The sequence below is a fragment of the Pleurodeles waltl genome, chromosome 3_1 (assembly GCF_031143425.1).
Source record: "Pleurodeles waltl isolate 20211129_DDA chromosome 3_1, aPleWal1.hap1.20221129, whole genome shotgun sequence".
Lineage (NCBI taxonomy): Eukaryota > Metazoa > Chordata > Amphibia > Caudata > Salamandridae > Pleurodeles > Pleurodeles waltl.
The window spans coordinates 1,740,267,577-1,740,397,868 of record NC_090440.1 but is presented as its reverse complement, the minus strand read 5'-3'; the positions used below and the strand labels follow the sequence as shown (position 1 = coordinate 1,740,397,868).

The 130,292-nt window shown below is 42.3% G+C and overlaps 1 long non-coding RNA gene across 1 annotated transcript; it reads left to right on the top strand.

The window, feature by feature from the left end:
- The first annotated feature begins 9,725 nt into the window (after positions 1 to 9,725).
- On the top strand, positions 9,726 to 93,041 carry LOC138283415 (uncharacterized). Its single transcript, XR_011201244.1, has 4 exons — positions 9,726 to 9,947; positions 29,054 to 29,237; positions 88,437 to 89,269; positions 93,011 to 93,041. It is a non-coding gene; the product is annotated as an uncharacterized lncRNA (long non-coding RNA).
- Positions 93,042 to 130,292: the final 37,251 nt, after the last annotated feature.

The following is a 130,292-nucleotide window of genomic DNA, read 5'->3' as shown; positions in this document are numbered from 1 at the left end:
CCACAGCTAAGCACTTTGCAAACAGGTCAGTTTTATTGGGGAAAATGTGATGTGTCCACGTTGTGTTTTGGGGTATTTCCTGTCGCGGGCACTAGGCTTACCCACACAAGTGAGATACCATTTTTATTGTGAGACTTGAGGGAATGCTGGGTAGAAGGAAATGTGTGGCTCCTCTCAGATTCCAGAACTTTCTATCACCGTAATATGGGGAAAAATTGTTTTTTGCCACATTTTGAGGGTTACAGAGGATTCTGGGTAACAGAACCTGGTGAGAGCCCCACAAGTCACCCCATCCTGGATTCCTCTAGGTGTCTACTATTACAAAATGCACAGGTTGTGGAGGTTTCCCTAGGTGCCAACCGAGCTAGAGGCCAAAATTCACAGCTAGGCTCTTTCCAAAAAACACGTCAGACTTCAATGTAAAAATGTGATGTGTCCATGGTGCGTTTTCGGTTGTTGGCATAATGCCTACCCATGCAAGTGAGGTACCATTTTTATTGTGAGACTTGGGGGCAATCAGAATAGAAGAACAAGTGTTATTGCCCCTTGTCTTTCTCTACATTGTTTCCTTCCAAATGTAAGACAGTGTGTAAAAAAGACATCTATTTGAGAAATGCCCTGTAATTCACATGCTAGTATGGGGACCCCGAAAGTCTGATATGTGCAAATAATAACCACTGCTTCTCAGCACCTTATCTTGTGCCCATTTTGGAAATATAAAGGTTTACATGATACCTATTTTTCACTTTTTATATTTCACCAAATGAATTGCTGTATATCCGGTATACAACGAAAACTAATTCTAAGGTGCAGCTCCTTTATTGGCTCTGGGTACCTAGGGGTCTTGATGAACCTACAACCCCTATATATCCCCGCAACCATAAGAGTCCAGCAGACGTAACGGTATATTGCTTTTGAAAATCTGACATGGCAGGAAAAAGTTACAAAGTAAAATGTGGAGAGAAATTGCTGTTCTTTTCACCTCAATTTCAATCTTTTTTTTATTTTAGCTGTTATTTTCTGTAGGATCTACACAAATGACCCCTTGCTGAATTCAGAATTTTGTCTACTTTCCAGAAATGTTGAGCTTTCCAGGATCCAGCATTGGTTTCACACCCATTTCTGTCACTAACTGAAAAGAAGCTAAAAGCACAATAATTAGTAAAAATGGGGTATGTCCCAATAAGATGCTCAAATTGTGTTGAAAAATGTGGTTTTCTGAGTCAAGTCTGCCTGATCCTGAAAGCTGTGAAGATGGTGATTTTAGAACCGCAAACCCTTTGTTGATGCAATTTTCAGGGGGAAAAAAAAACACAAGCCTTCTTCTCCAGCCCTTTTTTCCCCATTTTATTTTTTTATTTGACATTTTTGCTGTATTTTGGCTAATTTCTTGGTGTACTCTGGGTACCTGTAGAATCCCTAGGATGTTGGGGGAGAAAAGAAAGGACACATATTTGGCGTGGGTAGCTTATGTGGTCATAAGGTTGAGGGCCTAAGCTCAAACTGCCCCAAATAGCCAAAAAAGGCCTGGCACCTAAGGGGGGAAAAGGCCTGGCAGCAAAGGGGTTAAGCATAGGTTAATTTAGTGACCTTTGTGGTTTACCTTGACAAGGATTGTGGCAGATAGAGAAGAGCTCGACCTACCTTAAATCAACAAATGCAATTTCTCACACAGGCAGTATGACACACAGAACATAATAAAGTCATTTTAATAAATTCAACTGGCGTGTCTCACAGCCCACCACTTTGCCATGTTTTACAGCCACACATTGCTGTACTCATTATATTTGTTTCCTCGAAGTACATGTACTATACTTTGCTTCATTAAATGGAGGACACAACTGATGGCTATGATAAAGCTTGTTTGTCACCAGCCCCTTACTTCATGTCTCCTAATAATGGTTTTGTCTTTCTCTTAGTCTCCCTGATCCTTTATCACTAGTAAAGTATTTTCGACACCCCTGCCTCACTCTAATTCGGATATATTATTGCCCTCTTTTCATGCTATATTGTGTTGGCTAAATGGACCACAAGCGTTGACAAATCCTAGTAGCTTTATGTAGGCACTGGCAGCCAAATATAAATTGTATCAGGCCAGAGTGTCTTTCTTAAGCAACTGAGTTAAGCAATATAAAATCATAGGCCATTGGAGCAGAAGATTGAGAGTCCGCAAATGACTAGGAATGAAAAGTGCCTTTCACCCCTGACTGGACTTTTTCCTTATGCATCGGAAGTAAGATTTGTTCATTGTACACTTGATTGTCAAAGGTTTGACAAGCAAAACATTGTGAATAAAGCTTCTTAACATCCTAATCCAGAATCCGGCATAAAGACAAGTATGGAGGAAACGTCATAATCAAACTACAAACTCAAAAAAAAAAATCACACACAAATGAACAAAAATGGATGTAGCTTCTGCAAGACTCCAATTTTTAGGATGATTGATACACATTTTGCTCTCAAGAACAAATTAATAATTGATACATTTAATCAAAGATTAGTTAGAGTTGGTCAACGCTTCAGTCACACCTACATTCTGACTAGATTATTATTCCAATTTGCAATCAGGTCTACACTATGCTCTTTCAAGAACAGGTCGCCATGCCTCGCTTACAAACCCACTTGAGCCAATGGTCATTGACAGAATAATGTTGTATAATTGTTACCATAAAAAAAATTCTATTGCGCCCCACCAACGATATAAATCCAAATTGTGCGCCACAACAAGAGTGACGATTATGCCTTTCCGAATTAGACAATTAGCTCAAATCATAATGTTAACTAAGTTCAACTTCCACCCACCAGCAGTGGTAGCCTATGCAATCTCTTCTCTTTCCTAACAGAGAAGAGATCAGATCCACTGGGGATTTCCTGTGTTTGAATAATGTGTGAGAGGGAACACTACCGGAGCAAAAGTGGAACAGCGTTTCCGGACATCGACGGGTAATAACCAGTTGTTAAGCTGGACTACTCGACACCAAACCACCAGCGGTGTTGTTAGGGTGCAGTTTAGAAGCACGGTGACAGTCCGCACCTCACCACTTCTGAGAAGCAGTCAGAAATGTGAATGCAATTTACAGAGAAATACCTCATTCCTGCGCCCGACCTCAGTCCCAGCTGCTGTTAGTAGCTGAGAAAGCACGATATTGTGATCTGTCTCTCCCGCTAAAGCTCATTTTGCCTGCCCTCTGATGGATGAGTGGACAGACGGATGGATGAAAGGCTGCTCGTCAAGACCTGGGCTGTCGTAGAGCTCCGCTGGGAGCCGCAGTAATTTCACATCCTTTGGAGCTCCGTCATGATGGATAGAGCGCTCTCAGCTTTCTGCGAAGCACCATCTATCCACGCGTTACCTAAGCGGCCAGGATGGCAGCGATATTAAAAACATACAATCGTGTTAAAGTTCTTCGGATGTAAACCTCATACAACAACAAAAACAAAAGTAGAGGGAGAGTGTTTTGTGGCTATGGACTGTTTTATGCTATGCAATGAAACCGAATCAGAGGACGAACAGCGGGAACCACCCAGCCGACGATCGCAAAGTAGCTGCACACCTGACATAGTGAGAAGATCGAAATAGGATATTTAAAACTACAAAACAAACAAAATATATGGCATGATCGAACACCCTTTAGGGTATTTGCATTCTGCTGTTGAAAAGAGTGCATGAAACAATTATACAGGTAATAATAGTTGCTGTCTAGCGTTTACATTATTTTTCTTATCTTTAGCAAAACAGTTATAAGAAACACATCTCTGTATGAGAAATATTAGGCTGGTTCTCCCTGGCTTAACACTGCTGGGAATACAAATCCTATCCGTGTACTTGTTGAAACTCAATTTGCTGTGCAGTATGCCAACACAGAGATGACCCCAGAATCAGAGAAGAGGGATTAAGAAAGGAAGAGAGGTTGGTGGATGGGATACCCCTTCTAATTGGGGAGGATATCCCATTTACTCTATTACAAATGCCATAGGCTATTACGTACTTGTTTTGAGGCAGATGATACATCTTCCATGTTCATGGTGGAATATCTCCTGTGCCAAAATCTCTAAATAAGGCCTAAACTTTTAAACAGATGTTCTTACTATTACAACTCCAATGAATATGTACCTCTTAAAGCTAATATTTCAGCCTGCGCCTTCTGACTCAGAAAAACCCTGTAGTCCAAAACCCTTGTCTCTTGATGCATCTAGTAGAGCTTGCTATCTCATTACCTGCAACCATTTTCTTTGAGGTAACTCTAGAACCTCTAGACTTCGCAAGAAAGTATTCAGAAGTTCTATTTGCAAATGGATTTTTACATTACCTGGCATAGTGGCGATATCACTAACCCTCCCCAATGACATTGGTAAATGACTCAGACCCTCATGGATGAGTTCTTCTCTTCTCCATGTTTCAGTGGCTGGTGATAGAATTTTCAAGGCTTCTGTGTAGAAGCGTTACCAATATGTTACCTTTCAACAACTGTTTTTCATGTTCTCCATTTTCTTACATTCTTTATTAAGAAATGTCATTTACTGCTTCTGGAATTCATGATGGGTCACTTGATGGTGACTGCATTTCACATCAAGTTGAGCACAGCCAGTCTTGACAAGTAGTATCATACTGTGCCGAGCTAGTCTTTTGTAATATATGTGTGAACGAGCTTGACTTTTACTAATACCCTGTCAAGCAGCACACCATGAGCAGGGCCACTGCAATAATAAAATTATGTGGCTGTTGCATTCTTTACATATTTATGCATTTGTAACAGATACTGCCTTCTACTGCATAACCTCCAGAGTTTAACAAAACTCTCTTTCTAGGTCAAATGGATTAAAAGCTGCTAACATTGCAGCCACACAAATCACTGAGCAGTGGAGAATCATTCATAAGTTGACATCACAGCATTTCAGCCGCTTATTCCTGTATTTGGTTGTTAAACTGGTAATAATGATGTGAAACCTTTCTTAAGATTTGTAAAAATGACAAGATAATGAAGTAATGTCATCACAAAATGTGCTGCATTATGCCTCATAATTTGCCCTTTATTGCTGCATAATTGAGTCAACCATGCCACAAAATGTGGTCCTCGCCACTACATAATACCAGTGGCTCTGGCAGTGGGTGATGACTGCATCTCAAATATAATGCAGACACATGGAGTGAAACTGAAATGCTAGACAAACTAATAAGTCGAAAATGGATTGCTCTGGTAGGAAGGCTTAGTGTTATAAAATAATTACTCCAGACATCTTTGTGTATAGCTGATTGGTGAACTAGTGACGTGTGTGTACATAGACCTATGAGGTCCCAGCTTGGGAGTGAAGGCACTGCGAGTATGTAGTCCAGTTGAAATATATATTACAGACAGTGTGCAATAGGCTCTACACACTGCCAGAAAACATGCAAAAGACCTAGGGGGAATATCCTAACACTTCACTAGGTTTGCATCATAAAATAAGGCAAAGTGTTATGATTTACTTTCCAACAGAATTTCTGATTTGCATTTGAAAATTGTTTTGTAATGCAAAGTAGAGCTACATGCTTCTTTACCAGAGGGGCGTTGCATGGGTGGTAAATGGGCATTTCCATCCTACCAGCCATGGTTTTTGATTCAAAGCTGTATCTATTAAAAATAAGTGGACAGGATTTTGTGCCAAAATGTCTGCTTCCTCGAGGCAGTCATACAGTTTGAGACAAGTTATTCTCTCAAGTTGTAGAACTTTGCCTACATACTTCACTTTATAGCTTACACACAGTGGGGAAAGTGCTAAAGAGCAGCCTTCCACTCCAATACCTATACCAGGCATCCCATAACCACACTTGCATTATTGCAGAACATATATTACAATAAAACATTCTTGCAAACTATGACGATATGCCTGCCTTTCTATTTCACTTCAGAACTTTGAGATTGTATATTTATCAGCATCTGTGGCATCGCAGACCACAGACACTTTGTATAGGAATGCCCCGAGTCCAGTCCCTCTTAAAAAGGTAGTGTCTCCTATATCCTTGCCCTGCTCCACACAGAGAAACAGAAATAATGCAAGGCGTGCCTCAACGAATTATGAGGCTGTAAAGAAGATTGCCACGCAAACTAACAAATGGTCAGCGGGCAGGCAGGCTCCAAACCCTTTACGAAACAACAGCGTCTCACAAATGAGACACATGCACTTGCAGGCTCGACCCTAAAAAAGGCATGGAATGGCACTTCGTACCATCTGAGGAAGGGGGGTGGGGGAGCTCCGCACAGAGTACCTCTGACACACCAACACGCCGCTGGCACCACTTCAAAATCATCATGTAACCACAAAAACTATTAAACTCAGAACCTTGAAATTAGGACTGATCTCCCAAAGCCCTCCTTCAAGAAGGCAAAGCATCCCTGTCCATCAGGAATGTTCCCCAAGAGACAGACTTGCTGCTTAGTCACTTTTGTCTCTGGTCTCACTCTCAGCAGGCACACTAAAGTGCCTTGCGGTGATTCAGTTTGCAGAGTGTGCTATATTAAGTATGCTTTGCTATGTTTCATACATGGCTTGCTATTTTATGAATGTGTAGTATTCTGCTGATGATTTGTAGGTAACTGAATGTGCTGGCAAGAGAGCTTAGGCTATGGACAAATTCTAATTGTGTTTTTCGTGAAGGGAGCTCAAAATAAAGTGGTACATGTGAATACCATGCCACGTAAACTGTGGGCTTTTTTCCTCATCTGAAATTGTTTGAGCCCATTTTCTGTTTTGATAAAGAGAATAGGTAAAATGGCAATCTCCAAACCCCACATCTATATCAAACTAGCCCACGAAAGGAATGGGTTGCTGACAGTTGAATAAGCTGTACTTTAGTTCTACACATGGGCGAGGAGGAGCAGAGACAATATTTTGCTGCACGTGACAAGTAACATTACAGGGAACAATGGGTGGCTTTAAAGCAGGATTAAGGAGGATATGTTGTCATATGTTTCCGGTGTTTAGTGGGCGGTGTAAGGGTGGGAATGACAGGTAGAAAATGTTTTTTGTGATGTCAAGCAGACTACGATGTATGCCAAGGACAATGTTTAAATGAGGACATGTTTCAGCCATGGTCTATATAAAAAGTGGTCTTCAGCACTTAGGTTGAGTGATTTTGAGGAAGTCTCGCCTCAAGCACACGTTTCTGCACCCACTGTCTGTTAAACAGTTACAATGCATTTCTAACTTTTAGTCCATTTATCAAGTATTAACATTGTCTGCTTTGTCAAACAATTCAAGCCACTCCTGCCAGGATATATAAAGAATCTTTAATGTATAGAAGAATAGCACAACTTCATGCATTGACATTTATACGGTGCAAACTTGCCAGGATAGGAACAGAGAAACCAGTGGGGATTTTATTTCCAATTAGCACTACACATTTACCATTAGATTTTGGTACAAATTCACAAAGTTACGCGGAGATGTAATTTTCACAGAACTACATGATTCATAGTTATGTGGTGGATTCAGAACTCGAGTACAAGCTACATATAATAAAACGGCAATTTAGGTAATACACGTCATTGTATTCATCTTTTGCCTTCCTTACGTGTTCCTGTATACTGAAACAAATCCATCTATTTACATACAACTAGCGTTAAACAAGCATTGGCAAACCCATCTGATCTAGCCTTCGCAATCTGCTGCATTTTGTCTCCCCATCGGAAGACAAGGCAAAAATAAATAAGAGTCTGACTAAACGTGGAGACCTTATGCTTGCAACAAAATATTTAAAGTGAAATATATATATTATTTCAATAGACCATAACTGCATTTTCCTATCAGACATGATTACATATTACAGCAAAGGAAGCCATGATAGATTTAATGCACTTCCCAGAGATATACGATTCCTATTTGAGTAAAGATGCATAGGGTATCAATTACTCTAACCTGAAGACAGTTTAGACCCAATAAAACCTATTTAAGAAAAATATAGTAAATAATGGAAAGAAAACAAAAAACACTGGTGATGTGAACAATCTATGGCACTTATGTGGATTTAAGCCAGCTGTCACAGGTAATCCGGCAGAAGACAGTCTCTCAGTAGGAAAGAGGCAAGGTCCTTTGAGTAGGGCCCATTTCCACATGATGTACCCTTTAGTGGACATAAGCATAATTAATGACTTGAGTTTAAGACATTGATGGATAACTGCTGACCCCAAGCCGCTTTAATTAATTTTTTTATATATGTATTTTTTATTTTATTTTTTGTCATGGACAGTTTTATGCTAGCTCTTGGACAAATACACGTGCTTTGGATGAAACCATTTCTGGTGCTCACTTAAGTGAGCTTAAGTTTCATTTCCAACACGTTTGTTTTGTTTAATGAAAACTACACCTCAACCAGCATTTACATTAAGAAACCTGCTTTAGTCATATATGAGTTACATATTTATATTTTGTAATGACCAATTCTCAATTTGAGCCGTGGTAGCAGGCAGGGGCCCACTTGCCCTCTTTTTTGGGGACTGGTACTTGTCTTCCCAAACTTTGTTGCAGAGAAGAAAAGCACAAAAGTGAGACCCACGGAAGAGAAAAGTAGAAAACCAGTGACAAGTTGGTGAAAGCCAGAATGAATAACTAACCTACAAGAGTCGGTGAAAGAGTGCCTGGTGGTGAATTATGGATACCTACGTTACAATAAAGACTACACAGTCTTGGTATTTGGCAACCCAAGCCTTAATGAAACCAAGTGCGATTTCATAAACAAAAATAAAAAAATATATATATTAAGTGACATCTTGGACATCTTTACACATTGCATTAAATCTTGTAGGTTTACATTGGCAACGATATTCCGTATAGTGCACTTAATGATAAAGTAAAAAAGAAGAAACTATTATAACCCGAGGGTACAGTTTTAAAATTTACACCTTAGCTACACACCACTTTCCGTTAGTTTTACATTCATCAGTATACTCGCAAACTTATTACTACTTCAGCTTCTATGGAACAAACAGCTAAAAATGTACAATAAAATGGGTTGTTTCGTTAGTTTAGTGAACACCACAAACCACCCGTTAAAACGTAATTTGCTTTAGTTACAAAAACATAAATATACATATATTATCACAATATGCAATTCTTTCAAGAAAACCCAACCATGGTACTTAAAAAAATATTTTTTCCACAAAAACGGCTCAATAGATTATCACCTTGTTTTTCCCGTATCACTAACTTTGCAAAAAAAAAAAAATCACATGTAATCAGCACAAATAGCTTGGGAACTCGCAAAAAAACATTAAAGTTACTTTTTTTTCTATTATAATAATAAAAAACCAGAAAATCTATCAACCCCCCCCCCCACGTCTGACAAACAACAAAGACAGCGACGGTACTACGCCTGCTGCTTTTATAGCCACAAAAATCCCACAATCCCTGCTTGCAGATAATGACGTTAATGCCTGCACAGCCAATAGTAAAGAAGAAGAGGCTTAAAAAAAATTCAAACTGTCGGCCTCTTACAAAGCTAACTGGCATTAATTATTCAAATTAGGCAAGTCTTTAAATCGTCGGCGTCTTTAAGGCTTTTTTTTTTTTTTTTTTCTTCTTCTTTTGTAAGTTTCATTAGTCGGAAGCTCTTCTCTATGAATGTCTTGTTCACCATTTCAGTTAACAGAACATCCAGAAAATTCGTCTTTCAACATGAGTGGCCGAGGAAAACAAAATCAGAACGTTGACCAACTCTTTTCTTTGGTTTCCAGTTGTAGAGGCTTGGAACCTGTTAATTGAACTTCGCTCTGGTCTAGGAGAGGCTCGTAAATTGTTTCTGCGCGGGGTGCGGTCTGAGTGAAACGTTGATCGCTTTGCACTCAGTTGGGGAGCTGGAAAAGGCTACGTTTTGCTTCACGCTTGTGGGTGCTGTCGGTTTACCGCCAATAGAGCGGCGCATTTAGAAGTCTGAAAGACAATTTACCACCTGTTCCACACTGAGTATTGAGGTAATGTAATGTTTGCTGCTGACCAACATGTTCTGTATGTCAGGAGTCCGAATCTTACTAAGGTCGGTTATTTCGATTAATTAAGTTGGTGTTTGTCGTTTGCAGCGCTAGAAGCGATATGTAAGAATAATTTATTATGACTGTTTTGCTTTCATGTACATCATGCTCTTTCACATTGGAAATGCTACTTTGGGTGCCTCGGAGCATACCTGACCAGCCTGGGTTTGACCTATGTGGAACCTATTTAACATAGAAACTCCCTGACATTCGTTTTGGAAAACCTTGCGTGCGCCCTCCTGGTTAATATTAACTGTGTTGAATTGCACTTTTACTTCGCCCATTTACTTCCTCCATCACGATGTTTGACTCGGCCTGTGTTTACTTTCTTTTATTTCATGTTGTCTACAGCAGACCTATGTGGCTCTGTCTTTGGAAAAAACAGGATTGAATCCTTGATATTTTTCTACTTTTATTCGACGATATTGTACATTTATTCTATTTTTACAACTGCATTAGCACCATCAGCTGACGTGCCATTTACCCTCTTTTTAGGGTTGGGTTATGAAGCTCGGCTGGGAAATCGTCTCTGGCCGAATGCTGCTACTACCTGCAAGTATCCTTCCCTTCCCCTGAGTGGATACATTAAACTGCACGAGAGGCTACTTTATAACTTTAGTTCTTTGTGTCTACTCTTGCTGACTGTCTCGCGCTCGTGTGCCAAGATATATGTCCTCCGTCAAAACAGTAAAACCTGACCTAATTCTTGTTTTTAGCTGTTAGCAAAACTAAGCTACATAATAGTGCCCTTGAGCTGACAAATGCGCAGTCATATAAACATAAGATTCAGACACCAGAGTCTGACTGGAACAGAAAATGGGCCTTGGCACAAAACACGTGTAACACATTCGTGAATTAGATAACTAACACGTGGCCCATGTTATCAAAGTGGGGCAGTTTTGAGTTTGCAAGGACATGCTGTGTAAGTGTTTTGCAGGGTTTAGGTGGGAGCATGGGTGTGAGCTTGCTACAGGAAACCTTTGTGGCATATCAGGGAAGTAAACTGAATGATGACCAGTGAACCGTAAAGAAGGCCCACACGCTGCCCTATGGGACTAGCGGCGCCCATGTGGCATTGCCTTATTCCTCTGTAGGCCAGTCTGACCGTACAGAGGCACGAGAAGCGAGGCTGGTCTTTAATGGTTCTTAATGGCAATTCGCCACCAAGTTTATTCCGTTTCTAAAGGACAGAGACCGCAGCAGGGCCCCAGAAAGAAATACCCACATCTTCCCCATTGATTTCCAGCAATAGACGCTGGAAACCACCTGGATTAAGCACGGTACTTGGGGGGCCTTGCCTCCCTCGGTGGGCTTGGGGAGCAACACCCCCAAACATAGATTTTCTGATAGTTGGGTACACGTGCTTTGTTTGGTATGGTGAGGTGTACATCGGATTTCACCTGATATTTTTACATATATGCATGCTCAAGACACACACGCTCTCCCTCTTTCGAAATTGTCAAAAAGGGTGTTTTTAATTTTACGAAGCTTGTGTTCCTTTTACTTACCATACTACTCAGCATTATTGTCCCTTTTCACCGCCCCTTAAGCCCCTCTCTTGCACCTTTAACATTAAATACCTTCATGATTGTTGGAAAATCTGAATCCCGCAGTCTCACTGACCAGGCCATGCCCCCAACACTGTCTAGAGGTCTCACGTAACCTTGCAGTTGAGTGAGGGGTGCTGGCCAAGGCCCCATTTACAGTCACAAAAATATGAATTGTATGCCCCATGTTCAAGCAATAATCGTATTTTGGTGCTATTCTTTATACTTTTCAATGTTGGACAATATTAGGGGTGATAAAATTGCCCCCCCGCCCCCTTGGTGGCCAGAGGAATTGGGGTCTAAGTGAAATATAAGACTTCTCACAATTTTGATAAGTGTCATGAATAGCAAGAGCTTAGATTTCACCTCTGGACATATTCTTCGTTTTTCATCACTTGAACCTGAAGATAACGGTGGGTTCATGTGGTGACCAGATTGTGAAAACCAAAAACTGGGACACTACACAGACAGAAGTAGGACTACAGTTTTGCATCAACCAGGTTGCACAGTATGAATGAATGACTAAGTGACAGCGCTCATTAACAAAAGACTGTGGAGCGCTAAGGGGAAACAAATGAAGCATTTACACACAGCATCATAAATGCTAACAAAATTGCATTCTCAAACACTTTTTGTGGGCAGACCAATTTTCATTAAAATCCTTGCTTTTTAAATTGGATTTTTCTTAGATAGCGCAGTTCAGAAAACCACACACTAGTTTCTAGAAAACTTTTCTTTAACTGCTACAGGTATAATTATATCTGGCAATTATTTCTGACACTGGTAAAAGGGAGAATGTGTCCTGAATATCACTAGTTGTTGTGATAGGACCTCTTTCAGCTGTATGTCCAACATAACCTATGTATAAGAACATTCTTTCCTGTTTGTTTCTTAGCTCTTAAATGGTTCATATCAATTTTAGCATATAATCTGTTTAATAATATGTTTTCATTATTTTAGCCATGTCATTCTATTATTGTGGAAAAAATAGACTGGTTAAATGTTGATCGTAAAATCAAGCACTGGCAAAACAAACAGGTTTTGCCTTTAACTGGTGGTGTTAATGGAAGTGATGTTGGAGGGGAAGGTAATTGAAGGCGTAGCAATGATATTACTAATTGTCGTGGTGGTAAGGAGTCATAATCATATTGTAAATGGTGGTGTAAGTACTGGCGGTGGTGCGGTTTAGTAGTACCTGTGGACTGCATAGCGTGTGCCCACAGTTACCCACCACCGCTGCTCTGGTGAGAAGTCATCCAACAATGAGGAATGGAAGAGGCTGGGAGTGTTGTTGTGAACATGCTTGGACAATCTTTTTTTGTTTTTGTTTTTTGTTTTGTTGCATATTTGGTTATTCAAATTTTATATGAGCAATACAGGCAATGCAGAAGACCCCACCAGCGCTGAACAATAGTCAACAACAATAGTATGGCAGTTGCTTGCAATATACTATCTTACAATTCCATTAGCAGGGGAGCTAGAGAGAACAGTTGAACCTCCAGCAGTCTAAACAGCAAGGGGGGCAAAGGAGGCGGGAGGACAGAGGAGTGTGAGGAACTGTCAAACTTAGAAATCAAGGCGCTCAAAGGGTGGAAAGGCGACTGGGGGCACACACACACACGGTCTGGGCGGTCAACCAGCAGCTGCCAACACCCCATGTTATCCATTCACTCCGCAGCCAGGGTCAACTGTCGTGACTGCTACCCTCCTCCTATGCACTCCCATTAATCTGAGTCGTCAGAGGAGCGATCAACATTCGAGTTGTGTGGATACTCCATCAGCAACCCATCTGTCACCTCTTCTTCAGTCCCCAACCCCCTCAGTTGTTCCATCATGCAAACCCAGACCTCTAGATCACGCTCTGCATAGTCGTCCATGCAGACCACACAAAGCCTGCACTCCTCAGCTGTTGCTCATTCCAAGAGATCAGTTAGCCATTTGTCCCACGTTGAGGAGGTTGGACTGGCCCAGTGAATAGCGATGTTGCCTCCCAAGAACCAACCCCAACGGCGCAAACCGGTATGCCATTTTGCAACCCTTTTTGGGAAGGGGTAGCAGTCCCAACAAGCAATGTCTCATAGTCAATTCCAGTCTAACTGCTGTTATTTTTTTTCTGTACCTGCGCTATTGAATGCCAAAATGTCCGAATCCAGCAGGAGATGTGCCACAGCGTGCACAACTGTCCATATGCGCCTGGTTTTTCGGTGAAGTCACTGTCAAGTACGTTCTATGTAGATAATAAAATTACACCAGCTTAAATCTGGCATTGATAGACCCTTCCCGTACCAGTGCCCAGGCCTTACTACACTCCATGTCCGTGTGCGGCATTTCCAGGTCTGCGTCCCACACTGTGTGTCATTGACACAGCTGTCTCTCTCTTTTAAGGGCAGCATATAGATGGGATAAGATCCCCCTATCGAAGCCTAGGTCTAGTATTGTCTGCAACAGATGACTCAACCGATTCCTCCGGGAAGGATACCTAAATCTCCGAACTGTCTGTGATATGCTGGCGTACTGTAGGAATTGTCCCTGGCCAATACCAAAAAGGACCCGGCCTCTTCCAGAGTTACAAAAGCGCCATTTTGATATAAATCTCCTGCCCTGTTGCAGCCACCTGCCCTCCACCTTGAAACATCTATTGCGCAAAGGGGTGCAGCCACCAAATATGTAGGAGGCGTGCATAGGGTGCCCACTGCAGCACTCGTGTAACTGCCCGCTCCCATGTCCGGGTGAGTTGCGATACCCCAAAGGGGACATCTGCTGGGAGTCTGGAGCCCTCACATAAGCTGTGCAGGGAGCTCTGGTAAGTGCACGGAGCGCTCCAGCAGCTTCTTCTCCCATTAGTGGTGTCGCACCACAATGCTGCCCTTCGGAGCAGGCCTGCCATGTAATACAGATGGAGATGTGGGCGCCCCAGTCCCCCTCCACTAAATCTAGTTTCAAGACCACAAGGCAGACTTTACGTCTCCTTCCAGCCTATATCAAAGATATTATAGCTTATCAATTTGGCGAAACATGGATATTGGCAACTCAGAACGAGTCCCGCATTACACATAGACAGCAGGGGAGCAGAATCATTTTGCTTAGTGTGACTCTGCCCATTACAGAGAGCAGGAGGTATTCCATAATTGAATAGAAACTTTGAGGCCATCCAGTACATTGCCCATATTCAGCTCATATTGCAGCTGAGGAAAATGGGTCACCCACATCCCCAGATATTGGAAAAAACTGGTCTCTCATGCCAGGCCCACTTGCAGGAGATCAGGTGTCTCAAGTCCAATCAGTGATGGGCTTGATCCAACAGGAACTGCACCCGATAGACTGCCCTCCTAACATTTAAATTACTGTTGTTTGCCAGTAGACAATGGTCCAGTCTGCTGTCTGCCTGATGAGTAGGTGTGTAGCACGAGTACACCCTAGATATAGGGTGAAGCTCTCTCCAAACATGCACAAAGAGCAGTCTGTCCATGGTCTCTCAAAGTCTAGCTGACATTCAGGGCTTGGTGCCCTGCCTGGGCAGGCTTCTATCCCAATTGCCATCAAGGACGCAGTTGAAGTACCCAGCCCAAATGATGGTGAGCCCAATGTAGGGCAGAAGCTCTTGTTCTAGGTTCCTGAAGAACCCATCATCGTCCGTCTAGGGCCATAAACGTTTAATAGACATATCGCTCGTCCATCGCGTATCCCATGGAGCAGCACATATCTGCCTGCTACCTGTCCTCTTAATTGCAGTGGTACCCTGGGGGCAACCCAGATCGAGACTCCCACTAGCATAAGAGTAATATGTGAAGGAGTAGAGCGGTCTCCTCCACTTTTTAAAAAAATAACTTTTGGGCTTCAGCATCTAAGAGGTGAGGCTCCTGCAAGAAAGCAATGTGCACTCTGACCCACCTGAGAGATGTATGTACTCTATAGCGCTTGACAAAGGAATTCAGTCCCCTCTCATTCCACGTGAGAAAGCATATTAGATCACACATCCCTGTATATTTTGGTCCACAGCCTCCCCCCCCCCCCCTCCCCCCTGTCCCAGGCCTGCCCCAGCACCCGCCGCCCGACCAAGAGGCAAGAAAGGATACAGCTCCCCCCTGTAAGCTTCAACACAACATCCATGTGCACAAAGTGTATTATCAGCCAATTTCGTACAACAAACAGCAAAGCCCAACCAACCACATCCCAAACCGGGTAAACACCACTGACCCAACTTGTCTCCCCAACTTGTATATGGAACCATCTGGCCTAAGGAAATGCAGCATACCAGATTGTCCTTCACCTCCCATCAGAAGTTGAGGTGTCATATGGTCGTGTACAGACCAATCTCTCCAGAACACCCCTATGTGCACCTAGTTCACACTCGCACCCTCCCACTGCTAGCACAACAATAACTGCAGTTAAGGGAAGAGAAAAAAAGGAGTAGTAATGGAGCAAGCGAGAGAAGAACAGTATAAAAGAAACAGGAAGGGAGTAGTCACCTCATGCAGCCATGGCCCCAACTGTAAAGCAGTCCCGTTTCCCCAGCAACCCCAGGCAGAACAAAAAGGCCAGAAGGAGGAAGAAGGGGAGAGAGGAAAGTCAAAATTACCCCTGAACCCACAAAGGATCAGAGACAATCACAACATCTCACACTGAGAGGGGGAGGGAAAGGCCCAATAAACAGCACATTACAGTCCTTCATTTTAAATGTTACTCATTTGTCTTGGGGAATCACCCAGGCACACTGGCCAGCCTCCAACACCTTGGCAGGGCACAATAAGGGCTTCATACATTACATCCGGGCATCCTCCTGCTCCAAAGCTGGGCATCCTCTCTCCGAAGTGACCCAGACTGCAAGGGCACCACAGACGTTGTGGTCTTCACCAGCAGCCTGGCTTCCTCTGTCTCTTGCTGCAACTGTTCCAAACTCAGTGCCATCTAGGCGGACTATCACTTTAGCGTCAGAGCTCGTGGGATGCCGGCGCTTACTCCTTCTCCGTACTGTAGTCTGCTTGCCTCCTGGCCTCTCTGCTTGTCCTCCCAGAGGGGGTTGCTGGGACACACTTGCCTCCTGAGCTCCAGCCAGTCCCATACTGCCTCTGATGTTTGGAAAAAATGTGAGCGGGCGGCATGGAGCACCTTCAGTTTAGCAGGGTACAGCAGCACATATGTAAGATCCATCGCTTTCAGCTTCTGCTTAACTCCAGTAAAGGACTGTCTTTGGAGTTGGACCGACCTGATGTAGTCTGGGGAAAATATGTATGGTGTGATTCTTGTAGGCCGGGTCCCTGTACTTACGTGTTTCCTGCAGTATAGTATCTTGATCTCTGTATTTGAGAATCATAGCGATGATCATCCACGAGGGGGCTCTGAGTGGCGCGGACGGACCAGGGCCCTGTGCGTCCTCACCACCTCAAACACCGGCGACAATTGTACTGCAGGGAGCGACCTCTTAATCTAGTCTTCAAGAAATGATTCCGGGGTGGTTCCCTCTACTTCCTCAGGGAACCCCACAAATCTCAAATTGCACCTACGGGACCTCCCCTTTGCATCTTCCAGCCTGCTCAACCTAAGCTCCAGGGTGGCCATGGTAGCTTTCAGGGCGTCTAGGTCTGTCTGCATTGTAGTCACCTGTTGTTCAGTGGCGATAGATCTTTCTGCCACCACACACAGATGCGTCCTCAATTTACATCAACTGCCATGGCTGCAATCTTCTCTCGTACCGCCTGTCCAGGGCCTTAATTGCCACCAGGATCTAGGCCCCAGAAGGCTTGCGGGCACCTCCTGATGCCCTGCCCAGGCTGTGAGCCCTCACTCACGCTTGGTGTAGTGAACTGTTTCATTCTAGTCTGCTGGGTGCCTTTAGCCATCCTGTCCTTACCCATGGCGCCGGGGAGTGCAGCAGATCAATGTCAGTGGGACTCTCCCAGCACCCACGCATGGACATGGGTCAGGCAGATGGTAGGAAGCTCCCTTCTCTTCGAATCCAGCTGTCCCACATGTAGTGGGACCCGCACAGCAGGTGCATTCCCGCAGCATCACAGTCCACCAGCACACCTCAGCATGGTGCCCAGGGGACCTCTCCAACACAGCAATGCACCCAGCTCTGGACCATTTGTAGGTGGAGCCCCGTTAAATCACTTATCCTGCAGATGCCGCCAGTGCAGGCTGCCACCTCATTCGACAGTGCCCCACTGAAAATGCAGATGGGAGAGCAAAACCCCGTCCACAGTGGTAATCCGCCGTCCTCAGGTATTCCTCTCTGTTCTACTGGCACTACCCCCCCACCAGCACTCTTCCGGGACAGAGTATGCCTTTCAGATCCTCAACAGGGAGGACGGGCACCCACCACTGCCTTGCGCCTGCAGGTTACCTTCATTGCCACTTCACGGAGCACACCAGTCAACAAGCATGTCAAGGGGCTGATGGGTTGTAACCAGGCAGCAGCCAGGTACACTTGGGCGCCCCAGTGTCAGACCTAACAATCTGTTTCTGGGTCCCCCACCACCCCCCCAGTAGCTCACATAGGCCTCTGTAGCGGCTGATCCATTAGTGGCGACCAGGTAGGGGAAAGCGGGCAAGTCCACTCCGCAGCAGTCTAGGTCACCTCAGTCGTTCCCCATAGTTATTTGGCCTACCTCTCTTGGCCCTCCGTATGGGTCCAGGCCCAGTCAGCGCACTCCTATCCAGCCCCAATGTAGGCCTTGCCTCTTCACTGCATCTGGTAGCCCCCAGGTCAATCCCCCAGCAACTGTAGGGAGACCAGTCTGTCTTCTACCACTGCGCCCTCGGCTCTTTTTGGGGGGAGTGAGGTGGACTCCCGACCCTCAAGCCTCTCGTCACCACAGTCCCTAGTAGGTCCCTCAATCACATCCATCCATGCAGCAGAGTCCAGACAGTGACTGAGCCGTGCCAGTTATCCCCTCTGCCCGTGTGGGGCCAGGTGCATCCAGCACATGAAAAGTGACAGGCCAGGGTCAGCAGTACTCCAAGCGGGCCTGCTACGTGTCTGAAATATACAGTCACAGGCAATCAGCATTAGGCAGCCCCCGGCCAACATCCAGCGCCTCCAGCAGCCCTCTGCACAGCCCCCTCTCATCAGAGTCACAGGCAGAGGCTCACCTCTCTTCTCCAGTTGCACCTCTCTCCGGCTCCAGGGATGCCATCCAGGGCCTGCAGCAGCCTCAGGCACAAAGGGTGTGATATGCTGCACCTGCCATCTTGGGGCCAAGGCCCAATCGTGTGGCCTGCACCGAGCTGCTGGGGAGGGAGAGAGAGAGAGAGTCCCCGGGCCGATCCCTCTCCAGTGCTGCTTCTCCTCATCTCTCCTCTTCACACATGTGGATCGCGGTGTCCATGAGGCTCCAGAACCACAGGATACTGCAGGATTCTGTGGCTGGCTCTGGGAGCTCTTGCTCAGAGGAGCCGGTTGGCTATCTTGTTGGTCACGCCCCCCTCTACAATAATAATCTTAAAGGCGCTATCAAGGATACACTGAAACAAGAATGACACTGTAGAACAGATGTTGACAGACCAATGCAAAATCCTTTGAGTGCCAGCCTCTTCCCGATGTGGGAACACAGTAAGCATTGTAACAAAAAGCCAAAATGTAATTTATACTGCCTGGCCAGCCAACTACAGAAGGGATCTCCAGTGAGCTGATACAAAATGCATCTGGCATTGAATAACAGGCAATGGCTGGAGTGGGATGATCTGCCCCCCACACTGTCTATAGTGTCTGGTGGGGTGACAATATAATATATTTGATACAGTAATCTGCTTAAGACAAAGCTAAAGCTGACTCTAGACCAGTCCTAAAAAGCCAGCAGCTATATGTTATATAAATTCAGTCTTTCAAACACATGCCCGGATTGCACTTTCGGTTACACATATATTCTCAACACTGTCAAACACACTGTACTCTTAAACACAAACACGCCCAAACATGGCATGGTTGCAGTTATGAAGATAGTGAAATTGGTGGTGATGGTGCTCCTGGCGCTTGTAGAGGTGGCATCAATAACAGTGGTAGTTACATTGCTGTTAATGGTGGTAATGCAATATGCAGGGCATTGAGGGCTAGACAGGAAGTGTTGGTGCTTGAACTGGTCGCAATCATTCTCTCATACCTAAACACTGTAAAATGACCACTCAAGCAGGGGCTGAGTGGTGGATAGAATGGTCACTATGGTTGGTGACGACGGTGGTAGTATGTTGGTGGTAACAGTGGTCGTTATTCTAACAGTGGTGCTCAGCGGTAATGATAATGATGCTAATCATGGGGGCAAAGGTTCCAAAAGTAATGATGGTGATAGTGGAATACGCAGGAGTGAGGGCTTTGCAGTAGAAATACTGGTCCCCTTACCAGAGACAGAGGATGTTTATAAAATGCTGACTCCTAACTCTAAAAAAACAAAAACAGGGTGCCTATAAGGCGCCTGCCTGAACTGCAGCAAGGAGGGTGGGTGCTAGGAGAGTGAAACAGTGACAACTAGAACAGAACAAAGAAGCAACACCTGTCAACTCAAGATCAAGTCGCTCAAAAAAAGCCGCAGCAGTGCAAAACACAACACATTGTTTTCTGTATCTAATGCATGTAAAATATAAGGAGAAGTTGAGATCTTGCAAGACACATCAGACCAATTTTGGTTGAGGCAGTCCTGTGATGTAAACCCTAAAAAAGCAAAGACTTGCACCAAGTCATCACAAAGGCCTTTACAAAAAAGCTTACTGCACCACAAATACAAGAAGGCATTGCTTCCTATTTACAATGTATGTATGATGTGGAATTGAAGGTGTTATTAATGAGTGTACTTTTCAGATAAAAAAGGACTCCATGTATTGGAGTGTAATTACTTCCTGGGAGCTGAAAAAAACAGACAAACATGATTGAGGTGTGGCTCACTGGACTAGCTCAAAAAGGGCAGTTGCAACCTGTTCACCCAACCACTCTGAAATTGTGCTGCACATGAAATGTATGAGATTCAATAAAGACAGACTGTCTTTAAAGTACAGCTCAGTCACATTGTAAGGTGCATCCCATAATAAAAGCAGTCTCTGATTTAAATGTGAAAACAAGCATCTCACAGTTCTAAAAGGAACTGTACATCTCTGCCAAGTCTTAGTCTGGCAATCAAGGGCTGTTACAGGGGCTTCAGTTTTGTTGCCAAAGCTGAAGATCTTTAAGATTTGTCTACTTTAAAGATATGTAGATGTGGAGTTAAGAATAGTAAATCATGACCTGGGGAGTGATTCATGCTGTTGAATGTTTGTTTCGTTACAATGTGGAAAAATATGGAAATTAACAAAAAAATATAGTCTGTTTGCTCACTTCCTCGCTATTGTAATAGCTCATACTCTGGAAGCTATTCTTTGACTGGGCAATGTTTTGTTACTCGATATTGACAAATCCACAGTTATTTTTAATGGAAAAAGCCATCACTTCTATTAAGACCAAGTCAACCTTTATTGTTTAGTTAATTAAAACCATAACAATGTAAAAATCAGCAGTAAGCAATTGTCTAAAATAAATTCTTAGTAAGCACCTACACTTTGAAATGCAAATGTGTGAATCAGTGATAATTTATACTTTTTTAATAATATATTTGTTTATGTCATAACTACCCAACTAAAACCTTTTGAAGCAAGGACCTAAGGGGCTTGTGCAAAACACATCCTTAGTTAAAATCTTTACACAGGCCATGATATGAATTAGTACAATTTAAAAATAGTCTTATTTATAGAAATTTTAAGACCTTAAATAAAATTCCATTACATTTTGTTAATACATATAAAACATATTACTTATTCTCCTTAAAACAGTCCACTGTTAATTGGATTAAAAAAGAAAGGGAAAAAAAGTCCTACCATACCATTCTCTCATTGGCTAAGACCTTATTGACTAGCAAACTCTGTATGTCGGCTGGCATCTTCTCAGTTATAAATCTAAAGACCAGAACTCAAACTAGTTCCGCACCCACTACTGATTTTAGCGTACTCTGAACTTCCTGTTTTTTCGAGGCCTGACTTAGAAACTTTACTAACCTAACATTCAATGAAGAATGTGAGGAATTAAAACAGGCAATCACAGCCTGCCTACAAGTATGTATGAGTTTCTGATTGAACACAACCTTGAGGTACCTTCTTCGTTCTTGCCCTAAGCTTTGGCATATACAAATCAGGTGTAACAGACCCCCTACTCCGCTTCCACATAGAGAGCAAGATGATGTTAATCCTGCACTTGCCCTTTGTGCAAAATCTTGACCTGGAAGTTGACCATACCTATATTTAATAAATATATTTTTATTTTTTTGACCAACCCCGGTCCTGATACACCTGGCATTTTAGCATTTTATATTCCTTAATTATAAACCAAGAATGAGATCTACCTGCAAGGAGACTCTGATCCACAACCAGGGACTTTTTCTTTACCATACCGTTAATAATTTTTTTTAAAGCGGCCACTGGCAAACTGATCCCATAATGAACGGGCACCCAGATCATCCAAGGACTGGTCCAAATATAACAGTGAGGAGTATCTTGGTTCCATATTTAGCTCTTTCCAGAGAGCTTTACTTCCATTTTTGTTTGCAAGTTGAACTCTTTTCCAAAGTTTAATATAGGCCCCCTGTCTCGCAATCACTTGATTCACACACCGAAGCTCCAGCCTAATTTGGGCCTGAGATGCTTGCTTGGGAAGATGGAAAAGCGATCTAAAAACGTTCCCAATAATCCCATTCAGGGTGATTGCATCCCTACCCCTCAGGGCTTTGCTACCGGAAGTAACACTTGAAATCAACTTGGCGGCTATCACTTGTAACAGAAGTTTGTAACTGGGGCCATCTAACACTCTTAATAAGGAATGAAAAGCAAGCAACCAGTTATTTCCTTTTCATACTAAATCCGTTATCTGGGGGGAAAATGACCCCCTCTCATCTAATAGTACCTCCAAGTATCTATATAATTTGACTTGTCCAAGTTTTGAGCCTTGAAGGTACCACTTATATTTTTTCTGTCTTTTGCTGCTTATTTCTATTGTCCGTTTTCTTCTCATTTATAGCTAACCCATTTTATGCTGGAAAATCTGCCAATTTCATTACCAAACGCTGTAATCCAGTGTTCGTGTAATTTAAAAGGACAACATCGTCAGTGTAAAGCAGATTTGAGATGAAGAGATCCCTAATCTTTGGGGGTGCGCATTTACCCCATTTTAATATATAGGACAGATCTGATAAAGATTGAAAAGATAGGGCTTGCGGATGAAGCCTCGTTTAAGACCATGTTCAGTCCCCACCTTCCTTGATAGAAAGGTACCATCCCCAATTTTCACTCTAATCCATGTGTCAGAATACAGCATCTGCACTGCTTTTAATAATTTTGGAGGGATACCCCAGGAGTTTAATTTTGCCCACAGCAGGCTACACTGTGCCGAGTCAAAGGCGGATTTAAAATCCACAAAACATACATACAGAGGCTGTTTTCTTTGTTTAAATTTATAATAGTGCAGGATAGGATGTTTACTGCTGTTCCAGCCCCCTTTATAAATCCTGACTGATAGATTGATCGGAATAATATTTTTTTGAGCATCCCACGTCTGTAGAACTCCCAAGAGGGCCGCCCGCACAGTATTTAGCCTCAGTGTCAGGTAAAGTGATTAGCCGATAATTCTCAGGGTTGGAACGATCAACTAGTTTAAAAAATCAGGTGCATAATGGCACCTTTCCAGGAGCATGGGATAGTTTCATGCTCCGATGCACTATTATAGATCATGGCCAATCCCTCTGCCCAGAATCCTGGGTTGGTTTTATATAAAGCATTTGGGATCCCATTTGGGCCTGGGGCCCTGTTCTGCCTGCTTCTATCAGTAAGTTTTATTATCTGAGGAACGGAGAACATTTGATCATTATCATCCGTAGATCTATAACTGACTAAATTTTCATCCGATTGCAGCCCATGAGTCACTAATAGACTCTTTCTTAGTTTATCATTAGAAAATCGTACCAAGATAGCTCATAGATATCTGAACTTGGTATAATTGTAGGTGTCCTGTTTAGGTTATTAATCATTTTCCAGAAGTCCTGAGAGTTCTTTTGTTTGCTTAGTAAATGGGCCTTTGCCCCAAAATCTTGCCTTTTCTTTATTTTTCTTCCGATATCTGTTTACGATATTGACTATTTATGACTTAAGTCTTTTTGTGTACCAGGCTCATTAAAGTGCTTTTTAGCTAATCTTGATAACCGGTTCCTCTTTTTCCTCAACAATGCAGTGACCACTGTTATTTTCATTATAGTTCTATTTATTTCCTTCTCTAACTCATAGTGCAAATGAGATATACGGGGAGGGGGTCAGAGAGAAATCTAGCTGCAAATTTCTCCAGGAATAATGACCATAGACTTATTGGTTCATCGGTTAAATCACACCTAATTTGGTTAAAAAGCTCCTCTGAAGTTTTCCCAATAGGTTCGATTGAATCCCCATGCCACCAAAGCTTATTGTAATTGATTGAGATGAGGTTCCTAGGAGAGGTAATAGCTGGTTTATACGTAGGAACACTTTAATTCATATCTATACTTTGCAAGCCGTGGTCACTTAAATCTGTCCTTAGGATGCGATAAATGGCAAAAGTGGCAGAGTAACCATTGCATAATCAATTACTGACTGAAATCCCAAAACATAGGTAGGAGAAGGAGGGGTGTCCAGTTGGTATCTCCCATTCAAGATTCTGAGGCTGGACGCCTCCCGATCTTTAATGAAAGCAACCACTTTAGCCTTTTCCCCCGCCCCTAACTTGACTCCCCAATGTTTGTCGTGGAACAGACCATATAAAATCCTGATTTACTATCTGTTCCTCTCTATCATATGGTTGCAATAACTTCATGTTAAAATCTCCTGCTATTAGTAGCTCCGGGGCATCAGATTCTTGCATCCCCATCAATACTAATTCCACAAGTTTAGAGGACAATAGCTTCTTGGAGCGGGCTTCTGGGTGTATATAAACATTTATTACCCACAGCGTTCTACCTAACGTCTTATGCCAATCTAGCAGTTTTATTACCAAAATATCAGCATGGTATTCTTGACAGGTTACTCTCAGCGCAACTGCTATAAGGGTCGCCCCCCTTCGGCCACCCAAATTTCTTCCTTATAGGCTGGGGAGAAAAAACCCTAAGAGCCATCAGTTGTGAAAGGATTTATTGCCTAGGTCTCCTGAAGAAGCACTATTTGAAAGTCTTTTAGCAGGGATAGATTTTTTTGCTGGCTATTGACACTTATCCCATTTATGTTCCAGGAGCAGATTTTTAATAAGTTATGATGACAGTTAACTTTAGGTAATCTAAATAGCGAGGAATTTTGTCAGGGGTTCACATCATGGTGGAGAGCCGCTGAAAGCCATCCTATATTTAATTGACCTGGATCATGTCTGTTATCTAGCGTGTAATTTATTGGATGATAAATAGTCAGTGTAAGGTTTCCAGTTGCTGTCCTCAAAATTGAATAGGGTTTACTCTTCCCTGTGAGATCTACCCTGTGGCTAACCGAAACCAAGAATTCCGGATAGCCGATCAGATGGGGAGTTGTAAGCTCAATTCTCCATTTATAAAAACTTTTTTTTCCTTAAGAACCCTGTGGATTCTTGATGGGGGCTGTTTAGTGTCCGTTCTCCAGTTAAAAATTCTAAGTCTACGGATCATATATTCTCCAGCGGGGGTATAACTTGCAGGAGTTTAAGTATATTCACACGATTTAATGTCTTCTGAACCCCTAGTCCGATATCTCGGAAAGAAGATCGACTTATTTCCACTCCAGGCTGATTCCTGCTGGTAGCCCTCTGCTACAGGGTCCTGACCTACTTCACAGGACAGTCCTTGCTGAGCACTCAGAGGTATGTGAGGGGCACTCTCTAGCATTCAATGGTAATTTGCCATGATCAAGATCTATTCTTATGCTAACATTCGTAATCGGCTATGTAGAGGGCTTGATAATCCTGCCGCCCTGACAGCATTATTTTTTAAAACTTTTTCATCTGCCTTCCTTCTACAATTCCCTCTTTGACCTTCTTTTTCTTGATTTCCAATTCGGGACCTGGTTTTTTATATTTTCACCCTGCCTCTTGTTGCGCCTGGGTTTCTACTTCCCCACAACATAGATTCCCCATATCTGATATAACATCATCCTCAGTCACTTTTAAACAAGGGGTAGACACACTTGAGCCTAAATCGGAAGACCCCCTTTTTTAATGTTGAATAAAGGGTACAACTTGGTCGTTACAAGACTACTTCCAATTTTGTAGTTCTTAGTATTTTCCTCTTTTTTTTTAAATTAGTATTTTCAGGAATTGGTATATTTTGTATATCTGCCTCATTAGTCATAAGTGGACCTTTCAACCTTTTCCTAGCCTTTCTCTGCTTGTTTTCTTTGCCTTTAGTTTCTGGTGTGTTTAGATAGCTGTTGAAGTTGAGTTTTTATAGGCAGGGTGAAGGAAGAAGACTGGGGCAGAAGACGTTGGTTGGATAGCCCACCCTGTGCTCCTATTAAATCATTTACTGGTGACACTGATACATTCATTAGCATGGCTATGATAAACCTTATTTTCACTCTTCTGTTGTACTAAGTAACTCTATAAGACCTTTATTATCAGGACAATGACAAACCTTTTGTTTACCAACCCTTATTTCACCCTCTTCTTCCCCTTCACTGTTTCCAACACCGACCTGTTCACCCTTATTTAACTTTGTCAATATCTTAACTTTTTGAGGTGGTCAGATTAGCTTTAAAATCCATCATCAGGGAGTTTATAACCTCAGAAATTGAGGCTAACGTGCAGATGAGATCATGCTCTGTTTCGGCATAGGTCTGGGCTTGTGGGATCAAAGCATTTAAGTCTGCCAATTTTAGGTCAATCCCAGCAACCGAATGCACCATTATGTTCAATAGGTCAACTTGCACATCCATCTTTGAGGATTGATAGGATAAAGCGTCCAAAGTTAGTTGTGAAGTTTTAAAGTCCCAAACTTTGTTTTGGCCTAAAGGACCCTCCTGGGTCTCTTCAAGAGCGGGGTAATCATATTGTGCTAGCATTGGGTCCTTCTCCTTTAGGCTCAGTTTGTCTTGTGATGATGAATTGGGCTGATAATTGGTTGCAGTAATCTGCGCTCTATGCGGCACATCCACAGATTCTAATTAAGTTGTTTTTTGAGTTGCTGAATATGCAGTTACCTTGGCACTTTTGGGAACATATCTGCCATTCATTATATAGACTCCCGCTGCCCGTGCTAGGACTTATGGCTACTTTTTCTGTAGAGTGCGGGCAGTTTGCTACTGACTTCCGGAATAGCTTTGAGAACCCCCCATGGACACTTTACCAACCAACATTTTGGGATATTCAGTAGCTATTGACTTCTTAATAATGACATTTACTTCTAGAGGGGTGGAACCTTTAGTCTGCAAAACGTTAGTGGCTCTATTAAGAGGTGGTGGAGGAGAGGGAGATCTCATAGTCAGTAGTTTCAAATCAGTAATCGAGCCCCAGTCATTTCCTTTATTAGCCAATGAGTTGCTAATATTTTCTGGGGAATTCTTTACCTCTTCCCCATCTGATTCTATTTCACCTTGATTCCTATAAGAGTTTATTAAATTCCTACCCGTAGATTCGCTCAGTGTCAGTGAGGTGTCAAAATATGGGATGACCCTCAAGCTGCAGGTGCTTGAAGAGAGGCAAAATCAACCTGGGCATTTGTTGAAACAATTTGACCAGCATCTGGCCCACCATTATTCCCCTTTCCAATTATGGTGCTGCTTTGACTTTTTGTTGGAGAAATGTGAGACGAGAGAGCTGTTTGGTCTTTGGTAGAGGAAAATATTGCTTGCAAGGGGTAGCCAAAAAGTCAAATTTATGAGGCAGTTTCGCTCCCTTCTGAAACATACGCGCGATGGGGGATGTCAGGGTCAAATTCTCTTCCAATGAGTTTTTTAGTTGCTTTAAGTTCACGGATGGCATAGTAGGCAATTTTTGTTTCCTCTTGTTTCTTTTTGCTTGGGAGAGAGATGCCCTCTCTTTCCCTGAACGCATTCTCCCTTGCGAAGAATAAATACTTCCTTTGGACTGGGATATCCGCCTATGTTGGCTTTGCTACTTTACAGACTTGGAGTAATATTCAATTGGTAAGGAGGACAGAGGGAAGAGAGAAGGGGATTATGGTTTACTGTGGTTTGTTGTGGCTTGTCACCACTTCTGGTTGCAAACTGCACCACTGATCTGGAACTGCTCCTGTAATCCACTGCCTCCATAATTCCCTTAATTTCCACCTGAAGTTCTACCAAGGAAGTCTCACCACTTCCACGCTCAACACACAGGGCCAAGTGTTGCCTCTGTGAGCCTCTGATAGTCCTAACCTACTGGCGCAATTGGGGCTCACAGGCCTCACAGCAAGCCGCACCAGAACCTGGTCGGGCTGCTTCTGCGGTGAGCCTGGGCTCGCTCTCAGCAGAGGGCCACTATGTCCACTACACGCGCTGTAGATTGATATATTTGATGTTATTAATGCTGATTGTCCAGCTGACCATATAGTTGAAATGACCGCTAACCGCCAACCTCCAGAACAGAAACAAGGGTGGAAAATGGCAGTTGTGGCAGTCTCTGTAGTGCGGGTAGGTGGTGAGGCGAAGGCAGCAGATGGAAGTGAGGACAGCAAAGGCAGCAAAACAATTTAAATTGGATGTCAAGGAGCGGTAGAATAAAGACACCAGTAGGGCAGATACAGGTAGCTGCAAAGCGGGAGAAAGCTGAGGGCAGAAACTACTTCTGCCACTATTGCAGAATCAACTCACCGCTCGCTGCCTGCAGCCCTCAAATGCTCTTGATGCAACTCAGTCCAGCTCCAGCGTGACTTCCGAACTCCGTGATTTTCACCTCTCCCGTACCGCTGCTGGACCGCCTGCCTCCCTTCTGCTGTGCTCAGAGGAGCGGAGGCTCGTTGGGCGGCAAGGTGCCAGAGGAGGGCCGCGATGAATTTGGCAGGCGGACGGAGTAGGAGGTGCTGGGGTCCAGAGGATCGCGGCAGTGGTTCCGGTTCAGCAAGAGGCCAGCGAGGAAACTGGACTGCTGCGATAGTGTCTCTGTGTTATAAAGACCTGATTAAACTGTTAATTTTACTGAAAATATCATTTAAGCTATTTCATTGATAAATTCAATTGAACCCTGTAAATAAAAACCTGAACAATTAACATGTTTTGACACTGAATGTCACTCCCTCAGGGTTGTGAGAAAAGTAACCAAATATGTGATATCCCAAAAGAAAAAGGAAATATTTTAAAAATTATGTATATACAAGTAGATTAGTGATAGACACTCCTGTCTGTTGATCAAAGGTACGCTTTCAGTCTGCTTCTGAGGGCGTTGAGGCATATGCTTGTTTGAGGACGCACATATCTGAATGTCTCGGAATATTGAGTTTAGTAGGTTAACACGTTATGATTTCTGGATGTGTGACGGGTTCATTTTGAATATTTCTAATCTATCTTCCCTTTCTCCAGAGATTGAATAAGTGAGTGCCAACCATTTGGCAATATTGCCATCTGTTAAGTACGTTCCAGGAATCTGTGCTTGCCTACATAAATATATAATAGCTGTTGACACCCCTCATTGAGAGGTTCTCATATGGAATGACTGTCCTACATCCATGCAGGAAGCCACCAGGCGTAAAGGACTCACAACCAGGTATGTGCCTTGAAATAACTTTGCAACAAATTGTGGTCTAGCATGCAAAGGATACAAGTACTCCTTCAAGCTTAAGAAAACATAGAATGTGTGGCTAGCGGGCAATGTCCTGCTAAGAGTCTTTTCAATAGAAACAGAAATAGTGAGTCATGATATGTTATAACAACCATGCTTTCAGTTCTTTTCTGAAGTCTCCTGCAAAATGTTTCCAATGCATATGGATTAATTTGGTTAGCATTAAACTGTGAAATAAACATCCAAGTTAAAACCATTCAGTTAACAGTAAACCTACAGACTAAATTTTATAGCATAGTTATGTATTAGTTGTTGTGACGGCACAGGTATACATAAATATTTGGATCACTGATGCAAAACAAAATCACCAATACTTTCAAAGCAATTTCTGTAACCAGAGGTTTTTGGCACTTTCTGTAAATATATGTAGTGGTGGTCAGGACTTAAGCGAGGTCTACTGTTGCGAATATGCTTCATCAATAAGTATACAATCACTACTGGAAAACAATTGATGTTGGCTCGAAGAAAATACATACTCTTTACCTGCATGGTTGCCCTATCTCCATAATTCTTTTAGTTTAAAGTTTTTATTTTTTTTATTTTTTATGTTTTTTATTTTTTGCTTTAAATTGCCATTTTGGGATGCTATCTATTGTGCCATCCCATGGCGCATTTAAAATCGCACTCTAGATCTATTCTACATCCCTGAGGGATTTGAGTGTGTTTCTTATTTGGTTGAATCCAGAATTCAGGTTTATTACTCATAGTGTGTATGTTCCTTGCATAAATTTCTACTTCAGCATTTTGGGTTTTTGTTAGGAAATGTCATGGAAGGCAAATGGATCCCTTCTCCAAAATCCTTTGGCCAGATTTGCCTTTAACTCTGCAACCCCTGTAGGGAAAACAATGAATGATGTGCACCCAGTTTAGGATGCCCATGTGTAAGTGGAGTCCTAAAGTAAGGACATTCGATAAGGCTGTCGGATAAATGATTCTGCACATGTGGAGATTTGCATGGCCAGTGCTTCGGGGGACCCTCCTTTTCTTTATTCCTTCAAAGAGAATCCCTCCATTGTATACATGTATAAAAACCCACATCTAATTTTCTTATTTCTTTTTAAAATGTTTTGTATTGTTTGAAATATAGATGCATCATATAACTGACAAAAACAGCACAGAAATAAAAGTAATAATCTGTGTACACAGCAAGTGCAACAGAATGATGATTCAGAACAGTAGTTGATGCTGTACAGTACAACTTTCCTAAACATTACTCACCTCTCTTCTCACATCTTGCCCCTCCCTGATATTTCATGCCACATACTGCAGTGAGTGGCCAGGTCCTAGTCTTACGGCCAGAAACCTCTGTATCTTATTTGCTAATACTCTATCTTTTGAGCAACAGGTTAATCACACCATTAAAACCTGTTATTGGACTTTGAAAATTTCAAGAAAATCCTTTCTTTTCTTCAGAAGGAACTCAGAATTTTGGTGAGTGTGGCCTTATTCACCTCTAAACTGGATTACTGCAATGCCCTGATGTTAAGCATTAGCAAAGGGGTCCCTTTATAGGTTACAACTGATTCAAAATGCCATGGCTCGCCTTGACTTTTATCTCCCACACTAAGTGTCTGCCAGTAGCAACTTGAGGCAGCTGCACTGGCTACCTGTGGAAAAGCGCATTATTTTTAAGGCACTCTGCCTCACACACAAGGCTCTTCTCTTAGAAGGTTGCAAATATATTTGTTCATTTCTGCAGCAGCATGCGCCTAGCCGTCCACTCAGATCTTCTAGTCTCAATTTAATTTCAGTGCCCCACTGCCCAAAGGCCAGATTGGGAGACAAAACCTTTTCAGTAGCGGCTGCGAAACTATGGAACATTCTTCCGCTGCCCATCAGGAAAGAAGACATGCACCTGTCTTTTCGAAAGCAGCTATAAACGTGGCTTTTTTTCTAGCTTGGGTGAGCTCCATTTGCCGGTCTTGCCTTTCCAGGGGTTTCTTTCGGGAATCACTTGCTTCACCCACTCCTCAGCGCTACAGCCGGAATGCGCTTTATAAATATAAATACAAAAATACATCATCCTACACCTTCCCAGACTAATGCACATGAAGGAGAAATAAAACAGCCATTTTACACCTTACATTGAGGCACTCAATATCAAACTCATTCCAACCCAGGCTTCAACCTGGAATCCTGATATTGTTGCACTAACATCTGTTTTCATATACATAGTGACAATCCACCATTCCATTCATTCAAGGAATCTTCCATCAGGTGGGTCAGACAATGCTTGAATCTTTGCTTAAAATGATTGAATCGGCCATCCACCCCATTGAGTCCTCAGCAAGCCGCTCATCAGATCATACCTTCTTAATACACACTTTGTCCGCAATAGCCCATTCCACCATATCCTTGAGCCAACCTGTAATAAAGGGTGGGCAACTGCAAATCATAGCATAGCTATTCTTTAAGCCAAAACCAGACCAAGCTCTAATTTCCTTTTACAGGTTACCTGTGACGCACCTAGTCATATGTAATAAAGAAATGACATACCTGCTCAACTGTAATAACTTATTACAGTTCAGTACTGATGTCACGATGATGAAACAATGCCTTCTGCCAGTCAGCATCCAAAGTTGAAAGGCAGGTCATGGAGCATAATTAAAGATGCAGTTTAAAAAAAAAATTAAACATTGCTTTGCTCTGTTTTTCTAGAAGAATAGTGATAAGTGGAACAGTAAGATATTTATGAAACGTTTTTCTGTGCATGCCTTTTTTTTTAGAAAATATAGACTCACCCTGTATGCTTATACACATTCTGAGCTGCAGTGTTTTATTTTTATTTTTTATCTGACTTGTATTAAACTGATTCTAATATCTTAAAAGCAAATATCTACAGCTTGTTTGGTGTTTAGGCTTGCAATAGTGATTCTACTTGTATTCTCACTTACAAAGATGCAATATCTTTAATACAAAACAGCAATGCACCAAGGATTTAAGTAATTTATGGGAAAGGAAAAAAGTTTCCTTTTCTGTATGTTATAACTCCGTTGTTCCCAACCTTTTGACTAATGTGGACCCCTGCTTTATCATTACTGGAACCTGGGGGACCCCCATTTTATCATTATTGGAATCCGGGACCCCCTACTGAGTCATTACTAAAAGCTGTAGACCTAATCTGTTAAGATAAATTAATTTTCTAAGCAGTCGCAGACCTCTGGTGGAGGCTTTGCAGACCCCCAGGGGTCCCCGGACCACAGGTTGGGAACCACTGTTATAACTATATTGTGACCATATACAGGAACACTGCCTTCAGCCTTGTTCCTCTACATGGTAACGGAAGTCCTCAGTGATTTGCAATATCCTTGTAATGTACAGTAGGAAGAGCTTTCCCATATTTGCCTTGCCCATGAGCACACTGCCTAGGTCATTCTAAATGATTGACAATTAGACTTTCAGATTCAAAATGGTCAACTTGTGTTCAATGGAGTACAGCTTGTATTTTATGGCCTGTAAGCTCAGTCAACCCTTTTTTGGTACTGCATGATCCTGGTAATCAGTTGCAGCAGATATTTCCATTGGCATTGTAGTTAAATTTTCCGTGCTGCTATTGTGTGTTGGTAGAGCTTGCTAGTTCACGAGGAACAGGATAGTAGATCAGATGGTAAGTGGGAGGCAGAAGTAGATACCACAATGTGGTCAGATTGTTTTCCTGAAGTGAGCACTAACAGGGACCACTGCACTCCCTAAATGAGTGAAAGATGAGAATCACTAGCAATCAGTGCTCATTGTATTTAGTCTGCAAGAGAGTGTAGGCAGTTCAAGAATTCTTGAATCTGAGTTGAGATGGAAAGCAGTTCAGGGATTAATAATACTACTGACATGCTCAGGCGAATATCCTTAAACTCGAGCACAGCAGTGGAAAAAATAATAGTTTTAAAACAAGGTCTACTAGCTTATAACCAATTCCGTTATTGCTGATTGTGTAAGAAGTGCAAACGTCGGATCATGCAAATAACCTGCAAGCAGGAAAGACAAGGGAGCACTATGTCATATAAACAGATTATTAAGCTATCAAAAAGCTCTGTTCAACAAAATGGAGGATTCTGAAACCTTTCCTCCAAATATACTATGTTGTATTTCTTAAGTAACATGAAAGCTATTTGGAATCTAGTGTGAACAGCGTTAGTTTTGCAACAAACTGCAAAGATTAAAATGGAGGTATGCTGAACATTGTGGGTATGAATGGAAACAAAGGGGTAACTGCCCAAGAGCTCACTCTGCTTTTAGTAGACCACGGAGGTTCCTGTATATGGCTATCTGACTGCCAGACAGATATGGACAGCAAGGCTTGGCAATATCAAAGGATTTAGGAAGAAATGTGTAAAACTACACCTGCTGGGATAATTCACCATCATTCAAATTCAGATGGAGTGGTTGATCTTGTGTGCGGCTCATCTCTGTCACTGCAGTAGGGTGCAAGGGATCAGTGAATGTTTGTGAACATCTGCGCCCCAACAAGTTTGAATTATCACACTTTCCTTCAATATACATGAGCTCGGTAGACAGCCCTTTGGATCCGCTAGTTCACATTAAAGATACACATCAACAGTACTAGCAATAGCTTAGTTGCATGGGAGATTAAGAGTTGACTATCACTTACGTCAACGGGTGGGGAGACCCATGTGGGTTTCCCCTTTCAAGCACCACCCAAGGCACCTAATCTACAGTTTGGGGTATCTCTAAAAATTGGGCACCACTTGAACTGCTGCCAGTATGAAAAAATACTGGGTGACTTGAGTGGACACACATTAATCTGACTTATCAGTGAGTATGTGTGTGGTGGGAATCATGCAGCCATTTTGATAATGATCTTGTATTCTATATCACAGTCGAAATAACTGCATCTCTCCCAGCCTTTTATTCCAGTGTGCAATATGGGAATGTAGCATTTGTAGAATGCAATGTTAGCATAATGAGTGTTTAGTGTTAACCATGCATGTTCATTTGTACATACTTCAGCTGCATGTCAGTTAGAATTGCTAATATACACACTATGCTTTAAAGTGTTAATTCTAAAATGCCTAGTCTATAACGTGATAGTTTTTCCAGTCAGTGTAAAAGATTGCCCGAAGGATTATCACCTCTAGTCGCCGTGTAATTCATAATTTAGTTTCTCAGTTAATTAAAACCTTAACAATTTTGCCATTTTACATGATAAAAAAACATTCTAAAATAAATTAAGATTTTTACTACGAAGTGATTAAATGTAAATTTAAAAAGTTAAAAAGAAAACAATTTTACGATTTAGTTTTCCTGAGATAAGTAAATCTTGTAAAATGTCTCACTTGTAGTAAAAGATATACAGGCCAGGAGTTCAAAATGTTTTAGATGGAAGCACATCACTTTATTACTGTCCTGGACTTAAGATATATGATAAATACTGGAACTAACCCGATTGATCTTGAAACCTTTTCAGACTTGGGGATAAAAAATAATAAAAAAAAGGGCCGATAGTGCCCTATGTGCGGGCCAGTACCATGAACCAATTGGTCTATGTACAGTTGAAGTGATCTCTGTGTGACCTGGGGGAGTTGATTAGATATGCTATTTTGGTCGTGGCCTACTGGTGCTACAAACCCGAACATCCCTTTTTTTTGCATAGCATGTTTCAGGAACTTGACAAACATACAGTTTAGCTGGGGATCGTGCGGGTTGAAGCAGGCCACTATGGCTCCCCTACAGGTCGTCATAGCTCCATCAGTGAACATCCTCTTCAGAAGGTCTAACAGACCCGGACAGATGCAGATTGTGTAGTAGATCTTCCTTTTGACATGAACTGCTCATTAATGTTCCTCTATAACAGAGCATTGGTCGAGGTTGTCAAGTTGCCTAGTCGCATTGTCATAAGTTCAAGTTTCATGTGAGATGCATAGGTGGTGAAGAAATAGGCAGCCGCTTCCAGTTTGGTATAGTATTTTATGGTCATCCACGCATGAGACCAGGCACTAAATTTGGCTTTATCTTCAATAACTGAAAGCAGTTTAGTGGCCTTATTAACCCCTCTTGAAAATGAATTGTATGTTGGTGCTACCTCCCACAGATCCAGTGGGAAGCAATTTGGATGAGAACTGTTAGCAGAGGACGGAGTGATGGGTCATATGGCTGTTTGTCCAGGAGAGAGAAAGCATACATTAGTGCTGGGGTTCTTTGCGCAAAGTATCTCTTCTGTTGTCATAAGGATCCCTGGGCATCTAAAATTACTCCAAGATATTTATAGTATGGCACCACCTCTAACGAGATGTTACTTAAGGCCATCAGTGATCTGATGGTGTACCTGCATCCTAAACACATTATTTTTGATTTAGCCACATTGATTTCCTGCTGGTTGGAATGAACATAATTAGCCAGAAGGTTTAGGGATCTTTGTAGCCTGACCTTGGTGCAGCTGAGCAGTACCAGATCATCCGCATATAGTAGATGTCAGTGAGATCCCTCCCATGTGAGGGGGGGTGAATGTTTTCTGCGTACAAAGCTGGGGTCAGGTCAGCCATAAATAAGTTAAACAGGTGTGGGGCGAGCACACAGCCTTGTTCCAGAGGGTTGTGGGGATTTTCCTTGAGAGCCTAGTACCATCTCTGATCTTTATGCGTACCCATGTATCTGAGAATAAAGCAATTATTGCATGGGGGGGGTGGAAGACCCCATAGCTTCAGCTTGCTCCAGAACAGGTGTCTAATCGGTTGAAGGTGAGGCCGACAGCACCGACACCCTCGCTCCACTTAGGAAAACCACCAGCACCCGCAGCAGCAAGAAAGCCGGCTGTTCACCGCAGACCTTCAGGCCTCCAAGCGGGAATGCCGAAATGCCGAGAAGATCTGGCGCCAAGAACAAACAGAAAACAACCACACCACCCTCAAATCCACCATCCGCAAACATCACCAGCTCATCCGGACCACCAAAAGATCTTTCTACAAAGAACAAATTAACAACACACACAACAGCAAGGAGCTCTTCAGCATCATCAAGCAACTCACCAACCCGAAGTCCTGCTCTGCCGAGCCCCCCCCCCTCTCGCAAGACCTCTGCGACTCCCTTGCCACATTTTTTCACCGCAAGATCACAGACATCCATGGCAGCTTCTCACCGCCGTCCCCCACCACTGTCAAGGCTGACTCCAACGCACTCATCCACACAAACATCCTGAGTGCCTGGACCCACACCAACAACGAGGAAACCACCAAGACCATTAGCACCATCCACTCTGGTTCACCCGCCGACCCCTGCCCTCACCACGTCTTCAATAAAGCCAGCCAAATCATCGCTCCCCAGCTCTGGACCATCATCAACAGCTCCTTCGAGATCGCCATTTTCCCGGAGAGCTGGAAACACGCCGAAGTCAACACCCTGCTCAAAAAGCCCAAAGCCGACCCCGAAGACCTCAAAAACTACCGTCCCATCTCCCTACTCCCCTTCCCTGTGAAGGTCATCGATAAGATAGTCAACAGCCAACTATCTTGCTTCCTGGAGGACAACAGCCTACTCAACATCTCCCAGTCCCGATTCCGCAAGAACCACAGCACCAAGGCCACCCTTATCGCTGCCACCGACGCCATCAGGAGCAGGCTCGACAAAGATTAAACCGTTGCCTTTGCAGCCTTCGACACCGTCTGTCACCACACCCTTCACACACGCCTCCACAATGCTGGAATCCACCACAGAGCCCTGGATTGGCTCACATCCTTCCTCTGGCAAAACCCAAAGAGTCCGCCTACCCCCGTTCCTGTCAAAAGCCACCAACTCCATCTGCGGAGTCCCCCAGGGATCCTCACTCAGCCCCACCCTCTTCAATGTCTACATGGCACTGCTCGCCAACATCGTCTTGTATGCGGCTGACGCTCAGCTGATCCTCTCTCTCACGAAGGACCCCACAACCACCAAGACCAAGCTCCACACAGGACTTCACGCCATCGCCAACTGGATGGAGGCAAGCCGCCTCAAACAGAACTCTGAGAAGACCAAGATCATCATCTTCGGCTCCAACAAAGCAGCATGGGATGAATCCTGGTGGCCTGCCACTCTGGGAGCTGCCCCAACGCCCACCACCCACCCACGCAACCTCAGCTTCATACTGGACTCATCGCACACTATGACCCAGCAAGTCAACGCCATCTCATCCTAATGTTTTAACACCCTTCGCATGCTTCGCAAGACCTTCAGATGGATCCCCGTTGAAACCAGAACGGTCACCCACGCCCTAGTCAGCAGAAGACTGGACTACGGCAACGCTCTCTACACGGAAACAACGGCCAAGCTCCAGAGAAAACTTCAGCGCATCCAGAACGCCTCAGCACGACTCATCCTCAACCTCTCTTGCCATGAACACATCTCAGCCCGCATCAGAGACCTCCACTGGCTCCCCGTCAACAAAAGGATCATCTTCAAACTCCTGATCCACGCTCACAAGGCTCTCCACAACGCTGGACCTGCCTACCTCAACGAGCGCCTCAACTTCCACATCCCGACACGCCAGCTTCGCTCCACCAACCTCACCCTTGCCACTGTCCCCTGCGTCCACGGACCCCAACCGGCGGCAGATCCTTCTCCCACCTTGCTGCCAAAACCTGCCACTCCCTCCCTGTCGACCTACATCTGACCCAGGACCTCCTGACCTTCAGGAAGCGCCTCAAGACCTGGCTCGTCAAGCAGTAGCACCCTGCCGGGTGAGGAGCGCGCTTAACAAACTACTGATTGATTGATTTACCTTAATCTATAAAGCCAAGATCTAGTTTCCTGTGCTGCCATCTGCTCTGCTCTACCAGAAAGGAAGTTAAGATGTTAGTCACGGTACCCACCCTTTTCCAAAAACCTGTTTGGTTAATTGGAACGATTTTATGTTTTTCTGACATGTTAATGCCACAAGGAGCAGGGAGTCATAGTTTTTTGCCTCAACGTCGATAAGGGTGATTAACCTGTAATCGCCGGGTTGTGTCTGTTGCCTCCCTTGAGATTGGATTGATTAAATAGCCTTGACAGCTCTAAAAAATGGCGCGTCCTAGACTTACTTCCTGTATAAGGTTAGCACTTCTGACCAGAAGACCGCTTCTTCAATAAAAATGGCTTGTGGATGGCCATTTGGCCCAGGGGCTCCTTCACAATGGGCCTTAAGGAGTGCTCGGTATGTCCAGTCAGTGGATAGAGTGAGTTTGATCGTCTCCCCACTGTCCAGCTGGAGGATGTTTTCCCTTCCGGGATGTCCATTATGGCAATGGGGGGGTGGGGGAGTTCCACGTGGGTGTCACTTTGCTGTGAAGATTATCTTGAGATAACACACCCAGTTATTTTCAGGGATATTTCAGTTGTTAGAGTTCCCTTGGGTGTCTAGATTGATGCCCCAGAATTTCCTGCGGTTTTTCCCTTTTGCGGTATGTATTAATTTTGAGAGCTCTTGCCTTTGGCCTTTTATTTGCGTATTTGTCTTTTATACTCTTTCTTTGAATTCTTCAGTTGTTCCCACAGTCTGATTGCCTGGGTGAGCCTTCAGGTGTCTTACCAGCTTCCTTTAAACTTTTTTAAGGAGTTGGGCTTGTTTTGAAACGCGGGCTGGGGTGATTCACCGAATTGGCTGTGGTAGGTTGCGAGGAGAATGCTGGTCAAGTATTTTCACTTGGACGTCGTCACAGGCATCCATTACAAGTCTGTGGTTTTTAAGGCTCTCCAACATCTGCAACTTTGCTGATAAAGATAAGGCTCATATTGTGTCAGAGGACCAACGTAGTCTGTTGAAGCTCGTTCACTCTATTGAACCCACTTGTACTGGAGCAGGTTTGTGCACAGGCAAGGAGGACCTTAGGGTGAGTATTTGGTAGGAATGGTCACTAGATGTGGTGTATTTTATTTTAAATTGCCGTACCAAAGAGGAGATCTGAGGCAGTGTGACTAGGGTGTAATCTAAAATGGACCGTGAATTGGGGCCGTGGAAGGTGTGGCTTGGTGGGGGGGGGGGGGTGGGTCACCTGGGAACCTTCTGTTTAGGACCCATAATTTGAGGTTTTCCAGTGACCTCACCAACTGTACACCCTGATGATCACAATGAGTGAATTTCGATGAAACCTGTGTCGGGACGTTCCAGTAAGAGTTGTCAGCACTTAGTATTTTGTCTTCCACTTGTGCCATAATTAAATTCAAGTCGAAGTCTCCTGTCAGAATGATATCCCACTCGGGGTGGGTCTGACTGTAGTATGAAATGATTGCTATTAACCTTTTTATTGCAGTACATTTGCGGGAAAAGCAGGGGTGTATGTAGGCGTTAACCAACAACATCGGTGGCCTATTGTTAGAAATTCAGTTGCAAAGTTTGAGCACATGGGCGTCTTGGTCTTCTTGCGGCAGCTCTTCTGTGTCCATTTTCAGGGTTAATGAAAAGTAAACTGCTAGACCCCCACTTGGCTTTCCATGCTGCTTATGCATGACTGTATTTATTTCAAAGGATGTGAAACCCGACAGCGGAAGACCCCGTTGTGACCAGGTTTCCTGAAGTGCAATTATATCCCTGTTAAACAGTAAAATATTGCAACAAGACTGCATATACAATCAATAAAATCAAAATCACAGTGCATGGGATATTGGTTAATAGATGGTGATGCATGTAGTCCCAAATGCTCAACATTTTAAAACTCTTGCTTGAATGTCCATCTAAAGAGTGGACAAGGAGCTGTTTCTCACCAACCTACTACATCATACTCAGCATTACAGGAGAACACTGGCAGAGAGGGGTTCCAATACACATGAAAAAAAAGTTAGACTACTACATTGAGTTATTAGTACTATGGCATAGTAGTGATGAGATTGGCTTTATCCAAGTAGCTTGACGAAAGTGCCAGGCCTCTGGGCAAAGACCTTTTTGCAAATGCCGAGACGCAGAGCAAGCCAAAGAATGGTCAGTCTTGTGCTCATTGGTGGATCTGTTGACCTTGTTATTGTGCTGTGACTCGAGGATCATCCGTATGTTAGGAAAACATGCTGTATTGCACACCTAGCTCTAAGCTTCAGCATCTGCATTTGAGCTGACCTCATTACTTTCAATTGCTTTTTTGTTAGTGGCAAGCAAACAACTTTGCAGTCTCTACTGGTCATCAAGATCAGCACCCTAGCAATTGACATTATGCTTTACTTGGGTGACTGCAGTTTTCACACTGCCCTCTAGATAAACTTATTTTTAATGATCTTTACCATAGCAGCTTAGTGTCCATTCAGATTACATATAGACACATTGCCTAATGTACGAAATGTATTGCCTTTCCTTGTCCACACAATTATGAGGTGCAAATCCTTGAACTTTAAGGGGCACACCTCTGTTTATTCTCTATAAATACCTAAAAAAATTTTTTTAAAAAAATCCTGCTTATCAGGAGAAAGCCCAAGAGCTGAGGAAACTCAATTTCATGTTGACAAATCTTTTATCATGTGATCCTCCATTGTTTACATCTATTCAAACAAAAACAGTGTGGGGGCGCACACTGCCTTGCTTCCCAGTACTCAGCTTACTCTAATGCAGTGGTTCCCAACCTGTGGTCCAAGGACTCCGGGGGGTCCGCGAAGCCTCCTCAGACGGTCCACGACTGCTTAGAAAATTGGCTTCCAGTAATGATAAAGTGGAGATCCACAGAAGTCAAAAGGTTGGGAACCACTGCCCTAATGCATCATGGTAAATGTAGTGCATGATAACTTGCTTCAGTTGACAGTCTTTAGCCAATGTTGGTGCAGCCAGTGTGTGTATCTCGGACGTATGTTTCAGGATAGTTTTCCTACTTCAGTAGAGCTATGAATTTTTTTGGAGGTACTGGAAATGCTGCCCAAAGTCTTTTCAGGGCTCCGTACAACTCACTGGACGCAAGTGCATCAGCCAGAGCCTGTCAGCTCATTCACTCAAGGGAGTCTTTTAATGAAAATAAAAAAAGCGGCTGGGAGCACACTACCTCACCTCTTAGCTCTCAGAGCACCCCAATGCATCATGGTAAATACAGGGCATGATAACGCTCCAGTGACAGTCTTTAGTTTTTCACCAATATGGATGCAGTCAGTGCTGTGTATCTCTGAACATGTTTCAGGATAGTTGTCCTTTAGTAGAGAGCAACACAATCTTTTTGGGGTGTTTGAAAAGCTGCCCAAAGACTTCTCAGGTCTCTGTACCACTCACGGGGCGCAGGTGCATCAGCAGGAGCTCGTCAGCTCATTAGTTCGAGGGAGCCCTTTTGAAGTAAGAGGGTGGGAACACTGCCTAACATCCCAGTTCTTCGTTCACCCCATTGCATCATGGGAAATACAGTGCATGATAACCCTTGATTCAGTGACAGTCTAGCTTTTCATCAATGTTGATGTTTGCAGGTCCCCATTACTTTCACTTAGTCCTCAGTATGGATCTTTATCTAAAAGTGGATGTAGAATCCTCAAGCTGGACTGACAGTTACTTAATTTACAACTGAGTCCTTTTTAGTCAAAGAGAATTCTTAATAGTTTAAAATAATTTATTGAAGAATTAATATAATCTTTATTGATCAAAATTCTCAAGTTACAGAATCCTACATTGAGTGTCCTGAATCGGTCCCTACTCTATTCGTCTTCATCCCACAAATGTAATATGTCTGAATAATTATGTCAACTTAGACTGGGAAAGATTACATTAACAAAGATTCTCGCCATTATCTGTCTCATGCTTACAGGTATCATAATATTCTGAAACAATTTATAAATTTTCTCTAAGGCTCAATAGAATCTCTTCAGTGGAATAAATACTCTGTTTTATTCTAACTGCTTGACAACTAGACAGTTCCTATGCACCTTTCTAAGCTCAATCCTACTCCCTTAAGTATCAAGCTCAGTATGGTTTCTCTAAAACATAACCCCCACACCCATATCATTCAGATAATGCTCTCGAATTACCTATCCTCTAAGCTCAAGTGGCAAGTATTAGTGGTCAGTTACAGTGCTCATCTCATCTGTCAGCTCTCTTCTGGTCTGCTATGCTCACTTGTTTTCTGCTGTCAATGATGATGCTCCCCCACCTTTCCCTAGGACATTCTTTATAATCAATCGATAAAATAGTTATCATTTTTCGATATGTTGAAACATTGAACAATGCTTTGTCTTGTTAGATGGCGAGGATCGGATACAATCGCTTCCTTTCTCATACGCCTCAAATTCTATAAGAACAAATTTTTCATACATGAGTATAACGCCTGCATAATTCACGCCATTCATGTAATGTTAATGTTTTCAATCTTAAATCAATGTTTACTTTTCTAAATACGTGTTAAATAATTTACTTCAAAGGTCCAACACGTCCCTTCTGTCACATGGCTCCCATTTTTGTTAAAGGGGTGGGTCACTAGTTGAGGTTTGGACCACTTGTTCTTCAAATCCAACAGTTTTTGGACCCACCCAGAATTCAGAGTTGAAATGTAATAGTCCTTGAATAACTGCTTTATTTAAAGTGACAATTTGTTCTTCAGAAAGAAAAGATCAGTATAGTTCTATTAATCCAAATATTCTTTAATATGAGGTTTTAGAAAAACAGCCGGCTGAAGGCCTGTGGCTTTCTCAAGGTTCTGATTACAACAGACAGGAGTAACTCTTACATTGTCAAATACATTTTCAAGCTGCATTGTCAAATGAATACATCATTTTGCATCAAGTATTGTTTTCATTTTTAATTCCTGGGCCTAATCCCGAAGGGATACAGGACATCTGTTCACTGAAGGAGTGTAGGGGGCAAAACATGCGTTGGCTGTTTTTCTAAATCCGCATAATAAAGAATATTTGGATTAATAGAGCTATACAGATCTTTTAATGCTGAAGAATAAATTGAAGAAGTCACTTTGAATAAAGCCATTATTCAAGAACTATTAAATATCAACTATCAATTCTGGGTTGGTTCACTTTTTCTAAATACATGTCAGCGCATTAGGCAGGTTAGTAGGTGGGTATGAGTGCATATAGTACTGGTTCTATTGTTTTAAAGAAAGATGTAATTTCATAGTTCGTAGTTCAGAAAGAGGTTATGGAATAAACATTTTTTTTTCAAGTGCCAGTCTAGCATGTTTTGCGTGTATTGCTGCATGGATTAGACAGAGTTCAGAGCATGCTTTTAAATAATGAAGCAACAGATTTTAGGCCTAGCAATTCATTCTCATGTTAGTCATTAAAATTATGATTCTTAATTTTCCATTGGTGCCTTATCATTGGTGACATTATGATAAACCTGTGGTCATTGACAAAGTAAATGGGAATTGACAAAGTAAATGGAAGTAAATGGTAGTCAAAGGTGGAATGCAGAAAGGGTGGTGAAATGCAAAGATGTCATGCGTCCCAATCAAGGCACTAATCAAAGGAGCCTAGCTGGAAGTACCTTGTGCACGAGTCCAGCCAGACCTGCCGGAGGAATCCTTTCACCAACCAAATCCATTTAAGCATTGAAGCACCAGGATGGATATACAGTAGTTGCCACACAAGGCGCTCACCCTTCCTTTAGATCGGCATTTAGGTCTTGAGTTTTATGCTCTATTCATCTGTTCCGTTATTTAATGTGTAGTTTATTTTGTGTTTATTAGTTCTTGACTGTTTTTCTTGTATTTTAATATTGATAAAGGGATGCTGCATTACTGTTTTCTTGGTTTGTGTTGTAAAGGAAAGAGTGATGTAATGGTCTGTCCTATGCCACCTGCATTCATCACTCTGGAATAGAATGATGTCAGTGAAGAATATTGGTGGTTGATATACAAGATAGTTGCTAACAGTTGAAGAAGGGAAGCAGTGAGGGAACCCTACGGGTCTTTGTGGCAGCTCTGTTTATGCTTCCTTAGTTAATACACAAACTTCATTTTACCTCTTTACTGAGTTTTTTTGTCCTCACGCCGATCACTATGGAGACTGTGGCAGATGTTCAGAAGGTGGGGGCCACACAGAACAAATAATCAAAGTGGCATATCATGCAATTGTACTGCCATCTGGATTGACTACCACATCACACAAGCCTCTGATGCCTTGAGGAAATGATCAGAAGGCAAACACACCTCTGCTTTCATCTTGTAAAAATGAGTACATAGCTAATGCAGTACAATGGGCAAACATACAAGCCCTTGACGAACTAAGGGCTATAACAATCCTTAAGAATCCATTTAACATATCCACTCAGTCAACAGTTTGTACTACAATCACCTGAGTTTACAGCTGAAGCAAACAAACTACTGGCTATGATAATACCATGGAAAGTGGCAGTCATCTAGAAGCAGGCAGTCAGATTGGTTTCCAGGGCCCTTCCTTCTTCGGGGCTTCTCCCCTTCCTTTTCAGCTTATAGGATTTAGTACCACAGGTTTCTCTTCACTCATAATGGAGGAATCCACACTAGTAAATCAGTTTTGCACTTCACTGGCTACCAATCTTTCTGATCTGCCTAGTACATATGGTCATTCATTCCAACACTCCATACCTTATCTTGAATACAGAAATCTATTCCCAATAGAATTCTTTGATCTTCAGTCTGCATCTTCTACAGGTTCAAAGGGACTTTAAAGCTAAGTTGGGTGGTCGCCCTTTCACTTTTCTCACTACTAAAGCCTGGAATGTCCTGACCTTCAGATTCTGAACCATCCCATTGCAGTCAGTATTTACACAGAAGCTCAAAAAATCTACAGCCTATGGATTTTTTCTGCATGCCTGTCTTCCCTTCCAGAACTGTGCGCCCCTACAGCTGATGTGTGCGCTTTAAAAATTCACATGTAACGTAACATTAGGTACTATAAAAAAAGAAGCACTACAGTTCACCTCATTCACACCTTGAAAAAGTGGAAATGTTGCTGATGGAATACCACAGAAGCCATTGTTTACTCATACCCATTGTTATTAATCCAGTCATAAACAGCCTTGGAAATAAATCGGCAACCCCGTTTTAGGAAAAACATCAAGCTCAGGTAATGTGATAGCAATGGTTGTAACAAATAAGATGACATATGTATACATGGCAACTCTTTTCAGAGTCAACAGCCTGTTTTTTTTCCAGAGTCAACCATTGTACCTCACAGGCAAGTGGCTTAATTACAATGATAAAAATGAGCAGCTGCAAGGGCACCCCTCACTTGTACCTCAGAAAAATGGAAATGCAGCTAGTAGAATACTATCTACGCTACTGTATTCAGTCAAACACGTTCTGAAGAATCTATTCCTGGACAGCTGTAGAAGTTAGTATAGGGGTGTAGGAAGTTGGCTCTGTATATACTATCTCAGTGAGAGATAGTGTGCACAGTCCAAGGGTTCCCCTTAGAGGTTGATAGTGGCAAAACTAGATGATACTAATGCTCTATTTTGTGGTAGTGTGGTCGAGCAGTAGGCTTATCAGAGGGTAGTGTTAAGCATTTGTTGTACACACACAGGCAATAGCTGAGGAACACACACTCAAAGACTTAACTCCAGGCCAATAGGTTTTTATATAGAAAAATATATTTTCTTATATTAATTTTTAGGACCACAAGATTCAAATTTTAGGTAAGTACATAAAATGCAAGGTACTTCACAGAGGTAAGTATAGAACTTTGATTTAAAACAGTAGTACACACAGTTTTGGTTAAAATGGCAAATAGCTATTTTAAAAGTGGACACTGCAAAAATCAACAGTTCCTGGGGGGTTCTCAGGTAAGTAAAGCACTTAGTCTCCTGGGCATAGGCAGACCACCGTTGGGGGTCAAGGCAACCCCAAAGCTACAGCACCAGCAACACAAGGCCGGTCAGGTGCAGAGGTCAAAGCAGGGCCCAAAACACATAGGCGCCTATGGAGAACAGGGGTGCTCTGGTTCCAGTCTGCTAGCAGGTAAGTACCTGCGTCCTCGGGGGGGGGGGGGGGGAGGGGGAGAGACCAGGGGGGTTTTGTAGAGCACTGGGGGACACACACACACAAGCACACAAAACACCCTGAGTGGCACAGGGGCGGCCGGGTGCAGTGTGCAAAGTAGGTGTCAGGTTTGCTGTAGAAATCAATGGAGGGACCTGGGGGTCACTCTGCTGATGCAGGCAGGGCACAGGGGCTTCTCGGGCCAGCCACCGACTGGGCTAGGATGACGGCTGCCTGCTGGTCACTCCTGCACTGGTAGGAGGTTCCTCTCGGTCCTGGAGGCTGTGGGTGCACTGCTTTGTCGAGGCGTCTGGTTCCTTTACCAGGCAGTCACGGTCAGGGGGAGCCTCTGGATCCTCTATGCAGGTGTCGCCGTGGGGGTGCAGGGAGGTCGACTCAGTGTGTCCACGTCGTTGGAGTCGCCTGGGAGTCCTCTCTGTGATGTTTGTTGTCCTGGATTCGAGCCGGGTGCGTTGGGTGCAGTGTGAAGATTCACGCTTCTGGCGGGAAGTGAGTCTCTTTAAAGTTTCTTCTTTGTTTCAATTTTGTTGCTGTTTCTGGACAGAGACACTGTCCTCAGGAGGTTCTTGGTCCTTTAGGTAGAGGTCAGTCCTCTGAGTCCTCAGAGATCGCTGGTCCCGCTGGATGCGTCGCTGTGCAGGTTCTTTGAGTGTGGAGACAGGCCGGTAGGACTGGGGACAAGTCAGTTGTCGTCTCTGTGGGGCTTTCAGGTCAGCAGTCCTCCTTGTTGTAGGTTGCAGGAATCTGATTTCCTGGGTTCAGGGTTGCCCCTAAATACTAAATTTAGGGGTGTGTTTAGGTCTGGGGGGCAGTGGCCAATGGCTACTCTCCTTGAGGGTGGCAACACCCTCCTTGTGCCTCCTCCCTGAGTGGAGGTGGGCACATCCATATTCCTATTGGGGGTATTCTCCAAAACCAAGATGGGGGGTTTCTTAAGGCAGGGGTCACCTCAGCTCAGGACACCTAAGGGGCTATCCTGACTGGTGGGTGACTCCTCCTTGTTTTTCTCATTAACTCCTCCGGACTTGCCGCCAAAAGTGGGGGCTGTGTCCGGAGGTGTGGGTATCACCACTAGCTGGGATGCCCTGGGGACGCTGTAACAGGCATGAGCCTTTGAGGCTCACCACCAGGTGTTACAGTGGCTGCAGGGGGAGGTGAGAAGCACCTCCACCCAGTGCAGGCTTTGTTCCTGGCCACAGAGTAACAAAGGCACTCGCCCCATGTGACCAGAAACTTGTCGGGTTGTGGCAGGCTGGCAGGAACTGGTCAGCCTAACACTGGTGTTTGGACTGGTATATAGGGGTCGTCTCTAAGATGCCCTCTGGGTGCACTTTTCAATAAATCCCACACTGGTATCAGTGTGGATTTATTGTGCTGAGAAGTTTGATACCAAACCTCCCAGATTTCAGTGTAGCCATTATGGAACTGTGGCAAGAGCGTATCCTATTTGAACTGTGGAGTTCGTATTTGACAAACTCCCAGACCATGTACTCTTTATGGCTACCCTGCACTTACAATGTCGAAGGTTTGGCTTAGGCATAGTGCTCATGCAACTATGCCCTCATCTGTGGTATAGTGCACCCTGCCTTAGGGCTGTAAGGCGTGCTAGAGGGGTTACTTACCTATGCCCCTCCCTGAGGGGAGTGTCATGTTGACTGTCATTTTCTCACCACCAGCACACACAAGCTGTGAGGCAGTGTGCATGTGCTGAGTGAGGGGCTCCCCAGGATCGCATAATACATGCTGCAACCCTTAAAGACCGTTCCTGCCCACAGGGCCCTTGGTATCGGGGGTACCAGTTACCAGGGACTTAACTGTGTGCCAGGGTTGTGCCAATTGTGGGAACAGAAGTACAGTTTAGGGAGAGAACACTGGTGCTGGGGCATGCTTAGCAGGATCCCAGAACACTTTCAATCATAACTAGCATCAACAAAAGGCAAAAAGTTAGGGGGTAACCATGTCAAGGGAGGCATTTCCCTACAAGGGGGAAATCACATTTAGAAGAAAAAGACAAAAAGAGCTCATGAACTGTGATGTCAAAGACTGTAACAAATAACATATAATCATACTTCACCAGCTTGTTTGCAGTCTCTTTTAGAAGTCCTTGTACTAGAATACTTGGGACACAGATATGCCTCTCAAATTATAAAATTGTGACCATTGCTAATGCAATAAATGTTACAAATACACTAGCTTGTGGCACTCTACTTGTAGTCAGACATTTGTATCAATATACTGATCAGCAGCAAAGAAATAGTCAAGCCCACAACTCCACCTCGCATGAAAAGAAAACAACAAAAGCGGATACCTTGTTACCTCGACTGTAAAAAAAAAAAAAAAAAAAAAAAAAAAAAAAAATCACTTGAGCTAATTGCTCTAAGCATGTGTACTAATGCTATCGTGACAGAGCAGCGGAGGATCGAGGCAAGCTTTGTCTCTGCAGGGAAAATATTTTTCCTTGTGGAGAAAGAGCTTCCCCCAACACCTCCACTAAATCTGTTCTTCCTTCTCACCTGGAGGGTGAGTTATTAAATGCTGTGGCTCAAGTACTTTTCCCTCCATTTCTAGGGTGGGTAAGAGTGGATTTCAGGTTGTGAGTGTGCCTATAAAATCACAGGTTTGTCAATGTCACCAAAATTTACATGGCTAACTGGACCTTGTTATACCCAATTTATATCTATTGCATAGGACTTACTACTACAGGGTTTTCTACACTCGTTGGAGGAATCCACAGTAGTAAAACCCTTTAACGTCTGCCAGGTTTCATTTGGTCAATTCCTGACTGGTGTAAACAGACTTTTACAACTCTAAATGTACATTTAGGTCCAAAAATGCCTTTGTGAATCAGATGCTAGGAATTTTATTGATAAAATACAGCTGATAGAACTACAACCTGATTTGCACTAGGCACTCCCAAATCATCATTATTATAAATAAATTTATGAAGAGCTCGGGCATTATGAATGTAAGAAGTTTTCACAGATAATGTCGGCCTTGTACTTTGTAAAAACATGAATGTTACCCCTGTAATACGTCTGATGAAGATAGCATGGTACCTGAATATTGTAACCAAAATATTGTCTGACAGAAATTGTTTACCTAAATGTTGCCCCATTTTGAGTTAATAATTAAAACATTGAACAATATTTTCAATTTATTAAGATTTAGCTCTACCATGAGATCCAAATGATAAATACAAAATCACATAATCAATAAAACTTTAAAAAGCTTTTGAAAAAATTTAAAACATTCCATTCTTTCATTAAGTTGACAAAGCGCAATACTTTCACTAAGGGGAGCCCATATTTCAGGAAGACTTGTTTCAATAAACAGCGATTAAAGGGAAGGGCAAACAAATAGCACATGGTTAAGGTCTTGGGATGAGAACATACATAATCTGTCCTCGTAATTTAATCCTTTCTAGGCACCTATAACTACATTTAATGGCAAAACATTAATCTCCAACAATAATAAGAAATGACAAACCCCAAGTTTGTTTATTTTATTTGCATGATTATTGAAAATCTTAGCATAATAGTCAACTAATTACATAATTACAACTAGACATTTAAAAGCTAACCTTATGTTGCCAGCCTAACAACATATAGGGGATAACAATATTTGCAAAAAAAAAGCACAATTAAGATTTAATATCCACTATAAAATTCTTGAATTTATGCTATAACAATAAGAGTAACTAAACAATTATTAAAACGCGCAAACTTTTCAATGTGCGTGGTTCTGCTTTTTTCAAGGGCATAAACTAAATCTTTATGATGCACTAACCGCCACAGGCCGCATATTTAGGCACTTGGTCTGTACAGACAGAAATTTGATAAGTCTATAATTTATCTGCAGATCAGTTGAATCAATTGTCATCACTGCTGGCCGACAAGAGCGTATCCCATTTGAACTAAAAACTGGTTTCAGCAGTTGACGACGTGCTTCTCTTAGGGTCGGGCATATACAGATCAGATGGACCATGTCATCCCTGGCAGCATTGCATAGCCTGCATGACGTCTCTCCCCCATTCTTCCACAGTGGCTGATCCGCTCTTGATGTAAGAGATCCTAGCTGTATCGCGAGCAAGTGGCGTTTGCCATATACTGAAAATGTTGAGATCAGATATTGCGATGGTGCCAGGGTGGTGTAAGTATGCGTGAGAAGCCAGGCATGCGAGCGTCGTGCAAATTTGCGTTTAGCAAAGATTGCAGATCTTTTTCAATACTGGCACAGAAGGGGATATGACATATTAGAGTCCCATAGGTATGTAATTTGAGTCATTGCTAACTGAATACCATAAAGCCACAATTAAAGGGCTGGTGGTGTTTCCTCTTATTTTGTACCTGGTCTTTATCGTATGTACTTTCCTATCCAGCTGTTTAAGGCAAAATTCAAGCCTAACTTGGGCAGGGGAAGCAGTACGGGGAAGATTGAAAACTAGTTTGTAGATTTGTTGCTGATAGAGGAACGAAGCGTCTTTCCCGTGTAGTGCTTAGCTTCCATACGTAGTGGCTGGAAGGAATTTGGCTGACATGACGGACAGTAGAGGTTTCTATGAGGGCCCTTTTAACCTTTTGGCTGGGGTGCAAAAAGCAAATGTCAGCGCTTTGCATTTCTGAGCGATGTCCTGCTTTTGCGGTGCAAGGCTTGCCTCGTTGTCTATAGTAAAACCCAAATATTTGTAGCAGCGAGTCTCTTCAAGGCTGATGCCACCCAACTTAATTTTATTTACAGAGTTGGAGACGTATCCTATAGACATGGTTTTTGTCTTTGTAGTATTGATGTCTAATTTAACGTTGCAAAATCGCCCAGGGTGCTAACTAGCTGCTGTAGCCCTATTTCATGTGGCTCAATGAAACAATGTCATCAGCATATGAAAGGTGTGATATGAGCAAGTTCCCCATCCCCGGAGAGTGAGTTGGTCGCGTCTAGCTTTGGGGAGAGGTTTAGCATAAAAAGGTTAATGTGGGGGGCCAGAACGCATCCTTGTTTTAAGCCTATATTTGTTGTGAATCCTCCTTGAAACTTTCATACCATCTGCTACCTTGATCTGCACCCAGGTGTTATCGTATATCATTTCAATGCTGCAGAGAAGCCGTTCTTGCAGGCCCCAGCTTTGCAATTTGTGCCAAAGAAATGCTCTGACCACTTGATCAAAGCCGCTTTTAAAGTAAACAAAGCATAGATGTAGCTTTTTCTTTAGGCATTTTGCTTTGTCGGCAATGTCACTTAGTGCTAAAATATTGATCATTGTGCCGTACCCCTTCTGGAAGCTGGTTTGGTTCAGGGGGAGGAGGTTGTTTGAATTGGAGCAGATCATCCAATATCAGCGAGGTGAAGTATTTGGCCTCACTGTCAATTAAAGCAATCAGTCTGTAGTTGGCTGGATTTGTTCTGTCACCCCCTTTAAATATTGGATTGATAATAGATCCTCTCCAGCTGTCAGGGATGATTGTTGCGCTCTACTTCTGTGTAAGGATTGCCAGTGAAGTTGACCAGTACTCTGGATAGGCCTTAAATATTGCCTGTGGAAGGCCATTAGGGCCGGGGGCACCATCCCTACGCCCCCTCCTAATTACTTGGGAGACTGCCTTAGCGCTGTATCCATCGTCGATCTGACCAAGGTTCTTAGGACTTGCAGGCTCCTTCAGGTGTGAATTTGCTTCAGGTAAACCTTTAAAAAAAAAAAAAAAAAAAAGTTGTTGGCCAGGTAATCCGCCCATTTTATTTTCGGGAATTGATGAACAATGAGTTACTCTTGACTGCCGGTCAATGCTGTTAACTGTTGCCCAAAAGGCCCTGGAATTTGCCTTTTTTGAGCTATAGAGCAATTTGAGCCAGAAGTTGTCCTAAATTTTATAGTTTTTTCGAAGGGCCTTTATTTGGACACATGTAGATTCTGTGAAAGGACCTTTTTTAATTTCTCGAAGTACGTGCCTCAGTTCCTTAATTTTAAAATTTTCTATGATAGACTTGAGGACATCATCTGATTTTTATGTTGGTGATTGGCGCAGAGCTGAGTGAAGATAATGAAATTAAAAAGGTGGCCTACACTTCCACTACAGGCGAGGCCTGGAGTGTTGCAGATTGAAACAGGGTTTTTATCTTTTCACACAGCTGCGGTAATAAAGACTCTGACAAAATCAGATATTTTAAGTTGGTAGATGCAATACTTCCAAGATCAGCGACAGGCAAGTGGTGTGGGGCTTTCAAGTCCAGTTCTATATGTTGTTATGAGTGATCGCTGTAGAGAGTAGTTTTGATTTTAAATTTCCTCACATGTGATAGCAGAGGAAGAGACACAGCCATATGGTCTTCTGGTTGCAGCCTTTGTGCTATAGTGGGTGTAACTGGGCGGCATGTCATCTTTGGTCCTGCCATTTAAAACTTACTCCAATGCTCTGCCTCGACCATTTGCTTGCCCATTGCGTCCGTTCTCTTCTGTATTGGTGGAAGTTGAGGGAGAACTGACTACAGAGCATTTTCAGCTGCCAATTGCTAATCCGGTTCAGGAGTATGAATTAAGTGGGCATTGAAATCGGCCATGACTACAATGTCCCATGTTGGTTGAGTGCATCTTCTCTTCTGCTTTATTCAATAATTTCTCAAACAGCAGGGTTTTCTCAACGTTTCTGTGGATGAGCGTAAACATTAAAAATTTCAAGAGGAGTTTGTCAATTGTCACTGAAGCGGAGTTTGACAGCCTGCAGATCATTTTGAGAATGCCAGTTGCTCTGTTGTAATGTGTAGCGCCGTGAAGACATACGCGGCTAGACCTCCATTTGGCCTGCCCGATTTATTACATTTTTCGGCACTGACGTGGTGTAATGGGTAACCTCCCAAGTGGACCAGGTCTATTAGCCATGTTTCTTGCAATATGATTATAGTGTAGTTGCAACTGTTTGCTATTGCAAATCCATCTGCGATAATGGTTTTTGCTCTTGCGATATTCCAAGACATGATGTTAACAGCAGACCCCTGATCCATATTTTCTACTTTGTGATTGTCAGTTGCTCTTTCTTGAGTTTAAGATGTGAGCCATCCACCTCCGTTCGTCCTGAGCATCATTCTGTGGTCGTGGAGGTATAGGCATGCAGCTTCAGGCAATTGAGGGGCCATGCAAAGGTTTTTGGTTGACTTCTCCACCCCCCCCCCCCAACCCCCTGGCTGTACTGCTTCTTCTCAGACTCCCTTCTATTCTGTATACGTGGGCCTTTAAGTCTGATTTGATTTTTCCATAGAACTGGACAGCAGGGGGCGAGGGTAGCGTCATCTGGACGGTTCTGACAGCAATATTCCCCATGCTTCAAATTGCGTTATTTCATCCATGATTGATGTAACGATGTCCCTTGTTCTCCATGTAGTGGATATTTGCTCTGGCCTGTACTGGTCGCTGCTGTAGAGGAATTTCACTGACCTTAAAGTCTGTAGATACAATCTTCTGAGTTGATGGCAACTCAGCCACCAGCTCCAGGATGTTACCCCTGTTCAAGCAGTCTTGTTGACCCTGCGATGTATATTGTGAGTTAAAATGATCTGACTTGATTCCCAGACTTTATCTGAGTAATGGCTGTGCTGAGGTTGGAGGGAGTAATCTGTGATTCCGTGAGGCATTGGCTTTCTCGGCTGATTGCCCTCTCACTGATTGCTATTTGGGTCCATCATAGGCACGTCTACTTGTCTGGTTAAGGAAGTCTTATTTTGTACTTCACTCAAGAGTTTGTGTATTCCAAATCATTACTTTTGTGGTTATTTGCCCCTGTTCATTACTAATTGTTACCACCAAAGAGGGGTAGCTCAAGTTTAGGCTTGTTTCCAAAATATTTTCCCAACAAGCGTTCTTAGTGCTGGACTGTGGATGATTTGCCAAGGGAGATGGTTTGCTGGACTTACTAATAGGCTGTATTTGTTCCGCATTGCTGTTCCAGGACTGTGACTTGGCTCTCGGCGAACTGCCCGTTATGGCAGCTGGGCAGATAGCTGTGAGTTGCAAGAAGCCACTTTGTGTGGGTGGCCTTCAGAGCACCGTCTGCCTCGGATTCCAGAGAGACAGATTGGCCCCCCAATGCCACTGTCTGCGAAGCATCCTTTAATTTCTGTACTAATGCCACTGGCATCCCTGGAAGGTCCTGCGTGGATAGTTGGGAGACTGGTTGAGCCTCAGGGTTTTTGCTACCTATGTGTGCTAACTTGTTTTCTGATGCTGACATTGTACACCCTTAACCTGAAGTCACATCCATGATTTCTGCATCCCTCAGGTATGGATGGTGTAAATTAATCTGAAGTTGTTCCATTGGCCGGTGCACTTTGTGCTTTGCAGATAGTGGAGAAGCAGCAGATTGTGTATCATTGGAGATTAACTGAACTATTGGCTGTCCCTGCCCTTGTAATTTTCGCATAGTTTCAGACCTTGTGATTGCATTAGAAACCAGGGATTCATGTTTGTGGCTTTAATTGTGCTAAAAATATGGGGTAAAAATTGCTACTTCTGTCTTAATTATGTCTTTTCCTCGCCTTTCTGGCTCGTTTTTTTTGCCTTTTAGATGGACATTTGGGTATTGGTGCTGTAAGCTTGTCTATACAATTTGGATTAGTCTACGCTGTTTTTTTCCATCTGTGTCCCCATTGCATTGGCATGAACAACATCTGGAGTTCCCGAGGCTATAGGTGACTTAATTTGTGCTTTTGAGTCATCATTTTCACAGAAGGTTGTGCTCTGAGCATTAGCCCCATTTTTTACTGGACAGCTTGAGCGATACTCTTTTGCTGGCCCTGCTCCTAGTTTCTTTTGCAAAAGCGCTAGGTGAGATAGTCCTTGATTCAGATTATTTGGAGTAAAAATATTACTTATTTGTTTCTAATTTATCTAACATGTCTGTTAGAATATTTGGTAATGTACTCAATTTGTCGATTATCAGTCCACATTTTCAGGGATCTTGCTCTTGATCCACATTAGCCTTTGGAACAGGTGGCCAGATGGCCAACATATCCAATTTTCGATTAATATCAGCAATGTGAGTGGCCATAACATTCATTAGGTCAATTTGTAAATCTAGTTTGTCCAATTGCATGTTGAGGACTGACGTTGAAGTGTGGAGGGCGCTTAGATGCAAGGCGTGTAGCCAGGCGAGATCCCCCAACTTGCAGCTAGAGAATTCAGCTGGAAGATGGCTTCTAGGGGGAGTTTTGCTGTTTCTATTGCTGCCGTCTGGAGGGCTGTTCTTGGTGACTGGGGTATTGATATTACTAAGTTCCCTTGCACCTATATTTTGTTGTAATTCGCTCATATGACTAGAGACTTCAATGATCAAGTTGGAAACTTTTTCTTGTTGCAGTACGGCCAGACTTTGATTAGCCTTCTCCGATAGTTGTGATGGGCTCAAGTACTGTTCTTTAATATTTGACAAGTCAAAAGTGTTCAGATCCACTGCCTCGACTAGAGCTTTGTCATTTGTTATGGAGAGTGACTGCACTAATGAGAAATGGCAAACCCCATGTTCCAAATTCCAAGTTTGGTAAGATTGTGGTTGTGCTCCGGTACAGGTAGGTACAACAATATCCAACTTCTTTCTCCCCGAACACAGGCATGTCATTGACCATCGAGCTACTCCTGAAACTATGTGAAACTGTTTCAAATAGGTTTTCAGTTGAAAACAAGACATTTCCTCTATATCAAGCTTACACAGTTTAAAGTGCCTATGTGCATGGTTAAAATGTTTAATAAGAGTAAAAGCCTTCATACTCAGCCAAAAAAGTTACGTACATAAAAGACCTCTTAGGTTTTTTTCCATGCTATGTAAAAGCTGATGCCCACCCTATTTTATGGCTACTTAATAAGCCCATTTCCAGGCATATAGTTTTAATTGGGGCCACTGTATTAAAAGTGAGAATTTTTCCCAAACAATTCCCTCCATTTTGTGCAAACAAATAAGAGGTATGACCTCTGATGTATAATACAGAGGGGGGGGGGCTTTAGCATGGTATACTGTTAAATTTTAAAAGTGCGTTCCACAAGTAACTCTATATAAAGATAAAGCAGAATTGATATTGATCATTGCTTTGCTTGAGAGATGGGAAGTGTCTTTATGTGAGAGGCTAGTAAAAAACATTCCAAAATAAGGGGTATTTATCAAACATTTCCACTTCCTCACTCCCCACAGCCCATTTGCATTTCCCAATCTTTTTGTTACTCTTGCCTCGAAACATTATCACTCTACTTTTTTAATAATAATTTTCAAGTGATTACTGGAGGCATATTTTTGCAAGCTATCATTTCTGTAACCTTTTAGGGGCCAGGTCCATGAGCACCATATTTTCACTGTAAAGTGACAATGCCATATATCGATGACCTCACTTCGGTGCATCACCTCCCAAGTCATTCAATACAGTAGGGGGATCATAAATGTACAGGGAGATTAGTAGTGGAGCAAGCAAACCATTTTGTTTTAAACCATTTACTATAGTTATTTTCAGGGAAAGCCCACAGTCACCTCCAAGCAGAATGACACCAGGTGAAAGAGTAAAGTGCAATTAGTATTTCTTTCTTTAAAAAAACTTTTTATTAGATTTTCAAATAATAGTAACACACAACAAAAACATATTTCTCAGTTATATCAAAAATAAGCACATCAAAACAGAATGCGCTTATAATTAAGAGGGCAATATAATGTTTTTGGACAGTGGGAGAGTGTGATGTGTTGGCCTAACAGTAGACCATATAAAGGATGAGAGCGGTACAGTGGGCATTGCTGTGGGGTAGGGGTGCTTCAAATGGTCACTTAATAATGAACTGAGGAAAATTGGTAAAGGCATAGAGTGGGTGAGGGGAATGAGAGGAAAACACAGCCTTCTCCCTCTAGGGCCAGCAGATAAACACATAGCGGGTTCCAAATATCTTTAGGTCTGGAAGTAAGTGACTGTAGCTGTGTATAATCCATGCTGATCTTCTCACATTGTTCCATGCTACTTAACCACGCCTGTTAGGATGGGCGGTGACCACTGCCCCAATGCAGTGTCAGTTCTCGCTTTACATGTAGTAAAGCAATGGAGGTACTTCTCTGGATCGATCGGGGGATGTCACTGGTATAACCCAATAATGCAACTATTGGGTGGACAAGAGTCACCTCAATAATCATAGAGTGAAGTAAAGATATCAGTCCAGTATTGTCCTATGTGTGGATAGGTCCAGGTTAAATGTATGACATCAGCCTCTGGACTATGACATTTGGGACATTGCTATGAGTGGATGGGGTCTAGATGAACTAGGAGCTTGGGGGTAGTGTATGCTCGGTGCAGGAATTTGAAGCGAGCAGTTTGTGTTTATGATTGAAAGAAACAGGTTTCATTTTTGAGCAGCAACATGCCTAGACTTTGTCAGGGGGCATACAAGATAATTTCCCCTGGGCTTCCTTACATGTTGAGTCAGGCCTGGTTTCATAGCCAGACTAACAAGGTACAGTCGGAGGACCAGGTGTCCCCTGTCTGCATCTGCGACTGTCCATGGCAAGAAGTTGTTGGGCCACCGGATACAGATTAGCTCACAAAGCATTGTGAAGTTGCTGAAGAACAAAGTGATCCATGTATGAGGCATTATTGAAGTGCTTGCGGTCATCATGTGAGAGAGCTTGGCCACCCGGGAACAGATTCCCCCATTGTTTGTAAATCGTGGCTATGAAGTATATATTGCACTAATGCCTCTCTTGTGAGAGGGAGACAGGGTTTGTCCAGCAGTGGTAAGACAGGTGAGTAAAGCAGCCTGCCTCCAGCACACATCTACGTTTTCGCCACACTCAGCAGTTGGAGGACAATATTTGTATATCAACAGGGTCAATTGGGATCATTTTGGGTAGGATGGCGGATAATGTGGTTCCCTAAACAGGTCTCCCTCAAGCTTGAAAGGGGACCCGCACCTCTGGATGACACCAATGGTAGGCATACTGGGATTGGGCAGCAAGGTAGTATAGTTGTGGGGCAGGAACTCCAATCAATCAAGCGGTCTTGTAGAGTGCAGCTTGTCACCCCAGGGGTCTCAAGGTGCTGGTGAGATGCTGCATGCCTCGTCTGGATGGCGATGACGGTAGAAGAGCCAAGTCTTGTGCTGCTTTCTGAAGTTCTTCAGAGAAAAGGAGGTGCGCAGGTGTAAGAGAAGGTCATTCCAGGACTTGGCAGCAAGGTGAAAGAAGGAGAGACTACAGAAGCGATTGCAATGGATGCGGGGGACGTGGGCCTGTGCAAGGGTGGTTGAGCGGAGTTCTCTGGTCGATTGGTGGAAGGTGAGGCAGGTGTTGATGTAGGTGGGTCCGGAGTTGTGAAGGCCTTCGTAGGCATGCATGAAGAGCTTGAAGAGGCATCTTTGCTGGATTGAGAGCCAGTGGATAGCCCTGAGGTGGGGAGTGATGCTGGTTCTTCTGTGGAGTTTGAGAATGAGTCTTGCTTTCGCATTCTGGATGGTCTGTAGATATTTGAGATATATTTGAGATATTTCATGGTTCTGGCATAGTGTTGCCGTAGTCCAGTTGGCTGGAGATGAGGGACTGGGTGACTGTCTTCCTGGTAGAGATGGGGATCCTTCGGAAAAGCATGCGGAGGATGTGGAAGCAGGAGACGAAGACGATGTTCATCTGTTACTTCATGCTCAGTTGGGTGTCCAGGATAGTTCCGAGGTTGTGTGCATGGCTGGTGCTTGGGGGATAAGGATGGAGGGAAACCACAGGGGCCAGGGTGGAGGGGGCTTGTTCACCAAGATGATGATCTGTTTGTTTGAGTTGAGTTTGAGGCAGTTGGTCCTCATTCAGGTGGTGATGTTGGTCATGGTGTTTTGGAAACTGGTATGTGTGGTGATGGTGGCGGTGTAGTCTGTGAGGGATAGGACAAGCTGGCTGTTGTCAGTGTAGGAGACAATGTTGAGTCCGTGGGTGTGTGAGATGTGTGCCATAGGTGTCATGTAGTTGTTGAAGATGGTGGGGCTGAGGGAGGAGACCAGGGGAATACCACAGATGATGTATTTTTGGTGCAGAGACGAAGGGTGGTAGGTGGATCCTCTGTGTTCAGTCAAAGAGGAAGGAGGTCCAGTTGAGTGAATGACTTGGATGTCAACGCAGTGGAGCCTGGTGATCGTGGGGTGTGAGAGATGGTGTTGAAGGCTGCAAATAAGTTGAGGAGGATGACGGGCAGCTGTTCCCCGTAGGTCCTGTTCTCTGCTGCATGTTTTAGATACCAGTAAAACTATGAGGAATGAAGGTGGAATTCAGTCACTAATTCCTGGAATAATTTCAGGTGGCCTGCTCCTCGGGCATCTCCCAGTGTTGATCTACCTATAAAGTCTCAACCGTGAAACCCACCAACCCTGCCATTTCTGATAGCCATGTTCCCTGCCATAGGGTTTTCAACCTGATAATGATGCCAAACCATTTCATGTGGTGGAGAGCCACATACCAGCTTTCTACAGGGACTCTGTAGATCAGGGCAACAAATGATGGGGAGACTTGTTGTACAATGTGAGTGTGCCGTGCAGATGGAGCAAGTCTAACTGCAATCTATGAGTGGGGTCGCCTCTGTCTGCCAGAGTCCAGTCATTGAGATTAACTAGATTTGGGGCCCAAAAATACAAAGTGACGACCATCTAGCCCAGCCTCACCATTGATTTTGTTCTTATGTAAAGGGAGAATAATACTGCCTTTCTGTGTGTTCAGGACCTACCCGGTAGCATAACAAAATATATCTATATCTATATCTATATCTATATCTATCTCTACTAACAATATTTAAAGAGCAGTGCCAAGTAATTGGACTGCATATCTTCCTCCAACTTTGTGATGGCAATAGTTAATTGATCGGTCCCCTTTCCCTGGAAATTCAGGTACAATTAGTGACGTCCCTAATATGCGATTTGATAGTCAATAGGAGTTTGCTTCTTTTATCACCTGGGAACCTATAAGTGAAATATTTCCAATCTCTGAAGAGTAAGCGGCATAAAGATTAGAGATGTAATTCATCCAGGCCTCACTTGAGATTGGAAACATTTTGGCAATGACCCAGCTTCCACTGGCCAGTGCAATTAGTCTCCAGAAACCTCTGGAATTACTATGGGTGATGGCTTCAATGAGGTCTATCTAGACCTTACTGGTCGGTTGCCCAACAATAGAAGCTTTCCATCTAGCCCATCTTCTTTTTTAAAAAACAAATTACTTTCCTTCTCGCCATTAGGAAGTATATAAATAGACACTTGTGCAAATTATTAATTAGTTTATTTAAATTAGAACCTTTGCAATTGTCAATTGGATGTCCTGTTTTTACCTGATTGACTCGCTGTGCCAACAGTGGTTGTTCAACAAACTTTGCTATTTCCTCATCAAATTTGACTATTGACATTGGTCCCTACTGGTTAGTTCTTAGTGCGTTTTAATTCATCTCTTAATTTTCTTTTATTGGAGGCTGTCCAATGCACCTTCGCATAAGTTGTTCTAAGGTGCGTTTTTTTTCTCCCACTAAATTCCAAGACAAGTTTTCCTCTGGGGTGATACTACCTGAAAATATTTATATTTTGGGATTGCTCAATTTGGTATCTATAATCTCTAGGTCAGATAGCAAATTAAAAACGGACAAGGAAACAATAACAAATTATGGAGCTAGATTTTTAGCGACAATGAATGGGATGAGCGGGGGATATCTTAATCAAGTTTTGCCTATAATGATAATTGACGTATTATTCCTCCGATGTTCAAGGAGGAGCTTCCCCCTTTTGTCAGCTCTACGTGACCTCGGAAAGATAAGGCTAGGTATATTTAGTGCCTCGTCCCTCTCTGTATCTTAAAGCTGAGCTAAACCATGATTTGAAACATTAGCATTATGATTCCCTACACTAATTACTAATTTATATTTTATGTTTCTGCTACTTGAAAATATACTGGAACAGTGACTCAATGCATGAGTTGACTTTCAGTCAAGGGAGATTGTATAAACTGGCAAGGGGAAGAGTTTCAAGCCCCGTTCCAAGTTCCTTTTTGAATTGAACACTAGACACTGTGCTAAATTCAAAGTATTGCTAAATGGTTTGTAGGGCTAGGAATAATTTGTAGATAGCAATATTGCAATCCCTTCACTTGTGTGAGCTTTCCTGATTTTCATTTGCTGGGCAACTGATTATATAAAAAGTGTCCCAATGTAAAATCCAGAACATGTCTATTGTAAACAAATATCTGCATCCAAAGAATTCAGTGAGTGCAGTTTTTGAGACTCTGGGAACTGCCAGCCAAATTCCAGGAAAGGATTTGATTTTAATACTATTACTAAATAGACTGTACAGTCATGTGGGAGCTTGGATGTTTAAAATTAAGTACCCCAGCCAACAAATTCCATTTAGTTATTTGGTCTTCTTCACCAGGTCATAAAATTATTGTTCTGACCTAGATAAGTGACAGACCTACCTCTGGACCCCACCAAATTAACTGTCAATTCCACACAAATTGGCAGCTCTTCGGAAGAAACACTACAGTCTGAGACATGGGCTTAAAGCTTTACCTAATGTTTCTGAAGGAAAGGGACACTCTACTGGAGAGTGAGGGATAATGTCAATACCTCTATTAAAATCGAAATCACAGTTGTCCAGTATTAAATTAACAATTACCTTTGAATAAAAGAGCAATGTTGATCTTTTTGGCAGAGATATACAGTGATTGTACTTAAATGTCTTTACTCCTTACCAACCTCAATGACTCCACTTCTGAGAGACAATTAAGTAAAAGTTAATAATTTAAATAAACAATATCCTCATCAAACATAATAAATTCAAGAGTCAAACGCAAATCTTTCATTTCTGAATTGGGACGCTTTAAACATAGAGGCGATTTCTCAACAGAAAGCTGAAAGGTTTCCCTGGGGATAATGTCTTGAGCCTTTGGATCCAAAATTGTGGGTTGAGGATTTACATTGCATAGATTACAAATATATTTATTTGAAGATTCACACTCCCTCTCATCTGAGAAACCGTTATTGGGAGTTAAGTCCCCCTGAATTGGTTAATGTCGGTCACCAGCAAAGGTTACATGTATTGATAAATTTTCCATGTTCTCTAGTGGTCTCAGAGTAGGGGCAAATCTCAGTTTCATTGCTCCCTTTTTTCAGCCTTTGATATTTCTTCCTTTGTCTGTTCTTCTTTTTTGGTCCTCATTGTGAATTGGGGGAATTCGATTGCATGCATGTTTTCTTTTTATTTAAAATTAGGAACAGTTTGCGCTCTACATCTATTAGGGGATCACTATACATATTACTCGAGGAAAAGACTTCTGGGACCTTGAATAGCTCCTCTAGAAAAAGGAAGTCTTCCATGGTTTCTCACATCCTCCTGCAAAGCAATAATGCCTACTTTCAACCAAGGGCAACCAACCTATGTGGCAACCTCCACACCTTTTTTTAGGCCTGCTTTGCCCTTATTTTCTTTAAATGCCACTTCTGACTTTAACATATCAGACAGAATGGGAAGCATGTGTTCAGAATTAGGTCTCAATTTTTTCAAGCAGATTCAAGATCGAGAAGAGTATTCGCACTCAGCAATGAAGTGATTCAGAAAGTTGATTATATTCCTCAGGTAGATGGAATGAAGTTTTCATGTGAAATGCAGAGGACCTTGCCATACTTAAGAGGTGGCAAGATTACTTGGAGTACTACAGTGTAGAAAATTGGAGGTATCTGAGCTTACTGAGGATCATTAGCTCTACGGGTGATGTTGAAAGATGTTTTGATTAAGGTGATATCTGACAATGTGTAGTCCATTTTAGGGGACTTAGAAGAATAATATCTAGTCCTGATTACTTAGGGATTTCCTTGGGACATAACTCTTATTACAGGGATAATCTACTGGGTAAGGAGATTCCTGAAGGGTGAACCTGTCCCTGTCTGCCTGATAATGTATCATCCCCTGTCAGTTTGAGAAAATAGGTGGGCATAGAAAAGAGTCTCTTCAAAGAGCCAATGCGGTTCAATTTATTCCTTATAGGATTTGATCTTTTTTTTTTCACCAACTCTGGTGGAGATTACTCTACCTGATCTAAGCTTTCTGGCATTCATTTTCAGCCACAGAGGAGACTCCATGAGCAAGGGCCAATAGCTTATCTCGGCTTTGCAGACCTCGATGGAATTCCTTTAAGCCTTTTAATTAGTCCTCTTTCGGGCCAAATTGGATGGACCCCCTACAAACCATCAACTAAGCCTGAGTGTTAATATGAGCACACTTCCGGGGAGTAGTGAAAAACAGGGGAACACCATAGGTGCAAGCTGCATCGACTCCTGTGCTGGCTGCCTCCATGCACCACTACTGCCCAACCCTCCACCAGGCATGATTAATGTATGCTACACCTGGGGCTCAACCCTTTTGATATACGCCAAGGGGACAGTTAACTGGACGCTTCAGAATCAAGCTTCAGGCATTAGGCTTCAACTCTGCTTGCTGACTGCCACTGACTACCACCGGTGAAGCCATGGACTTCCAGGTGCCGGCAACCAGGCAGATTTCTCCTTTACTTGGGGTCCATAATTTGCGCCGTGGTATAGTTAATCTTGAGCACTTTACTCACCACCTTGCTCTCCACTCAAAGCAGCGGTCACTCATTCTGTACTCTGTGTATCTCTGCTGCGGCTCGTCCCAATGTGTAAGTGGAAAAACCAAGGGAAACTAACCCTTTACTTTCCGAGGGGAATAGCTATCACACTTTCCTGCACCAGCCACTAAACTGGCCACCTCTGAGTGCACTTTGGATGTTCAAAATCTGTGCAGTCTGTAAGAAACTCACTTTGTGCTTAATACACACACCCAGCATTCTTTACCGTGTACTTTAAAATCCTACCAGCCTCGGTAGCCACCAGCTCCTAGCCTCTCCTGGAGCCCTGAGGAGCAGGCCAGACCTAGGACAGTTTAGGAGGTGAGCACGTATGCTGGCCAGCAAACAGGTGGAGTGGTGATGGCTTTGGAAAGGTTCCAAGCTCCAAAGCCTCAAACCTTCAGGGCTTCACTTTGCCCAAAATCTGTGACTCACCACCCAGGCTGCAGGGATGAGCTCAAAGTCATAATCCGTTCTCTTGGCACCATACCTCATCCACACTGACAACTCTCATTTGAGCCACGTACTTGGCTCTGCCTTTCCTTTTCCAACCAAGAGCCCTTTTTTTTAAAAATTGTGTTTGTAGGACGATACTTTTGCTAACGCTATTCTGACCTAAACCAACAGATATAATGCTTTGGAGCACAACACAGCTCCATAATATGTCTTATGGATTTATCTTTTATCCCCTTCGCTGCCAGGCCTTTTCCTCCTCAGGTGCCAAGCCTGTTTTTTGGCTGTTTGGGGCAGTTTGTGCTTAGGCGCTCATAACTTTTTGTCCACATAAGCTACCCATGCCAAAATTGCATCTTGTTTTTCCCAACATCGTAGGGATTCTAGAGGTACCCATACTTTGGGGGTGCCCCTGAAGGAGATCAAGAAATTAGCCAAAATACAGCGAAAATTATGTTTATTTAAAAAAAACTAAATGGGGGAAAAAAGGGCTACAGAAGAAGGCTTGTGGTTTTTCCCCTAAAAATGGCGTCAAAGGGTTTGCGTTGCTAAAATCACCATCTTCCCAGCTTTCAGGAACAGGCAGACTTGAATCAGAAAACCCAATTTTTCAACACAATTGTGGCATTTTACTGGGACATACCCAATGTTTACTATTTGTTGTGCTTTCAGCCTCCTTCCAGTTAGGGACACAAATGGGTGTGAAACCAATGCTAGATCCCAGAAAGCTAAACATTTCTGAACAGTAGACAAAATTCTGAGTTCAGCAAGGGGTAATTTGTGTAGATCCTACAGAAAATAACAGCTGAAATAAAATAATATTGAAATTGATGTGAAAGTAACAGCCATTTTTCTCAGGTTTTACTCTAACTTTTTCCTGCGATTTTTGAAAGCAATATACTGTTACGTCTGTTGGACTCTTCTAGTTGCGGGATATATAGGGCCTGTAGGTGCATCAAGAACCCTAGGTACCCAGAGCCAAAAAATTAGCTGCACCTTGCAATGGGTTTTCATTCTATGCCAGGTATACAGCAGTTCATTTGCTGAAATGTAAAGAGTCAAAAATAGCTATCAAGAAAACCTCTATTTCCAAAATGGGCACAAGATAAGGTGTTGAGAAGCAGTGGTTATTTGCACATCTCTAAATTCCAGGGTGCCCATACTAGCATGTGAATTACAGGGCATTTCTCAATTAGACATCTTTTTTACACACTGTTACATTTGGAAGGAAAATATGTAGAGAAAGACAAGGGGCAATAACACTTGTTTTGCTATTCTGTGTTCCCCCGATAAAAACTGTACCTCACTTGCGTGGGTAGGCCTAATGCTCGCTACAGGAAACGCGACATGGACACATCATATTTTTCACTGAAATCTGACGTGTGTTTTGCTAAGTGCCTAGCTGTAGATTTTGTCCTTTAGCTCAGCCGGCACCTAGGGAAAGTTACCAAACCTGTACATTTTTTAAAACTAGACACCTAGGGGAATCCAAGATTGGGTGACTTGTGGGGCTCTCACCAGGTTCTGTTACCCAGAGTCCTTTGCAAACCTTCAAATTTGGCTCAAACACTTTTTCCTCATATTTCGGTGACAACGTTCTGGAATCTGAGAGGAGCCACAAATGTCCTTCCACCCAGCGTTCCCCCAAGTCTACCGATAAAAATGGTACCTCACTTGTGTGGGTGGTCCAGGTGCCTGCAACAGAAAAATGCCAATAACCTGTAGAGATTGAGGGTTTAGCACAGCGAGTTGATAAGCACATGGTTTTCTTTTGTACATCTTTTAGGCTGACTCTGCTTTGGGGACCCACACAAGTGACATATCATTTTACTTGGGAGACTGAGGGGAATGCTGGGCGGAAGAAATTTGAGGTTTGCAGAGGAGTAAGAAAATGTTGGGGGATCCTGGCAAGCCACACCTCCCTGGACTCCTTGGGGTGTCTAGTTTTAAAACATGTCTGGCTTTGGTAAGTTTCCCTAGATGAATGCCGCACCCCGGACCAAAAACAAGTAAACCCCTCCCCACCCCCCCCAAACACAGGTAGTTTTGCAATAGATCATTTTGATGTGTCCACGTACTTATATGATGCGCCAAACACTAAAATTGTGAAACGAAACGCACTTAGGTTATGTTAAAAAGACCCCTCACCCACCAACCAAGTTGGAGGCATGCTTCATGTGAGAAAACAGGGCTGATTGCAGAGGCACCCTAACGTTTTGCCCCCATTTTCACTTTTTGCTAGTGTTTTCCTGACTCTGATGGTGCCCTGGGTACTGCTAACCAGTCCCAGGGCCTGTGCTCTGTGTAAAATCAGTAAGAAAATTAGGCTAATTATAATTGGCTAAGTCAACCTACCTATAAGTCCCTACTATATGGTAGGGCATGTAGGTTTAGGGACCCCAGCATAGGTAGTGCATCCATAGGTGCACTGCTGAGGTGCCCAGTGTCATTTTAAAGGCAGGCCTGCCTTGCTGGCTGCTTTTAAATTAGTTACGTGCAAATTCGACTTTGGAATTAAAAGTGGTTCCAAAGTCTTAAACTACCTTATTGTTACATATAAGTCACCCCTAAGGTGTGCCATATGTGCCCCTAGGGCTGGGTGCCATGTATCTATAAGCAGGGACCTTATACAAATAGGTTTAGAAGCCCTAGTGAGGTAAAACAGCCAAATTATTTTTTCCCTCATTGTAGTGAATGGCCTCCATAGGTAGAATGGGGAGACTTTATTTTCATTTTAAAAATCCCCTTAAGTAATAGATACTACAAGTTTGGTATCAAATTAATTGTTATACTAAATCCCACAACTTCCAGTTGTTGGATTTAATATAACTTGTTCAGGTAAATAGTTTTAAACCTTACCTAAAAAGTTGCCAACTTCAGCCCTGCAGTGATTTTGCTGCTTTGATCTGATTGGCCAGCCTCTGACAGCCTGGCCAGGCTGCCTTGATGAGGTGTGAAGTGGCCGGGCTCAACACAAAGATGTGCCTAGGGGATGAGATTTTCCCTCAGCAGATGGGTAAGGAGGAAGGGGGGAGGGCTGCCAAACTGGTCTTCAAAGGCAGAGAAGGACATTTGGAGCAACACCCTCGCATCCTGCAAACCCAGACAATTAGGTGCTCCCTTGATTAGATTAGGAGAGGGGAGTGTTTAGGATTGTTAGCCACACCAGTGGGTGGGCTCAGCCAGAAGTAACCTCCAAAAATCACTTTCAGCTATGATGAATTTTTGAGGAATGTTGCTCCCTGGGATTGATTTTTGCCACACTTCCCAGAAAGTGGTCATCACAGGGGGAAGGACTCTGCCTCTTAATGGAGAACCAGGACCCCCTGGAGCCCACCCAGGAGCAAGGATAAAACTGGCAGACCTGCACCCACCAAAAAACAACAGCAGAGAGGGGCAAAAGTGGGAGATTCGGAGAAAATACTCCTGGTCCCGCGTGTAAAGCTCCCAACAGTCAATAAATCAAAGTACACACGGTTCCAAAAATGCAAGGTGGTTTCTTTCAAACTGGGTGGTTCAGCATTCAATGGAGACCAAAGTCTTCGAAGCAAGAGCCCTCACTCACCTTCCGGTGACATGCTTCATCATAGGGCCAAGCTCCTCGTCGGGCCGGCACTGCAATGCCTGACTGGCCCCACACGGGGGCTCTTTGCCGGAGATCTTTTTGAGAATAATGCACAACCGGTCAAAAGATACCCCTCGGGATGATCATCAGGTGTAGGTGGTTAAGAACTTTTTGGCTCCACTCAAAACCATAGTGGATTTTCAATCCTGATGTTACCCCGATGAGGCCTTACCTTTAGTATTTGGAGGGTTTTTGATTTCCTTATTATGGGATTCCCTATTGTTTAAAGGATTAGGTATGTACTAAGGTCCTGACGAATTGCATAGGATCATTTATTGACTATAAAACAGCGAGAAACATGTTGACCTACGATATAGAGTGACACAGGGGATCCTGTGCTTACTTTCTCCTCTTTTACTAATCTCTACTACGAGATGTAGTAATTATACCAATCATACTTTTATATGGGGGGTATAGACTTTATTTTACTATATCCCTATGTATTGTTTTTAATAATGTCCGAGGTATCAGCATTAGAATAAAATTACAATTCGTTACCTCTAGTCATTTTTAACTACCCTTATACCAATCCTTCACTATCTTTTGACCGGTTGTGCATTAAGACCTGCACCCACATCTCAGTTCCCTACCAGATCCCTACTAGGAAGAACTACAGAAGGACTGCCCTGCTGGACCCCTGACCTGCACCTGGACACTGCACTCTGGAGGACTGCACCAGCTGCGCACTTGGGCTTCACCACAAGAAGGACTTTGCCTGGCTTCAACTGGTTCAAGGAGGGACTCCGTTTGCTACAGGTGAAAATTTGATAACCAGAGTCCCCTGCACAAACTCCTGAAGAAACCATCCAGCTGACTACTGTCCAGTGGCCAAAAAGGAGTTTGTGCCAAGTGCATTCTGGGAGTTGTAGTCCGCAAACCGAAGGAGCATCTCAGAGCTTCTGGAACCTTGGGGTGAACTGTGGACCTCAAAAGAATCTTAAAAGAACATCTGGAAGAAGATCCAGAACTTTGGATAACTTTTGGAAAAAAGCTCCATAGAGGGACCGACCCACCGCGGCAACTCTAGCCGGCTTGCCTCAACCTGGCCTGACTTGCAGGTTTGTCCCTGTGAAGAAAATCTCCAAAAAGTAGACTTATTCCGAACGTAGGAAGTTGACCGGGACCTTCCAGATAGCCTATCCGAAGAGGGATCCAAGGACATTGGATCAAGATTCGGGTTTGCCCCAGTCGAAGGATTTTCACCTGAAAAACGACTAAGTCCAACAGTAAAAATCCCCACCGAGGGATCCGCGACGTGTATCCAAGGAAGAGTTCCAGGAGGTCGAATTGGACTGGCAGGTCCGTCCTGCTGAAGAAAATCTCCAGAAAAACTAAGTCCTAAGGTAAACGTTTGACCGAGGCCTCCTGCGGGCTGTAGCCGAGCCGGGCTTCATTGTGGTTGGGCTTAAACTTTGACTTTGCCCCAGTCGAGGTGCGACCAGATTACCAGATTGGCGCCTTTTTGTTTCTGTGTGCTAGAAAGCATTAATTGTTTTAAAATTAATTTCTCCGGTACCCCTTATCCGATTTTATTCATTTTGGTGTCATTTTAAAGCTAAAATTATTTCCTATGTTTATAAATTGATTTTGGATTTTTAAACTGTTTCCCGTGTTTTGTTTAATTACTGTTTTGTGATCTCTGAATGCTTTACGCTTGGTCTCCTAAGTTAAGCCTTGTTGCTCGTTGCCAACTACCAAGGGTTGAGCTAGGTTTAATTTACTGAGACCTAACTGGAGGTTAGTGGCCTATTGCTAAGTGTAGGTACTTGCCTGCCCTTACCAACAACCCATTTTCTAACACTTCATCATCGGGGTCCCACCCGAGACACCTAGCGTGTCACGGGTGTGGTGCGACGAATGATTACAGCAGAGCAGATTTTATTTTTACCACACATACTGGTTGGATTTGGCATGAGGGTGATTGATGATTCAGTAGATCAAATTTTATTTTAAAGAGATTTCACAAAAATGAAATAACTGAGGCCAAAAAACTGAACCAATGACTCGCAGCTTGTGAGCTGTGAAGCCACAACAAGGCACCTATCGCTTTACAGTCCATTCACACACCTTTCATACAGGACATGCACAAGACCATTCACACGGGCAGCCACGGGCCCAACACATTACAACATTTGCATCGACAGACCGCGCCACTCAAGGGCTCATCACTTACATACGCCCTCATGCCTGATACAGCAATCACACCAGCTGATGGGAGTTTGTGAACTGGCGTTTGGCAGTGTTGCAGTAGCCAACAGCAAGTCAATATTTACACCGCCAGCCAAGCGCCACCCCGCGCACACCGCCAGCCAAGCGAAGTGAACAGGTGAACCACTAACTTCTTATACCAAACATAAGACTTACGAGCAGCAGTGTAAGGTTCCAACCTCTGATCTACTCCATCAACACCACCCATGTGCTTATTGTAGTCTAAAATGCATACAGGTTTGCGCACTTCAGCAACTTGACGCCAAACAGCCACAGGTGAAGTACTCATCATGGATGGTAGTTAGCATGTACACCTCCCTCCTGTCTACAAATTTCAGAGCTAGCAGCTCATCATTCCGCAAGGCACTGCACTGTCCCTTAAGTTTTTTACAGACAAGCTCTCTTGGGTAGCCTTTCCGATTAGAGTGGATTGTGCCACAAGAAAGAGTGTCCACTCTGAACAACTCCTTGAACAACTGAACTCCAGTGTAGAAGGTATCTACATACAGTGTAAATGGTGACATTTGTGAAACAGTCTACCAAGTTCCCACACAATTTTCTCACTCCAAAAGTGGATGGACAATCAGGGGGGTCAATACTGAAATCCCTACCAGTGTAGACCCGGAAATTATAAACATCCTGTACTACTTTCAGACAGCATATACAATTTAATTCCATACTGTGCCCTCTTGCTAGGAATGTAATGCCTAAAAACCAAACGACCCTTGAACAGGACCAAAGACTCATCTACAGATATTTCTTTGCCTGGAACATAGATTTCTGAAAAACAATCTACCAAATGATCAAGGACAGGTCTAATCTTAAAAAGACGGTCAGAATCAGGGTGATCTCGTGGAAGGCTAAAGCATTATCTAAAAAAAAAAGAAAATAGGCCAATCTGCCCCATCGGGGGGCAGAAATGCCATAGAATATATTGCCCCCTGGGGGGCCGACCCTTGCCCAAGGAGCCACCCCCCACACAGAGCGCACACATGATCCCTGGTGCTAAGTGGCAGATGGGCCCAAAAACAAAATAGGCCGATCTGCCCCCAGGGGGAGCAGAACTGCCCAATATTGCTTTTTGCCCCTTGGGGGCGACCCTTGCCCAAGGGGGCGCCCCCCAACAGAAAAACAATCAGCCCAAAAAAAAATCTGTGGTTTCTAGTGGCTTTCTGCCCGTCTGGGGGCAGATTGGCCTAAAAATAAAAGGATGATCTGCCCCCAAGTGGGGCAGAAACGGCAAAAAATACATTGGCCCCCAAAGGAGAGTGACCCTTGCCCAAGGGGTCGATCTCCCACACTATAAACACACACACTAATTCCCAGGTGTCTATTGGGCATTCCTGCTGCCCGATCACATCCCCTCTATTAGAGGGATTTCCCCCCCCACCCCCGCCCGGAGGTAAAACTCACCTTCTTTCCTCTTGACACACTGGAAGCAAATAGCTTCCAGCGCGTCTTTGCACCCTTTCATGTCAGCGCGCAATCGCGTACTGACGTCTTTTGGGGGGACGGGGGGGTCAGGTGTGGAAGGGGAAACTATTTTCCTTCCAAACCTGTCCTGGGGGGTAGGGGTGGCGGCCCTCAGGGGGAGTGCTAGCGCTTCCCCTGAGGGTCTGTACACAGACTGGTTACGCCCGTGGTGCCTGAGGCGAGCCACCACGGACATAACCATTACGTCTGTGGCGTAAAAGGGGTTAAGCTAAACCAGTTTGCTGGTTTGCACAGAATACCCAATTTAATTTTTAGAGAAATATTTTAGCATCATGGGCAACTGCCACAGCTAGCCTCAGAATGCTTTATTTTAATTTCCACAAGCGAAGAAAAAAATGCAGTATTTTGACAGTTCAATTGCCCTTTAAAAATTCTCCTTTGGTTGAATGTGCAAATGTATGTATGATTGTGTCATAGTTTTACACCATTCCTCAAAGTAATATGAGATAGCAACAACCCCCTTACGATAAGGGGTCAAGGAAGGAAGGGATGCAGTGCAGCTTAAGGGAAGCGCAATTAGCCCTTGCCTGCGGTTGACCACCTTCTCGAATTAAAGGCATAACACAACATTCCGATGATGCTGTGATTACCTCCGTTGCTTTTATTTTTTTAATGAATAATCAATTCACATAGCTATGCAGGATGTTGCATGTTGCCCCTTAAATTGGCATGGCTGAACACCATATGCCCTGTAATGTCAGTTTGGTTCCCCAGTGCTTGATAATGATACTATTGTTGTGTAGCTATTTTAGCCATGTTCTGAGCACTTGTTTTAGTTAACTAGGCCTGCAGCTCTGCACTTTCACCTGTCTACGTTTTATTCAGCATTGCTTTATTTTTCTAGCAATAGCTTTATTTGCGGTGCTGTTTTATTTCCCTATATCTTGTTGTTCTTTCGCCTAGGAAAGCATCACATTCTTAGTAGGACATATAGTTCACTTTGTGCTTTCTCCAAGGCTACAGTCAGATAGGGTTGATGACAAACGTGGTATGCTGTCTCCAGCATTCACACAAAAACAGTCATACGTGGGGACCATTTCTTAGAATGTCAGCTGTGTTATTATAAAACACCTGTTAGTGCCAAACACGTTAGTGAGATTCTAGCCAGATGACCACGAATGTATGCTGATTGCTGCAAGCTTCACTACAGCTATCTACTTAGACGACCAAGCCCTGATTCAGATGGGGACGGTGTCTTTTAAGACATCATGCCTCTTTTTCAGGTATGAGGGATGATGTTCTCCCACGGGAAAACCCAAAGGGCAGATTAGGCTTAGTATGCTGCGCTCATACATAGCGTAGGTGAGGGGCTATAGATCCACTCCCCTGTTTAGACAGCATAGTCGGACTGTTCGTGTTTTACATTTTTAGTCACATGCCTGATCCTATTGTCTTTCATTATCCTTGTTATTGCTATGCACCTGCTTTTATCTAAGATGCAGATATTTTGATAAATGCCTATTTAAATATATTCTGCCTCTTGTCTTTGCCTGAGTGAGATTTTAGTAACTGAGATAACTGGATGCGATCTGATGTACCAGATTCCCTGGGGAGTCTATCTTACCATGAGCTTGGTTGCCACAATCATCTGTCAGCGATGGGGTGCTGCTAGTTAGCTGGAAACCCCGGATTAGGCCGACAAGTGTCACCAGGTGTGGAATTGTACTCATTACCCACCACTTAAGCAGTCCTACTGCCCAAATCCATTAGCCTCATTACCCTAATGAGAACCTACGCAACACTATGTGATTAACTTAAAAACAAACTAGAAAGAAAGAATGACCACTTCCACCTCCCTATGATCATTATACTGTCTGACTCCCTTACACAGACCACCATTCCAAAATGGCTGACCCATAGAGCTATTTTGGTACCCATTTCTCGTTGCTTCCAGTTAATTTAAAGTAACACATGGTCGGGAGAAACTTTAGATGCCCACATTCCACCTGATTCCTCCGTTAAAACTGAGCAAATAGGGATGGGCAGACTAGATAATACTGGGTAGTTGGCAGTCCCACACTTAATATTGTCCCACTTTGAACAGTAATAGGCAGGGAGCCACAACTCCTCATTAGCTAATTTTACTTTCAGGCTTCTGTGAAACCTGGCCCGACCTACATTCCCTACTGTAGGAAAGTACCATCTTGCCTGGCATGTTATCCCCATTTTTCACTGTATATATGTTGTTTTAGTTGTATGTGTCACTGGGACCCTGGTAACCCAGGGCCCCAGTGCTCATAAGTGTGCCTGAATGTGTTACCTGTGTAGTGACTGACTGTCTCACTGAGGCTCTGCTAATCAGAACCTCAGTGGTTATGCTCTCTCATTTCTTTCCAAATTGTCACTAACAGGCTAGTGACCATTTTACCAATTTACATTGGCTTACTGGAACACCCTTATAATTCCCTAGTATATGGTACTGAGGTACCCAGGGTATTGGGGTTCCAGGAGATCCCTATGGGCTGCAGCATTTCTTTTGCCACCCATAGGGAGCTCTGACAATTCTTACACAGGCCTGCCACTGCAGCCTGAGTGAAATAACGTCCACGTTATTTCACAGCCATTTTACACTGCACTTAAGTAACTTATAAGTCACCTATATGTCTAACCTTTACCTGGTAAAGGTTAGGTGCAAAGTTACTTAGTGTGAGGGGACACCATTACACGCGTGCACTACATATAGGTCACTACCTATATGTAGCTTCACAATGGTAACTCCGAATATGGCCATGTAACATGTCTATGATCATGGAATTGCCCCCTCTATGCCATCCTGGCATAGTTGGCACACTCCCATGATCCCAGTGGTCTGTAGCACAGACCCTGGTACTGCCAAACTGCCCTTCCTGGGGTTTCACTGCAGCTGCTGCCAACCCCTCAGACAGGCATCTGCCCTCCTGGGGTCCAGCCAGGCCTGGCCCAGGATGGCAGAACAAAGAACTTCCTCTGAGAGAGGGTGTGACACCCTCTCCCTTTGGAAAATGGTGTGAAGGCACGGGAGTAGCAGCCTCCCCCAGCCTCTGGAAATGCTTTGTTGGGCACAGATGTGCCCAATTCTGCATAAGCCAGTCTACACCAGTTCAGGGGACCCCTTAGCCCTGCTCTGGCGCGAAACTGGACAAAGGAAAGGGGAGTGACCACTCCCCTGACCTGCACCTCCCCTGGGAGGTGTCCAGAGCTCCTCCAGTGTGCTCCAGACCTCTGCCATTTTGGAAACAGAGGTGCTGCTGGCACACTGGACTGCTCTGAGTGGCCAGTGCCACCAGGTGACGTCAGAGACTCCTTGTGATAGGCTCCTTCAGGTGTTGCTAGCCTATCCTCTCTCCTAAGTAGCCAAACCCTCTTTTCTGGCTATTTAGGGTCTCTGTCTCTGGGGAAACTTCAGATAACGAATGCAAGAGCTCATCCGAGTTCCTCTGCATCTCTCTCTTCACCTTCTGCCAAGGAATCGACTGCTGACCGCGCTGGAAGCCTGCAACACTGCAACAAAGTAGCAAAGACGACTATTGCAACTCTGTAATGCTGATCCTGCCGCCTTCTCGACTGTTTTCCTGGTGGTGCATGCTGTGGGGGTAGTCTGCCTCCTTTCTGCACTAGAAGCTCCGAAGAAATCTCCCGTGGGTCGACGGAATCTTCCCCCTGCAACCGCAGGCACCAAAAAGCTGCATTACCGGTCCATTGGGTCTCCTCTCAGCACAACGAGCGAGGTCCCTCGAATCCAGCAACTCTGTCCAAGTGGCCCCCACAGTCCAGTGACTCTTCAGTCCAAGTTTGGTGGAGGTAAGTCCTTGCCTCACCTCGCTAGACTGCATTGCTGGGAACCGTGACTTTTGCAGCTACTCCGGCCTCCGTGCACTTCCAGCGGAAATCCTTTGTGCACAGTCCAGCCTGGGTCCACGGCACTCTAACCTGCATTGCACGACCTCCTAAGTTGTTCTCCGGCGACGTGGGACTTCTTTGTGCGACTTCGGGTGAGCACCATTTCACGCATCCTCGTAGTGCCTGTTTCTGGCACTTCTCCGGGTGCTACCTGCTACTGAGAGGGCTCCTTGTCTTGCTCGACGTCCCCTCTCTCTCCTGGTCCAATTTGCGACCTCCTGGTCCTTCCTGGGCCACAGCAGCGTCCAAAAACGCTAACCGCACAATTTGCAGCTAGCAAGGCTTGTTGGCGTTCTTTCGGCGGGAAAACACTTCTGCACGATTTTCCACGGCGAGAGGGATCCGTCCACCAAAGGGGAAGTCTCTAGCCCTTTTCGTTCCTGCAGAAACCTCAGCTTCTTCTCTCCAGTAGAAGCTTCTTTGCACCCGCAGCTGGCATTTCCTGGGCATCTGCCCATCTCCGACTTGCTTGTGACTTTTGGACTTGGTCCCCTTGTTCCACAGGTACCCTAGATTGGAAATCCACAGTTGTTGCATTGTTGGTTTGAGTCTTTCCTGCATTATTCCTCTAACACGACTTCTTTGTCCTTAGGGGAACTTTAGTGCACTTTGCACTCACTTTTCAGGGTCTTGGGAGGGTTATTTTTCTAACTCTCACTATTTTCTAATAGTCCCAGCGACCCTCTACAAGGTCACATAGGTTTGGGGTCCATTCGTGGTTCGCATTCCACTTTTGGAGTATATGGTTTGTGTTGCCCCTATCCCTATGTTTCCCCATTGCATCCTATTGTAACTATACATTGTTTGCACTGTTTTCTAAGACTATACTGCATATTTTTGCTATTGTGTATATATATCTTGTGTATATTTCCTATCCTCTCACTGAGGGTACACTCTAAGATACTTTGGCATATTGTCATAAAAATAAAGTACCTTTATTTTTAGTATAACTGTGTATTGTGTTTTCTTATGATATTGTGCATATGACACTAAGTGGTACTGTAGTAGCTTCACACGTCTCCTAGTTCAGCTTAAGCTGCTGTGCTAAGCTACCATTATCTATCAGCCTAAGCTGCTAGACCCCCTATACACTAATAAGGGATAACTGGGCCTGGTGCAAGGTGCAAGTACCCCTTGGTACTCACTACAAGCCAGTCCAGCCTCCTACATTGGTTGTGCAGCGGTGGGATAAGTGCTTTGAGACTACTTACCACTCTTGTCATTGTACTTTTCATAAGAGAAAAATATACAAAACAAGGTCAGTGTATATACACATAGCCAAAAAGTTTTGCTTTTCCTCTTTTCACTCTTTTCTAAGTGCTGAAAAGTACTTCTAACTTTCTAAAAAGTTCTAAAAAGTTTTACAAGTTTTTTTCTCTGTCTTTCTAAAAGCTCTGACAAACTTTTTTATCTTTTTCTATCACTTTAACTCTCTCTAAAAATGTCTGGCACAGGCCAAAATGTTGATCTGTCCAAACTTGCATATGATCACCTTAGCTGGAAAGGAGCAAGGAGCCTCTGCATAGAGAGAGGTTCGAGTGTAGGGAAGAATCCTTCCTTGGAACTGTTACTTAACATGCTTAGAGAACAAGATAAGGCTATAGGTGCCCCATCTGTTGAAAAAGTACCTAATAGTTCCCAATCTGATTCAGGGACTCCCCCAGGAAAAGATTCAGGAAAGAAACTTACTAGCCTGCCCATTACTAGACAGTCTAGCATAGTTGGTAATGATGATGAGCCACACCATACAAATAGTGTTGTCTCACATCATAGCAAAAGCATTTATTCTCACCATACTGGTAGTAATGTTTCTGTTAGCCAAGCTGTTAGGGTGGCTTCTGTAAGGGACAGGTGGTCTTCTGTTCAATCCCATCATACCTCTGTATCTAGGAATGTCCCTCCCACCAACCCTGATGACAGAATGTTAGAGAGGGAACTCAATAAGTTGAGGGTGGAACAAACAAGACTGAAGCTTAAAAAGCAACAGCTGGATTTGGATAGACAGTCTTTTGAACTAGAGAAGGAAAGACAGAAGTTGGGTTTAGAAACCCATGGTGGCAGCAGCAGTATTCCCCATAGTTATCCTGCAAAAGAGCATGATTCCAGGAATCTGCTCAAGATAGTTCCCCCTTATAAGGAGGGGTATGACATTAACAAGTGGTTTGCTGCACTTGAGAGGGCCTGTGTTGTACAGGATGTCCCTCAAAGGCAGTGGGCTGCTATCCTATGGCTATCATTTAGTGGAAAAGGTAGGGATAGGCTACTTACTGTGAAAGAAAATGATGCTAATAATTTCCAACTTCTTAAGAATGCACTCCTGGATGGTTATGGCTTAACCACTGAACAATACAGGATAAAGTTCAGAGAGACCAAAAAGGAGTCTTCACAAGACTGGGTTGATTTCATTGACCATTCAGTGAAGGCCTTGGAGGGGTGGTTACATGGCAGTAAAGTTACTGATTATGACAGCCTGTATAACTTGATCCTGAGAGAGCATATTCTTAATAATTGTGTCTGATTTGTTGCACCAGTACTTGGTGGACTCTGATCTGACCTCTCCCCAAGAATTGGGAAAGAAGGCAGACAAATGGGTCAGAACAAGGGTGAACAGAAAAGTTCATACAGGGGGTGACAAAGATGGCAACAAAAAGAAGGATGGTAAGTCTTCTGACAAGGGTGGGGACAAATCTAAAAATTAGTCTTCATCAGGCCCACAAAAACACTCTGGTGGGGGTGGTGGGCCCAAATCCTCTTTTAATCAAAACAAAGAAAAGAAACCATGGTGCTATTTATGTAAAATAAAAGGCCATTGGACAACAGATCCCAGTTGTCCAAAGAAAAGCACCAATGCTCCTACCACTACAACCCCTACTGCTACCCCTAGTGTCCCTACTAATAGCAGTGGTGGTGGGAGCAAACCTACTAATAGCCAATCCAAGGGAGTAGCTGGGCTCACTATTGGTAACTTAGTTGGGGTTGGCCTTGTAAGGGAGGCCACAGAGGCTGTGTTAGTCTCTGAGGGGGCTATTGATTTAGCCACCTTAGTTGCTTGTCCCCTTAATATGGATAAGTACAAGCAGCTACCCATAATAAATGGTGTTGAGGTTCAGGCCTACAGGGACACTGGTGCCAGTGTGACTATGGTCATAGAGAAACTGGTCCACCCTGAACAACACCTACTTGGTCACCAGTACCAAGTAACCGATGCTCTCAACCACACACTTAGCCACCCCATGGCTGTTGTTAATCTCAACTGGGGGGGGGGTTACTGGTCCAAAGAAAGTTGTGGTAGCCACAGATTTACCTGTAGACTGTCTACTAGGAAATGATTTGGAGACATCAGCTTGGTCAGATGTGGAGTTGGAGGCCCATGCAGCAATGCTGGGCATCCCAGGGCATATTTTTGCTTTGACAAGGGCTCAGGCCAAAAAGCAAAAAGGACAGGGAAGCTTGGATCCTGGAACAATGGACCAAGTGCTCCCTAAAGCTAGGGCTAGTAGAAGCAAACCACTTCCTACTATCCCTCCCTCTACAGTGGATTCAACTTCTGAGGAAGAAGAATTCCCTCCCTGTGCAGAACCTACACCAGAGGAGCTGGAAGCAGACACTGCTGAGCTTTTGGGTGAAGGGGGGCCTGCCAGAGAGGAGCTGAGTGTGGCACAGCAAACCTGTCCCACATTAGAGAGTCTCAGACAGCAAGCTGTCAAACAGGCTAATGGGGATGTCAGTGACTCTCACAGAGTTTACTGGGAGGACAACCTCTTGTACACTGAGCATAGGGATCCTAAACCTGGAGCTGCCAGAGGATTAGTGATTCCTCAGGAGTACAGAAAGTTCCTCCTAACCCTGGCTCATGACATTCCCCTAGCTGGGCATCTAGGACAAATGAAAACTTGGGAGAGGCTTGTTCCCCTGTTTCATTGGCCTAGAATGTCTGAGGACACAAAGGAATTTTGTAAGTCCTGTGAAACCTGTCAAGCCAGTGGCAAGACAGGTGGCACCCCAAAGGCACCCCTTATCCCACTGCCTGTGGTTGGGGTTCCCTTTGAAAGGGTAGGGGTTGACATAGTTGGCCCCCTTGACCCTCCTACTGCTTCAGGCAATAGGTTTATCTTGGTGGTAGTGGACCATGCCACAAGATACCCTGAAGCAATTCCTTTAAGGACCACTACAGCACCTGCAGTGGCAAAGGCCCTCCTGGGAATATTTTCTAGGGTGGGCTTCCCAAAGGAAGTAGTATCAGACAGGGGAAGCAATTTCATGTCTGCATACTTAAAGGCCATGTGGAAGGAGTGTGGTGTAACTTAAAAGTTCACAACACCCTATCATCCACAAACAAATGGACTGGTGGAGAGATTTAATAAAACTCTCAAAGGCATGATTATGGGTCTCTCTGAAAAACTCCGCAGGAGATGGGATATCCTTCTACCATGCCTCCTTTTTGCCTACAGGGAGGTACCCCAGAAAGGAGTGGGCTTCAGCCCCTTTGAACTTCTTTTTGGACACCCTGTTAGGGGTCCACTCACACTTGTAAAGGAGGGTTGGCAACAACCTTTAAAAGCTCCTAAGCAGGATATTGTGGATTATGTACTTGGCCTCAGATCAAGGATGGCTGAGTACATGAAAAAGGCCAGCAAAAACCTTCAGGCCAGCCAAGAGCTCCAGAAGCAATGGCATGACCAGAAGGCTGTTTTGGTTCAGTACCAACCAGGGCAGAAAGTGTGGGTCTTGGAGCCTGTGGCCCCAAGAGCACTCCAAGATAAATGGAGTGGACCCCACACAATTGTTGAAAAGAAGGGAGAAGTCACCTATTTAGTTGACTTAGGCACTGCCAGGAGTCCCCTTAGGGTGCTCCATGTCAACCGCCTGAAACCCTACTATGACAGGGCTGATCTCACCCTGCTCATGGCAACAGATGAGGGACAGGAAGAAGACAGTGATCCTCTACCTGATCTCTTCTCTTCCACAGAACAAGATGCTCTGGTGGAAGGTGTAGTTTTGGCTGATTGTCTTACTGCTGAGCAGAAAGACAATTGCATAAACCTCCTAGATCAATTCTCTGAACTCTTCTCTACTGTGCCAGGTACCACTTCTTGGTGTGAGCACACTATAGATACTGGAGACAGCTTGCCTGTCAAAAGTAAGATCTATAGGCAGCCTGACCATGTCAGGGACTGCATAAAGCAAGAGGTCCAGAAAATGTTAGAACTAGGAGTGGTTGAGCACTCTGACAGTCCATGGGCTTCTCCTGTGGTACTTGTACCAAAACCCCATTCCAAAGATGGAAAGAAGGAAATGCGGTTTTGTGTAGACTTTAGAGGTCTCAACTTGGTAACCAAAACTGATGCTCACCCTATACCCAGGGCAGATGAGCTCATAGATACACTGGCATCTGTCAAGTATCTAAGCACTTTTGATTTGACTGCAGGGTATTGGCAGATCAAATTGTCAGAAGATGCTAAACCTAAAACTGCATTTTCAACCATTGGAGGACATTACCAGTTTACTGTAATGCCTTTTGGTTTGAAAAATGCACCTGCCACTTTTCAAAGGTTGGTGAACACAGTCCTGCAAGGGCTGGAAGCTTTCAGTGCAGCATATTTGGACGATATAGCTGTCTTTAGCTCCAGCTGGGATGATCACCTGGTCCACTTATGGAAAGTTTTGGAGGCCCTGCAGAAGGCAGGCCTCACTATCAAGGCTTCAAAGTGCCAGTTGGGGAAGGTGGTTTATCTGGGACACCTTGTTGGTGGGGAACAGATTGCACCACTTCAGGGGAAAATCCAAACAATTATTGATTGGGTTCCCCCTACCACTCAGACTCGGGTGAGAGCCTTCCTAGGCCTCACTGGGTATTACAGGAGGTTCATTAAGAACTATGGCTCCATTGCAGCCCCTCTTAATGACCTCACATCCAAGAAAATGCCTAAAAAGGTATTATGGACAGCAAACTGTCAAAGCTTTTGAGGAGCTGAAGCAGGCCATGTGCTCTGCACCGGTCCTGAAAAGCCCTTGTTACTCTAAAAAATTCTATGTCCAAGCTAATGCATCTGAATTAGGAGTAGGGGCAGTCCTATCACAACTTAATTCTGAGGGCCAGGATCAACCTGTTGCTTTTATTAGTAGGAGGTTGACCCCTAGAGAAAAGCGTTGGTCTGCCATAGAGAGGGAGGCCTTTGCTGTGGTCTGGGCTCTGAAGAAGTTGAGGCCATACCTGTTTGGCACTCACTTCATTGTTCAGACAGACCACAAACCTCTACTTTGGCTAAAACAAATGAAAGGTGAAAATCCTAAATTGTTGAGGTGGTCCATATCCCTACAGGGAATGGACTATACAGTGGAACATAGACCTGGGAGTAGCCACTCCAATGCAGATGGACTCTCCAGATATTTCCACTTAGACAATGAAGACTCATCAGGTCATGGCTAGTCTTATTGTCCTTCGTTTGGGGGGGGGGAGGGTTGTGTAGGAAAGTACCATCTTGCCTGGCATGTTACCCCCATTTTTCACTGTATATATGTTGTTTTAGTTGTAGGTGTCACTGGGACCCTGGTAACCCAGGGCCCCAGTGCTCATAAGTGTGCCTGAATGTGTTACCTGTGTAGTGACTAACTGTCTCACTGAGGCTCTGCTAATCAGAACCTCAGTGGTTATGCTCTCTCATTTCTTTCCAAATTGTCACTAACAGGCTAGTGACCATTTTACCAATTTACATTGGCTTACTGGAACACCCTTATAATTCCCTAGTATATGGTACTGAGGTACCCAGGGTATTGGGGTTCCAGGAGATCCCTATGGGCTGCAGCATTTCTTTTGCCACCCATAGGGAGCTCTGACCATTCTTACACAGGCCTGCCACTGCAGCCTGAGTGAAATAACATCCACGTTATTTCACAGCCATTTTACACTGCACTTAAGTAACTTATAAGTCACCTATATGTCTAACCTTTACCTGGTAAAGGTTAGGTGCAAAGTTACTTAGTGTGAGGGTACCCTGGCACTAGCCAAGGTGCCCCCACATTGTTCAGAGCCAATTCCCTGAACTTTGTGAGTGTGGGGACACCATTACACGCGTGCACTACATATAGGTCACTACCTATATGTAGCTTCACAATGGTAACTCCGAATATGGCCATGTAACATGTCTATGATCATGGAATTGCCCCCTCTATGCCATCCTGGCATAGTCGGCACAATCCCATGATCCCAGTGGTCTGTAGCACAGACCCTGGTACTGCCAAACTGCCCTTCCTGGGGTTTCACTGCAGCTGCTGCTGCTGCCAACCCCTCAGACAAGCATCTGCCCTCCTGGGGTCCAGCCAGGCCTGGCCCAGGATGGCAGAACAAAGAACTTCCTCTGAGAGAGGGTGTGACACCCTCTCCCTTTGGAAAATGGTGTGAAGGCAGGGGAGGAGTAGCCTCCCCCAGCCTCTGGAAATGCTTTGTTGGGCACAGATGTGCCCAATTCTGCATAAGCCAGTCTGCACCGGTTCAGGGGACCCCTTAGCCCTGCTCTGGCGCGAAACTGGACAAAGGAAAGGGGAGTCACCACTCCCCTGACCTGCACCTCCCCTGGGAGGTGTCCAGAGCTCCTCCAGTGTGCTCCAGACCTCTGCCATCTTGGAAACAGAGGTGCTGCTGGCACACTGGACTGCTCTGAGTGGCCAGTGCCACCAGGTGACGTCAGAGACTCCTTGTGATAGGCTCCTTCAGGTGTTGCTAGCCTATCCTCTCTCCTAAGTAGCCAAACCCTCTTTTCTGGCTATTTAGGGTCTCTGTCTCTGGGGAAACTTCAGATAACGAATGCAAGAGCTCATCCGAGTTCCTCTGCATCTCTCTCTTCACCTTCTGCCAAGGAATCGACTGCTGACCGCGCTGGAAGCCTGCAACACTGCAACAAAGTAGCAAAGACGACTACTGCAACTCTGTAACGCTAATCCTGCCGCCTTCTCGACTGTTTTCCTGGTGGTGCATGCTGTGGGGGTAGTCTGCCTCCTCTCTGCACTAGAAGCTCCGAAGAAATCTCCTGTGGGTCGACGGAATCTTCCCCCTGCAACCGCAGGCACCAAAAAGCTGCATTACCGGTCCCTTGGGTCTCCTCTCAGCACGACGAGCGAGGTCCCTCGAATCCAGCAACTCTGTCCAAGTGGCCCCCACAGTCCAGTGACTCTTCAGTCCAAGTTTGGTGGAGGTAAGTCCTTGCCTCACCTCGCTAGACTGCATTGCTGGGAATCGTGACTTTTGCAGCTACTCCGGCCTCCGTGCACTTCCGGCGGAAATCCTTTGTGCACAGTCCAGCCTGGGTCCACGGCACTCTAACCTGCATTGCACGACCTCCTAAGTTGTTCTCCGGCGACGTGGGACTTCTTTGTGCGACTTCGGTTGAGCACCGTTTCACGCATCCTCGTAGTGCCTGTTTCTGGCACTTCTCCGGGTGCTACCTGCTGCTGAGAGGGCTCCTTGTCTTGCTCGACATCCCCTCTCTCTCCTGGTCCAATTTGCGACCTCCTGGTTCCTCCTGGGCCACAGCAGCATCCAAAAACGCTAACCGCACGATTTGCTGCTAGCAAGGCTTGTTGGCGTTATTTCAGCGGGAAAACACTTCTGCTCGACTCTCCACGGCGAGAGGGATCCGTCCACCAAAGGGGAAGTCTCTAGCCCTTTTCGTTCCTGCAGAAACCTCAGCTTCTTCTGTCCAGTAGAAGCTTCTTTGCACCCACAGCTGGCATTTCCTGGGCATCTGCCCATCTCCGACTTGATTGTGACTTTTGGACTTGGTCCCCTTGTTCCACAGGTACCCTAGATTGGAAATCCACAGTTGTTGCATTGTTGGTTTGTCTCTTTCCTGCATTATTCCTCTAACACGACTTCTTTGTCCTTAGGGGAACTTTAGTGCACTTTGCACTCACTTTTCAGGGTCTTGGGGAGGGTTATTTTTCTAACTCTCACTATTTTCTAATAGTCCCAGCGACCCTCTACAAGGTCACATAGGTTTGGGGTCCATTCGTGGTTCGCATTCCACTTTTGGAGTATATGGTTTGTGTTGCCCCTATCCCTATGTTTCCCCATTGCATCCTATTGTAACTATACATTGTTTGCACTGTTTTCTAAGACTATACTGCATATTTTTGCTATTGTGTATGTATATCTTGTGTATATTTCCTATCCTCTCACTGAGGGTACACTCTAAGATACTTTGGCATATTGTCATAAAAATAAAGTACCTTTATTTTTAGTATAACTGTGTATTGTGTTTTCTTATGATATTGTGCATATGACACTAAGTGGTACTGTAGTAGCTTCACACATCTCCTAGTTCAGCCTAAGCTGCTCTGCTAAGCTACCATTATCTATCAGCCTAAGCTGCTAGACACCCTATACACTAATAAGGGATAACTGGGCCTGGTGCAAGGTGCAAGTACCCCTTGGTACTCACTACAAGCCAGTCCAGCCTCCTACACCTACACCTTGAAGTTTACTGGGGATGGAAACTTACACCCATTCTTCAAAAGAACACAGCATGGAGCTGCGCTTACAACTAAAGTTGGCAGTGTTAGCGCGCCTTGTCATTAGTAAGTAAACTTATGAGGGGACGCGTATAGGTCGATGACCCTTTTGAGTCGCATGGAGTATCCTAGTCATGCAGTGACTATTGAATCTATAGCTAACATCAATAATCAAGAAACTTTCTATGGAAAACAACTAAACCATAATACTCCAGAATAACCACTACTCAGGAAAGAGTTAACAATTTTTATTCCCTATTGATTACAATTCTAGATCATCCGTTAGTTCAATCATTATTCAAATCAATCCTTTTTGTTAATCCATCATAAGACATAAATTCTTAAAGGAAGCTTTCTATGACAATGTGATACCACAAACTAAGAATACCAGCATTAATAGTGAAATTCAGCAATTAGGTTTGTCAGTCATTGTCACTGTCAACGTCACCCTAACAGCCTACCTAACCAAGATTAGCATTAGCATGGGGGTCTTCATGCAAAAACAATTTAGAGAAAACATCAATTTGGAAAAAATCTACCTAAGTGAGAATCTTAAAAAAAAAAAAAAAGCGCAGTTGATACCTAGAATAAAAGGCATAAAAATGGTCTGTCACATTTTCATAGCTACCTATCCAGGATGGATCAGCAACAAGTCGGTCTTCGTCTTCAGGTCATCTATTAGTCATCTATTAGTCAGCTACGGATCAGGCTCACAGACCATGAGCCCAATATCCGCACCTCGGACAGAGTCTCCTGACGTCATCAACTTTTCTCCTGCTAATCTGATTTCTTGTCCTTTCATTACTTTTTATTAGGGTCTCCCAGCCCATCCCCCAATTGCTAATTGGTCAGTCAGTCGGCAGATATAACTTAAACCTATAGTTTTTGTTTACCAAATCTACTAATTTTCATATGTCCCCGTTCACTAGAAGCGGATTGGTTTTTCATACGATGTTCTCATCTTCCGGCCCTTCAGGTATCGAAATTGTTTCATGCTCCTCTTCAGTCAGTAGCTCCATTGTTCAAGTCCTGGGAAAGTACATTTAGCCTGCTTTACACATAATTGTATCAAATTGTCTTCATCTCCTGTCCGCCGGTACATTGCAGAAAATTCTAGCTAAGTGACTTCAACATTGAGCAGGTCAAGGCTAGTCCACAGCAGATTCGAAGCAAACGCGGTTATTGTTTTCTGCTCTCAGTATGTGAGGCCTAGGGAGACTAGGCCTTTAATTCAGTTAACTTAACACTACAAATTAATATAAAACCTAGGTTATACGTCTCATTGTGACATTATTACATTTTTCTCATTTTCATTATTTCATACAATTTCAGTCATTTTAATACACTTGGTGATCATACCCTGAGGGCATAATTTCAAACATGCACAATATTTTTCTGTAATTTTTCTACGCAATTTCTCAATAGTAATAACATATAGATCATTAATAATTTTCTTAATTAGCATATCTGCTCCAACAGCAGTATACACTAACCACATGCTCAGGACAAGTTTGCCCAGACACTGATGGCCCAAACTACAAGGCCATGATCATGACCTCCAACCAGGAACTCATCTACGCATGTGCTGTGAATAAACTCCAAAAAGTATGCGCAAAACATATTACTACCCACTGGGCAGCTTCTTAGGTATCACTTCAAATACAACACTGACCTAGAAAAGGAGGCATTTGGTTATCAAACACTACTAAAACTTGCTTTCCCTCTTCCCTGGTAGACCTGTAAATAAGCCTTTACCTCTTCATCCTGATCTATCAGACAAAACAAAATGATTGGAGACCTTTGCTCATGATCTTCATAGTTCAGAATCCCTGTGTGCTGGTGTTAAACACGAAGGTGAGCAATACTTACTTGGATCTGGTCACCAGGGATCAGCGTGACAAAGATCTTTAAAATGAGATTTGCTCTTAATGAGGAATCTTATGAATAGATTTGGTGGATTCACATCTTTCATTTTGCTCCTCGTTTCGACTGGCACCTACATAGGTAACGTATTTAAAATCACATACAAAACAATTTCTTACTTTTGAAAAGTTGCATATGAGTTAAAACCACCAAACCCAGTCCGCACCTACCTCACGCTCTGATACTGGAAATGTCACACATGCACTTGGGGGGGGGGGGAACACGACACCCAGACTGTAAGCAGCAAGAAAGAAAGCTAATGGTATTGTCAAATTACCAATGCCATATCCAGGTTCACTTTACATCTTCTACTCTTCATCTGGAGTACTTTGATGTTGCACAGTGGTCGGGAAAGGTGTGAAGTATGGACAACTGTATAGGATAAGTAGTTAGGGCCAAATGTACAAAAAGTAGGAATTGTGATTTCCTAATTGCAATTCTTACTTAATCGTAATTAGGGAATCCCAATTCCTAATGTAAGCAAACTTACAACAGTTAAATAGCAATTCCTAGTGGGTCACATACTGAGCTGATTTTAATGAGGTTGTCAGCTGTTTGAGTCCCATTAGGCATGGTGGTTATCAAAGGGATGGTGGCATGCTGGAGTCAGGGAACCCCCATGTCTGATTGCTTTTCAATAAAACATTCATTTTTTTTTAAATGCAGCCTGTTTACCTAAAGGAAAAAGGCAGCATTTAAAAAAAAAAAACTAAAAAAAAATGATGCACTTATGTTTCATATGTTGCTCGTAAAAAACATTCTCAAATGGAAGGGGTCATAACGGTTGCCACCTCCTTGAGATGTTGGTAAAATATTACTGTTATGCAACCGGAATTTGGTCGCAAATCATTAATACAGGTCATTCATTCAGTTTTGATATTTGGAAGGCACGTCTTAAACAAATACCAAATCAGTATGCATTCTCAATACCAAAATGTGTTACCGGATCGCAATTTGGGATTCATACATAACAAAATGCTTTTTGTGCTTGCAAACAGGCAGAGTTTTGTAAATGTGGCGCTTAGTTCTTTCACATCACAGATGATGGAATCATAGGCCATTCGTTCTGGTAGGCCACACTGGAATCACAGGCCATTCGTTCTGGTAAGCCACACTGGAATCATAGGCCATTCGTTCTGGTAAACCACACTCTCGTAAAATAACTGCAGGGGGCTTTAATACTATGGTTAAAATCCGGTGCCCAGAATGACGTTCCCTTAGAATGAGCTGCTAAGGTGCTTTTTATCCGAGGGGTGGTTTCAATTTCTAGTTATTTTACTCCTATATCATAAACTGTAGAACACATCAGCTATACTTCATCATTGGCCACATGTTCCTGATTCGCTTGTTAGATGGCCAGTAAAATGCAACCATTTCCCATTATCCCTCTGATGTACGTTGTTTGATATGAAAAACTGAGAAGGTATAACATTGGCTTATCATGTATTTCTCTTAATGTGATGAATGCTAATGAAGCTCTGAAGTACACAAATTGGGATCATAGGATAAAAAGCTTGATTAATAATATTCTGAAAACCTAATGATTTTGTTTTTTCTAAAATGTCATAATTAACCTCTGGTTTTTTTTCAGGGCACAATCAGGACCAAATCATCACACGCGTAACTACCGTTCATTAGAGACCTGGCGTGAAAAGAAGCCAATACTGACATTTTCAGTGGGCAGTCTTCTGAACTGGGGTAGGCAAAGTGAATTCCAGTATCTTATTCAATTTGGGGCCTCTAATCATCAAAAACTCTTACAGGTTCCCTCCAAAGTCAGTAAATTTGTGCTAGATGTAAGATTAGCCACCACTCTGGGAAACAGTCCATGCTCTCGGTGGCTCGAAATCATAAATACGATTACATAAGTTCTTCTTGAGGGAAACAGTGACAGCATCATTTGAGTTTTCTTCAAGAGTGCACATAGTGAATTTCTTTAATTGCTTTATTAGCAGTATGCTGGTTTCATAAAATTCGGCAGGACTAATTTCAAACCTACTAGAGTGAGAAGCTCCTCCTGAATGTTCGTAATTTACATTTAATAACAGATGACACGCCAAAGCTGCATATGAACTATTAATTTCAGGTGCCCTCCCCAAGCAGGTGCAGTCTGAACTGTCAACATTGGGATGGAATAAACGTTAAACAGACCTGCTTTTAATAATCGATATGAGGGGGACACAATTGAGAGAGTTACAATACATAAGGCAACGTTTCATCTGGCATGCCAACTGAACAATCACAATTTATCCTGGTGAAAAAGAGAAGTGCTACGATAGTAAATTGTGCTACACCGTTGTTCCAGTTAAAGAAGCACTTGTGTTTACAGGCTAGTGATGCCTCCACAAACTCTCTCCTGTGCAGGGCGCATTATCATTCCGAATTCTACAAGCACACAAGGGAGATGCCACTAATGCATTGATGGTGAGCTATCAAATTAGTTTTTCATGGGTCATCTTTGTGAAATGGTTATTTCTTAGAAATTATTCATACTAACTGCTAAAACTGCCATAAGCATGTCTATGTAAGGTTTTCTCAAGCCTCCCATTCCTCTAATTTAATTTTAGATTTCATCACCTCTGTTTATTAACTCTACATAGCACTTGTGAGGGCCTATCAATAAGGCGCTCTGTTTAAATATGTCACAATACATGAGAAGACATTACGTACATAATAATTTGGTACTTGAGTATAAAAACTTACGACCAATGATCATATGGCTAGACACATTAATAATTAAGTGCAAACCCTGTGACTGAATAATCTCCCTGCTTCTATTCCGGTCAATGACCGATGAGTCGATCAAACGACTGTCACAAATCATCGGGCAAACCTAGAGACTAGGTAACCTCTGTAGTGTTTGCTTGTCTGCTTAGACGTCTCAGTAAGGCATTCATTTTTCCTAAATGTGTACTTTGCCCCAAAAATGCATTTATATATATAAACTTATTTGAATATCATTTACTGACATATCTTCCTCTTCATTAAGGCTTACCTGCCCTCTTAAAGGCATTTTCAAAGACGAAATTAATTAAATCTTCTCAAAATTTCTCTGAAGATCACCCTCTCTTGATAAGCCAGCTGGTTTTGCAAATCTTTATTTGACTGACTTGTGATCACGTCTTTATCAATAAATTGCCAAGGCACTATCGCAGTTCCCACAATGCACCACACTATTTATGCTTACATATTACAAGATTATTGGCATTAACCCAATTGAAAAAGGGATATTTCCAATGTTCAGCTTCTTTTTAGCCATCTCACACTCTGTCTGACATATGTACTAGCACATTAATCTGTTTTAAACCTGTTGGAGGGGTTGGTACTGTTGTCAGATATTGAAAAATAAACTTCATTTAATTCGCCTGTCGGTTACATATATACATAGTATAAGGACAGAACATCTATTTATAAAAAGAAAAAAAAAGTATGAGGTATCTTTGCTACACAAACACCAGGATTCCTACGTCAATCTGTGGGACAAAAGATAAGATAGCAGATTTTAACTTTGATCTACATCTATGGACTTGACACTGTGCATATGTTTAAGACACTGCACACAGTTTAAAGCATTTACATTAAAATGGAAAATCAGAGCAGGAGCTGCAGTTTGCACAGTTTGGAAACAGAAAATAAGAGGGGCAGCCTCTGCTCCCCTTTGATAAAGCCCCAGTTGTTATATCACGTGTAATTTTTCATAATAAACATCTACCGGATTGGGGACACCTAAGTGAAGACAACCGCTAGGTTTTAATCACCAAACTTCTGGGGCGACATCGCAACTGGCTGCTGGTTTCTAATACCTATTTCTAAAAATGTTTGTTCTAAATGAAACATGATGTGCCAACTCTAAACAGGCAAAATATGTGCCGTACAATAATCGAAAATATGATGAAGCCTAACCACATTCTCCTTATAGAATTTCTGACGATAGTCCCTGAATGCAGAGGTAATTTTCCTAGAACTTAGTGTGGCTTCCTTAGTGACATGAGATGTCAGGAATATTAGCAATTTTCTTAGCCTTTTGATAAGATCTGCCAAATTGGGATGATTCTAACTATTGATTCTGTATACTTGTGTTGAACAGAACTTTTAATCTGATTTGAATTTTGATTGTAATGTTACCACTTTCAACAAACTGTTGGTCAAGACCTATTGAAGCAATAGTTTATAAATGTAACACGCTGCACACCTGGATGCCTCCTGACAGCTGAGGAGGCTTTGTAGATTGTTCTGCTGATCTCCTGACAGAATGAAGACGTCTTGACGACTACTATGGCCACAACAGTTGTGTCACTGTTATGCCATAAAGGGAACATAAGCTGACAGCTTGTTCAGCTGTGACCGATTGTGAGAATTGTCTCAAACTGACAGAGACGGAAGTGCATCCTGACTGGTTATTCAATGATGACATATTGCACTAAATCTGTCATTCACAGAGAAAGACGTACAATCTGAAGGCTGTTTCTGCTATAGCAGATTTGGCTCACTGTCTCTAATTGAAAGAGCAGGAAGGGCATCCTGATGGCAGCTTCAACCCTAAATACATTTTACTTGTCTCTCATTGCCAGAGAAAGGTGTGCCGATTCATTCCTGTTAGTCTGTGCTATGAAAATATTATAGGAGACGGAAGTACATCCTGACTCAACTGGGAGGAGAGGCACGACTGCGAGGTGAATCAACTTTACAGATTGTACTATATCTCGCTATTGACCGGGAAAGGATGCACTGTGATACCTGCCTATGCTTTGCAGATTGTATTCACAGCTGCCGAAGAACAGCATGTCTGTGCAGATTATGCAACCTGTCTCACACTGTTGGAGAAGAAAGGAAATCTTAAAGAGGTGAATATATTTTGTCAATAATACATATTAGCAGGCACAGATTCTGATACATGAAGTACAATTCAATGTTTTTGTTAAAGTGATTTGCAAACGAAACCTTGGACATTCGGAAAGCTTCCCTGTGAATTCAATCTGCTCATTGCTTACCATTGGATTGTTGTTTTGTAACTCACATTTGCTTGTTTTCTATTTGCTGGCTCTATTTGTTTTAGGCTATCCATCTTGAGGTCGTCCCTTCCATGGCCCTTACCTTTGTTCCGGTATCCCTAATCTTGTTCTTATCTTGTCATATTTGCTGTGCACTCAGACAGGTTAAATGTAAATCTCTGACTTATGAGTGAACTTGGTGTTTACTTTTCTTGCTCTGACTTCAAAGTGACTCATGCTGATAATGGGGATGTAATGGACCAAAGGATGTACAATGTTATTTTTTTCTAACACGCAACAAAATATAAATGACTTTAAATGAACTGTGCAGATATTTCAAAATACATCAGAATTAGAGAGCACAAATGAAGAACATTATTTGGTCATTCTGAAGTGTGGAGGAAACCTATTTTAATATTATAAAAAAATATAACGGATAATGACCGTTCCACTCATCTTTTGTGCGGTATATACTTTTATCAGTAAAACTTATGCCTGTGCAAATGTAATAGTCATTTCAATTGTAAATGTGTTGACTGTAATAGTGCACTACCACAACATGCATACTCCACTTTCTCACTTCACCACTCCACTGCACTCTACTCTGCACTACTCCACACCAGTTCACCCTATGCCTCTCTACTCTACAGCACTCTACGCCAATGCAGTCTAGGCCGCTGCACTCCCCTCTGCACCACTCCCCTCTATACCACGCTTCACTATTCTGCAACACTGCATCACTCCTCTCCACACTGGTGCACTCTATGCCAATCCACTCTACGTCACTCTAATCTACTCTGCACCACTGCACTAAATGTCAATGTATGCCATTTCACTCTGCCGCTCACCACTCCATTCTAAGCCACTTCACTCTAGTATGAAACAATCTACTCTGCACCACTCCACACCATTCTACTCTACCCTGCACCATTCAATTCTACTCTTCACCACTCTATTCTGTGCCACTTCACTTTACTCTAACCACTGCACTCCACACCAATGCACTCTATAATCCTTTACTCAAAATCAATGCAGTCTATGCCAATCTACTCTGCCACTGGACTCTACTAAAATGAGGGGTTCATTTGTCATAGAAATTATGGTTAGTACTGCAGAAAGAAAAATTAAGACCTGTTTTAAGTTATAAAATATCTAACTGTTCTACTTCCAACAGGAGCAAACATGTCAGGTGGTGATAAATTTCCTAGATAACGAGAAGGGAAGTTTCAGTTCTAATAAGGTCAAGAGGCAAGTATGATGCATTTCTTTCTTCACTTGATATAAAATAGCAGTTATCAAAGACTTATGGTAAGAAAAAATAGAACTACTTATCCCATGAGACATAGGGAATAAGTGTCCATAGTAACCACAGTCCAATCATAACTCGGTCCGCCATATATGTGAATGACGTCCCTTCCTTTTCCTCTTTCTTGAATGCTCATCAGTTGTCATTGTGTTTCTTAATTTCTCCTCATTTAATGATTAGCACTGAATATTGTGCTTGTTAAAAGATTTAATTGTTTAACTGAGACCTGTGTACTGTTATCACACCGGGTAGGTTTATCTCCCAGTGTGTTTTTTTTTTTTCATACCTCGTGCGTCCTGAGGAGGTGCTCTCGTGTGTGGACAACGGTCCTTTCGTGCCCGTTGCGGCCTTGTAAAGAGCTGTTTCTATCCAGCACTCTAACAAAGCTTGCACGTGCGTTAGAGGATTTTTGTGAGGAATTCCTTTGGTTTCCTCATATTATTCCCCTGCCAACCCTCGTGTTTACACCACTACGGCAGTTGTTATCCCCTGTAATTTCAAGTCATGGATTACGACTACAGAGAACCTAGTGAGCACAATTTCATTTACAACTGTTTTTATGGTTATAAGCACCGGGCTCCCCTGTGTAAGTTTTGGACGTACATTTTTTCACTGGTGCAATCATCTGACTATTAATGGATCACTGTGGTGATCATGGATACTCATCCTTCCAGGATGCTAAGGAACAATGGCCTCCCCAACAGTTGCCTTTTGGGGTGGACCAAGCACTTTGTTTGGCAATTTCTAGATCCCTGCACACCCCCCCCTCTCAAAACCCCCTTAAAGACAAAGTGGATAAATTGGCTGAGAGTATGCAGGGGGTTTTAGTGACCCTAAATCTCAAGAACCAGGCCCTAGTACTAGTGTTGAAAGGTGAAAGAAGGCCTATAAGCATGATGCGGGTGCATGGAGGGTTTCAATAAATTGACAGAAACCTTCAGTAAGAGTGTTTGCATGCTTAAACATACACCCTACCGGGAGGGAGATCATCCCAAAGAAAATTGTGACGCTGCCATCCAAAATTCAGACCCTGATGGTGGGTTTCCCTTTAGAGGGGAGGGTGACTCAGATTGTGACATTTCATCTGAGGATCATCAAGAATCTAGTAGACCATGGCGTACGAGGGCCTAATACTTCTGATTCCACCGAGGCGGACACAAACCAGTGTGACATGTTCGACCCCTCTGATATCGATCTACGGTCCTCCGAATGGACACCCGACCAAAACGTGGCAGAGTACGTTGCTAGTAAAATCCACCAACCTTTAGAAAAGGAGGTCAGAGCAAGACTGCAGGCAGAGTGCCCCAGACCCTCACTGCAAGGGAAAGTCCACCGCTCCGCATATCTTAATGCAAAATTAAACACATTTTTCAATAAATCTATGAAGGGCCCTAAAAAGGGCATACTCCAATCCTTGAGAAATTTCCTGGATAAACTCCTAGACGTTGCTGGCCCTCTTGCCCAGATCATCCAGGTGGCAGAACAAGCAAAGCGATCAGGCATTCCCATGTCCACTGAAATAGTAGCTGGTTGGGATCAGAGAGCTATCTGTTTGCTGGTAATGCGAACTGTGCGCTTGAGGCAGATCGCAGGAGATCCTTGCTTATTACAATCAACCCCAAACTCTGGGATTTAGCAACTTCTGAGGTGGGGCGACTGCCCCCAGTAACCTCTTTGGGGGGCCATTCATCAAGGAGTTGGGAAAGTTTGTGGCAACCTTTTCCGCCCTTGACATGGCATAATCTTCAATTAACAAAATCTTCCTAGGAAAGGTTTTTGCAGGGCCCGTACGAGGCAGGGGCTGCTCCTTCCACCAAGATCTCGCTAGAACTCAGTTCAAAAGGAACAGTGGTTGGAATGATGGAACACACGGAACCTTCTACCCCAGCAGAGGCTCAGGCAGAGGAAGAAACAACTGCGGAGGCGCTAATGCACCAGGTGGAAACACCAGTAAGCAGTACCCTTTTTTCCCCCTCAAAGCCTTGGGGGAGGGGGGGTGGGAAGACTCCTAAAATATGCTCACAATTGGGGAGGATTACAACGGACCTTTGCGTCCTTCAAACTGTCTGAGGTTTTCACATCGAATTTTATGGATCCCTAATTCAGAACACTCCACTGAGACCTCTGGTCTTTTTGAACGAAGAGATAATTCTCATCTATACAGAGGTGATGGAGTTATTATGCAAAGGTCCTATGTACAGGTCAGTACTCCACCCTCAGGGGATTTTAAAATACTTGTTTCTGGTGCAAAAGGAGGACAAAGGCTTCAGACCAGCAGTAAATCTGAGAGGATTCAATGAGTGATTGGTTTATCGCCACTTCAAGATGGAGGGAATCCATCTCCTAAGAGACCTTTTTTGGAGGGGAGATTGGATGGTCGGGTTGGATCTCAAAGATGCCCACCTCACAATTCCCATCTTCCCACCTCACTGAAGATTTCTCCAGTTCGCTTGGAGGGGACAAGTGTGCACATTTTGAGCCCTCCCCTTCAGTCTATCCTTAACCCCATGATGTTTTACAAAGCTCCTGAGACCAGTAGCGGAGATCCTTCAACCAGGAGGAGTAAGGATGATCAGCTACTTGGACGACTTCCTTCTGATGGACCAATCTCAAACACAGCTCCGATTCAATCTGAACATGACTATTGCTCTCCTCCAGGACTTGGGGTTTGTCATCAACGAACGGAAATCAGAACTTATTCCAACAGATGACATTCCTAGAATTCCTCATTGATTCAGTAGTGGCTTCACTGAGTCTTCCCTCTTTAAAGGTCACAAAGAAACTCGGAACCATCCTGCGACGAGACAGAATATCTCTGTGCCAACTGGCCAGAATAGTGGGACTTCTATCATCCATCAAAGCCATTTTCCAGGACTTTTGCATTATCAAGCCGTCCAGAGACTGAAGGCTTCTCACCTACACAGGGTGAAATGGAATTAAAAAAACCTTCGAAACTCACTAAAAAACAAAGGTTGCAAGAACGTTATAGATGGTTTCAGATTTTTACACACAAAACCATAGAAATTCAGCTGTTAGTTATTTCAAGTAACTAACTCATGTCCTAAGGTAACTATAACTCGCACCCTCGACATGGACAACTAATTACCTGAGATATTACATCAATCATGACATCTTGGACATCATTGATAATATCACTGTAGGTAGTTATAGTTAGGACCTACTTTCCCTAGAATAAGTGTTTTTGACTTGCCTATATCTTTGGTCCCGTTTGACGAATCATAAAATTTTCCCCAAAAAGTGCCCAGTAAGGTCTTGTGGATGGGAAGTAACAGGGGGATTCGTCAAGTGGAGGCTGATAAAGAGGACCTGGAGTGTTTCCCATTCTAATTCCATAGCGATTTTTAACATGACAACAGCCTGAATGGAATTATACCAAATTTGGCAGAAAGGTAGCGGTCAGTCCAGAAAGAAGCCTCCTTGTGGTTTGGTGTAAATCCGTTCAGTAGTCTCTGAGGTAATAATAGAAAACTAAATATAGATATCTGGAAGCGCAAATAGTTAGCAAATATACTTGTGACCTATTCACAGACCCACGAGCCACAGGAATGCTCTCATTGGCTGGGCGCAAGCTGATCTGAAAGTTGCGCCCACCATTTTCTAAAATGGGGGCTGGTCTCTGGGGCTGAAATGAGATGGAAAAAAATGGGAAAGGGGGATTAGAGGTCAGTGTGGAGATACTCTGACCCTATGAATGAAATGGGAAAATTATAGTGTGTTTTGAAAACGGGAAGGTGTTTTTTCTTACACAATGTGGATATTAGAGATTCCACTGCAATGCCCAGTGCGGGCCCCTGTGTGTAGCATTGTGCCGAATTCGTGAATATCAGATAAAGCACACACACACAAATAAAACACATTGGCGCACTCACCCATCAACTCAGTCGTGCACATACTCTCAAAGGCGCTCAGACACTCACGCACCCAATCACAGATCCAGTCAGACCCACTCATCGCCCCACTCAAAATCTCTCACTCACACACAGACTGTAGGAAGTTGGCTCTGTATGCACTATTTCAAAGTAAGGAATAGTATGCACAGAGTCCGAGGGTTCCCCTTCGAGGTAAGATAGTGGCAAAAAGAGATAATACTAATGCTCTATTTTGTGGTAGTGTGGTCGAGCAGTAGGCTTATCAAAGGAGTAGTGTTAAGCATTTGTTGTACACACACAGGCAATACATGAGGAACACACACTCAGACAATTCCAGGCCAATAGGTTTTTGTATAGAAAAATAACTTTTCTTAGTTTATTTTAAGAACCACAGGTTCAAATTTTACATGTAATACTTCAAATGAAAGGTATTGCAGGTAAGTACTTTAGGAACTTTGAATAATCGCAATAGCATATATAATTTTCAAATAAATCACATATAGCTATTTTAAAACTAGACACAGTGCAATTTTCAACAGTTCCTGGGGAGTTAAGAATTGGTTAGTTCTTGCAGGTAAGTAAACCACCTACGGGGTTCAAGTTTGGGTCCAAGGTAGCCCACCGTTGGTGGTTAAGAGCAACCCCAAACTTACCACACCAGCAGCTCAGGGCCGGTCAGGTGCAGAGGTCAAAGAGGTGCCCAAAACACATAGGCTTCAATGGAGAAAGGGGTGCCCCGGTTCCAGTCTGCCAGCAGGTAAGTACCCGCGTCTTCGGAGGGCAGACCAGGGGGGTTTTGTAGGGCACTGTGGGGGGACACAAGTTAGCACAGAAAGTACACCCTCAGCAGCACGGGGCGGCCGGGTGCAGTGTGCAAACACGTCGGGTTTCTAAAGGAAATCAATGGGAGACCAAGGGGTCTCTTCAGCAATGCAGGCAGGCCAGGGGGGGGCTCCTCGGGGTAGCCACCACCTGGGCAAGGGAGAGGGCCTCCTGGGGGTCACTCCTGCACTGGAGTTCCGATCTTTCAGGTCCTGGGGGCTGCGGGTGCAGAGTCTTTTCCAGGCGTTGGGATCTGGGAGTCAGGCAGTCGCGGTCAGGGGGAGCCTCGGGATTCCCTCTGCAGGCATCGCTGTGGGGGCAACTCTGGTTACTCACAGTCTCGTAGTCACCGGGGAGTCCTCCCTGAGGTGTTTCTCCACAAGTCGAGCCAGGGGCGTCTGGTGCAGAGTAGCAAGTCTGACGCTTCCGGCGGCAAACGCAGTTGTCTTGAAGTTGCTTCTTTGGAAACAAAGTTGCAGTCTTGGGTGAACAAGGCCGCTGTTCTCTGGAGTTTCTTGGTCCTTCTAGAGCAGGGCAGTCCTCTGAGGATTCCGAGGTCACTGGTCCTGGGGGAAGCGTCGCTGGAGCAGTGTCTTTAGAAGTGGGGAGACAGGCCGGTAGAGCTGGGGCCAAAGCAGTTGGTGTCTCCGTCTTCTCTGCAGGGTTTTTCAGCTTAGCAGTCCTCTTCTTCTTAGGTTGCAGGAATCTGAGTTCCTAGGTTCAGGGGAGCCCCTAAATACAGAATTTAGGGGTGGGTTTAGGTCAGGGAGGGCAGTAGCCAATGGCTACTAGCCCTGAGGGTGGCTACACCCTCTTTGTGCCTCCTCCCAAGGGGAGGGGGTCACATTCCTATCCTCATTGGGGGGGATCCTCCATCTGCAAGATGGAGGATTCCTAAAAGTCAGTCACTTCAGCTCAGGTTGCCTTAGGAGATGTCCTGACTGGTCAGTGACTCCTCCTTGTTTTTCTTATTATCTCCTCCGGCCTTGCCACCAAAAGTGGGGCCGTGGCCGGAGGGGGTGGCCAACTCCACTAGCTGGAATGCCCTGGGGCGCTGTAACAAAGGGGGTGAGCCTTTGAGGCTCACCGCCAGGTGTTACAGCTCCTGCAAGGGGGAGGTGATAAGCATCTCCACCCAGTGCAGGCTTTGTTACTAGCCACAGAGTGACAAAGGCACTCTCCCCATGTGGCCAGCAACATGTCTCGAGTGTGGCAGGCTGCTAAAACCAGTCAGCCTACACAGGTAGTTGGTTAAGGTTTCAGGAGGCACCTCTAAGGTGCCCTCTGGGGGTGTATGTTACAATAAAATGTACACTTGCATCAGTGTGCATTTATTGTGCTGAGAAGTTTGATACCAAACTTCCCAGTTTTCAGTGTAGCCATTATGGTGCTGTGTAGTTCGTGTTTGACAGACTCCCAGACTATATATTCTTATGGCTACCCTGCACTTACAATGTCTAAGGTTTTGCTTAGACACTGTAGGGGCACAGTGCTCATGCACTGGTGCCCTCACCTATGGTATAGTGCACCCTGCCTTAGGGCTGTAAGGCCTGCTAGACGGGTGACTTATCTATACTGCATAGGCAGAGTGAGGTTGGCATGGCACCCTGAGGGGAGTGCCATGTCGACTTACTCGTTTTGTCCTCACCAGCACACACAAGCTGGCAAGCACTGTCTGTGCTGAGTGAGGGGTCCCCAGGGTGGCATAAGACATGCTGCAGCCCTTATAGACCTTCCCTGGCATCAGGGCCCTTGGTACCAGGGGTACCAGGGGTACCAGTTACAAGGGAATTACCTGGATGCCAAGGTGTGCCAATTGTGTAAACAAAAGTACAGGTTAGGGAAAGAACACTGGTGCTGGGGCCTGGTTAGCAGGCCTCAGCACACTTTCAATTCAAAACATAGCATCAGCAAAGGCACAAAGTCAGGGGGTAACCATGCCAAGAGGCATTTCCTTACACAGACCCACTCACACACAGACCCCCCTCATACACTCACACACAGACCCCCCCCATACACTCACACATCCACTCAGACCCTCATGCATGCACAGATCCACTCACACCCACTCACACATTCATGCACACAGTCACAGATCTACTGAGACAATCATGCACAGTCAGACCCACTCAGTCACTGATGCACCCACTCACAGACCCACTCAGACATTAATTTTTTTAATGTAAGGTAATTTTAATCACTATATAGTAATCCAACCACTGCTGCACACAGCCAAAGGGCCTGCAACTAAGCCCTTATTGCCACCCAACCCCATGACGCTCATGGCCTTTGGCTGTACACAGCGGGGTTGGTCACAGGGCCTCTTTGTCAGTGGATCTGTGAGTGGGTGCATGAGTGAGTGGGTGTGTAAGTGGACGCATGAGTCTGAGTGTATGAATGAGTGTATGAATGAGTGTATGAATGAGTGTATGAATGAGTGTATGAATGAGTGTATGAATGAGTGTATGAATGAGTGTATGAATGAGTGTATGAATGAGTGTATGAGTCTGTGAATGTTTTTTAAAATTATTTTTTGCATATTCACGAATATTTACGGCTATTAGAAGGGTGTATTCTCGAATGTTTGCGAAGATTACAGAATATTCGCCAATATCACGTGGTGAAAAAAAAGAAATATTTAAACCCATAATTTGCCCTTCAAACACCCCTACATCACATTCCTGGGATCAGGGTACCGCCACCCTGACCCCTTATGTCACTTTTAATTTTATTTTTCAGCCCCGGAGACTGTGTCCCTTTACTCAAAATGGTGGCTGAAACTTTCTGATCAGATAGCGGGCCGCCAATCACAGCATTCCTGCTGTTGCGTGCATCTGCAAATTCACTGCAATAATCAAGAAAACGTCGGCATGGATCCGCAGCCCTAGATATACAAATTTATTTCCCCTTTCACATCTCAAACTACAGAATGAATTTATACCAAAGAACCATTTGTGTACCCGAAAGCTAGCTTTATGCCAAATTTGGTGTAATTTCGTCCAGTGGTTCAGGCTGTAGGTCTGTTCAAAGGTCCTATGGGAATTAACATGGGAAATGCACTTTTTTTTTTACCCCCGCATGACGGATCACCCCAAAACTGTCCATGCACAACAAAAACCACCAGCATGCTTTTTGGGGAAAATTTCGTGAAGATTGGTCAAATGGTAAACGGGGCCTAACTATAACTACCGCCAGTAGGTAAGGTGTGTGTGTGTATGTATGTATATGTATGTGTATATGTATCTGTGTGTGTGTGTGTGTGTGTGTGTGTGTGTGTATATATATATATATATATATATATATATATATATATATATACATTACCCAGTTGCAGTTGCCACTAGGCAGTTATAGTTAGAACCTAGTTTCCATAGAAAAAGCATTTTTTTTACTTGCCTAAATCTTTGGCACAGGTTGACAAATCTTCTCAAATTCCACCAAGAATTTGACGCTCATGTGAGCTGCTGTTTGGAAAGTTTGCCGGTGATCCGTCAAGCGGGGGCTCAGAAAAGCCCCAGTGACATCAACCTCCCCAGGACTAATTTCAAAACACATAGGGGGTCTGTTGCGGACCCCCAGGCCCGGAGAACCACCACCACCTTCCGGGGGCTATTATGTTGGAGGGGTGCCATGCGGCCCCCCCTCGCAAAGCCACTGGGGAACGCCACCCCCCCAGGGCTGCGCTCTTGCTATGTCCCGGGGTGCCCAACCCTGCGACATAGCTGTTTGCTGTGAATTGGTGGGAGCTGACAGCTTACGCCAAGTAAGAGCAAACACTCCACTCTGATGAATTGACAGCTGCCAAAAAGCTCTCCCTTCATGCGAGCGGAGATTTTCTCTGTTTCCCTGCTCGTGAAATGCAGGCAGGGAAGCAGAGGAAACTGCCCTCACCAAGAGGGGGAGCTGCTTTAACAGCTTCCTCTCTGACACCAATGCTGGCTCCCACAGGAGGTGGCAAGCTGGCTGGGACAACTAGGGCCTTCAGGCCCCCCCCTCGCGGGCCCCAATATTGTGACTGGGTGCCTCTCAGGTCACCTCGTCTGACCCCAGTGGATGGGGTCCCGCACCCCCCCCCCCCCAAAATAATAATTAGGCCAGGTCCCAGGTGATTGACCCTGGGCCCCAAGATCGGACGAGTTGCTTCTTCAGGAACAGATTAAATCATAATTTGGTCACAGGTATCAGCTCCAACAAACGAGCAGACGGGATTAATGCCTTTTTCTGTTGCATGCAGTGTGAAGCCTGTATCAACAGTACAAATTGTAAAACCTAAGTGATACTTAACACTAACAGAACATATTCCACCTGAGGGAGTTACAACTGTAATACAACATACTGTGTGTACTGCCTTATGTGTCCTTAAAATAAAATATATATAGGCAGCACTATTCATCAGGCTTAAAAAATGGTTGCTGGAACATAAATGTGTCATCAGACATAATGATCAACAGTATCCGGTGGCCAGGCATTTCTTTGTGAAACATTCTGGTAATGAGAATTTCTTGAAATATGTGGTGATTGATGTTATAACACTGGATTTGAGAGGGGGTAACAAGGAATACAAGTTGAGAGTATTGGAATCAAAATATGTCTAGGACTTTGAAAAATTAGCACCATTGGGTCTCAACTCTAGTGAGGAAATGTCAGTACATCTGCTTTAATACAAATATGTAGTTGTGTATTTGTTACACAGTCTTCTAAGGTTAGATCAGTACTATGAACCGTTTTTAATGTTAAATTATGATTCATTTAGTTTTTGTTTCCACAAAGGGTGTTCTGCACTACATGTATTGGAAATCAGCCACAAATTGCACAGCACTGTACTCTGCCACCGCTACAACTATGATATCAAGTCCACATTTGCAGGATTCACTTTTAAGCCACAAAAATTTGCATAATACGGAACAGCGAAGTTGCACTGATGCATGATACTTTGCATGAACTATCCATAGGGTTATATAGTGCACGGTTTATTATGATTGAGTGGGTGTATTAGTAAGCTGGTTACTAACATCAGCATGCAGCTCCTATTAAGTCACTGCATGCCCGTACCACTCGTATTTGCTATGCTCGGAGTATTGGTGCTGCTGAACTTATTATGGTTAGCATCAGCAATGTAGGTCATTAGAGTACATATGTATATACATAATTCTTGTATTTGTCATTTCCTTTATTTTAGTATTTGGTGACATTATGAGTAACTTCGGCCAACACTGCTCTTGCAATTTTACACAAGTTTACTGTGTTATGTGCCGGTTACTGAGGATTATGGTATTACATACTGACCTTGTGCTTACACTGTTGCACTGGTATGACATATATACGCACTCGTAAACATGCCTTATGATGATTAATTCATATGTCCTGCATTTCCCAGAATTCAGTACAATGTGCTCAGCAGTATGTTCTGTGGGCCACCTGTACGCTCCATGCTACTTTGGAACCTATGGGCCTTGATTTAAGTGCTTCTGACTCGCCCTCCAGGTCATTCATGCAAATTATACTACCTGTGATCTTTTACAATCTACGCAGGTGTTAATTCACAATAAGGTATGCAATCACTATTTGTGATTATTTTGTCTCTGGGGGGCAGTAATATAAGCGGTTACACATTAACTATATGTACACTATTCCATTTGCGGTGCTTCCGCATTACTGTCTGACGGAGGCTTTGAAGTAACATGGGGTTTCTTACATAATTTTTCTCTCTGATTTTCAGCTATTGAGGTTTTGACAGAGGCATACAGGCTATTTAGGTGATATTAAGTATATGGACTGTTAACTGTGCAATCATGGCGGCTGCCATCAGAGGTATTATAACTTTCACATTTTGTTTGTCAGTTCCTTTTGTCAACTACTGTGATCAAGGCTACGGCTGAAACACATTGGTATCGACATTTTGGGTAACTAAATCACTTACTGTATCTTTTGGTGTTCATGGCCCCTTTGATTTATGGATGCAAATTGGTGCATTATCTGGGTTTCTGGGACCTGAAATGGACTGCCGCGTCTTGAGCCCCGAGACTCCAGAACTTTGTAATCTATATATATATATCTCTATCTATCTCTATATATATATATATATATATGTGTGTGTGTATACATAGATATATAAATATCTATATATATATTACCGACTGGCTGTCGCCAGTAGGTAGTTATAGTTAGGAACTAATTTCCATAGGAAAAACATGTTTTGTTAATAACTTTGATTCCGTTTGAATCTTCACAAAATTTTCAAAACTAATACTACAGTCAGTTCAGCTGCTGTGTTGAAGGTTGTGGGGTATTTCGTCAAGCTCTGGCCCAGAAAAAAGGATTGGGGGGCGTCGTAAAACACATTTTTCCAATTCATTTTTCCATGACTACAGCCCGAACCGCTGAATGGAATTACACCAAATTTGGCAGGAAGCCAGATCTTGCTGTGCAGATCATGCCTTTTGTTATTTGGTGTAAATCCATTGAGTAGTTTTGGAATTACTAAAGCAAAAATAAATATAGATATCTGGGCAGAGCCTAAGCACAGATCTCGTCGTGAGCCTTCTTGGGACCAATATACATGATAGCACCCCACTGAAATACATTGTAGTGAACGGCACGTTTTGAGGGTCACAAAAAGCAGAACGTGTAAAGGTAGATAACAGGTTTTTGTTACAATATAAATAACTCATTTATTGATGGCACCATACTAATTGTAGCAATTTTGGTGTGTTCTCAGGTGATTTTACCCAGTGAAAAAGCCTTCTGGGATTTCATGAATCATGTTTGATAGAAAACTATTTTCCTATCAAGGCTATTGAAGGTGCTCCTGAAGCTAAAATGATAGCATATTTTCAGTAACTTCACACTATCTTTCTCAGCCATATGAGAATGAAGTCTGACATTCTCAGTAAAATATGTACTTCCAACAGGAGAAGCCTGTCCGTTCCCTTGTTGTCTTCTGCAGCCTTCCAGACTGTTCTAAGGAACAACTAGAATGCTAACAGATTTACTTATAATAAGAGTGGCACACCTGAAGCCATCTTGTTTGAATCAAACTGGTACAAATTGAAACATTTTAGAAAGGAACAAAATGAAGAGGTTAATTTTGTCATAGAAATTATAGTTAGTGCTGTAGAAAGAAAAATGAGGATGTTAAGTGAGTTCTCACATATCTTCCTCTTCTTTCATTAAAACATTCTGACATGCAGACTGAAAATGCACTTTTAACACCAGCTGTAGACTGCCAGTTAACTCCCTAGTGATCAGCAGCTTCTCTGCAGAGTTCCAGTGTGCAACTAGAGTGCTAACCTTCTGAATTTATGCCAAAACTATGGCACGTCTGAAAGCTGTCTTGATGGAATCAAAGTGGAAAACTGAAAGCATTTTCTACTGATGATACTATAGTAAGTTAGGAAGCTTCATAAGAAATAAGTCTCCCCAGGTGGCCACCAGAGAAAGAGTCCAAAGGTAGCACAAATATCACCCAAGCATAGCCCAAGTATACTCCAGTGACAGAAGTGTGCAAAACAATGTTTGTCACAATTCGCTCCCTTCACTCTCAAGTCCACCATCAGGGGGCCACATTTTGGGACTTTCCAATGCTCTAATAAGCTTCCAGACATTCCCCTATAGACATAGTCTGACTTCCAGCCATTTGGACCCTCTTTGGAAATTATCATCCATTCCCAATCCATGCCAGGTTTTGTGGAAGCTAGCATGCCCATGTTTGGAACTCCAATAGCTGTAATCCCCTGCTCATTGCTTCATTTCCACCCATGCAGCTACGGACGGGTGGAGGAATTCATCACACCTGTGGCTGACTGGTGCTAGCCTGCTTACATGCTTACATTACAGGCAATGCCAGGATCTGTGGGCTCAGCTGACAACCTACATGGTGTTTCAGTTACTTTTTAACATCACCATAGGGATCAGATCCACAGACCCTGCCTTTGCACACATCCAATATATCAGTTTTTTCAGTCAGAACCTGTAACAGCAATTGTGGGTGAGGAACTTACTGAGCTTCAGTCTTTGCGTGTGGAGCTCCCGAGTGCTTCACCCCACATTCCCGTTATTGTTTATGCTTTATATATATATATATATCTTGCACGTTCGTCCTGGGGGGTTAGTCTGGTGCCCACATTGCCTCTTGAATGCCTGTACTTTCTGAGCCATCCCTTATTCCCTTGAACATAGCTTCCCTTTTGGATCCCCTCTCTCCTCTGACTCTGTGTGACCTTGGGAAGCTCTATTCCAGTATTCTGCCCCCTTTGACTTCCCTGCCACCAGTCTAGCCAACACCCCGACAGTTCCTGACAGAATGATCAACCCACATTTCCGGGATCACTTGTAAGGTTTCTTGCATTCAGTAAGTTACCATTTTGTGTTCTGTTTGAATTGCTGTTGGTGAAATTGTTTTGACTGTCACGATGAGAGGTCTAGGAAAGAAAACCACTAGTGTTTATTTGTTTGTGCAGGGCAGTTTACCTGTGCCCAACAATGAAAGGCATTTAATGTCTACATTAAGGTTTGAGGGTGTTAACCCTAGTCCTGAAACACAGATTTTTCTTAAGAGAAATTAACATTTACGATCAGAATATTTCGCTTGTTGGCTCACCAACACCACTTTGCTAGATCCTGACTTCATTTTCTGCTCTGGTCCAGATTCAATGACTGAGTATTGCATCATTCTCCTTTTGCAATGCTGACAGTTTGCTGAGCAGGAGTTCTGATTATGGCATGTCTGCTGAAAGTGGTTGTAAAATACAATATTCAACCAGCCAACAACCAAAGAAAGAGCTGATGCATTTCATAACCTCTATTTACCATTTGAATGATACAGCCCAGTCTTGTGACCTACTAAAGATCACAGTACTTAATACTAAAGAGGCAATGTTTAAAACTACATTTAAGGTAAACAATGATCGGTTTAGCAAAAGACAGAAAAGACCTACTAGAACCCAGGCAGCTAGTAGCAAGTGGTAACAAAATCCAAGCTTTAGTGCTCTTGCTTGTTGTGAAACCTACCACTGTCCTTGCAGAGAAAGGTCTACAGATTTCACAGGATATAATTAAATCTAAGGTTTCTGGAATTGCAACAAGAAAATAAAATATTTTAGACTCTCTTGAAAAACCATAACCCAGAATTCAAGGGGGAATCTAAAATCCCTGTACAAACCTACTTCTAAGCATCCTATGTTAGATTCCTTACAAATGGAGAATTAAACATTGCGCTCTCTATTGCGGTCCCCTCAGAGCTGGATCCGTGGTTGTGCGAATAATCGGGCCCCGAAAAATCAACTTGACTATCCCTTTATCAGAGTGAGCTAATCCTATGACCTACTCGCCCCTTTTGGCGAGTTAACAAAGAACAGGTGCGCCCCCTTTGGCGAGTTTACAAAGAACAGGTGTTCTGTTAAGTCCAAGTGGAGGAGCAATAAAGAAGCCTTTAAATCTTCTTGTCACATTTGCTCTGTGTTCAGAGACGGAGGTCAAAAGTCAGTTTGTCTTACAATTAACTTTCCTTCTCACTGCAGAGTTCCTGGATTTTGTCAGGGTTTTCCTAACACAGCATTTAAATAACTAAGGCAACTGTACAAACATTTCCAAAATATATTTCAGTAGCTGTGAAAGTCTATTGTTTGTACTTCTGTGTGATGAAAAAAATATTTTAATAGGGTGAAAACAAACCAGAACACTTTACTTGGTTATATGTTTTCTGAAACCCAATTTTCACAGGCTGTTACTACATTATATAGTAATATATGTAAAGCTGCAAGTTCTTGGCAAGGTTTTTGGACATTTCTTGGAAATGATCTGCTGTAAATGACAATGTGCAATCACGTCATGCTTTAGCAATATATTTATTAATAGTGAGTGTTTAAACAAAAACTGAGAAACACTCCTGCTCTCATGGCAATGCTATTAGTAAACTAAGAGGCAAGTAATGGACCATGTGTTCCCTATATGTGGGCTTTATTCTTTTGATACATGGAGCAAAATTTTTGTCTCTTTAATCAACAATCTTGGAAATTCAAGTCTTTTCTTGGAATGTCGTGTTTTTTTGGAATGTCGTGTGGAATGTCATGTCTTTTCTAGGAATGTCATGTCTTTTTTGGGAATGTCGTGTGGAATGTCATGTCTTTTCTTGGAATGTCAAGTTTTTTTCCTTGGAATGTCATGTCTTTTTCCTTGGAATGTCATGTCTTTTTCCTTGGAATGTCATGTCTTTTTCCTTGGAATGTCATGTCTTTTCTTGGAATGTCATGTCTTTTCTTGGAATGTCATGTCATTTTTGGGGAATGTCATGTCTTTTCTAGGAATGTCATGTCTTGGAATGTCATGTCTTTTCTTGGAATGTCGTCTTTTGTGTTGGAATGTCATGTCTTTTCTTGCAATCTCTTGTGGAATGTCGTGTCTTTTCTTGGAATGTCATGTCTTGGAATGTCATGTATTTTCTTGGAATGTCATGTATTTTGGGGAATGTCATGTGGAATGTCATGTCTTTTCTAGGAATGTCATGTCTTTTCTAGGAATGTCATGTCTTTTCTAGGAATGTCATGTCTTTTCTAGGAATGTCAAGTTTTTTTCTTTCTTGGAATGTCATGCCTTTATTTTTCTTCGAATATCATGTCTTTTCTTGGAATGTCATGTCTTTTCTTGGAATGTGTGGAATGTCATGTCTTTTCTTGGAATGTGTGGAATGTCATGGAATGTGTGGAATGTCATGTCTTTTCTAGGAATGTGTGGAATGTCTTATTTTTTTTTGAATGTGTGGAATGTCATTTTTTTTTTTTAATGTGTGGAATGTCATTTTTTTTTTTTTTAATGTGTGGAATGTCATTTTTTTTTTTTGAATGTGTGGAATGTCATTTGTTTTTTTTGGAATGTGTGGAATGTCATTTGTTTTTTTTGGAATGTGTGGAATGTCGTGTCTTTTTTTGGAATGTGTGGAATGTCATGTCTTTTTTTTGGAATGTGTGGAATGTCATGTCTTTTCCTGGAATGTCATGTCTTTTCCTGGAATGTCATGTCTTTTCCTGGAATGTCATGTCTTTTCTAGGAATGTCATGTCTTTTCTAGGAATATCATGGAATGTGGAATGTGTGGAATGTCATGTCTTTTCTAGGAATGTGTGGAATGTCGTCTTTTTTTAGGAATGTGGAATGTCGTGTCTTTTTTTTGGAATGTGGAATGTCGTGTCTTTTTTTTGGAATGTGGAATGTCTTTTTTTTGGAATGTGGAATGTCGTGTCTTTTTTTTGGAATGTGTGGAATGTCGTGTCTTTTTTGGAATGTGTGGAATGTCGTGTCTTTTTTGGAATGTGTGGAATGTCGTGTCTTTTTTGGAATGTGTGGATTGTCATGTATTTTTTTTGGAATGTGTGGAAGGTCATGTCTTTTTGGAATGTCATGTCTTTTTGGAATGTCATGTCTTTTTTTGTAATGTCATGTCTTTCCTTGGAATGTCATGTCTTTTTCCTTGGAATGTCATGTCTTTTTCCTTGGAATGTCATGTCTTTTTCCTTGGAATGTCATGCCTTGGAATGTCATGTATTTTCTTGGAATGTCATGTATTTTCTTGGAATGTCATGTGGAATGTCATGTCTTTTCTAGGAATGTCATGTCTTTTCTAGGAATGTCAAGTTTTTTTTTTTCTTGGAATGTCATGCATTTATTTTTCTTGGAATGTCATGTCTTTTCTTGGAATGTGTGGAATGTCATGGAATGTGTGGAATGTCATGTCTTTTCTTGGAATGTGTGGAATGTCATGTCTTTTCTAGGAATGTGTGGAATGTCATGGAATGTGTGGAATGTCATGTCTTTTCTTGGAATGTGTGGAATGTCATGGAATGTGTGGAATGTCATGTCTTTTCTAGGAATGTGTGGAATGTCTTTTTTTTTTGGAATGTGTGGAATGTCATTTTTTTTTTTGAATGTGTGGAATGTCATTTTTTTTTTTTTTTGAATGTGTGGAATGTCATTTTTTTTTTTTTTGAATGTGTGGAATGTCATTTTTTTTTTGGGAATGTGTGGAATGTCATGTTTTTTTTTGGAATGTGTGGAATGTCATGTTTTTTTTGGAATGTGTGGAATGTCGTGTCTTTTTTTGGAATGTGTGGAATGTCATGTCTTTTTTTTGGAATGTGTGGAATGTCATGTCTTTTCCTGGAATGTCATGTCTTTTCCTGGAATGTCATGTCTTTTTTTGGAATGTGTGGAATGTCGTGTCTTTTCTAGGAATGTGTGGAATGTCGTCTCTTTTCTTGGAATGTGTGGAATGTCGTCTCTTTTTTTGGAATGTGTGGAATGTCATGTCTTTTTTTTGGAATGTGTGGAATGTCATGTCTTTTCCTGGAATGTCATGTCTTTTCCTGGAATGTCATGTCATTTTTTGGAATGTCATGTCTTTTCTAGGAATGTCATGGAATGTGTGGAATGTGTGGAATGTCATGTCTTTTCTAGGAATGTGTGGAATGTCGTGTCTTTTCTAGGAATGTGTGGAATGTCGTGTTTTTTTTTTGGAATGTGGAATGTCGTGTCTTTTTTTTGGAATGTGGAATGTCGTGTCTTTTTTGGAATGTGTGGATTGTCGTGTCTTTTTTTTGGAATGTGTGGAATGTCATGTCTTTTTGGAATGTCATGTCTTTTTTTGGAATGTCATCTCTTTTCCTGGAATGTCATGTCTTTTCCTGGAATGTCATGTCTTTTCCTGGAATGTCATGTTTTGTGTTGGAATGTCATATTTTTTCTTGGAATGTTCGGAATGTCATGTCTTTACTTGGAAAGTGTAGAATGTGATGTCTTTTCTTGGAATGCCGTGTGGAATGTCATGTCTTTTCTTGGAATGTCGTCTTTTCTTGGAATGTGTGGAATGTCGTGTCTTTTTTTTGGAATGTGGAATGTCGTGTCTTTTTTTTGGAATGTGTGGAATGTCGTGTCTTTTTTTTGGAATGTGTGGAATGTCATGTCTTTTTTTTGGAATGTGTGGAATGGCATGTCTTTTCCTGGAATGTCATGTCTTTTCCTGGAATGTCATGTCTTTTCCTGGAATGTCATGTCTTTTCCTGGAATGTCATGTTTTGTGTTGGAATGTCATGTTTTTTCTTGGAATGTGCAGAATGTCATGTATTTTTTTGAATGTTTTGTGGAATGTCGTCTCTTTTCTTGGAATGTGTGGAATGTCGTCTCTTTTCTTGGAATGTGTGGAATGTCGTCTCTTTTCTTGGAATGTGTGGAATGTCGTCTCTTTTCTTGGAATGTGTGGAATGTCGTCTCTTTTCTTGGAATGTGTGGAATGTCATGTCTTTACTTGGAATCTCATGTCTTTTCTTGGAAAGTGTAGAATGTGATGTCTTTTCTTGGAATGTCGTCTTTTCTTGGAATGTCGTGTCTTTTCTTGGAATGTGTGGAATGTCGTGTCTTTTCTTGGAATGCTGTGTGGAATGTCGTGTCTTTTCTTGGAATGTCGTGTCTTTTCTTGAAATGTCGTGTCTTTTCTTGAAATGTCGTGTCTTTTCTTGAAATGTCGTGTCTTTTCTTGGAATGTGTGGAATGTCGTGTCTTTTTTTGGAATGTGTGGAATGTCGTGTCTTTTTTTGGAATGTCAAGACTTTTTCTGCAGTGTCTTTGTTTTGGAATCTCATGTCTTTTCTTGGAATGTCGTGTGGAATGTCATATCTTTTCCTGGAATGTCATGTTTTTTCTTGAAATGTCGTGTCTTTTCTTGGAATGTTTCTTTTCTTGGAATGTGTGGAATGTCGTGTCTTTTCTTGGAATGTCATGTCTTTTCCTGGAATGTCATGACTTTTTTTGGAATGTTGTGTGGAATGTCATCTTTTCCTGGAATGTCATGTCTTTTCTTGGAATGTCGTGTCTTTTTTTGGAATATCGTGTGGAATGTTGTGTCTTTTCTTGGAATGTCTTTTCTTGGAATGCCATGTTTTGTGTTGGATTGTCATGTCTTTTCTTGGTATGTTGTGTGGAATGTCATGTCTTTTCCTGGAATGTCATGTCTTTTCCTGGAATGTCATGTCTTTTTTTAGAATGTCATGTCTTTTTTTAGAATGTCATGTCTTTTCTTGGAATGTCATGTCTTTTTTTTAAATGTCGTGTGGAATGTAGTGTCTTGTCTTGGAATGTCATGTCTTTTCTTGGAATGTCGTGTCATTTTTTGAAATATCATGTCTTTTTTTGGAATGTGTGGTAATGTTGTGTCTTGGAATGTCATGTCTTTTCTTGGAATGTCATGTCTTTTCTTGGAATGTCATGTCTTTTCTTGGAATGTGTGGAATGTCGTGTCTTTTCTTGGAATGCTGTGTGGAATGTCGTGTCTTTTCTTGGAATGTCGTGTCTTTTCTTGGAATGCTGTGTGGAATGTCGTGTCTTTTCTTGGAATGTCGTGTCTTTTCTTGGAATGTCATGTGGAATGTCATATCTTTTCCTGGAATGTCCTGTCTTTTCTTGGAATGTCATGTCTTTTTTTGGAATATCGTGTGGAATGTTGTCTTTTCTTGGAATGTCTTTTCTTGGAATGCCATGTTTTGTGTTGTCATGTCTTTTCTTGGTATGTTGTGTGGAATGTCATGTCTTTTCCTGGATTGTCATGACTTTTCCTGGAATGTCATGTCTTTTTTTGGAATGTCATGTCTTTTCTTGGAATGTCATGTCTTTTTTTTAAATGTCGTGTGGAATGTCATGTCTTTTCTTGGAATGCCGTGTGGAATGTAGTGTCTTGTCTTGGAATGTCATGTCTTTTGTTAGAATGTCGTGTCTTTTGTTGGAATGTCGTGTCTTTTCTTGGAATGTCATGTTTTGTGTTGGAATGTTATGTCTTTTTTGGAATGTCGAGTGGAATGTCATGTCTTTTCCTGGAATGTCATGTCTTTTCCTGGAATGTCAGGGCTTTTTTTGGAATGTCATGGCTTTTCTTGGAATGTCATGGCTTTTCTTGGAATGTCATGGCTTTTCTTGGAATGTCATGTCTTTTTTGGAATGTCATGTCTTTTCTTGGAATGTGTGGAATGTCATGTCTTTTCTTGGAATGTCATGTCTTTTTTAGAATGTCATGTCTTTTTTGGAATGTCATGTCTTTTTTGGAATGTCCTGTCTTTTTTTGGAATGTGTGGTAATGTTGTGTCTTTTCTTGGAATGTCATGTGTTTTCCTGGTATGTCATGACTTTTTTGGGAATGTCATGTCATTTATTGGAATGTCATGTGTTTTCCTGGAATGTCATGTCTTTTTTTGGAATGTCATGTCTTTTTTTTGGAATGTCATGTGGAATGTCATGTCTGTTGGAATGTCATGTCTTTTTAGGAATGTCATGTCTTTTCTTGGAATGTGTGGAATGTCATGTCTTTTTTTGGAATGTCATGTCTTTTCCTGGAATGTCATGTGGAATGTCATGTCTGTTCTTGGAATGTCATGTCTTTTTAGGAATGTCATGTCTTTTCTTGGAATGTGTGGAATGTCATGTCTTTTCTTGGAATGTCGTGTGGAATGTCATGTCATTCCAAAAAAATATTTAAATTGTTCCTGTATTTTTTTAAGTCAAAATTATATTTCTAAATAAAAAAAATCAAAAGCTGCATTGTTTTATAACAAAAGATATTTTAAGAGCGTTGGCGGGATTCGAACCACTGTACAGAGGTAGCCTGCTGTACTAAAGGTACTTGACCTTGCCACTGAGCTATAGCTCCTGGATGGGTTTTAGCTGTGCAAGAGACCCTATCACCAACATGAATGCCGCAGTGTCATTGCTTATGGCTTACACTACACAGGACACTTCATAACCATGATATAGGTATGATTTGACAAGCTACTGACATGGAGTCCAGTGTGTTCTAGTGGGTAAGTTCCTGCCTTCCATCCAGACAACCAGGGTTCGAATCCTGGGCTCGGGTAATGTCTTTTATTGGAATGTCATGTATTTTTTGGGAATGTTGCATGGAATGTCATGTGTTTTATTGGAATGTCATGTGGAATGTCATGTCATTCAAAAAAAATATTTAAATTGTTCCTGTATTTTTTTCGGTGAAAATTATATTTCTAAATAAAAAAACCAAAAGCTGCATTTTTTTATAACAAGAGATTTTGAGGGCGTTGGCGGGAATGTCATGTCTTTTCTTGGAATGTGTGGAATGTCATCTTTTCTTGGAATGTGTGGAATATCATGTCTTTTCTTGGAATGTCGTGTGGAATGTCATGTCATTTCAAAAAAATATTTAAATTGTTCCTGTATTTTTTTAAGTCAAAATTATATTTCTAAATAAAAATCAAAAGCTGCATTTTTTTTATAACAAAAGATATTTTAAGGGGGTTGGCGGGATTCAAACCACTGTACAGAGGTAGCCTGCTGCACCAAAGGTACTTGACCTTGCCACTGAGCTATAGCTCCTGGATTGGTTTTAGCTGTGCAAGAGATCCTATCACCAACATAAAGGCTGCAGTGTCATTGCATATGGCTTACACTACACAGGACACTTCATAACCATGATACAGGTATGATTTGACAAGCTAATGACATGGAATCCAGTGTGGTCCAGTGGGTAAGTTCCTGCCTTCCATCCAGTCAACCAGGATTCGAGTCCTGGGCTCGGGTCATGTCTTTTATTGGAATGTCATGTATTTTTTGGGAATGTCGCATGGAATGTCATGTCTTTTCTTGGAATGTCATGTGGAATGTCATGTCATTCAAAAAAAAAAAAAATTGTTCCTGTATTTTTTTTAGGTCAAAATTATATTTCTAAATAAAAATAAAATGAAAAGCTGTATTTTTTTTATAACAAAAGATATTTTAAGGGCGTTGGCGGGAATGTCATGTCTTTTCTTGGAATGTCATGTCTTTTCCTGGAATGTCATGTCTTTTCCTGGAATGTCATGTCTTTTCCTGGAATGTCATGTTTTGTGTTGGAATGTCATGTCTTTTATTGGAATATCATGTCTTTTATTGGAATGTCATGTCTTTTCTTGGAATGTCATCTTTTCTTGGAATGTCATGTCTTTTCTTGGAATGTCATGTCTTGGAATGTCATGTCTTTTCTTAGAATGTCATGTTTTGTGTTGGAATGTCATGTCTTTTCTTGGAATGTCATGTGGAATGTCATGTCTTTTCCTGGAATGTCATGACTTCCTTGAATGTCATGTCTTGTTTTGGAATGTCGTGTGGAATGTTGTCTTTTCTTGCAATCTCTTGTGGAATGTCATGTCTTTTCCTGGAATGTCAGGTCTTTTCCTGGAATGTCAGGTCTTTTCTTGGAATGTCATGTCTTTTCGTGGAATGTCATGTCTTTTTTTGGAATGTTGTGTGGAATGTTGTCTTTTCTTGGAATGTCATGTCTTTTTTGGAATGTCATGTCTGTTTTGGGAATGTCATGTCTTTTCTTGGAATGTCATGTTTTGTGTTGGAATGTCCTGTCTTTTCTTGGAATGTCATGTCTATTTTTGGAATGTCGTGTGGAATGTCATGTCTTTCCTTGGAATGTCATGTCTTTCCTTGGAATGTCATGTCTTTCCTTGGAATGTCATGTCTTTTCCTGGAATGTCATGACTTTTTTTGGAATGCCATGACTTTTCTTAGAATGTCGTGTGGAATGTCATGTCTTTTCCTGGAATGTCATGTCTTTTCCTGGAATGTCATGTCTTTTCCTGGAATGTCATGTCTTTTCTTGGAATGTCATGTCTTTTCCTGGAATGTCATGTCTTGGAATGTCGTCTTTTCTTGGAATGTCATGTCTTGGAATGTCGTATCTTTTCTTGGAATGTCATGTCTTGGAATGTCGTGTCTTTTCTTGGAATGTCGTCTTTTGTGTTGGAATGTCATGTGGAATGTCATGACTTTTCCTGGAATGTCATGACTTTTCCTGGAATGTCATGTCTTTTCTTGGAATGTTATGTCTTTTCCTGGAATGTCAGGCCTTTTTTTTGAATGTCATGTCTTTTCTTGGAATGTTGTGTGGAATGTTGTGTCTTTTCTTGGAATGTCATATCTTTTCTTGGAATGTCTTATCTTTTCTTGGAATGTCGTGTCTTTTTTGGAATGTGTGGTAATGTTTCTTTTCTTGGAATGTCCTGTGGAATGTCATGTCTTTTATTGGAATGTCATGTCTTTTATTGGAATGTCGTGTGGAATATCGTGTCTTTTCTTGGAATGTCATGTCTTTTCTTGGAATGTCATGACTTTTTTTGGAATGTCGTGTGGAATGTCGTGTCTTCTCTTGGAATGTCGTGTGTTTTCTTGGAATGTCATCTTTTGTGTTGGAATCTCATCTCTTTTCTTGGAATGTCCTTTAGAATGTCATGTCTTTTCCTGGAATGTCATGACTTTTTTTAGAATGTCATCTCTTTCCTTGGAATGTCATGTCTTTTCTTGGAATGTCATGACTTTTGGAATGCCATGACTTTTCTTAGAATGTCGTGTGGAATGTCATGTCTTTTCCTGGAATGTCATGTCTTTTCCTGGAATGTCGTCTTTTTTTGGAATGTCATGACTTTTCCTGGAATGTCATGTCTTTTTTTGGAATGTCGTGTGGAATGTTGTCTTTTCTTGGAATATCGTGTGCAATGTCATGTCTTGTCTTGGAATGTCATTTCTTTTCTTGGAATGTCTTTTCTTGCAATCTCTTGTGGAATGTCATGTCTTTTCTTGCAATCTCTTGTGGAATGTCATGTCTTTTCTTGGAATGTCATGTCTTTTCTTGGAATGTCATGTCTTTTTTTGGAATGTGTGGTAATGTTGTGTCTTTTCTTGGAATGTCCTGTGGAATGTCATGTCTTTTCTTGGAATGTCATGTTTTCCTGGAATGTCGTCTTTTTTTGGAATGTCGTGTGGAATATTGTGTCTTTTCTTGGAATGTCATGTCTTTTCTTGGAATGTCATGTGTTTTCATGGAATGTTATGACTTTTCCTGGAATGTCCTGTCTTTTTTTGGAATGTCCTGTTTTTTTGGAATGTCATGTCTTTTTTTGTAACGTCGTGTGAAATGTCGTGTCTTTTCTTGGAATGTCGTGTCTTTTCTTGGAATGTCGTGTCTTTTCTTGGAATGTCGTGTCTTTTTTGGAATGTCATGTCTTTTCTTGCAATCTCTTGTGGAATGTCGTGTCTTTTCTTGGAATGTCATGTCTTTTCTTGGAATGTCATGTTTTGTGTTGGAATGTCATGTCTTTTCCTGGAATGTCATGTCTTTTCCTGGAATGTCGTGTGGAATATCGTGTCTTTTCTTGGAATGTCATGTCTTTTCTTGGAATGTGTGGAATGTCATGTCTTTTCTTGGAATGTGTGGAATGTCGTGTCTTTTCTTGGAATGTGTGGAATGTTGTCTTTTCTTGGAATGTGTGGAATGTCGTGTCTTTTCTTGGAATGCTGTGTAGAATGTCGTGTCTTTTCTTGTAATGTTGTGTCTTTTCTTGGAATGTCATGTGGAATGTCATATCTTTTCCTGGAATGTCCTGTCTTTTCTTGGAATGTCATGTCTTTTTTTGGAATATCGTGTGGAATGTTGTCTTTTCTTGGAATGTCTTTTCTTGGAATGCCATGTTTTGTGTTGTCATGTCTTTTCTTGGTATGTTGTGTGGAATCTCATGTCTTTTCCTGGATTGTCATGACTTTTCCTGGAATGTCATGTCTTTTTTTGGAATGTCATGTCTTTTTTTTAAATGTCGTGTGGAATGTCATGTCTTTTCTTGGAATGCCGTGTGGAATGTAGTGTCTTGTCTTGGAATCTCATGTCTTTTCCTGGATTGTCATGACTTTTCCTGGAATGTCATGTCTTTTTTTGGAATGTCATGTGGAATGTAGTGTCTTGTCTTGGAATGTCATGTCTTTTCTTGGAATGTCATGTCTTTTGTTGGAATGTCGTGTCTTTTCTTGGAATGTCGTCTTTTCTTGGAATGTCATGTTTTGTGTTGGAATGTTATGTCTTTTTTGGAATGTCGAGTGGAATGTCATGTCTTTTTTGGAATATCGAGTGGAATGTCATGTCTTTTTTGGAATGTCCTATCTTTTCTTGGAATGTGTGGAATGTTTTCTTTTCTTGGAATGTCGTCTTTTGTGTTGGAATGTCATGTCTTTTCTTGGAAAGTCGTGTGGAATGTCATGTCTTTTCCTGGAATGTTATGTCTTTTCTTGGAATGTCATGTCTATTTTTGGAATGTCGTGTGGACTGTCGTTTCTTTTCTTAGAATGTCATGTCTTTTCTTGGAATGTCATGTTTTGTGTTGGAATGTCATGTGGAATGTCATGTCTTTTCCTGGAATGTCATGTCTTTTCTTGGAATGGGATGTCTTTTCTTGCAATCTCTTGTGGAATGTCGTGTCTTTTCTTGGAATGTCATGTCTTTTCTTGGAATGTCATGTCTTTTCTTGGAATGTCATGTCTTTTCTTGGAATGTCGTCTTTTGTGTTGGAATGTCATGTCTTTTCTTGGAATGTCGTGTGGAATGTCATGTCTTTTCCTGGAATGTCATGTCTTTTCCTGGAATGTCATGTCTTTTCCTGGAATGTCAGGGCTTTTTTTGGAATGTTAGGGCTTTTTTTGGAATGTTAGGGCTTTTTTTGGAATGTCATGTCTTTTCTTGGAATGTCATGTCTTTTCTTGGAATGTCATGTCTTTTTTGGAATGTCATGTCTTTTCTTGGAATGTGTGGAATGTCATGTCTTTTCTTGGAATGTCATGTATTTTTTGGAATGTCCTGTCTTTTTTTGGAATGTGTGGTAATGTTGTGTCTTTTCTTGGAATGTCATGTGTTTTCCTGGTATGTCATGACTTTTTTGGGAATGTCATGTCATTTATTGGAATGTCATGTCTTTTCCTGGAATGTCATGTCTTTTTTTGGAATGTCATGTCTTTTTTTTGGAATGTCATGTCTGTTGGAATGTCATGTCTTTTTAGGAATGTCATGTCTTTTCTTGGAATGTGTGGAATGTCATGTCTTTTTTTGGAATGTCATGTCTTTTCCTGGAATGTCATGTGGAATGTCATGTCTGTTCTTGGAATGTCATGTCTTTTTAGGAATGTCATGTCTTTTCTTGGAATGTGTGGAATGTCATGTCTTTTCTTGGAATGTCGTGTGGAATGTCATGTCATTCCAAAAAAATATTTAAATTGTTCCTGTATTTTTTTAAGTCAAAATTATATTTCTAAATAAAAAAAATCAAAAGCTGCATTGTTTTATAACAAAAGATATTTTAAGAGCGTTGGCGGGATTCGAACCACTGTACAGAGGTAGCCTGCTGTACTAAAGGTACTTGACCTTGCCACTGAGCTATAGCTCCTGGATGGGTTTTAGCTGTGCAAGAGACCCTATCACCAACATGAATGCCGCAGTGTCATTGCTTATGGCTTACACTACACAGGACACTTCATAACCATGATATAGGTATGATTTGACAAGCTACTGACATGGAATCCAGTGTGTTCTAGTGGGTAAGTTCCTGCCTTCCATCCAGACAACCAGGGTTCGAATCCTGGGCTCGGGTAATGTCTTTTATTGGAATGTCATGTATTTTTTGGGAATGTTGCATGGAATGTCATGTGTTTTATTGGAATGTCATGTGGAATGTCATGTCATTCAAAAAAAATATTTAAATTGTTCCTGTATTTTTTTCGGTGAAAATTATATTTCTAAATAAAAAAAACCAAAAGCTGCATTTTTTTATAACAAGAGATTTTGAGGGCGTTGGCGGGAATGTCATGTCTTTTCTTGGAATGTCGTGTGGAATGTCATGTCAAAAAAATATTTAAATTGTTCCTGTATTTTTTTAAGTCAAAATTATTTTTCTAAATAAAAAAAATCAAAAGCTGCATTTTTTTAAAACAAAAGATATTTTAAGGGGGTTGGCGGGATTCAAACCACTGTACAGAGGTAGCCTGCTGCACCAAAGGTACTTGACCTTGCCACTGAGCTATAGCTCCTGGATTGGTTTTAGCTGTGCAAGAGACCCTATCACCAACATAAAGGCTGCAGTGTCATTGCATATGGCTTACACTACACAGGACACTTCATAACCATGATACAGGTATGATTTGACCAGCTAATGACATGGAATCCAGTGTGGTCCAGTGGGTAAGTTCCTGCCTTCCATCCAGTCAACCAGGATTCGAGTCCTGGGCTCGGGGCATGTCTTTTATTGGAATGTCATGTATTTTTTGGGAATGTCGCATGGAATGTCATGTCTTTTCTTGGAATGTCATGTGGAATGTCATGTCATTCAAACAAAAAAAAAAAATTGTTCCTGTATTTTTTTTAGGTCAAAATTATATTTCTAAATAAAAAAAAAATGAAAAGCTGCATTTTTTTTATAACAAAAGATATTTTAAGGGCGTTGGCGGGAATGTCATGTCTTTTCTTGGAATGTCATGTCTTTTCCTGGAATGTCATGTCTTTTCCTGGAATGTCATGTTTTGTGTTGGAATGTCATGTCTTTTATTGGAATGTCATGTCTTTTCTTGGAATGTCATGATGTGTTGGAATGTCATATCTTTTCTTGGAATGTCATGTCTTTTCTTGGAATGTCATGTCTTGGAATGTCATGTCTTTTCTTAGAATGTCATGTTTTGTGTTGGAATGTCATGTCTTTTCTTGGAATGTCATGTGGAATGTCATGTCTTTTCCTGGAATGTCATGACTTCCTTGAATGTCATGTCTTTTTTTGGAATGTCGTGTGGAATGTTGTCTTTTCTTGCAATCTCTTGTGGAATGTCATGTCTTTTCCTGGAATGTCATGTCTTTTCCTGGAATGTCAGGTCTTTTCTTGGAATGTCATGTCTTTTCGTGGAATGTCATGTCTTTTTTTGGAATGTTGTGTGGAATGTTGTCTTTTCTTGGAATGTCATCTTTTCTTGGAATGTCATGTCTTTTTTGGAATGTCATGTCTTTTTTGGAATGTCATGTCTTTTTTTGGAATGTGTGGTAATGTCTTTTCCTGGAATGTCATGTCTTTTTTGGAATGTCATGTCTTTTTTTGGAATGTGTGGTAATGTGTCTTTTCTTGGAATGTCCTGTGGAATGTCATGTTTTCCTGGAATGTCATGTCTTTTCCTGGAATGTCATGTCTTTTTTTGGAATGTCGTGTGGAATGTCGTGTCTTTTCTTGGAATGTCATGTCTTTTCTTGGAATGTCATGTCTTTTCTTGGAATGTCATGTCTTTTCTTGGAATGTCATGACTTTTCTTGGAATGTCATGTGGAATGTCATGTGTTTTCATGGAATGTCATGTGGAATGTCATGTTTTCATGGAATGTCATGACTTTTCCTGGAATGTCCTGTCTTTTTTTGGAATGTCCTGTCTTTCCTTGGAATGTCATGTCTTTTTTTCTAACGTCGTGTGGAATGTCGTGTCTTCTTGGAATGTCATGTCTTTTCTTGGAATGTCGTCTTTTCTTGCAATCTCTTGTGGAATGTCGTCTTTTCTTGGAATGTCTTTTCCTGGAATGTCATGTCTTTTCCTGGAATGTCATGTCTTTTTTTTGGAATGTTGTCTTTTCTTGGAATGTCGTGTGGAATGTCATGTCTTTTTTGGAATGTCATGTCTTTTCTTGCAATCTCTAGTGGAATGTCATGTCTTTTTTGGAATGTCATGTCTTTTCTTGCAATCTCTAGTGGAATGTCATATCTTTTCTTGGAATGTTATGTCTTTTCCTGGAATGTCAGATCTTTTTTTGGAATGTCATGTCTTTTTTTGGAATGTTGTGTGGAATGTTGTCTTTTCTTGGAATGTCATGTCTTTTTTTGGAATGTGTGGTAAATTTGTGTCTTTTCTTGGAATGTCCTGTGGAATGTCATGTCTTTTCTTGGAATGTCATGTTTTCCTGGAATGTCATGACTTTTTTGGGAAAGTCATGTCTTTTATTGGAATGTCATGTCTTTTATTGGAATGTCATGTCTTTTCCTGGAATGTCATGTCTTTTTTTGGAATGTCGTGTGGAATATCGTGTCTTTTCTTGGAATGTCATGTCTTTTCTTGGAATCTCATGACTTTTCTTGGAATGTCATGTGGAATGTCATGTGTTTTCATGGATTGTCATGACTTTTCCTGGAATGTCCTGTCTTTTTTTTGGAATGTCCTGTCTTTTTTTTGGAATGTACTGTCTTTTTTTGGAATGTCCTGTCTTTTTTTGGAATGTCATGTCTTTTTTTGGAATGTCCTGTCTTTCCTTGGAATGTCATGTCTTTTCTTGGAATGTCACGTCTTTTCTTGCATTCTCTTGTGGAATGTCGTGTCTTTTCTTGGAATGTCATGTCTTGGAATGTCATGTCTTTTTTTGGAATGTCGTCTTTTGTTTTGGAATGTCATGTCTTTTCTTCGAATGTCGTGTGGAATGTCGTCTTTTCCTGGAATGTCGTCTTTTCCTGGAATGTCATGACTTTTCCTGGAATGTCATGTCTTATTTTGGAATGTTGTGGGGAAGGTTGTCTTTTCTTGGAATGTCATGTCTTTTCCTGGAATGTCATGACTGTTTTTGGAATGTCATGTTTTGTGTTGGAATGACCTGTCTTTTCTTGGAATGTCATGTCTATTTTTGGAATGTCATGTCTTTCCTTGGAATGTCATGTCTTTCCTTGGAATGTCATGTCTTTCCTTGGAATGTCATGTCTTTTCCTGGAATGTCATGTCTTTTCCTGGAATGTCATGTCTTTTCTTGGAATGTCATGTGGAATGTCATGTCTTTTCCTGGAATGTCATGACTTCCTGGAATGTCATGTCTTTTTTTGGAATGTCGTGTGGAATGTTGTCTTTTCTTGCAATCTCTTGTGGAATGTCATGTCTTTTCCTGGAATGTCAGGTCTTTTCTTGGAATGTCATGTCTTTTCTTGGAATGTCATGTCTTTTCTTGCAATCTCTTGTGGAATGTCATGTCTTTTCTTGGAATGTCGTCTTTTGTGTTGGAATGTCATGTCTTTTCTTGGAATGTTGTGTGGAATGTCATGACTTTTCCTGGAATGTCATGACTTTTCCTGGAATGTCATGACTTTTCCTGGAATATCATGACTTTTCCTGGAATGTCATGTCTTATTTTGGAATGTTGTGGGGAATGTTGTCTTTTCTTGGAATGTCATGTCTTTTCTTGGAATGTCATGTCTTTTCTTGGAATGTCATGTCTTTTCCTGGAATGTCATGACTGTTTTGGGAATGTCATGTCTTTTCTTGGAATGTCATGTTTTGTGTTGGAATGTCCTGTCTTTTCTTGGAATGTCATGTCTATTTTTGGAATGTCGTGTGGAATGTCATGTCTTTTCCTGGAATGTCATGTCTTTTCCTGGAATGTCATGTCTTTTCTTGGAATGTCATGTCTTTTCTTGGAATGTCATGTCTTGGAATGTCATGTCTTTTCTTAGAATGTCATGTTTTGTGTTGGAATGTCATGTCTTTTCTTGGAATGTCATGTGGAATGTCATGTCTTTTCCTGGAATGTCAGGTCTTTTCTTGGAATGTCATGTCTTTTCGTGGAATGTCATGTCTTTTTTTGGAATGTCATGTCTTTTTTGGAACGTCATGTCTTTTCTTGGAATGTCATGTCTTTTCTTGGAATGTCATGACTTTTCTTGGAATGTCATATGTTTTCATGGAATGTCATGTGGAATGTCATGTGTTTTCATGGAATGTCATGTGGAATGTCATGTGTTTTCATGGAATGTCCTGTCTTTTTTTGGAATGTCCTGTCTTTTTTTGGAATGTCCTGTCTTTTTTTGGAATGTCCTGTCTTTTTTTGGAATGTCCTGTCTTTCCTTGGAATGTCATGTCTTTTTTTCTAACTTCGTGTGGAATGTCGTGTCTTCTTGGAATGTCATGTCTTTTCTTGGAATGTCATGTCTTTTCTTGGTATGTCGTGTCTTTTCTTGCAATCTCTTGTGGAATGTCGTGTCTTTTCTTGGAATGTCATGGGCAATGTCATGTCTTTTCCTGGAATGTCATGTCTTTTCCTGGAATGTCATGTCTTTTCCTGGAATGTCATGTTTTTTCTTGGAATGTCATGTCTTGGAATGTCATGTCTTTTCTTAGAATGTCATGTTTTGTGTTGGAATGTCATGTCTTTTCTTGGAATGTCATGTGGAATGTCATGTCTTTTCCTGGAATGTCATGTCTTTTTTGGGAATGTCGTGTGGAATGTCATGTCTTTTCTTGGAATGTCAAGTTTTTTTCCTTGGAATGTCAAGTTTTTTTCCTTGGAATGTCATGTCTTTTTCCTTGGAATGTCATGTCTTTTTCCTTGGAATGTCATGTCTTTTTCCTTGGAATGTCATGTCTTTTCTTGGAATGTCATGTCTTTTCTTGGAATGTCATGTCTTTTCTTGGAATGTCGTCTTTTGTGTTGGAATGTCATGTCTTTTCTTGCAATCTCTTGTGGAATGTCGTGTCTTTTCTTGGAATGTCATGTCTTGGAATGTCATGTCTTTTCTTGGAATGTCGTCTTTTGTGTTGGAATGTCATGTCTTTTCTTGCAATCTCTTGTGGAATGTCATGTATTTTCTTGGAATGTCATGTATTTTGGGGAATGTCGTGTGGAATGTCATGTCATTCCAAAAAAATATTTAAATTGTTCCTGTATTTTTTTAAGTCAAAATTATATTTCTAAATAAAAAAAATCAAAAGCTGCATTGTTTTATAACAAAAGATATTTTAAGAGCGTTGGCGGGATTCGAACCACTGTACAGAGGTAGCCTGCTGTACTAAAGGTACTTGACCTTGCCACTGAGCTATAGCTCCTGGATGGGTTTTAGCTGTGCAAGAGACCCTATCACCAACATGAATGCCGCAGTGTCATTGCTTATGGCTTACACTACACAGGACACTTCATAACCATGATATAGGTATGATTTGACAAGCTACTGACATGGAATCCAGTGTGTTCTAGTGGGTAAGTTCCTGCCTTCCATCCAGACAACCAGGGTTCGAATCCTGGGCTCGGGTAATGTCTTTTATTGGAATGTCATGTATTTTTTGGGAATGTTGCATGGAATGTCATGTGTTTTATTGGAATGTCATGAGGAATGTCATGTCATTCAAAAAAAATATTTAAATTGTTCCTGTATTTTTTTCGGTGAAAATTATATTTCTAAATAAAAAAAACCAAAAGCTGCATTTTTTTATAACAAGAGATTTTGAGGGCGTTGGCGGGAATGTCATGTCTTTTCTTGGAATGTGTGGAATGTCATCTTTTCTTGGAATGTGTGGAATATCATGTCTTTTCTTGGAATGTCGTGTGGAATGTCATGTCATTTCAAAAAAATATTTAAATTGTTCCTGTATTTTTTTAAGTCAAAATTATATTTCTAAATAAAAATCAAAAGCTGCATTTTTTTTATAACAAAAGATATTTTAAGGGGGTTGGCGGGATTCAAACCACTGTACAGAGGTAGCCTGCTGCACCAAAGGTACTTGACCTTGCCACTGAGCTATAGCTCCTGGATTGGTTTTAGCTGTGCAAGAGACCCTATCACCAACATAAAGGCTGCAGTGTCATTGCATATGGCTTACACTACACAGGACACTTCATAACCATGATACAGGTATGATTTGACAAGCTAATGACATGGAATCCAGTGTGGTCCAGTGGGTAAGTTCCTGCCTTCCATCCAGTCAACCAGGATTCGAGTCCTGGGCTCGGGTCATGTCTTTTATTGGAATGTCATGTATTTTTTGGGAATGTCGCATGGAATGTCATGTCTTTTCTTGGAATGTCATGTGGAATGTCATGTCATTCAAAAAAAAAAAAAAATTGTTCCTGTATTTTTTTTAGGTCAAAATTATATTTCTAAATAAAAAAAAAATGAAAAGCTGTATTTTTTTTATAACAAAAGATATTTTAAGGGCGTTGGCGGGAATGTCATGTCTTTTCTTGGAATGTCATGTCTTTTCCTGGAATGTCATGTCTTTTCCTGGAATGTCATGTTTTGTGTTGGAATGTCATGTCTTTTATTGGAATGTCATGTCTTTTCTTGGAATGTCATCTTTTCTTGGAATGTCATGTCTTTTCTTGGAATGTCATGTCTTGGAATGTCATGTCTTTTCTTAGAATGTCATGTTTTGTGTTGGAATGTCATGTCTTTTCTTGGAATGTCATGTGGAATGTCATGTCTTTTCCTGGAATGTCATGTCTTTTTTTGGAATGTCGTGTGGAATGTTGTCTTTTCTTGCAATCTCTTGTGGAATGTCATGTCTTTTCCTGGAATGTCAGGTCTTTTCCTGGAATGTCAGGTCTTTTCGTGGAATGTCATGTCTTTTTTTGGAATGTTGTGTGGAATGTTGTCTTTTCTTGGAATGTCATGTCTTTTTTGGAATGTCATGTCTTTTTTGGAATGTCATGTCTTTTTTTGGAATGTGTGGTAATGTGTCTTTTCCTGGAATGTCATGTCTTTTTTGGAATGTCATGTCTTTTTTTGGAATGTGTGGTAATGTGTCTTTTCCTGGAATGTCATGTCTTTTTTGGAATGTCATGTCTTTTTTTGGAATGTGTGGTAATGTGTCTTTTCTTGGAATGTCCTGTGGAATGTCATGTTTTCCTGGAATGTCATGTCTTTTCCTGGAATGTCATGTCTTTTTTTGGAATGTCGTGTGGAATGTCGTGTCTTTTCTTGGAATGTCGTGTCTTTTCTTGGAATGTCATGTCTTTTCTTGGAATGTCATGTCTTTTCTTGGAATGTCATGTGGAATGTCATGTTTTCATGGAATGTCATGACTTTTCCTGGAATGTCCCGTCTTTTTTTGGAATGTCCTGTCTTTCCTTGGAATGTCATGTCTTTTTTTCTAACGTCGTGTGGAATGTCGTGTCTTCTTGGAATGTCGTGTCTTCTTGGAATGTCATGTCTTTTCTTGGAATGTCATGTCTTTTCTTGGAATGTCATGTCTTTTCTTGGAATGTCGTGTCTTTTCTTGCAATCTCTTGTGGAATGTCGTCTTTTCTTGGAATGTCATGGGGAATGTCATGTCTTTTCCTGGAATGTCATGTCTTTTCCTGGAATGTCATGTCTTTTCCTGGAATGTCATGTCTTTTTTTTGGAATGTTGTCTTTTCTTGCAATCTCTAGTGGAATGTCATGTCTTTTTTGGAATGTCATGTCTTTTCTTGCAATCTCTAGTGGAATGTCATATCTTTTCTTGGAATGTTATGTATTTTCCTGGAATGTCAGATCTTTTTTTGGAATGTCATGTCTTTTTTTGGAATGTTGTCTTTTCTTGGAATGTCATGTTTTTTTTGGAATGTGTGGTAAATTTGTGTCTTTTCTTGGAATGTCCTGTGGAATGTCATGTCTTTTCTTGGAATGTCATGTTTTCCTGGAATGTCATGTCTTTTATTGGAATGTCATGTCTTTTATTGGAATGTCATGTCTTTTCCTGGAATGTCATGTCTTTTTTTGGAATGTCGTGTGGAATATCGTGTCTTTTCTTGGAATGTCATGTCTTTTCTTGGAATGTCATGACTTTTCTTGGAATGTCATGTGGAATGTCATGTGTTTTCATGGATTGTCATGACTTTTCCTGGAATGTCCTGTCTTTTTTTGGAATGTCCTGTCTTTTTTTTGGAATGTCCTGTCTTTTTTTTGGAATGTCCTGTCTTTTTTTGGAATGTCCTGTCTTTTCTTGGAATGTCATGTCTTTTCTTGCAATCTCTTGTGGAATGTCGTGTCTTTTCTTGGAATGTCATGTCTTTTCTTGGAATGTCGTCTTTTGTTTTGGAATGTCATGTCTTTTCTTGGAATGTCGTGTGGAATGTCATCTTTTCCTGGAATGTCATGACTTTTCCTGGAATGTCATGTCTTATTTTGGAATGTTGTGGGGAATGTTGTCTTTTCTTGGAATGTCATGTCTTTTCCTGGAATGTCATGACTGTTTTGGGAATGTCATGTCTTTTCTTGGAATGTCATGTTTTGTGTTGGAATGTCCTGTCTTTTCTTGGAATGTCATGTCTATTTTTGGAATGTCATGTCTTTTCCTTGGAATGTCATGTCTTTTCCTGGAATGTCATGTCTTTTCCTGGAATGTCATGTCTTTTATTGGAATGTCATGTCTTTTCTTGGAATGTCATGTGGAATGTCATGTCTGTTGGAATGTCATGTCTTTTTAGGAATGTCATGTCTTTTCTTGGAATGTGTGGAATGTCATGTCTTTTTTTGGAATGTCATGTCTTTTCCTGGAATGTCATGTGGAATGTCATGTCTGTTCTTGGAATGTCATGTCTTTTTAGGAATGTCATGTATTTTCTTGGAATGTGTGGAATGTCATGTCTTTTCCTGGAATGTCATGTTTTGTGTTGGAATGTCATGTCTTTTATTGGAATGTCATGTCTTTTCTTGGAATGTCATGATTTGTGTTGGAATGTCATATCTTTTCTTGGAATGTCATGTCTTTTCTTGGAATGTCATGTCTTGGAATGTCATGTCTTTTCTTAGAATGTCATGTTTTGTGTTGGAATGTCATGTCTTTTCTTGGAATGTCATGTGGAATGTCATGTCTTTTCCTGGAATGTCATGACTTCCTTGAATGTCATGTCTTTTTTTGGAATGTCGTGTGGAATGTTGTCTTTTCTTGCAATCTCTTGTGGAATGTCAGGTCTTTTCCTGGAATGTCAGGTCTTTTCCTGGAATGTCAGGTCTTTTCTTGGAATGTCATGTCTTTTCGTGGAATGTCATGTCTTTTTTTGGAATGTTGTGTGGAATGTCATCTTTTCTTGGAATGTCATCTTTTCTTGGAATGTCTTGTCTTTTTTGGAATGTCATGTCTTTTTTGGAATGTCATGTCTTTTTTTGGAATGTGTGGCAATGTGTCTTTTCCTAGAATGTCATGTCTTTTTTGGAATGTCATGTCTTTTTTTGGAATGTGTGGTAATGTCTTTTCTTGGAATGTCCTGTGGAATGTCATGTTTTCCTGGAATGTCATGTCTTTTCCTGGAATGTCATGTCTTTTTTTGGAATGTCGTGTGGAATGTCGTCTTTTCTTGGAATGTCATCTTTTCTTGGAATGTCATGTCTTTTCTTGGAATGTCATGTGGAATGTCATGTGTTTTCATGGAATGTCATGTGGAATATCATGTTTTCATGGAATGTCATGACTTTTCCTGGAATGTCCTGTCTTTTTTTGGAATGTCCTGTCTTTCCTTGGAATGTCATGTCTTTTTTTCTAACGTCGTGTGGAATGTCGTGTCTTCTTGGAATGTCATGTCTTTTCTTGGAATGTCATGTCTTTTCTTGGAATGTCGTGTCTTTTCTTGCAATCTCTTGTGGAATGTCGTCTTTTCTTGGAATGTCATGGGGAATGTCATGTCTTTTCCTGGAATGTCATGTCTTTTCCTGGAATGTCATGTCTTTTCCTGGAATGTCATGTCTTTTTTTTGGAATGTTGTCTTTTCTTGGAATGTCGTGTGGAATGTCATGTCTTTTTTGGAATGTCGTGTCTTTTTTTGCAATATCGTGTGGAATGTTGTGTCTTTTCTTGGAATGTCTTTTCTTGGAATGCCATGTTTTGTGTTGGATTGTCATGTCTTTTCTTGGTATGTTGTGTGGAATGTCATGTCTTTTCCTGGAATGTCATGTCTTTTCCTGGAATGTCATGTCTTTTCTTGGAATGTCATGTCTTTTTTTTAAATGTCGTGTGGAATGTAGTGTCTTTTCTTGGAATGTCATGTCTTTTCTTGGAATGTCATGTCTTTTCTTGGAATGTCATGTCTTTTCTTGGAATGTCGTGTCATTTTTTGGAATATCATGTCTTTTTTTGGAATGTGTGGTAATGTTGTGTCTTGGAATGTCATGTCTTTTCTTGGAATGTCATGTCTTTTCTTGGAATGTCATGTCTTTTCTTGGAATGTCATGTCTTTTCTTGGAATGCTGTGTGGAATGTCGTGTCTTTTCTTGGAATGTCGTGTCTTTTCTTGGAATGCTGTGTGGAATGTCGTGTCTTTTCTTGGAATGTCGTGTCTTTTCTTGGAATGCTGTGTGGAATGTCGTGTCTTTTCTTGGAATGTCGTGTCTTTTCTTGGAATGTCATGTGGAATGTCATATCTTTTCCTGGAATGTCCTGTCTTTTCTTGGAATGTCATGTCTTTTTTTGGAATATCGTGTGGAATGTTGTCTTTTCTTGGAATGTCTTTTCTTGGAATGCCATGTTTTGTGTTGTCATGTCTTTTCTTGGTATGTTGTGTGGAATGTCATGTCTTTTCCTGGATTGTCATGACTTTTCCTGGAATGTCATGTCTTTTTTTGGAATGTCATGTCTTTTCTTGGAATGTCATGTCTTTTTTTTAAATGTCGTGTGGAATGTCATGTCTTTTCTTGGAATGCCGTGTGGAATGTAGTGTCTTGTCTTGGAATGTCATGTCTTTTGTTGGAATGTCGTGTCTTTTGTTGGAATGTCATGTCTTTTCTTGGAATGTCATGTTTTGTGTTGGAATGTTATGTCTTTTTTGGAATGTCGAGTGGAATGTCATGTCTTTTTTGGAATGTCCTATCTTTTCTTGGAATGTGTGG